The 120,124-nt window shown below is 29.6% G+C and overlaps 4 protein-coding genes across 11 annotated transcripts; 1 reads left to right on the top strand and 3 right to left on the bottom strand.

Annotated features, from left to right (window-relative positions):
* Positions 1-9,645: 9,645 nt before the first annotated feature.
* Cul2 (cullin 2) lies at positions 9,646-42,585 on the bottom strand. 7 transcript variants are annotated; one of them, XM_087160925.1, is made up of 21 exons: positions 42,465-42,585; positions 39,761-39,897; positions 38,835-38,937; positions 37,502-37,596; positions 37,107-37,206; positions 34,324-34,406; positions 33,581-33,680; positions 29,881-29,991; positions 29,468-29,630; positions 28,445-28,569; positions 27,735-27,842; positions 26,500-26,562; positions 22,586-22,714; positions 21,390-21,476; positions 18,759-18,905; positions 16,502-16,579; positions 15,500-15,566; positions 13,340-13,536; positions 12,427-12,540; positions 12,213-12,332; positions 9,646-9,979 (listed from the first exon to the last, which is right to left on the bottom strand). In XM_087160925.1, the coding sequence occupies exons 2-21, from the start codon at positions 39,877-39,879 to the stop codon at positions 9,848-9,850; spliced, it is 2,241 nt and encodes a 746-aa protein (XP_087017051.1). In that variant the 5' UTR covers positions 39,880-39,897; positions 42,465-42,585; the 3' UTR covers positions 9,646-9,847. The 7 variants fall into 7 exon arrangements, with proteins under 7 accessions (XP_087017051.1, XP_071038252.1, XP_087017050.1 ...); XM_071182151.1 differs by having other exon boundaries at positions 12,439-12,540; XM_087160924.1 differs by having other exon boundaries at positions 42,357-42,514.
* Positions 42,586-42,590: 5 nt separating this feature from the next.
* On the top strand, positions 42,591-83,980 carry LOC107448326 (E3 ubiquitin-protein ligase UHRF1). Of its 2 annotated transcripts, XM_016063476.3 has the most exons (17): positions 42,591-42,758; positions 47,309-47,463; positions 48,761-48,892; positions 49,013-49,075; positions 52,839-53,026; positions 53,987-54,205; positions 55,676-55,794; positions 58,246-58,438; positions 61,631-61,862; positions 62,544-62,648; positions 65,559-65,665; positions 69,907-70,066; positions 71,452-71,589; positions 74,607-74,691; positions 79,127-79,269; positions 81,440-81,538; positions 81,718-83,980. In XM_016063476.3, the coding sequence occupies exons 2-17, from the start codon at positions 47,311-47,313 to the stop codon at positions 81,862-81,864; spliced, it is 2,283 nt and encodes a 760-aa protein (XP_015918962.1). In that variant the 5' UTR covers positions 42,591-42,758; positions 47,309-47,310; the 3' UTR covers positions 81,865-83,980. The 2 variants fall into 2 exon arrangements, with proteins under 2 accessions (XP_015918962.1, XP_087017048.1); XM_087160922.1 differs by lacking the exon at positions 48,761-48,892 and having other exon boundaries at positions 42,612-42,758.
* Positions 83,981-86,151: 2,171 nt separating this feature from the next.
* On the bottom strand, positions 86,152-93,181 carry LOC107448284 (uncharacterized). The gene is made up of 4 exons (XM_016063426.4): positions 92,954-93,181; positions 90,868-91,032; positions 87,455-87,628; positions 86,152-86,332 (listed from the first exon to the last, which is right to left on the bottom strand). The coding sequence occupies exons 2-4, from the start codon at positions 91,010-91,012 to the stop codon at positions 86,196-86,198; spliced, it is 456 nt and encodes a 151-aa protein (XP_015918912.1). The 5' UTR covers positions 91,013-91,032; positions 92,954-93,181; the 3' UTR covers positions 86,152-86,195.
* Positions 93,182-100,882: 7,701 nt separating this feature from the next.
* LOC107448285 (uncharacterized) lies at positions 100,883-110,145 on the bottom strand. Its single transcript, XM_016063428.4, has 4 exons — positions 109,972-110,145; positions 104,980-105,143; positions 102,097-102,270; positions 100,883-101,053 (listed from the first exon to the last, which is right to left on the bottom strand). Exons 2-4 carry the CDS (start codon positions 105,119-105,121, stop codon positions 100,914-100,916), a joined length of 456 nt encoding a protein of 151 aa, XP_015918914.1. The 5' UTR covers positions 105,122-105,143; positions 109,972-110,145; the 3' UTR covers positions 100,883-100,913.
* Positions 110,146-120,124: the final 9,979 nt, after the last annotated feature.

Genomic DNA, 120,124 nt, shown 5'->3' with positions numbered 1-120,124 from the left:
TCAAGACCCCATTAAATATTTACCTAAGAATTGAAATAGATAATGATTTTTTTTTTTCGTATTTTAGTTCGAAAAACTAATATTTTTCTAATATAATTCTAACTGTATTTATTATTTAATTTTCAAATTTTCTAGCAGGATGAAGTTGAAAATTTTAAGTTTAAGGTCTCTTTAAATAATCATCTAAAATTGATGGAATATATCTTATTTTCGAATTCTACGATTTGGAGAGCTTTATTTTTTTCGGAAGTGAAAGAAGAAAAATCGAGTCAAATAATTTGGACGATAATGCTTAGATGAAAGATTTAAAATTAAAATTATTTCATAACAAAATAGGAAACTGAACAAGCACCATGAGATTTTTAACTTAACTCCCCATGTAAAAGTTGATTTGATTTCCAAACTATTTTTTACTTTTATTTCAAACGTTTTTTATAAATTTTAAGCTGTTTCTAAAATATTCAATGATATCTAATAAACCGGTCGACCAATTTGTATAAATTTTCCTCAGTAATAACCACATATTATTCTTATGTGAACTGATGCTCAATTAAAAATTTTATTTTATATTTTATAACCGTCGTTTAACAGCCGACGCAATCGTTTTTGGATCTACGACTGCTAATGATCAACTCCATAGCCTTGTAATTTTGAACTCAATTCAGAAAACAAGGGAACTCCTGGATCAAGTTTTGGGAGAAATTTGCCTCCGTGGAAGACTTTTTGGTGGAACTAACCCACATTTGCTTTACACGGAGAGGGAAACCACGAAAGCCTCCCAAGGTTATCTTGTCACAAGGGGACACTAACCCATGATCCGTCTACCACTGAAGATATTTTACGTCAGCACTGTGGTCGGTGCAAGCCGGATGCGGAATTCGTATCGACAAGCCATCGCTGGGATTCGAACCCTGTTCACCTCATTGGAAGGCGAACGCTCTATCCCTTGAGTCATCACGGCTCATTCAATAAAATTGTACAAATTTTTAATACTAAAAAAATTAAAGTTCGTAATTGGAACTCTCTTTCCAAATAAAAAAAAAATGCAAAAGTATTTTCATTCGCAACTTATGAAATGAAAAGCTCATTTATTTTTATACATCACTTAATATATGAGAAATTCGGAACAGAGTAATGTATGAAACGGAAAATAAGATCGAAACACCTTTATATCTATTTTTTCTACGGAAATTTTTTTTCATCACTTGATATACACTCTATAACAAAAAAATCGACGCACCAAGAAGGAGTTATCCGATTGAAACGAAAATTGGTGGATAGGAAGACAATGTACAGAATAGTAAATGATTAAAATTTCAAAACAATTGCATAATTTATTGCAGAGTTACAGTAACAAGTTCAATAAGGTGTTGACCCGCCTCTAGCCTGGATACAAGCTGCCACACGGCGTGGCATATACCGATAAAGCTCCCGCATGGTCTCTTGCGGTATTTCCTGCCAAATTCGATCCAATTGTCGAACGAGGTCATCAACATTCCGTGCCAGATGCAATCGCCTTCCCATCATATCCCAGACATGCTCGATGGGAGAGAAATCTGGTGATCTGGCCGGCCAAGGAAGAGTTTGAGAAGCTTGCAGACAGTTCATAGCAACACGTGTCGTATGTGGTCTGGCATTGTCCTGCTGAAAAACCAGCCCAAGGCGCAGCAAAAGGAACGGTAGCAAAACAGGTCTTAGGATGCCGTCGACGTACCGCTGCGCAGTAAGTGTACCTCTAATGACGACCAAAGGGGTCCGGCTGTCAAAGGAAATGGCACCCCAGACCATAATGCCTTGTTGAGGGCCGGTGTGGCGTACAATAGTGAAGGCAGGATCCCCCCTCTGCCCTGTGCGTCTCCAAACACGTCTTCGATGATCGTCAGGATACAGTTGGAAGCGGGATTCGTTGCTAAAGACTATACGTCCCCAGTCGGCATCATTCCAGCCTGATCTGTTCAAAACATTCATGCATACGAAATTTCAAAGCAATCGGATGATTGCTTCTTGGTGCGTTGATTTTTTTGTTATAGAGTGTATTTTTCACAAATTTGAGTAATGCTTTGGACTAATGGCTGGACGCCGTTAGATAAGAAATCGTGCCGACAATAACTATCAATGATAAGTACTACTTTCAATTTTCATTTTTTTTTTAATATAATTTCTTGAGACAATTTTAAAAATGGTTAGCTTCGTAAGTTAAAGGAAAAGATTTTATTCCTCTGTGACACCTTGCCTTTATTGATTTTCTTACAGGTTTTAGCTTCTCTGTTCTATTTACAATCAAGCACAACAAAATAGCGAATCCTCCTCAGGCGGACATTTATATACATGGTTTTGTATAAAGTGTATTTTTTTAAAAGTCCACTTTCAGGGAAAAAAATTAAGCTTATTTATTTTAATCTCCACAAAACTTTCCTTATCGACGCTAACACTTTCATCGCTTGGTTTCGAATGTTGAAATTTTTAAATTTTTTTTTTTTTTTTGAGAAATATTACGGAAGCATATTTTTGGCAATTTTGAAAAAACCATCCCCTTGTGTTAGCAAAAACGAGCAAATTGCAAATCCCTCCAAGCTTACGTAAGAAAGCCCCATTACCCCTCCGTCCTTGGTATTCGCCAGTAATCTAATTTTAGGCATAAATTCAAATAAATGATGTAAATATACACGAAACAAGATTTACGCTTTGGTTCATCGTATAAAAATTTGAACAGAATATTCTTTAAAAATATTTTATGTATTCTTTCTGTGTTCCAAAATCTCGACCTCTGTAACTTTTGGAAGACATTTTCTCCGATCCTTTCATTTCTCGAATTCAATAGCAAATTTGAAAACAGTTTTTTTTTTTGTCAATTTTCTTTTTAAATTTTAAAAGCAAATTAGAATTAAAGAGATTTCAGCATCTTAAGTAAGCATTGATCCTACCTCTCGTCTTACCTTGTCAACAGAAAACAGCGAATCTCAAATTCTCTCCTTGTAGGTGCTAGCGTAATATTAGTGTGACGCTTATCGTCACTCAAACCTAAAATCACTAGAAAGGGTTAAAATTAGATTTCTAGAACATCTCAAAGTCTTCGATTAAATAAAACTACCGGTGGGGAAATCTCCATCGGCAAATAGTAACTTAAATACGAATAGAGTAATTCAAATAAACAATCAGGTTAAAATCTTACAATGTCACCCCCATCATGGGACTAACTCGAAAACACCAATAACTTTTGGACTAATTACAAAAACTTGACCTTTCCACAAGTTTATAACTTTTTTATGACGCAGAAAATAATAATACAAAAGCAGAGAAATCAAAGTGATCTACTATAGGCAGATACCGAAAATAAACCATGTATAAACTTAAGCAAGAACGTAAAGCCCGGTGGTTGAGCCGTAGCCCTTCGCGCGGTCGTGCCACAGGTCCCTGGTTCGATCCTCGGGCCGGAAAAGGTTGACTCAGCCTTTCATCCCTTCAGTGGGTCAATAAATGAGTACCAAGCATGATTGGGAACTAAACATTGGGGGTTCCGCGTTCGGCTGGCCACCTAACCGGAACATCTGCTTCTGCACCCCAGAGCCCAAGGTCAAGAAAACTGAAATGGGCACAGTAGGCCTTTGCCCTCTTTGGGCTGTCGCGCCACTGAGTTTATAAACTTAGTAAGTCTCCCTCTCCTCCTATTTTAAACAATTTAAAAACTAATGTTATAATGCTAAGTTGATTTAATCGTAAATGCTAATGCTAAAATAGTTTAATTGTAAATAAAATATTATTTACTTCAATTTAAGACGAGTAAATTTCCTTTATTTAATTTAACTATCATAACTATATGATACGGCCCAAAAGCGCCACATTAGAGCGGATTTTAGCTAAAATGTTACTAACATGATCTTTCATGGAGATCTTCAAATATGTTATATCTTCATTTAGTTTCTATAGTTATTATCTAATATTTTACAGATTTGCATTAATTTAAATTCTATACAGAGAATAATACAAATGTTATTCTGAAAAAAGAATGAGAATGCCATTGAAAAACTTTATTCAAAATTTATTTACTCAAAAAAAAAAAAAAAAAATGAAAGTTTTACGAAACAAAATTTTTACATAGAAATTTAGAATTAACTTGTTGAAAAATAGTAGGTTTGTATGACATTTCGAATTACATTTCATAGCATTCGCAACGAATAGATTTATTTCATACTCTGCCGGTTTCTCATTTGCCATTCTATAGAATGTCTAGGAAATGTGTGAAATATGAATTGTTTCACACATTGTATTTCATACATAGTTTTAGGTTTTATTAACAATGCCTAGGCATTCTATAGATTTCGAACTTTGCCGGAACTATACACATTTAAGTCTTTTGCGAAACTAAACTATGTGGTGCAGAAAAAAAATAAAACTTTAACATACATTGACCGATCAATACGTAAAATTAATGTCTGCCTCATTAATAGTTACATATTAATATGTTCCCTAATTACTTTTCCATAAATGTGCGCTATTTCATATTTTTTCATTCAATAGTTTTCTAAAAAACGGCGGTGAATGTGACAACGGCTTTGAACCTTTGTCCCCCCTCCCCCCCAAAAAAGAAGTTTTTAATTGAAATTTTTTTTGATAGATTTGGTGCGACTTCTAATAAAAGTTATTAAGATAAGACGTTCGAGTAAAACTTCTTATTTATGAAGCTTGAGACAAAATAAGGGAGCATTCCATCGCATGAGAATGTTTTAAAAGTAACTGCAAAACTTTAATAACGCATGTGCAAATCGCATTGACGTGTGATTGAAGCACCCAGAGAATGCTCCATAAGATTCACCAGATCTTCAAGACAATGAGGTTCCGCAGTGGACTGATCGTTAAGACACGGTTCCCAACAGATCACCGAAGTCAAGCATCACTGGCTACGGTCAGTGTGCGGGTGGGTGACCACTTGGATCAGCCAGCATAGGGACCGAGGGTGTGCGGTATTGGTCCTCGTTAAACTGTTCTACCGTAAAGTGCTCGACTTCGTGTGCAGGTCGTCGGGCTACCGAAGCGGAGGTGCCATCCCCTCTGCAGAGGATCAAAATTGTGATGGCATGTCTTTGGATCATCCTCAGGGATGTTTCCCAGACCGTCGCCAATAGCCCATTGTGCAGCTCTAGTGTGACGTAAATTAACAACAACAACATCATGACGATGAGCACCAAAATAACAGCATCTTCAGTCCGAGCTCAAAACCAGCTTCATCTTCAAGATATAAATATCAGCTCAGGATGAGCTTAGATTGATCCTGAACTTGCGCTCTATTGTGAGTTTCATCTTTTGCATTTTCATATTTAACTTTTAAGTCTAAGAGTTGGCTTTAGCTTGAGCGCAGTCTTAAGCCTCATTAGTCATTCAATCTTTTTGTTCTTAGCTCTCGTTTAAAAGTTGGAGCTTGCGCATCATCCTCAGTTTGGGCATAATTTTTATCTTGAGTATGAAATGGATCTTTAGCTTGTTTCATCTTGAACTTTGACTTGAAGTTTCATCTTGATGCGATTCATTTTGAACTTCCACTTTAACTTCAGATTCATGTTCAGTATGAGCATTATCCTGCGAATAGGAAGCACGCTCAACGTATAGAAAATAAATGCGTTTATTTCGGATGTTACGTCTTCGATTAATATATAGCCTCATCGAGACGAGCGGAGATCTCCTGTTTCAACTTCAGCTCCTATTTCGGTTTAAAATTCATTTTGAGCCTCAACTTCAGATAGAAATTCATTTTGAGATTCAACTTTAGATCTATTTTCGCCTTAAGCTTCATCTTTAGTAAGTTTAGTTTTTCATCCTCAACTTGAGTTCTACGTTAAATTAGAACTTTTTCTTCTACTTCAGATTTATCTTGAGTTTCAACTAGAGATTTATCTTGAGTTCCAGATTGAGATTTATCACGAGTTTCAACACGAGCTCCATCTTCAAATTCAACTCCTATCTCTAACTTCATCTTGAGTTCCATTTCCCATTTCAACTAAAGCTTTACCTGCCCCCTTGAATATGCAGAGCCGAAGCAATCAGAAGGGAGTGAAACTTATTCTTTGTAATCGTTGATATGTCAATCAAAATTTGTCAACTATTTTTATGCAAGAATTATCAAAATTCATACCTTTTTCTTACATACAACTTTGATAACTTGTAAAATTTCTCCTCCTCCTCAATAATTTCCAGATAGTTATCTCATTTCAAGGGAGAAGGAAAAACTTCCAATATTTTTGTTGGACCTCAATTGCATTTTTTATAACTTTCCACCAATTATTTCCATATATCTTTGACTAACGAGTTTAATTAAAAGTTATGATTTGCAAAGGACTGGTTCATACCTGGGTAAAAGTTAACAATGGAGAATAGTTTAGAATTAAGATAGCAAAAGTTTTCTAATTTCACACTTTACTCACAATCAAAAAAATTACTCACACGCTACACTTTACTTCTTTAAAAAATAAATAAATTATAATATGAAGATATTTTACACGAAAATATACATAACTCTTAATAAGTCCTGGTGGCCAACTATGGAAAAGAGAAACAAACTCCTTGGTTAGATATCCCTGAAACGAGGGATACAATCATAGGGAAAGGAAAATAAAAACCTCTTCAATAATAAAAAAATGCATACGAATTGGAAGAGTTAAAATAATAAAGATCCAAATCCATATTTGAAATTAATTTTTTGCATATTTTATAGCAAAATTATTTTAAAATTTTTATCACCAATCATGATATTTCGCTGCAGTATTTTAATACCCTAAGACTTCATTATTAACTTTGTTTGAAAATAATAGTTAGTCCAGAAAAAATAGCACCCAAATTTTTTTTTCCTTAAAAAAAGGATTGCTATATTAAGATAGTTGCTATATCTCATTTCAAGGGAGAAGGAAAACTTCCTATATTTTTATTGGATAGTTTATTTATTCATTTTTTAATAACCATCGTTGAACAGCTGACCCAATTTTGGGTTTACGACTACCTATGTCCAACTCAGCAGCCTCGTAATTTTGAATCCAATCCAGAAGACAAGGAAACTCCTGGACCAAGTATTGGGAGAAATTAACCTTAGTGAAACTAACCCTCATTTGCGTTACATGGGGACTCTAACCCCTGAGGATATTTTATGTCAGATTATGGTCAGAGAGAGCCGGGTGCGGAATTCATCGCTGGGATTCGAACCCGGTTCACCACATTGGAAGGCAAACGTTCAATCCCATCAGCCACCACGTCTCAGGTTTGTTATACTATTATAGATGATATATGACTTCCCTACCCTCCCTCTTTGTTTTTATTTCATATTTTATAAACAGCCTACCCAATTCTATTAATGTTCAATTCCGTAACCTTGTCCTTTTGAACTCCTCCAGGATCAAACATTGGCTAGTCAACATTTGCGTTACATGAAGAGGAAAACCTCCTCATGGTTAGCCTGATAGCAAGGGGATTCTAACCCTTGATGTGTCTACAACTGAAGATATTTTATCTCTGCCCTACAGTCAATGCGAGCCGGGAGTAGAATCAGGGTGCGTAGCCAAATCTTTCAACAAAAAATAAGCACTTTTTAAGCACTCAAAAGTTTTTAAGCACTATATACATTAACAAAATAATTTTCAAAGACTTTAGATGTTCATAAGAAAATAACTACTTTCTGACAAAAAATTATTTTCTCGATTATATTAGCCGCTATAAAATGATCCGAGAGATTTTTTGGTTCGATATCAGTGGGTGGAAAGAGTTGCACATGAGAAGGCAATAATCTCAGCAAACTTAGCTCAGTAGGCGCACATTCGGACTTTCAAGTATTTCACCAAACTTGTTAAATGATCGGCGTTTTCATACGCTATGGACCGACGATAAGCCGAAATAGATGATGGTTGAATGATTTGTAAAAATGTCGAATAAAACAATGTGAAAAGCACGCTTTTGCACAATACATGGCGAAAATCGACATGGTAACGAAAAAAAATTTCAATTTTGAAAAAGAGAAAATTAAGCACTTTTTAAAAACGCTAAGCACCATGTGAATTCATATCAATCAGCCACTGCTGGGATTCAAGCCCAGGTCACTGCACTGGGAACGAACAATCTATCTCCTGAGAAATCAGGACTCCCCCTTTTGTTTAAGGGAAATGAGGACGATTTGAGGGAAAGAATTGAATTTCTTCTAAACAGGCAAATGAGGCATTTTTACAGATTTATTTCTTCACTCTGATTTGACGGATACCAATTGTCACACAAATAGTTCAGAAGTTATAAGCGTTTTACGTTGTTCAAAAAGTACCATTTTGGTATGTTTATGCATCTGACATTTTTAACTAAAAGAGTGAAGCATTGTTTCATATGTACTTATTCAAACTAAATTAAATGAGACTATACACAAGTCAACAGAACAAAATCTTACAATGAGCGATTGTGTATACTGGGTGTTAAAATTTGTGCGTGAAAAGTGACTTAAATGACGAGAGTGTTGCTGTAAAACACTATATTTTTAATTGAAACATTTGAAGTTATTATTACTTTCAATATACACCTTTCCTCTATCCTTACTATGTTCCATGTGAATTTCCCATCGCTCGAAAGTGTGCTTTTAGATTTTTTCTGCGACCACCTTCATGACGCACGCCACTTTGTCTTCCTTTTTATACAGATTTAACCTATGGTAACCGATAAAACTCGCATTGAGCTAGGTTTAGCGAACAAGGTGGATGGTCTTACTTCGGGATGTTGTACTTGTTAAGGTCTGGTTTCTTAGGACAAGCGCCTTATCTGGGCGTCAGCGCGACGTCAACGTCACGCTGACGCCAACAAAATACTGGTTTGTTAGCTCAAGGCCTGGTTTCTTAGAACTAGCGCCTTATCTGGGCGTCAGCGGAAAGTTGACGTAGAGCTGACGCCATAAAAATACTTTTTTGTTAGCTCAGCGTGAGCAGTCGGTCCAACGCAGACACTATCTCTCATTGCGCATGCGTTAATAACGTAAACAAATATTTATTTTGACTTTGTACTGATTTTGTTATTGTCGACCAGTGTTTTAGAGAACAAATAATGACTTTGTCCAAGAAAAAACACATTATAGCTGAGCTAAATGAAGAGTGCTATGTTTAATGAAGAAGCTATGTTTAATGTCAAAATCAAAATCTTGGCTGATTTCAATGTGCAGTTGGATGTTGTCCGCCATTGCTTCTGTGGTTAACGTCACGCTGTAATCCAACTGCAGTTGAGTTGGACGGTAATTGTAGTTCAAGATGAGCGTACGATGACGGATACTATCAAACTCACAAATGGACCAATCAGAGGTTAGCGCTGATTTCCAGCTGACGGCGTCCTGTCCTAAGAAACCAGGCCTTTAGAAATGTCTTGGCATACAATACAGGATGAGCAGGATACGTTGTCCTGATGGAGAAGTCGTGATCATGTACATTAATAGCAAATAAATTTTTATATGAACAATCCCTTATAATTTCTGAACTATTAGTCCCATCATCTCAGGATCAGTTTAATTCAATTTAGAGACAAAAAATACATTGGAAAAAATGCCTTGCTTGCTTGCCTAGAAGACAAGATCGAGTGAAAAAAAAAAAGATATCGAGTGAACACTTGTGTATGAAAATATAACATAAAAATTGTTTCATCTAATATTGTGATAATTCATTTATTTATCTTTTATATTTGTGCAACATAAAAGAAAAAAACAAAATTCATTTTTACAGTCCATTTACAAAATGGGTAGTATACTCTTGGGAGGTTTTAAAAAAAATGTACAAATCTTAGGATGGCAGTTCCATATGTCAACAACATTGCTTGAGAGAGAGATGATTTGATAAAATATAAATATCTATCATGCAACGTAGCTATATTCATCAGTAGAGTTAGGAGTCCGTTCTATATATTGCTTGTCTATTAAGGCTTCTATGCACTTCTTGATCATAGATATATTCGGTACAAAACGATTTTTTGACTGGCTGATCACCTGGGGAAAAAAAAATACAAGGATTATTTGCCTTATTTTATAAAAACTGTTCCAATAATTGTGGTTTTGTGTACCACATATGAAATATTTGTTTCATAACATAAATATATTTTTCTATATTTAACCTTAGCAAATTAAAATACATGCGTTGAGCAGTTTGCAATCAATGTCATTAATTTAATTAGGTTACTCTAACATGGTACATTTTTGTTAAATAGATAATTTTTAACTAAGAAAAATTGTTGTGATTTAATCACTACTTCTTCAGTGTACTTTTTGTAATCATTTGCGAATTATTAGCTTAGTATGTAAACTAAACTTCTTTTTTTTTAATGTTACTTCCTCAATATGGGGATAACACTATTTTTTTTTCAAAAAGCAGTGCATTACACTACACACTATAAAAAGAAAAATAGTGACTATAGTAGTTCTATTGCTCGTAATGTGACAGCTTCGATCATTGAGAAAGTAAGTTAGATTCTCTTTAAACAGTGAATTAAATGCATGGGTACATCCAATTCAATTCAACATTGCCCAGCCTTGATATGTGATAAGTTGCCTGCAGACATCTGTCATAAACTTTAAACAAATTAAAAAAATTCTGATAAAATTTGGATTAATTTTTGACATTATTAGAGGTAAAAAAAGGGTCTTTTATAAACCAACTTATAAAATAGAGGCCATATAGGAAAAAAGAGACGTACTGGCAGCCAGGCTTTATGACAAAAAACATATCTCTGTTTTCATTCAACAAAGATTACTAATCATTTGTAGTTTTTGGGAAGTCTTTGAAACTGTATTCGGATCAAATGATCAATTTAGGTAATAGCCTAAGTATTGATTGCAGACATACATACATAATGTAAACATTGAATGCAGACACTAAATAAAAGTAAAGGGTGCCCGCAACAGTTTCTCATTGAAGAAATTTCAGTTACTGGTACACAGAACTGCAGTATTTTTAAGAATCAGAACAAATGTAATCAGTGAAAACTGGCTGAATCTTATCAGTATTCTGCATTACAATAAATTCACACAGTATTATATAAGATAAATGCATTAAATTTAAATTTGTTAACCGTTAATGCTTAACTATAATATATTTGGTCATCTGTTAATTATACTTTCAATTTTTCAAGCAAATTATATCCAAGTCTCTTAAATCATAACTTCTTAAACTATTTGCATGATGTATTTCACAAAAAAGACAACAAATTTTTATATTAGGTAAAATAATTAAGGATTTCGTAAAGAACAATATTTATGCAAAATTTTAAACTTTAAAAATTACAAAATATGACTTAAGCAATTTACACATTGTTAAATTTCTAAATTGGACACTTGATATAATGGTTTATAATTTTAAACTAATTTTTCAGTTGAAAAATTTATAAAGCTATATAAAAAAAGACCAATAATATCAGTGAATATTCTCATAAGGAAAGGATGATATTTTACAGAAAAGGTTTTTGTTAATAATTTTTAATAAAACAGTATATTTTTTCTCTAATTACAATGCTTATCTGGAATTGAAAATAAAAGCATATTAAGAGAAAGGATTTGAGGTATAGCAAACAAGTCGTACAATGATCAGCTTTTTTTAAAATTTTATTTTGTTGTTTAAGACTAAACTAATCTCAGTGGTGCGACAGCCCATAGAGGGCCAAGGCCTACTGTGCCCATCTCAGTTTTCTTGACCTTGGGCTTTGGTGTGCAGAAGACAAAACTAAATTAACTGTTTAAGACAAAACTAAATTAACTGTAAGAGTAACTGTTTAACAGCATGAAACACATTTGTGTGTACTTAAACATAACTGTCTTCTTAATAATGAAATCAAATATTTTCAATAGTGCAATACTTTGTATTAAATGATCACTAAATTTTTTATGTAAAATAATCTTTGAAAATTTTTAATGCATCAATGAGGCGAAAAAAAGTTTAAGTAGATACTTATTGGTATAAATTGAAGGAAATTTGAGCACCAGAAAATTTGTACCAATGATTTCACAAGGGAAAAAATGATAATAAAGATTTTTAAGTATTTCAAAACTGAATTAAGTACTTTCTTTTGATTTTTAGTTTACTTAAATCACTGATCTTTCCTTGACTTGTTATCATTTAAATAAGAAACCAAACACACATGAAGGGACAACTTGTCAATGTTATTTTATGCTGGTATGCTATCTTATGATCAGCTGGTACTCTAAAAGTGACAATAAAAAAAAATCATACTTCTTGTATTAAGGCATTGTGGCGCAAGACTTTGCGAGCCTTCATGATGCGGACGATTGCAGCTTGCAGATAAAGTTTCCTATCTTCATCCACCGACACATGAGTCTGTTCAACTTCTTGCTGTGAGGAGGAAAGAAAATAAATGTTAAACAAGAGTGAGGTGTGCAAACATGCTAGCTTGGCTGTATACACCAAAAGCAATCATTCCACTTACATCAACACATACCTGAGTGGTCTCTTTCTGAATAACTGCCACTAATTTAAATTTAGTCCTTTTATTTGAATAATCTTTATTTAAGCTAAAACTACTTTGAGAGTCAATTTTTTCCTAAAAAAAAAAAAAGAATTTTGTTATTAGTATGGTTTTTAAATACAATTTTTATTTAAAAAAGAAATTGCAAGGTTCATAATCATTCTTGATTTAGATTACAACTTTCAAAAATATTGCCCGAATAAAAAGAAAATTACTTTACACAGGGTGCATAGCCAATTTTTTCAACAAAAAATAAGCACCTTTAAAGGACTCAAAAAATATATACATTAACAAAATAATTTTTAAAGACTTTACATGATCATGATAAAATAACTAGTTTCTGACTAAGAAAACTTTTCTTGATTATATTAGCCAACATAAAAACATCGAAAGATTTTCCGGCTTGATTTCAGAGGGCGGAGAATAAAGCCTGAAATTGAGAATATCTTGCAAAATGCAGCAGAGTTGCACATGAGAGTACTAGAATCTCACCAAACCTAGATCAGTAGACGCACATGTAAAATGATAGGTGCTTTCATACGCTATGGACCGATGAGACGCCGAAATGAATTGTGGTTGAATGAACTGTGAAAACGTTGAATAGAACAATGTAAAAAGCACATTTTTGCATGATACGTGCTGAAAATCGATACGGAAAAGAAAAAAAAATCGTTTTCGAAAAGGAAAAATTAAGCACTTTGAAAAACGGAAATCGAAAATAAGCAATTTTTAAAAATGCTACGCACCATGTTATATACATTAAAAAAATAACATAAACACGCTAATAGTATTTCTTTAAATGAATAACCATTGACAAAAGAAACATGTAAAACAATAAGATATTGAGAGATAAATGATTAAAATGCATACTCACAGTATTTGAGATCAAAAGTTTTGATTCTATAAGACTTTGTATCTGTTTACTCAACTGCTCATCACTCAGTTTTGTATTTTCTTGTATGTCTACATAGGAGAGGGAATCAGTTTTCTCATAAAGCAGCAATATAGCCATTTGATAAGTACTCATGGTGACTATGTATGCTTTCTTTAGGTAACCCAATTTCAATTCAGCTACAAGAAAAAGTAACATACTATGTAAGAATCTGAGTCAAAATGAAAAAATATTTTGCATTAGGTAGATTCATTAACACCTTTTGTATTCAGAACATGCTAAAAGAAATACAACCAAACATATAAGTCATCTAAATTTTTTTAAAAGCAAAAACGAAATTCTAGACCATATTTCTGTCTTCCACAGCAATATTTCAACAAAAATAAAACATTTTTAATTAAATAAGTATCGAAACTAGAAAATATGTCAAAAATTACACTTAAGGGGACCTAATTTCAATTCAGGTTCAAGAAAAAACAATATATCATATCAGACCCTGATTCAAAATGTAAAAATGTTCATTCATTAACAATTTTAATCAGAGTTCCCAATTAATTCAAGAAATGAAATTTCCTGATTTTTCTAAAAAAGTGTCAGCAGAATTCTAGATCACATTTCTATTATACACAGCAATATTTCAACAAAAATATAACATTTTTAATTAAATAATTATTGAAACTAGAAAATATGTCAAAAATTACTTTAGGTGACCTAATTTCAATTCAGGTTCAAGAAAAAACAATAACATGTGAGACCCTAATTCAAAATAGAAAAATGTTCATTCATTAACAATTTTAATCAGAGTTCCCAATTAATTCAAGAAATGAAATTTTCTGATTTTTCTAAAAAAGTGTCAGCAGAATTCTAGATCACATTTCTATTATACACAGCAATATTTCAACAAAAATATAACATTTTTAATTAAATAATTATTGAAACTAGAAAATATGTCAAAAATTACTTTAGGTGACCTAATTTCAATTCAGGTTCAAGAAAAAACAATAACATGTGAGACCCTAATTCAAAATAGAAAAATGTTCATTCATTAACAATTTTAATTAGAGTTCCCAATTATTTCTAGAAATGAAATTTCCTGATTTTTCTAAAAAAAATTCAGCAGAATTGTAGATTACATTTCTATTATACACAGCAATATTTCAACAAAAATATAACATTTTTAATTAAATAAGTATCGAAAGTAGAAAATATGTCAAAAATTACACTTAAGGTGACCTAATTTCAATTCAGGTTCAAGAAAAAACAATATATCATGTGAGACCCTGATTCAAAATGTAAAAATGTCCATTCATTAACAATTATAATTTGAGTTCCCAATTAATTCCAGAAATGAAATTTCCTGATTTTTCTAGAAGAGTGCCAGTAGAATTCTAGATCACATTTCTGTTATACACAGCAATATTTTAACAAAAATATAATATTTTTAACTCAATAATTCATTCATCAACATTCAAATTTATATTTTGTAAGAAGCAAAATTCAACTAGACAAAGGTTTAACAAGCAAATTTTATAAAACACAAGTATATAAATTATACATTAAAGCAATATTTTGCACAAGAACTTGAAAAATTATAATACAAACCAAAATTAATTTATACAGAAAACTTAGTTTTTGAAAACAATCAAAACCAGCTTAATAAATATCATTGTTGAACTGCAATTTGAAATGAAACTTTCTTAGTAAAAAGTATTTTCGACAAATTAATATTTAAATTATAACAAAACTGAGTAAATGTAGCTGTATTGCAGCACAATTTTTTATATATATTAGACTTATTTACTTTGAACCTTAAATGCTACCTATTGTTACTGAGAATTTAAATATTGGATATGTTCCAGGTTAATTAGATTTTCAAGATCTCAGCTATTTTTTAAATGTCCTACCCCCAAATTTCCAATCCTTCATTGACTATCTCCTTATAATCGAATTCCTGACAATTCGAGATTTGGATTTTCTGATCCTTTGTAAATGTTGTTTGACTTGTAATAACTAATTTTCACTATAAATAAAATCAGATTTGAGATTTACTAGGCAAAAGATTTAAGCCTGCATGGTTACAGAATGCCATTTATAGGTCAACATATCAATTATATACAAGTTTACCATCACAGAGATACTTACCATTACAGAGATGGTGTAGCCACGTGAGTTTTCTACCATTAAATCTAGTATTGTAGAAGTTCTCAAACTAAGAAATAAAGTCACATAAATATACAGAATAATAATAAAGAATAATTGATAGCATTAGAAGTTAAGCAAGTTATAAATGCAAATAAAAAAATTAGTAAAATTCATCAGAATAAAATATTATTATTAAGTAAAATGAATTGAAATAAGCTAGACAAAAAACAGATAGTTTTATTAGTTTTGCAGATCACTAGTGATTTCATTTTTAGTGACAAATACAAACACGTCACAGCAGTTTTGTAAAAGGGGGGGGGGGAAAGAAAAAAAGATGAACTTAGCACAGTAATTTAAAAAAAGTTTTTATAAACTGCAATAAAAATTACTATTTAAAAAAATTATTTGATCATAAAAAATATTTTTAAGTTGGTTTAAGTCTTATTTAATCACATTTAATAATTTCATTATAGTTAATATATCAGTTGCTTCAAAGCTTCATTACTTATTGAACCCACAAATGCTATAATTTCTTACTAAATGCCTGATTGGAGATTTAATATTCTGCTTAAAAATTGTAATTTAGTTTCATTAATTTTTTCTTTTTATTATAAGAAACTCATATTACACAAATTTTGAATTTGTCAAAAGAAAAAAAAACTATTCTGAAAGGACTTCTAATGAGAATCCTTTTAAAAAATTCTGTGATTATTTTGTTAATTGGATTAAAATTATTTAAATAAACTTTACAAAGGGATAAATTCAAATATTTCTAACAACTAATTTCTATGAAACAAAATTTGCTATCCTCCTCTAAAAGTAGTAATTAAGTATATAACCCATAATTTACCCTATTAAAATTTTATGGTAAGAATGTAATTAATCAAGTTGAAATTAAGCACGGAAAGCAGAAATAAGCGGAAGAGTAGTATGCCTGCAAACATTTGTTATCCCTTTTCCGAGATGAACACAAATTAAATATCAAAAATATAGCGAATTTACCTTTTGTACACTCTTTTCAAGCTCTAAGGGAATGGCAAAAGGTGAAATAGCTGTTTGACCAAGTGGCCAGGCACCTGCCTAAAGAACAATTATAATTATTACACAATATGAACAGTAAAAAATGTTTTATTAGCAAGAACTTTACTAAACTCAGTGGCGCGACAGCCCATAGAGGGCCAAGGCCTACTGTGCCCATCTCAGTTTTCTTGACCTTGGGCTCTGGGGTGCAGGAACAGATGTTCCGGTCAGGTGGTCAGCCGAACGCGGAACCCCCAGTGTTTAGTTCCCAAGCATGCTTGGTACTCATTTATCGACCCACCGAAGGGATGAAAGGCTGAGTCAACCTTGCCCGGCCCGAGGATCGAACCAGGGACCTGTGGCACGACAGCGCGAGGCGCTACCGCTCAGCCACCGGGCGTCAGCAAGAACTTTAAGGCAACTGAAAAACTATTCATGTATTAAGTATATACGCCAATAGTTTTATACAGTGGAATCCTGATTTTATGTTTTTCATCGGAATACTGTAAAAAAACGAGCAAAGCAGGATAACATAAAATCATGATGAAAAATGTAAGTATGTTTCTCAAAAATTGAAACTTATGAGATGAACTACTAAACAAAATGTGTTATCTTTACATGTTTTTCTAAATAATTTCAATCACGTCGCTCTCAATACTTACTATTGTTTGCTTTATGGTTTACATTTGCAAATGTTTCAGATTTTTAATGCTTTGAAACTCTATATCAGTTGTAGGTATATCCTTCAAAATGTTTTCCTCATCTTCATCGTTTTCACCACTATCATCAGAAGCAGGCATTAGATCAGATATTAAAGGAATGAAAGAGTAATAGGGTGCATGTTGCAGTTGATATAAGCATCATCGACTTCGGAAGATCTTCAGATGTGCAATTTTATTCCTAAGGGCCCATGTTCCTGTAGCAACTGAGAAGCAATTAACCCCGAGAAGCTTCACGAAACCCATCTGTAATGCATTTGAGTCGACACTGTCCAATGAAGAAAAAGAAATGATTACCTAACAAATTGTTTGGTGTAACGTTTTTCAAATTATTGGATAGTTAAAAGATTGAAGTTTTGTGAGAAAAAATTTCACTGGCAAATATTACAATTTAAGCTACCATACTTCCTTTCCACTCTTGTAGACAAAAAGACAAGATAGAACAGGAAGTATGTGAGAAAAGCGACAAAATAAATCTCTTTTTTTAGAAAGAAGAAAAAAAGATTTTGATCTGTTTGAAAAACATATAAAGCGGGATTTTCTCAAAAAGGGTAACGTAAAGTCTGGAATAATTCAACATTATCGGTATGGTTAATTTTCACGGACTAGCAGAAAATGATGTAGGAAGTCAGATAACGTACGATGCGGACAACGTAAAACCGGGTATTCAATGCTTTAAGCATATGAGCAAAAACTCCAGAATGTTTAGAGGAAATGGTTTTAAACAATTACCAAAGGTTTTATTAAACTCCTTTCTAGACTATAAAGTGAGAAAGATAATAATATCAGAAAATTATCACCATTGATAAGATTTTTTTTTCTTCTTTTAGTTGGTTAGCAACAAACTCGTTTGAGGAAATATTTTGGCAGAACAATGTAAAGTGCTCCTTTGTTGGCTATTCAATTGTCCAACATAACAGAAATAAAATACAAATGCTGCCACCAGGATTACTGCATTTCCATTTTTATTGATTCTATATTCACAAATAACCAAATTTAGTTAAAATGTAGTACATCTGTGAGATAGAACTGCGAAATCCTAAATAATATTTAAGGGCAGCAAAAACTATTTAATTGACTTTAGCTGTAAATTTTCTTCGTGAATTATTTCATTTGTTAATATTTTTAACTTTAAATTTAATTACCATTTGTTAAATAGAATTAGTTTTAATTGTTTCGGGCTTCTGGTATCTTTTGAAGTATTTAAAAAAAAAGTATTTTGGAGTCTGTGAAAGCAATAGCTTTATAAGCCAAGTTTTCATTTATTACATTTTAGCAAGATTAGGAGAAAATAGCATTAACAATTCTCTTTGCTGCAAATAAATGAATTATAATTTGATTTGAATGCCCTGAAACTCCTAATAATTTCATCGAATATATTTTTTCTTTTCAGGGCGTTTATTTCAATGAGCACAAATGCAAAATTTTAAAAGAGGATTTATACATTATGAGTAAAAATCTAAAATTTATGAGTCATGACTTTTGTTTGATGAATATGGGATGAGGTGAAAGACACTTACTTGTAAAACGGAGATACTGAAATTAATTCCAAGATCGACATTTTCATCCCTCAAATACTGATTAAAGCGTCCTTGAAGATCACCACTCACACTCACATCTGTGAACATTCTATGGAGTTTGCTGGTGAACTCATAACCACAAGCTTGCTGTTAAAAAGAATAAAAAGATATTTAGATTAACCAAAAACTTTTTGTCGAAAAAATTTAAACTTTGCAAACGATAATTTTTGTCAGGATAATGAACAATATCACTATACAATTTTCCCAAAACATAACAAATAAATAAAACTATTAAAAAAATTTATAAATACAATAAAAGCTTGACTATCCGTAAAAGATAAGAACTATCGATTTCTGTAGAAACGATAATTCTGGAGGACTTTAAATCTCGATTTTTGACATTATCAGACATGTGATAGTTGGAAGAGATAATTATCAGAAATTTTTTCTCAATGTGCAGTTTTCTTTATTTTAGTACTTAATTTTTCTCTCATAATTACTTGATTTTTCAGTCATTTTTATGCACAAAAGCAACATTTACAAAATTGAAACAGAGAAATTTTTTCTTTATCAAATAATAAGATCGAAACACGAATTTATGATGGTATTGAGTGTGGTGGAAAGTAATTACTGAAACATGCGATTCGAGATTTTTATGTTGTAATGTCATGTTAAAAATTAATTTTATCTAATTGTAGTCAAATGAAAAAAGGGCGTTAATATATCACATTGATTAAACAATTTTTCAGTTCCAAATCGGAATTTTCAACAAAATTGCTTTAAATTCCAGACATTTTTTTAAATATCATGTTTTACATTTTTAACGCCAAAAATTTCAGTTTTTGATACTACTATATATACTGAAAAAATGCTATATTAAAATAAAAACATTTATAAAAAATAATGGTTTATTTAACTCTCCTTTTATAGATGCATGATAAAAAAAAGGAAACAAAATTAAAACAGTTAAAGGTAAGGAATAATTAAGGTTATGTTTTTTTATTTTCATGTGTAACAAAAGAGTTGTGTCATGTACTGATCAAGAGATGATGAGTTAGTGTGCATTTAACTTTTGTGTATGGTTGTTTGTTTACTGAAAGCTTTGACCAATCTTTCATATGAAAGCGTGGAGTTTTTGATTCCCACTAGAGATATTGAAAATGAAAGAAACATTTGAGATATATTACAATTATTAATCGAAAATTTTGATTCTCACTAGAGATATTGAAAATGAAAGAAACATTTGAGATATATTACAATTATTAATCGAAAATTTTGATTCTCACTAGAGATATTGAAAATGAAAGAAACATTTGAGATATATTACAATTATTAATCGAAAATTTTGATTCTCACTAGAGATATTGAAAATGAAAGAAACATTTGAGATATATTACAATTATTAATCGAAAATTTTGATTCTCACTAGAGATATTGAAAATGAAAGAAACATTTGAGATATATTACAATTATTAATCGAAAATTTTGATTCTCACTAGAGATATTGAAAATGAAAGAAACATTTGAGATATATTACAATTATTAATCGAAAATTTTGATTCTCACTAGAGATATTGAAAATGAAAGAAACATTTGAGATATATTACAATTATTAATCGAAAATTTTGATTCTCACTAGAGATATTGAAAATGAAAGAAACATTTGAGATATATTACAATTATTAATCGAAAATTTTTTCAGCTTAAGTTCATTAGACAACTATTCCATTAGACAAAAATCCACGGCATAACATTAGACAATTTTTTTTCATTCCAGACATTAACTTTCTTTTTACTTTAAAACTGTCTGAGGTTTTGCCAGTCGTCATCTTCATTGTAAGTTCTGTAGTTGTTATAAGTTTTAAATCGGTTTTAACTTAGCGTTTTAGTCTAGGGGACATTCCCTTATCACCTTGCAAAATAGAAAGGACAGCATTTAGTAAAAGTTTCGAAGAAATTATTTAAATCATTATTCTCTTTGATGTTAGCATACAATAAATGTAAAACACCTTAAATCCTTTTTGAATGAAAAAAGAATGACACGATCCCCCTAAATTCTTATCGTAAGTCCTAGGTGGTAATAATTTGCAGTCATTCATAACCTCCATAACTTTCTTTTCGATACAATAAATTTATCAATCATACTTTTCTTGTTTGAAAATTGTATTCAATTTAAACAAGTGGTTATCTTATGGCATGTTACTTTTTGAAAATGGCAGCAATGAACGGCATGCCATTTTTAATACATTTTTCACCTATTAAGAACCTAGAAAAAACATTGAGTTAGCAATAGTTTTTTGAATAGTTACCAAATTCTTATTAAAGCATAGCTTTGTTAAAATTGGTCAAGTATTTTTCAGATATAAGTTAATTATCATAGTATTTTTTAGCGCTTCCAATACAGTGACCTCAGATTATAGCGACAGTTTTTGCATAGACTACGAGGATCGTTTTATCAAGCGTCGACTGTAGTATCTGCGAGACCTTCTTACATTAGTGTACTAATATGTTTTACATATCAATTTAATAAAATTTCTCCATTACTGAACAAAAACCTTCTGAAAAAAATCATTTATACAAAAATTAAATAGGAAAAAATTGCTAAATTAAATGCTATATTGCACCACTCACTTTTAATTTGTTTATCATAGTCTCTTCAGCATCCATAGACATAGATTGAGCATAAATTAATCTCTTCGCCAGCATCCTGGCATAAAACTAAAAAAAGAAAAATTTTGAGAAATGATGAAGAAAAAAAAAACACATACCTGCCAACTTTTACGCATTTGGCATAAAATTTTATTTCTATATTTAAAGTGGTAGTAAAATGTATGCTTTCTACATACATCCTTGCATTTACAAACTTAATTTATAATCTTTTTGACCACCACTATTTTTAAAAAAATTAATTATATAAAATAATATGCAATACTATTATGATAGTCCGCATGAGCAGTTTCAAAATACAACGTATGCTTCTGCCTAAAATTGTAATTTAAATTCTATTTTAGTACCATTGGGGAAAATCCTCCTCGAAAGGATTGAAAGTTGGCAGGTATGAAAACATGATGAATAAAAAATTCCTTGCAAACACTTTACAATCGAAAGAAAAACATATACAATAGCATGCATTGCCGATGAAATCAAACAGCGCAAAAAATATTGCACAAAACAATAAAAATCAAATATACAAAATTTTCTTTAATTACTGAATCTCTAAAATTGGTTTTAAAAAAATCAATTATTTAAATATAGTGATAAAAATAATATTTCAATACCAAAAGAAGGTCAAATTTACTAAAAAATATTAATTTCTTCAATTTTGAATTTGATTAAAAATATAATTTAAAAATTACAAATGGTAAAATTTTATTAAAACCTATATACATATGTCACATTGGTACACCTTTATCAGTAATATAAATGGCAAAACAGAGATTTAGAATTGAAAGGCGGACACGCCACAATAAAGAGATAAATGTACAGTTAAAAAGTAACAATATTAATTTGGCAGCAAAAGTTAAAAAAGTTAGTGATTTGTAAATGTTTGGAAATAATTGAAGAAGTTATATTATTCATTATTTTAAAATTTGCATTGATGTCAGTTGCCTTTTAATGCAATTTAAAGTAATTTGATTAAGTTGTGCAAAACTATAACAAACTCCGAAATAAATAAACCTATTCTACAACATCTTTACAAGTAAGCTTCGAAAAAGTAAATAGCAACAACTATATTTGTTAACAAAATCAAAACAGACAGAGAAGTTTTATTATTAAACAATTTTGATTCCCCTGGTAATGAATTTCAACATTTAAGAAAGCAATACCTTTTGAAAGACATCCTTGTCATCAATGTATTTAAAGACAGTGATGGATTGCCCTAATTTTGATTCAACTTCTGTTTCTGTACAGGTCTTAGCATTCTTCTTTAACAAGGAATCACAGTACTTTGCTAACTGAAATAGTAATCATTACAATTAGTGGTTAGACAATTGAAATTACTTTGAAATAAAATTTTATCATAATTATTTTTTTGCATAACATAGAAAAAATATAATTCTTTATTTATTTGTTTGTTAATAAAATAATAATAAACCTCAGATAAGGGAGATAATCTCTAACAGTCTTCAGCGAATAAACTATTAAATGGCTAAGGTATAGGGGGGGGGACACTTTTAACTAGACAGACGGGAGTATGTAAGTAAAAAAGCTTTTTAAATTCTTTATATGGCTGTAGAAAAAAAAAAAAACTTTCACAAACTTTATTAAATTTTAAATGTGGATGAGAAGCTATTTTTTTCACCATTGATTTTTGCAGAGATTTACTGATAACTTTAAAATATAAATAAATAATAGAAAAATTTATTGCTTTGTTTATGCAAATGTGGGTAACAGTAAAGGTTGGGGTGAAATCAAGAAGACAGGCTAACACAGAGGACCTATTATTTCTTCCGAGTTATGTGTTCATATATTTGATCATTTTTCATCAAGTTTATTTGCAGTTATAAACAAAAAATTTATAAATTTGGCTATTTATGAAGACAGAAGTTTAAATTTTACCAATTCTTTATAGTAAGTAAAATTTAGAAAATCCTGCCCACCTTCCAGGAAAAAAATTTCGCAAAAATTAAATTAATTTGAGTTAATAATCTTAATTTCTTTTATAAATTAAACTCAATCCTAAAAATATTTTAACATATCATTATTTGAATTAGAAAAAAAAATGGCCCTTTAAAGGGTAAAATTTCTTCAAGGTGGTCACATCTCATTTTGTATGGGACAATAGTAAAATTACCATTTCGTCATGAATTTTGACTATAAACTGATTGCATTCGTATTCTATGATTGTATCTCGCATTGCAATAACTATTTATATTTTAAAGTTTTAATTTAGTCACTTTGATTTAGTTAAAAACTATTTACAGCATCAGAATTTCTTAATTAACATGTCCTCCTAAACATACAATTTGTTGCCATGAGAAAGGCTACTTTACCGAGGTTTCCTTATAATTTTATTTTGCATTGCTTAAAAAAAAGAAAAAAAAGAGCATTTTTTTAATTTGTCTGCTAGTGTTAAGTATATGTGACGGATGATATTGCTTGCGAAATTTTTTTAATATTATTTTAATACTTCTTGTTCTAATAACTCGAAATCGAAGACACCATAAATTACATTAATAATTTTTCGCTTGCTTTAGTAATTAACTAATGAATAAAAATCAAGTGGTTAAAATTATGACACAAATCATTGACTCTCTCATTGTAACAACATACATGCCAACATTGGAGAAATAAAATAGAGATTTCCCTAGCGACATTTTTTAAGCTACCAGTAAAGTTTTGATACATCATGCATAATAATGTAAGTCAAAAAGAGAAACTCAAAATTGGAAATAATTTAAGCACTTACATTTAGCAAAGTAAAAAATATGCATAAAAATCTTAATCTGAAGATTTTTTAAACCATTATTCATAATTACTTAAACTATAAACACTCAACATATTGTAGTACCGGCAATATCACCATCTGTTGAGAAATAAGAGAAGTATTTTTGTAATGAGGGGATATTTTATCGCCAATTTTTTATTTTTTAAAAATTTCTTCGACAAATATGGAGAAATTTGAGAATACAGTAAAACCTGTCTATAACGATACTGTAGGGACCTAAATAAAATATTGTTATAGGCAGGTTATCGTTATAGACAGGTTTGAAATTTAAAAGTATACGTTTAAAACTAATGATAAATGAAACTTCTTTTATAGGCTCCAAATGAAAATTTTACTTAGAATTATGAAACAGCACACAAGAAAAATTTACTTACAATTTTATGAATCAAAACAGAAATTATTTAGAAAAATAATCGGTTAGTTTTGTTTGTTTATTTTTGGAAGCAATTGCCATTTCCATGCACATAGATTTCAGTCCATCTAATGAATTCAAATGAACATCAGTTACATTTGGTAACGTTGCAACAAAATCTTGCAAATTGTTAATTAGCAATATGGCATTCTCGGGTGAAATTTGAGTCCTGTTTTGAGAACAGTCAGCTGCTTCTTCCTCATCACTTTGATCACCCGGGATAACTTCTGCTAAAATCGCTATTGAATAGGAATTCCCCTCTTGTCGTGTCGCAGCGATGTCTCGTCAGTGTGTCACACGTTTTTCTGACGAAGCTCTCTCCCTCCTACAATACCCCTTCACCAATTTCTACTGCTCTAATTTCCCCTAAAAGTGGCTTTTTTTCTCAGAAACAATGAAAGAATATTACATCATACAAAGGAGATGAAAAAAATTTTTTTTTGTTATCTCACATTTAGGCTCGATGGGGAGTCGTTTTCCAACGGTAGAAAAATCGGAATAGAACTATCAACTATCAAAAGAGGAAAAATTATCGTTGTAGACATGTTTAACTGAAAAGTGGTTATCGCTATAAACAGGTTAAAAATACATTGAGTAAATAGGAATTTCACCGGGACCTCAAGGAAATATCGCTATAGACAGGTTTATCGTTATAGACAGTATCGTTATACACAGGTTTCACTGTATATGGGTAAACAGGAGTTAGTTGTCAAGTAAAGGAGTCTTCGTTAAAAAAACAGGAGACTTGGCTTATATCAACAAGTACCAACATATGAACATTATACTAACATGTAATAAAAAATTGTAAATATTTAATAATTAACTTCATTGTTTTCTTGATTCGCGAACCCTTAACCCAGTGATTCTCAACCACTGTGCCGTCAAATTCTTAAAATGTGCCGCCAAATATTAGAAATGATACAATAAAAATTATAAGGCTTTTTTTTATTACAAGTAAAGTCTAAATTAAAAAGAAAAGTGTGTGTATATATACTGTTATATATAGACTTTTTATATAATTTTTCCTCGCTTTAACCGCGTGAACATCTTTGTCGGCGATTGACTTGTTTCTGACAGTTTTAAAATAAGAAGGAAGTATTTAAATTGCCTTTGACAATTAAAAAAAAAAAGTTAAAATAAGTAGGAAATTTAATGACTATTAAAATTATTAATTAACAAAGGAAAGCAAGATAAATATTAATTTTCAAACGGAAATAAAAGCTAATCATTAAAGTAAACTATGCAATTAATAGTTATAAAAGAAATTAACAAAGGATGTAACAAAAAAATAAGCTAGCAATTAATAATTAGCAAAAAAAACTAGTTAACAAGAAATCACAAAAAAATAACAGTTAATAGCTATAGGAAACAAGCTGACAATTAATAACCAGAAAAAAAAAATAACTGTTACTAACTAATAAGAAATTAATCGAAAGAAATAATTAATCCCTTAATAAACGTACTTTGGTAGTACATATTATTTTATTTCACATTCAAAATTATTATGACAAACTATTTAAATGAAGTAAATAACTTTTAAATGAATTTTTTTCATTGTGTGCCGTCAAATTTTGAAATCGATAAAAGTGTGCCGCCACAAAAAAAAAAAAAGGTTGAAAATCACTGCCTTAACCAAACATTTGATGAAAAAGTGTGGTTTTCAGTTTCTTGCACCTTTCTCCTTTTCAGATCTAGAATGAACTCTGAGATTTCTAAAACAATTTTCAGAATTCATAGATTATTTTCTTAACTAACAGAGTTTTGTGTTGACAATTGACCCTTTAAAGGATATGATAGATTTATAAATTTGCCCTTTAAGTTAGTTACGAAGCAAAACTAGACATTTATGAAGTAATAAAAAGACATAACACAATGCTTACCAGTTCAGGAGATCGGCAAGAAAACTTTGAACTCCCTTTATAATTAATGACTGCTGAACATGCCTATAAGAAACATATAAGATAACATCTTACTTTCCTGATTTATAAAAGCAGTATTACAAAACAAATTCAAAACAATTTGTTTTGTTGAACTTATTAAAAAGAATAGATTCTTACGACAGAAAAATATACGATGTACAATTTTAAAATAAGTATTTATTACAAAACATGCTATGGGTTAAAAATATTCCAGATGTAATTTATCTATTTTAAACTTACAATTGCTAATACTTTAAATGGAAAATTGAGTTGAGAATTTTTAAGATTGGGAAGAAAAAAAAAAGTCCAGAAATTTTTTTAAATAAAATCAGAGATGATTAAAGAGTAATTTAGTTGCACCTAACTAGTATCTTTTTCATAAAGTCCAGTCATTTCAATTATTTTTTCTTTTCTTTCTATTTTTAAATCTCTCATTTATAGGGTTTTACTTAGTTTCTGACCAAATTCTGTAGACTGTTTTTTTTTTTTTTTAAAGAACTTAGGAAATTTCTGCAGTATTGGTATTTAATTTGCTAGATTTTTTAAATAAGTTACTTTTTAATTTTACTGCAACAGAAAATCACATTTAGCTGAACTTGACTGTAAAAAGAATGCTTGAACAGAAATTGCCAATGACATTATCTGCAAAACATAAAATTTAGTTCTGTTTGAGGAAGGAAAAAAATGGTATGTGTAACATTCAATGTCCCAATACTGATTTACTTTCAAGACATATTTCTGTTTTAGAGGTTACTACAAGCACTTTAAATTAAGTCAACAGCCTTAGCAATTTTTTTTATGAATACTCAAAAATTAATACTACAGTGCGATATAAAAAAGTTCTTACAGTATTGTTGGAAATAAGGCCTAATTTAAGTAAGCTTTCATACAATCACAATCATTCAAAAAAGAAAAAAATATATGTATATATATATTTATAACCACAATTCATTACAATAACATAATCTAATAGAATAAACTATTAATTTTAATTAGAATCCCGTCAAATGCTATCTAGAGAAAAATGTGAACAACTTTAATAGAATTTAAAGTGTATCTTAATGTATCTTTAATAAAGCTCTAATTATCTGTTAATCAAAAAAGAAAGAAAAAAAAACATTTTTTATGAGACATTAGTCAGTTATAAAGGAGACTGTGGGCAACTTCTTTAGAATTTAAGGTGTAATTCAACATACCTTGTCTAAGGCTCCAATAAATTGTTGATCAGCAGAAAAAACATTTTTTATGAGATTGCTGTATTTTTCATGAACTTCAAGGAGAGATTCCACAAATAATTGAGGCACCTATAAAGAAAGACGTTAACAACGGAAACACAAAAAATTACAATGCGGAAAAACATTTAAAAAATAAAAAGACAGGTTAAATATTTTATATATTAAAAATGTGTATTTGTCAACTTTATGTCCTAAATTTATATGTTATCCAGGATACTCTCCCAGAAGACTGGGTGGGTTAAGTAAATTTTTTTTCTTTATCAAGTGGTAAAATTAAAGTTCATATAGTTTATTTTTAGCATTTAAGTTTCATATATATTTCGTAAACATAAAAACTCAATTTTTTTTCACCTTTTACAGCATTACTTAAAATAACTTATATATAAAAACATCAAAGGAACATGAATTACTACACATATATAAATTATTACAAACTAGAATTTTAAAAGCCACATGTAAAAACATTTTAATTTTGTAAAATTTATAAATATATAATTCTTTAAAAAATTGCTATTTGTCAACAAAAAAAAAATAAAATAGCTATAAATCCACAAAAAAAAAAAAAAAAATAGTTGTGAACATTTATTGAAAAAGTTCAAAATTATGGATTTTAATTTTTTAAAGAAAAAATATGATTAATTAATTTTATGAATTATAATAAAGATTCATACATTATCTCCTTTTAAATTATATACAACATCTAATCCTCTTTTAGTGATGTGCTGTTGAAGTTCTTGAATAAGAGCATCAGATGCACTAGGGATGGATTTCAAAAGGAGGTACAGGTGTTGCAGGTCTGTAAAAACAAATAACAGAATAAGCATTTATTTTTATTTGAAACACCTTTACTTAATACAACAATGATAATAAAATTTGCACAATAATTGGCTAATAAAAGAAAAAAAAATTATTTATCACTCTATATGTGAGTGCATAGAAGAAAAAAAAAAGATTTACCATAATGATTTTAAAGCAACCAATCTGTCCTTAATTACCACCCAACAGTGGACTGATCGTAAATAATAAAATGTGAAAAGGAGCTCTGACTTTTTTCTGAGGTTCTGTAGAAGATGCTTGTCAATTCTGTTTTATAAAGCTCTTAATTGTAATAGAATTTTATTATTTTACAATTAATATTAATTAAAAATTTAATAGATGTTTTTAATAAAACTTTTTATTTAAGATCTGGCAGTTTCACATTACTTAAAAAAAAAAAAAAAAAAAATTAGATATTTTTTTTCTATAATTGATAAGCAGATAAGAAAAATATAAGACAAATGTGGGACATTTTTGCAAGGAAATGAGGATGGTTGCTCTAACTGCTCATGGCATAAACTTCTATTTTTAACATTATTAGACACATACATAAATTTTTACCTGTCATTAAACTTTAAAATAAGCAAGTAAAAAAATATTATAGAAAAAGATTCAGATAGCAGTAATAGATAATTTTTTGATGCTGTTACATTTATTATTTATTTATAATAAATGCACCATAAGAATAACAGTGCAATAAGTTTGCTGTTAAATGCCTATAACAAAATTCTGTTTTCTTTTTCAATATTAAAGACAAATTTATTTGAAAAAGGAGAAAAATTGCGTCATAAAATTTATATCAGTTGTTTTGAAAATATATAGACACTCACATATATTGAATTATATTTTAGTAAAGGCAGAAGATAAACTGAAAATACCTCTTCTACTCTCCTGCTCTACCATCCTTTTGCATTCTCCATGTAGAAACTGAAGATGATCAGCTACCATTCTACGTTCACATTCTTGTGTTACTCTAGGATAGGAGCTGGGGTGTAGGTACTTACGACTTCGTAAGTTTTCTTCGTCTAATCGTTGGAGAACCTATCAATAAGACCAAAAAAAAAGTAAATCATAACTATTAGTCAAATATTGGTTAAAATAACTTGAGACACTAACAATAATCATTTTTAAACAGTTTTAACAGCTGCATAAATTTTACAAATTACATTTTTGAATATTTTGTCACTGTAAAAATGAGGTGAAGAAAAGCATCAAAAGAGAAAGGAGTTCAAAATATATTAAATCAAAATGGCACTTAATTTAACTGAATATGAGAAGTTGAAAATATTACCTTTTCCATGTATTGTGAGCAATCATTCTCTTGCAGTAGGCGGTTAGCTTCTAAAGTATAATGTTCTCCAGTTTTTATTAAGAAAGGCTTCTCAAAGATTTCTTGGTAATACTAAAGAGTGACAATTAAAGAAATTATGAGATTGACATACAAGATGCAATTTTTTAGAACTTACTTAATATATATTTCATTGCTTTTCTAAGATATTGTTCGGAGTAAAATTCAATTTGAATAACAAGGTGTAATATAATAAACAGGTGTGCTTATGTCGTAATACTCAAGGTTTAATGGTTTGTAAAATTTTAATCCAATTACAAAACTTTTTTTTTTAGCAAATAATTTGTGCACTAGCATCTTTACCTTTTTCTATTTATAGAAAGTTTTATACTGTTTTTTGGCTTTTATTAGCGTTTTACATTCAAGTTATACAATATATATACACATAAATAAAGGGTGTTCAGCAGAGGTCTGACTGATTTCAAAATTAAAAATCTAAGAAATGTGAGGAATAAAACAAACGGTATGTTTGTTCAGGGTATCTGCTACATTTTAGATTTTCAAATTCACGACTTTTCATGATTTTCCATGACTATTTCCAAGAGTTTTTCATGACTTAACAAAGTTACTATTTTCTCGGACAAAAATGCAACAATAAATTAAAAAAAGCATTATAATAACATTAATTGAAATTATAGGTATAACCAAAACTGCTATACTCTGCATTTTCATATTTAGATTTTAAATTTAAAAAACAGAGTAAAGAAAGTGTTGAAACAATAAAATAGCTGAAAAAATACAAAAGCAAATAATTTTTTTCCCTGTAGAATTATATTCTAAAGAAACTTTTCTTGCTCATCTGAAAGGAAAGAAATACTCCTGATTTTTCTGTTCTCATTTCGGAATAAAAAAAATTCGCCAATGACTGGTTTGCTTCAACTAGAATTTTAAATTAATAAATTTTTTAAAAAAATAAATAATAAAAATTCTTAAATCACAGAAGAGTTTAAAAGATAATTCCCTCTAGAAATGATGTTTTTTCCCCCCTCATTTTTTGAAAGAACACCATGATTTTTAAAGAACATGATAAAATAACTTTATATTCTAATAAAATATGCCTGAGTGGTGATTTTGTTAGGAATTCAGATATTTGGAACAGGATAAAATTAGATTAATTGGAGAAAAAAAAAAAAAAAAAAAAAAAAACAATTTTGGAGCAGCAAAACAAAATTTGAAGCATATTTAATAAAAAAAATTAAAACAAGAATTTAATAACAAGAGTTTTTTGTTCATTAATAACATATCTTATTTTTTATACTTTTTTGAAGGTCCTTGCATAAACAAATTAAGTTTCTTTTTGGTATCTTCCAATACTGTTAAATATTCTGCTATCCTCGACTTAGCCTCAGATAAGAGGAATAGAATTATTAGGACACACAATTTTTTTTTTTTTTTGCAGAAGATAAGGATGTCATCGCATTTGTGGTATCTAGTGCAACATCTATTAAATTTGAATTTTGCCAAATTTCTGCATTTTCTACATACAAAGATTTTAAGTGCTTTCCTGTCAAACTAAGAAAAGCAGAACTCTTTAAAAAACGCCCTAACAATGTTTAAACTAGAGACACCATTTCATCATACAGCAAGTGAATCAATGGTGTCTCAGTTTGGAAAAGACCTAAAAATTTATCTAATATAGCCGAAATATTTCTTAAAAATGAGCTTTTGGCAAAAGCAATTTAAATAAATTCAATATTGAGTGGCTCATACTATTTTTTAAATTAATAATTACTTTATTTAATTCTGTAAAAGGTAATATAAAACTCTAATTAATTTAACTATTAAAGGTAATTGAGTATATTTTTCTTAAAATTTAAATAAATGTTATTTATAGTAGTATATTCAACAAAACATTAACAAGATTAATATTGATCATACCGAATTTATAAAAATATGTAAAAAATTAAGCAAACTTTAATAAATTTATATTACTAATGTTAATTAGTGAATGGCCCCTAAATTTTTTTAATTAAAATTGATTACCTAGTACAGTATTCTATTAATGAAATAATTAAAAAAATTAAATAATTTTAAAATGCAAATACAATGAGTATTGAAGCTAAAAATTTTTTGTCAGAAGCAAATTATTATACTGTCCCTACACTCATAATATTTAACAAATCTATAATAATTAAAAAATTTTATATCAATTGTTTTAAATCAAATCCTTATGAGATGAATTAAAGTATTTTTGAATGACAAATCTGAAAAACATAAGATTTATTTGCTGCTTTAAAAATTCTGAAAGCCCCTTTCTTCATACTTATTTAAAATCTTGCCTCTAAATATTATTAAGTTTTTTCTAAAACAAAATAAGAGCACTGAAAATTTTGAAAGTAATATAATAACACAATAATAAAATGCAATAAGTAAAAAAAAATATTAGTAAAAGAAAAGTAATAAAGTATAAAAAAATGTTTACAAACAATTTGCAATTAGTGGATGGTCCCTCAGATAAAAATTTACATTTAAGAAACTCAATTAATTCTATCTTTATTAATTAAATGAATAAAAGGGAGATGGAAATTTTGAGGTTTTGAAGCTTTATGATTCTTGACTGCTCTGAGGATCAACATGAAAACATGTACTTAGTGAATGGTCCCCAAGTTAATTCCAAGATCATGGGCACTATTCTATAAATAGAATAGAGCAAGAAGGCCCTTAGCTTGCCATTGACGAAGACTATAGCACTTCAATAACGATGAAATTAACAAGAGAAGTAAAATTTTCTTTTGCTATTAAAATTTGGCAATATTTAGCTGGTCCCCGAAAATTTGTGGGAAGTCTCGGTTCCAATTCAGAGAGTGAAAAATGAAATCTGAAATTGAGTGAAGCAGAGTTGCACATGAGAGTGCAAGAATCCTTCCCACTGAATCCAGAGCAACCCCCCCACATGGCAGTAGCTGGGTTGCCGCAAAATTGTGACTTGGCGATACCTAGCTGGAAATATCCCTTTCAGCACAGAGCGGCGCAATTTAAGCCTACTACTTCAATTTGGAGCATGTAGGCGCAGGTTTTCACAATTGGCACAGATCGGCGCAATTGGCGCAGCACTTGCAACACTGGGAGACCTAAATCCATGACTTTCCATGATTTTTTTCAAAAAAGTAGCAAAAATCATGACATTTCATGACAAATTTTGTTCAATACTGAAATTCATGACTTTCTATGATTTTTCATGACTTTCCAGGTGCGCGGATACCCTGTTTGTTGAAAAAACTGAAAAATTTTTGTACAGAAATTTTGGAATTTCGTAACATAAGTCGCCAACAGATAGTGCTGTAAACCAATGATGACCAGAGTTAATTAATTATAGTGTTAAAATGCTAAAAGTGGCTGTCATACCAGATTAGCAGGTTCAAATATCTATTCAACAACATTTGTTTCTGGTACTGAAATATTATAGGTTGGATTAGAATCCTACAGCATATATAATCTCATCAAGAAATCTGTTTAGCAAACAGTACCACCTGTTGGCAACATTCCAAAATTTCTGCATAAAAATTTTACAACTTTCACAATAGACATTCTGTTTGTTTCATTCCTCTATCATCCTTTGTTTTGCAAATTTTTAATCGCAGTTCTCCACTTGGCATCCTGCACATATTCATACTACTTTCCAATGCTTTAACACTTTACTTACGAATAGGTTGTCATTCTTCCTATAATCTTCAACCTGGACAAATGACTGTATTACCCCATGAAAGACGGACTGATTCGGTGGAGAGTCTCCCTGTCGGTCCCTAGAAAAATATCATTATTTTTTTTAACACCTTAATCTTACATAATGAATGAATTACATAAATGAAGTACTCTTGCAACAACCAGCAGCAAGCCAAAGGGATCATATCATAGAAGTTGAGTCTCCATACTTCTGTAACCAGCGATTTGATGGTTGCAATATTGGGAAGATTGAGCATTTCATAATTGAAAGTTGTAAAAAAATTTTTTCAATCAAGATAAAACACATATTAATTTTACTATTGCTGTAATTTAAAACTTTCAAGAATTTAATTTATTAAATTTAGAAACAAAAATAACTTTACCAATTGAAATCCCTTAAATTGGTGTTTCTTAAGCGGATTTATTCAAAGGACTAACAAAATATTTTAGTGTTTTATCACAGACTGGTAAAGTTTGTAATTTGGACTATTGGCAAAATTTTTTATACATACTAAATTGTAGCACTGGAGCAACTTTTAACCAACTAGTTTCTAATCATTCACATAATGTTTAGAATAAATGTATTTAAATCTGAATGTAATTTATATTAATTCTAATACAGCAGTAGAGAAACAATTTTTTAAATGACTTAGTCAAAATATTGATGAAGCTTGAGTGAAATAGTCGAAGATAAGATTTAAGCAAAAACTTAATTAGACTCACTGTTTTATGCCCTCTAAAAGTAAATGAACTAAGTTGTCAGATAGCTTCTCTATCATATATTTCTTCCAAAGGTCTAAACCTAACTAGAAAAAAAAAAAGAAAAGAAGAAAATAAATAATTGCATAATACATAATATTTTATAAGGATTGAGAAAGCATAGAAATTATGGTTTCAGCACAATCCTTTTAATAAAAAGTTAACATAATCTTGAAATATAACTTAAAATCAGTTTACTAGCAAGAAAAAAAAGGGCCTTTCCTATAGATATACATAGAGTTTATCCCTGTGTATAAGCAGACCCATCTCTGGTATGTTGGTACAAGTATTTCAGGTATTTTGGGAGTATAAGTCAACTGTTGAAAAAAGCCAAATATGGGCATTTCTTAAATTCAAAAAAAAAAAATTATGTTTTTTTCAAGTATAAAATATTACACATTAAACTTTAATAATTACATGATCTCCTTCAAATAAAGATGCCACATTAATAAATGCTGAGAGGTGACCATTTAATCAGAAGAAAACTCTTACAAAAACAGTAAAAACAAGAAAATGGAGTAGAATCTAACACAGATGATGTTCCGGAATTCTTAAATTATAGTATATCTTATAAGATTTCATAATGTAATAGTTTTTGAAATACTCTTAAATAAATTATATTAAACTTCTTTTTCTTTCAGAACATAATTTCATGTATTATTTCTAACAAAACCTTTATTTGTAAAAAAAAAATAGGATAAGAGAAAATGTAAACAGTGTTTTCATCATAGAAAAAAAATGGGTGAGAATTTCTCACCCTTTTTCAAAAACAGGGTGAGATTTCAGAAAGTTAAGTGAGATTTTTAAAAACTTAAAAAACACAAATAGACTTGAACAAAAATCACTTCTTTTATAATAATACATTTGTAACATCTTCTCTATTTTAAAGCATTGAATCTTTTTGCTGCTTCATCATAGAAGATTTTGCCTTTACTAGGTATTTGTCCATCTTACATTAGTGCATAAAAAATTTGAACGTCTTACATGAAAAAACCTTACCTACGGTAAAAACGTGGTTGCAGAGAAATGTGTTCTGAAAGGGCTTCCGTGGTTGGGAGCGGTTGTGTTCTGTTGTTCGAAAAGGTTCTGAACAATACTGGTAAATAGGGAAGCTAGATAATGGGGCAAATGTTGAAAGCAACTAAAGATCCAGGAACAAAAGTGAAATGAATTTTATTCTAAATGGTATAATTTGAAGCTTTTTCCAAAATGCGAGAAATTCGCGAATTTCTCGTGGTAATCATTTTTTAATGCGAGAAAAAAAAATATGCGACATTCTCGCGTTTTCGCGCTGTAGTGAAAACACTGATGCAAAGTTAATAGTATATAAGATATTCAAAATTGTTTTTTAAAAATGGCAAATTGATATTGAGTGATTCATACCTATCTCATTGTTTACAATGCATCAATAATCTCTTGATCAACAAATGTCTGACTTTATTGCCAGTGTGTAAATCCAACATCTTCGCAAAATTTTGGGGAGTTTGGGAAGTTGACTTATACACTGGGATATACAGTACTTAAAGAAAGACTGACTAAGCAATAAAAAGAAAGTTCTCAGAAATTTTAACCTCAATCTTATTATCATTTTTGTAACCACAAATAATTATTTTTTAACAGGTTGCCAAAACTAAAAACATTTTATAAACAAAAATCTATTCGAATAGATTTCTTTGACTCATAATCACTTTTTTCTTCTTCTTCAGTTTAATAATTAGTAAAATATTAATCAGTACAAAATCAACCTAACAAATTCAAACAGCAGGTTCCAACAAACAATTCCATTAAAAGTAATTGAGTAAATTAAACTGAAAGTATTATTGAACAATGTTAAGACTACTTCTTACACTTTCACTAAAAAAGAAAATTTAAAATAAAAAGTACATTTACATTTAAAAATATGTAATAAGGATCAACTTATTAAGACAATAATAAAATTAATAGTAATTACAGTGAAAATGCAGAAAACTGTATTTTATTCCATGATTTATTTTTATCCTTGATATTTACTAGCAAACTGTACATAAATTTTTTTTAAAACTAAATGTTCAATAAAAATATTTTATTTAAAAAATGAATAAAACTATTACTAATTAGGAAAAACTTTGTAGGCTAAAATAAAGGATTACAGTAAATAAAAATAACTGTGCAAGAAAGGAAAATACACCCCTCCCGATATTAATATATTTAGGATTTAAAATTGTATTAAGAAAAAAGTGCAATTTCCCAAGATTTTCCAGAGTACTAAACATTCTGACATTAAGAATCTGAGAGTCTGTAACAATAATTAAAACCAAATATAAAATATAAGAACTTTTTAAAGGTATACTAATGAATTAAAAACTTTATATATCTTTGCAGTCTCAACAAAAGTTAAGCTCACATTTCAATAAGATTTTAGTCAATAGTTAGAGGTTTCAATAAGTTTTTTTATGCAAGAAATACCCTCATTTTGAATGGAATAAAAAAAATATTGTATAGCATACACACAGCATTAAATACTATAATATTCAAAAAACAATTATATATAATAATTAATTACATGCCAATATTAAAAATATTAGAGATCATATATATAATAGTATTTTTACAAAACATTATTGTGTTTACAACTATAGAAGCGATAAGAAGAAATACTTTATTTAAAGAGTTAAAACAGCAGTGTTCTAATTATTTTACCTACTACCTAAATAACTATGTATAGTAGAAAGCAATTGAAACTAATACAAAAATGAATTATAAATTACTTCGCCAATTTCAAGCATTTGATCACCAATATCTGATCTTCCATATTGTAAGTCAGCTTCATTAAATCTCTGTTTCTTAATGTGTTGAGTGTTTAAATACCTAAAAAAATAACTTGAATTTAAGAATTACATACATATACAGAAATTGAATTAAAGAAATTGAAAATTGAGAGAAGCTTTAAAAGAAAAAAGCATATGAATTGAAGTATATAGGACCCAATATATAATGAAAGTAATATGAATTGAAAATAAATAAATAATAATAAAAAACAATGAAGGATAAAAAAGAACAATAAAACTTTATATCATTTTATTTTGAAAATAAATATTCAACATAGATTTGTAAATATTTATTATTCTTCATAAAGCAATCATTACATATTATTCAAACTTACATGTAGAGTTTATTTAAATATCCAATCCCTTTACTATACTCCACCCAGCTCTGATAATAGGCAGCTAATAAACCTTCTTGAGAGGATACAACTGACTGAAAATGAACAAATAATGCAAAGATTGATTAAAACAGAAATAGTAGAACAGTAATGGGAAGGACAAAAAGAATAATGCTTAAAAGACCATTATTTTCTGACAAAATAACTTCTAATATTAATTCATATGTTAAAATCTCTTTTTCCTTAACTCAGAGCCGAACCATTTTTAGATAAAATGATTAATAAATGACTTAAGACATTATTATAATAAAAATGTTTTCCTTCAAGCAATGATGATGAGAACCATTCATAACTCAATTTATCACACAATTAAGAAGTTTCTAGCGACATTCTCCCTAAATAATCCCTAATACTAAAAACGAAGAATAAGTGGATTCCTGGATTTGCTGCTATACTTCCAATATTAATAAAATGCAATAAAGAGAGAGAGTTTTAATCTTCATCCTCCCCGATTCCTGTGAGCCTTAACTCTCGACCATATACATAATGATGTGCATATATATTGTAAGCAATCATAATGATGGATGAAATAATGCAGGATAAATTCAGATGAGTTAAGGCTGATTTCTCATTTCTACCTTTTATTCAATCAGAGAAACATATTTCATGAGAAATGACCACTTTTTATAGTAGGGGTTTTTAGGGAAAAGTGTTGCAAGATTCCCCATCAAGTCTTAATCACATAGTAAAGAGGAAAAAATGAACACTTTTTAATAGCTCTAATCATTTAGGTCAAATTATCCTTACTTCTTTAAAAGAGGTTTTATGATACATAATTATTTCTAAGAAATGGTTAACATTGGTCAAAAGGAATAAATCTGTAAAGCTATTATGTATAATAAAAAAGTTTTCTGTTCAGACTAATAAATTATAAAGAGATTTCAAATAAAGAATTAATCTAAAAAGACTCATTATATTTATATATATGCTACTGTGAATGATCGAAATTGGTGGTTGTTGACTTCCACCAGTGAATGTTGACAATCACATAGTCGCTTTGGTAAATGTCTGAAATATATAATATAGTTAAGGCCAATGCCCGGTACTCAAAACATTGATGTTTCTCCTAATCTATCCTCAGCAGATATTAAAATATCGAATAAATATAATAATATCAACGAATAAATTAATATAATCGGATATAACAAATATTTCGACCGTTCACCGGTGAAAGCGTTCTCTTGATTTCAATCATTCACAGTAACATATTGCAAAGTATTAAAATCTATCTTTAATTTCTACTAAACAACATATAAATATTAATAAAAATTACCTTGTGAAGATGTTTAACATGCTCTTCAAGATACTTTTTAGTTTCTTGGTATAGCATATCACCCAAAGGCTCAGGAAAAGCAACACAAAGTGTGTAAACATCAGTGAAATAGTATTAAAGTTATAACTATGTTTATGCAAAAACAAAAATTTTCAACACTTTACAAACATAAATAAAATCCTCAATAATTTTTTTATCTAATAAGACATAGTTAAATAAGCAGCATATCCAAATATGTTTGCCCAGAATATTTGTCACTTAAAATATAAAATCACCAAGATTCACTCCTGAAATCATCTTTAAACTTTTCATCTACCTTAAAAATAGCCAGAAAAAAAGTTAAGAACTACTTTAAAAGCAAGAAGTACAAATTACAATTATGTAGAAATTTATTTCTCCTGCCTTGAGGATTAAGTTAATTTTTTAAGCAAGGACATATTTCAGTTGTTTTCTTTTTCGAAATATTTCAATAAAAATATTGGCTTTTTAATAACTTTAGTAAGACCTTCTTTTAAGTTTAAGCTCAAGGTACAGAAAATTCTATCTTATGTTTTACTACAAGTCTTTAAAAAAATTTACATAAAAATTGAACTACTTTTACCAGTCAAAAAAATTATCATTCTTTTAAAGGGCAGATAATTTTTGACAGTTAAATTTTTAAAAACAGGGAACCTTAAGTTAGTTAAATATCAAATTATATAAAATTTCTACTCAATGGAGCATAAGTTATTAACAGCATGTTTGATTTTTATCGCATTTCAGACAGTAAATTGTTTTGCAAGATAGATAGACATGTGTTACAAAAAACATAAGCTGTTCTGTGTTCATATTAAAACTTATGCTTTAGAGCATTAATCAAAATTTAACGCAGGTAAAAAAAAAAACTGCCTTTTTACTTCATAATGCAATTTCTATAAAAAGGATATGTAAATCTGTCATTCCAAGTGTGGCGGCTGATATCTCCCAGTGTAATGACACCTTCCACTGTTTCCTTTAGAATATTCCATACAGAAGTAAAATCAACAACCCTCGGTCTTAATGACATTTTCAAAAATTAACTGAGCTGCAAAGACAAACAGTTTTATTATATTAACATGGAAATGTTCTATAATATAGTCATAATACTACTGGCGTTAGGGTAATTGATATCTAATATAGATACTGGGGTAATAGGCTTTTAGTGTGACCTCGAGACAACTGAGTATTTTTCAGTGTAATTGACTATGGTGTATAGCACATTTTAAGAAATCTAGTATGTATGTGATTACTTCAAGAATAATAATGGTGTAATGTTCCAGCGATAGAAAATATTTACATACATTTTATTGATAGGTGTAATGTTGAAAGGCTAAATAACACCTGATGTCCGGCACACTCCATTTTGCTGTTTCAGTGAACTGACCAGTAGTTGAGAATTCGTCATTTTCAGAGTTCTCCTTAGGAACAGAAAAGAGCATGGCACTTTCTCTCAAAAAATGTCACTTTGAATTTTGAAAGGGAAATCACTTAACACCATAAAAATTTAACAAATTGTGTGATATTACGGAATAACTAAATTTGGTCTCCAAAAAATTTTTAAATTATCCTCTAATAATATTTTATGTGTATATTTCAGAAAATAATTCTCTCTCATTATCAAAATAAGAGAATATTTGTAGTTCATAAAAATGATTAAAGGCATGCTAAGAAACAATCTTTGTGCATACATTAAAAAAAAAAAAACCTAAAAAGAAGATTGATAAACAACTTGAAAGCTTTATTTTTATAATTCAAACTGAAAATTATGAGAAAATAAACATTTAAATAGGCATTTAAAAAAAAAGAAAGAAAAAAAAGATAATTTATTTAAAAAATTCATTAATATACCGAGCTCTGAAAAAAGTAATACTTATAAAAATTTAACCAGTTGAAAATAATCTCAACAAAGAAAATATTTGTTACTGTAATCAGAACAATATAACCTATAAACACAGATAATTTAACCAGTGTGTAATTATTAAAACAGTTAAATAATTCTTTTTAAAATGGAATTTGAATAAAAAGACAGTGTTTTTAAGGGGTGGTGGAATATTTTTACAAAAAGGGCACATTAATAGGGATCAAGGGGCAGGCCACCCTTCTAAAAACACTTGGAGATAACATGGTCATTTGTGTTGAAATCTTGCTTGAGAATTGTCTGAATAAGTTCAGACGGACAACTGATATTCTAGATGAGGTCCAGTTCTCTATATTTGTACTGGAAATACCTTGTCTTGTTTGAGAGGTAGTATTACTACGTAAAGTGAGATCATCTCAATTTAGTCTGATAGTTTTCAGAAAGAAATGATGGAATAACCTTTAGATTTTGTTTCTGTTACTATTTTGAGGCATTTCTTGAAGAAACAATAAGACAATGTAAAGATTAGTGTTTCTGGAGTGCGTGTTTGACCAGTGATATACAATGAATACTGGTGAAATCTGTTTCAACTAAGATGTTCTGCTGTTCTTTGAACTTCTGTTCAACCTACCCAGTGAAATTCTATTGCTACTGTTGTTAGTGCCCTTTTACAAGCTTTAGTCTGTTCTGCTGTTATACATAGAATCTGCACCTATTAAATATAATACTAATACATTTTATATGTATTCGTTGGATTCATAAGGTGTTCGTAGTTACATGCATTCCAATGAATGTTGAACAATCAGAACAAGATGAATGCTTGGCACAACATAAATAATTAATACAACAGAACTGATCTATAATTTAATGAAATTCAGTGTATAATCAGGTATTGTTTTATAATTTAATCATTGTTATGTAATGAAAACTGAAACCTATCAGGTAAACAGGAACACGATTAAAGAAAACACACACAATTAAGTAGTTTTATTATGTTTGAAACCTCAACAAATCGAATTAAATGAAAAGCACATGCGATATATAATCTATGCAAATTATCAATAAAACAAATACCTAAAACATTGGGTAAGAGATTATTCAGCTGAATAATAGAAAACAAAAGTGTTAATTGGGTACAATATTTTAAACAGAACTATCCTTTTGGGAAAAATCTATTTGTTTAGAGAAACAATTATGTTGTTCTATTATTTGAAAGATACCTGCTATATCTTGAGGATATTAACCATTCAGTAATTGTTACAAACATTAATTTAGAAAATATCCAGTTACAAAAATAATAATTTTGCATACTGAATGCAACAAATACATCAACAAACATTTGTGATCAAATTGTGAAAAATCTGAAACCAGGGGTCTGTCTAGGTTTTTCTGACAGGTACCTATTTTGTGAAAATTTAGACGTAATTTGTGAAAAATTAAAAATTATATTAAAAAATCAACACAAAAATATGGATTTATCGTTTCTTAAGGGATACAAAAATGAAATTTTAAGAAAAAGTATTTTGTGAAACTACCGTTTTTCCAAAATTGAATTTGTGAAACTACCGTTTTTCCTAAAGTTGAATTTGTGAAGGTACCGCTAAACGGTAGTAAATTCGGCCTGGACAGACCCCTGGAAACATTACCAGAAATGTAACTGCAATTGTTTAGGTATTTAAAAGATGAAACAAATTTTGTTGTATGATAAAATAATATTCAAAACAACTCATAATTTATAAGCTAAATTTACATACGGAGAAGACCGACATTCTCCAGCAAAATAAGTAAACAGACAAATGTTACCAATTGCAAATTTGGGTATGGCAACGAGATTTTATTAAAATATTTTGGGTTAGCAAAAGCAGTAAAAAATAATCAGTAATATCATCGCGAAGGTAAATATTAGTAAAGAAGTGAATTGATTGCGACTAGTCTTAAAACATTCCCGGGAAAAATTTATTTTTGTTTTAAAAATTATTGAATTTTAATTTTAATTGATATTTTAGAAGGTTTTTTTTCAAAATAAGCAGAACTAAATAATTTTTACGGTAATTTTATTTTATATTTGTAAATCTGAAATATTTAAGCTTTGAAATTTAGCTAGATTATATTATTCTGTGTACCTAAATATTGTGCATGTACGAAATTTCCTTTCATTTAAATCTTTTCAAACATTTTACTGTAATATATGCAATTTAGTTTTTTGTTTAAGTTTTAATGAATAAAAGATGTAAGTAGTTTCAGTATAAATGTCAGTGACATTTGACATTATATCACATAATAACAATAAATCTTTATTTGTGTTTGCCACTTATTTTTGTGAGAATACCACACAAAACGTTGATTATGAATTAAAAAATGGTTGTTATATTCTCCGAATGTTTTTATTTTAAAAATTAATTAAATATTATGAATATTAACGAATAAAAAATATTTGTAGTATCAGACTCTACAAAAACAAGGAAACTATTTTTGTTTGCTACTTATTTTTGTAGGAGTATCGTGTAGAACATAATTATGCAACAAAAATTAGTAATTTCAACTGAAAGTTGGCATGCTAATGGGGATGAGAATTATTATATTTACCATGGTTTTTTCCCTATAGTATTAAATGTTTTGTAAAAAGAAACATTTTTCACAGCCTCAAAAAAACTTCTTTTTGTTTCTGCTATGTCTGTGAACATAAAAGTAATATTGAAACAAAAATTTGGAACATTTAAAACAGTCTTGTATTGTAACATTGCAGTACAACATTTGATCATCTTAAGAACTGATGTTCTAAAAACATTTTCAAGTTTCAAAATTTTCTTGATATTCCTCATAAAAAAATAGGTGGTCTTGATTTGTTCTTTTTAGCCTTTTTTTCTGTTATAGTGCAATGTTATGACTCTTTTATAATACCCAATATAACAAGAACTGCAAGTAAAAATGCTATGGTTATTAAATTTATAAAAAAATTTTGTAACTAGTTCAAAATTATTAGCCTTCCGCTGAGTGATATTGCTTATATTAAGTGAGTAATATTGCTCCTAATAGGGATAAATAATTATGAATTTTTTTTTTTAAACTTTCTGGTATCAATATTGAAAAGTGAAAAACAACCCTGGCAACGGTTTAACCTTTGCCCCAGTTGGGTTTAAAATTGACTTGATATGGGTCCTAAAATATCATGCACTGAGGGACCAATATTAGAATGTCTAGAATAGTCTATATCTAGGGCCTACATTGGCCAATATAAAATCTACATTGGCTAAATAATGGATATAAAATATTGGATGAATTTGACAATTCTATATGGAACCAATATTGGTTATAAAGTATATATTATCCTGGTTATAATATTGGTATAAAATATCAGATGAATCGGAAAATTTTACATGGGGCCAATATCAAAAAAATATTTGCAAAATTTGGGAAATTTTTTTTCAGCCTCTAGGTATCATTAGGTCCTGTCCTATTGTTGAATTTACTTGCACCAAGCTAAATGTAAAGTATTTAATTTAGTAATTTTTTGTTGTAAAGAGAGAGAAATCTGATCAGTCAATCCAAAAACAAGTTTATATTAAGAAATTAAATCAAAATTTAATAAGTTGTTAAAGGAAAATGCATTTGTCAGAATATTTTTCTACTTATTTCATTTCCTTTGTGTCTCTTGAACTTATATTAATCTGTATAAAAATCTCATTTACCACAATAAGATCGAGGTTAGTCATTGTAATCAGTCCAGTGTTCTCACTACAGCACGAGAATCTCGCATATTTTTGTTCTTTTCTCGCATTAAAAAATGATTAACGCGAGAAGTTCGCTTTCAAAATGGCGAATCTCACGAATTTTGGAAAAAATTTCGTCTTCCGCCATTTTAAATAAAATCCGTTTCACTTTTCTTCCTTGATCTTTCATTATTTTCAACATTGGTCCTTGTTATCTAGCTTCCCTATTTGTCAGTATTGTTCAGAACAGCAGAACACCCCCCCCCCGAACCCCTTTCAGAACACATTTCTCTGCAACCACATGTTCACCATAGGTAAGGTTTCTTCCAGGGTTGGGTTTTTGATGTCAAAAAGTGGTTTTGACATGACAAGGGTATAATACTGGTTTAAACCGTCAAAAACTTTGCCAAGAAAATATATAAACTTCAAAACTACCAACAGTTGCCATGCATTATATTGAAATTTAATTATGCTAAAGGTAATCAGCAGGTTTTAAAATATTTTTTAATTAAAATTAAGGTAAAATAAGATTTAAAATCTCAGAAATTTATATTCAAATGCATGTGCAGAAAAATTTTGCACAAAAATTGTTTAAATATTTATACTTAAAAAAAAAATTTTTTTTTTGATACTTAAGAAAATTAAAAGTTTATTACTATGCATTTTTGACATATAAGGGACATATAACTAATATTTATAAGGAACTTACAAGTTATGTTGTATAAATGCAAACTTGATACAAGTGTATAAAAAAATTTTTTTAATGTTATACCGAATATCTTTATTATCCAATATGTTAATTTGAATTTAAAAGTAGTTATATTTATGAATAAGGATAAATATAATTCATATTGCTTATTATATTTATTTATAATTATTACATGTATCATTTTAAAACAATTTTTATCTCTTAATTTTTTTTCTCCACTTGTATTAAGAATACAAATAATGCATATCTTGAAAGCAAGAAGTAATTATTCAACAGCTGAATATTCAGATATTCAACAAAACTATATCGTATTCAGCAAAATGAAATTCACAAGTATTTGGATAAACTAAATTTTCAGCACAGTAAATGAATAGGCTGAATGTACTGTAAATCGACACTAACTACTCTGTGTATTTAACAGAAAGCACTTAAATTTGTACTGTCTTATGTTAAAAAGATTATTAAGAAGATTTAAAAGAATATTAAAAAGATTTTTCTGTAAGAGAAGATGTCTAATGTACAAAACTGCTAATGTTTATCTTTAAAAATGTCTAATTTTTAGTATAATCTATACTATACACTAAATTTGGTTATAAATAAATTTCTTAATAATATCACTGCAGATTTTCAATAACACATGAAAATGAATACATAATATTACAAAAGATGTGAGTTTTCAAAAGTACAAGATTTTGGTTACTATTCAAAATATAAGTGTTTCTTCAAAATTTTAAATTTATTTTTTCTAGAACATATTTAGAAACACTATCCTTTATAAAAAATATATAAATTTTATGTATTATTTAAATTTCACATATGAATATAGGTTTTTGACATTTCCGACATTTTTGACGTGACGGTTTAAACTGTCACATGTCAAAAACCTGCCAACCCTGGTTTCTTCATGTAAGGCGTTTAAATTTTGTGTGCATGATTGTAAGATGGACATGTTAATGCAACATCTTCTACTCCGTAACGGACAAATGAAAATGAAACAAATGTCGTTAGAAACAGTCAAAACGAAACAAATATGGATAATATTTTTCAGCTAAATAAAAAATCAGTTGAAAAAAAGAAAGAGTCCTTTATAATAAGTTATTTAAAGTCAGCTCTATTTTTAAGAATTACCAAACTCTCTTATCGACAATTTACAGCAATTTGTAAAAGTTAAAGGCTGTGAAAACTATGCTGGAAGACATAGTATGAACATGGAAATAACTTCACTATTCTATAGCAGAAATAATTGAAAAGCCTATGCTGGCAGATGTAGAGGATAGGTCAGCATCTGTTGCAAGGTCATTTAGCACCCAAAACGGATTTAAGACAAAATATCGCAACAGATTGACTTATAAGCATTTGAGCAACCTAATGAGAATAGCTAATGAAAAAGTAGAAAAAGAACATTTTCCATATGATGATGCAGCAAAAATTAGAAGATGTTAAAAATGTATTGTAATTAAAGAAATAATTTTTTTCCGAGTCTATTCATGTTTTTTTAATTTTTAGAAATCTCACTTAACTTTTTGAAATCTCACCCTGTTTTAGAGAAAGGGTGAGAAATTCTCTCCTGTTTTTTTCTGTAATGAAAACACTGCAGTCTTAAAAAATTTTAAAGGTCTAAACTTGCTAGTGGCTATATGCAATTTTATTTGTGTCATCCTTTTTTTATAATAGTCACTTTTTTTTATTTTTGTCAAAACAGGGGAAAGTTAGTGAATTTTATCAATCTTTAAAAATCGAGGAATCCAAAAAAAGTTAGGATAAATTAATAAATTTATGTGTGAGGTGTCTAAAAGATCAATATGTTTTTCCACAAAAATTGGTAAAATGAGTCTTAAAAAGTCAAGAAATTTGTTTTCTGAGTTATATTTGTGGCCATATAATTAATTGTAAAAAATAAACTTTTTAATTGCCTTCAAAACTATGTTTATTTTTGTCTTTTTGCAGGGAAAATAAAAATAAATTATGCTTGGTTATAGGAAAACTTTGTTAGCTTAAGTTATTATAAGGTGAAAAAATAAATGCTTGAAAACGTGTTCTCTATTATCAATTATCCCTTTGCATATCATTTTTGAGGGATTATTCTTTTCATAAGCGCCAATTATTCATTTCAAAGAAGTGTTATAAAAATATTTTAAATTGTTTTGTCTTACATTTATGAAAGTTAAAACTTTTTTAGACATGTGGATTAAAGTCTGTTCCATGGATGGAAAAGTGTCCCATCGTGTGCACGGTCTTTCCAAACTAACCAAAATCGAGGAGCTGCGTCCACTGCTTGTTGACAAATTTGATGCTCCCATTGAGCGACAAAGACTTTATTATAGGGGAAAACAAGTGAGTATTTAATTAATTTGTGGAATGCACAATCTTTTTCCTGTAGTCTGCCACAAAAACTAAAAAGAATGCATCTTTGGAATCCAACATGAGTAAAGTTAAGCTATAATCTTAAAACTGTAAGAGGCATCTAGATTCTAATTTAAGTTAATAAGTATAATATGTAGCAATGTGAACAAATTCGCAAGAAGTTACATTTCCCTGTTAGCAGACTTAGATAAAATGAAAAACTTTTTGCAAGCACAAAATCTCAATTAAACAACTTTCTGCACCTATTGATTAACTCTTGTAACTAGTTTCAACCCTTTTATCTTCACCTCATTTTGACGAAATTTGTTATAAAATCACGAATATATATATACATATTTTTTAAAGGTTTAATTTTTATGCAACTTTATATTGATTCGTACCACAGGGATGAGTATGGTAAAGAAACAAAAGCTGAAAAAGAAATCCAAAAATGTTATCTGCAAAAACACTTTTTGAATAATTGAAACAATGCCTAAAATTTGAGCTATAAAAAAGTATGTTATCCACAGAATGTTATCAATATTGTAATTATAATGTCAATGCGAGATTTTATTTTTATATTTAAATAGTATGAATATGAATCTCAAAGTTTTATTTTAAAATCTTGTAAATACGATTCTCTATGTTTCATTTTAACACTGTGTAAAAATGAATTTCGGTGTAAAATTTTTAAGTCACTTGAGCGCAAATCATAGTAGTGGCTTTTTAATTGCCTGAACCAAATTGATATGAAGTGGTTAAGATGTAAACACAATGCGAGATCTTAAGTGGGAATTATGATGTTTGGTGTTAAATCTTGTGAATGTAATTTTAAATCGCATTTGCATTGGCAGGTAAAGACGTAAAAATAAAAATTTCAAATATTTTTTCCTTTGAAGAAGCAGTGTTTTATTTTTTAGTACGTAATAGAAAAAATATTTCCGTGAGCGGCGCTCGGGTATATTATACGAGTTTGCTAGTACTGAAATCATAGCCATGAATAAAACTTATTGAACAAAATGGCTACAATCAAGTTCAGGCTTGCACTAAGACAATAAGTGAATAAAAGAGCAGAATGACCTGTTTAAATAAAGTATTTTTCACTTAATTTTCATTAATATTTAAAACTGTTCAAAAACCATAGGTCTCCTTGCTTTATTTATTATGCACATATAGATGTGTGTTTTAGGTCATTTGATGATATAATTAAATGTCTTTTGTGGTGATTTGCTTAAGTTTTTCTGACATTACTAGTAATTTATTGACATAATTTTTAAACAATCCGCAGCTTGAAGATGGTCATTCTCTATTCGATTATGATGTTGGAATTAATGATACCATTCAAATATTTGTCAGACAACTATTGGTTGATTCTCAAGAGAAAAGTGCAATTATTGAGGATACAAATAAAGAAAATCATGTAAATATCTATTTTCGTAAAATATTCGTGAATTCACGATTGGTTTTCATTTTGTTTATTATTTTCACTGAATCTATTTATATTTTTTTTATTAATATAAACTAAAATTTTTTTATTCAGGATGCTGAAAAAGCACAATATCAGAATTCTCTTGAAGAACAAGTTTTGAGTAAATACTATGAAGTAAGTATTAATTTATATTTCTCAGCATTTATTTTTATTCAATGTTTTTTCTTCTTACTAGATCATTTTTACCTTTTAAAATGTATGTACCCGTGAATAGCTAATAAATAAAAAAAACATAATAAATTGATAATTTTTTTTGATAGTCATGTATAATCTTTTGATTATGTATATTTGTACTTTGCCTTTTGTAAAATGCTTGTTTCTTACCTTTCTAAATACATTATAGTTAGAAAACATAATTATGATATAAATCAAATTTATTAGTAGTTTAATAAGACTAGTGGTAGTTAATGTGTTAATTAACAAAAAAAAGACCTGTCTAGTATGGTTCTAAAATTACTATAGTAGTACAATAGCCAGTTCTGTATTACAAATAAATTGCCTTTTTATTGTCATTGTGAATGAAGGAATTTTAAAATTAGAATGTCGAAGTTGATTTTTTTTTGTACACTTTTTTTTCTTTGTTTTTTATACTTCTTCTCTATTCTAAATCAAACTATAAGCATGCATTGATGTAATTTTTTTAACTGAGCATCAAAAGTTTGAATGAAGCTTTTTATGTTCATTAACTAAAACCTAATATTTGAATGAAATAAAACATAATTCATGCAATAAAACTTTGAAGTATTATGCTTGGGTTACCAGAACGGGGGGGAAAACAGGACAAGTGATGCAGCATTAGAAATTATTTAAAAAAAATTACTGGTCTGCAGCAGGGTTCGTGATTTTTTTGATTTTTTTAAAAAAAATCAAAAGAATCAGATTTTTTTGATTTAAATCGGATTTTTTTGATTTAAATCAGATTTTTTTGATTTTTATTCAAATACACTGTAAGAACTTTAATTTATGATTAAAAAAAATTATAAATGTTTAATCAAATTAACTTAATATTAAAACTATGTTGTAACAATATTTCAGAAGCTCTAACTAAAATAATTTTTCATTATAATACATGGCTTTGAATGCATAGCAACTGTTTTGAAAGAAATGCATGATTAAAATTTAAAGACTAGATTAAATAGAGAATTTAAAGAATACTTCAGGGGTCTGTCTGGGTTTTTCTGAGAGGTACCTATTTTGTGAAAATTAAAAATTATATTAAAAAATCAACACAAATATAGTAAAAATATGGATTTATCGTTTCTTACGAGACACAAAAATAAAATTTTAAGAAAAAGTATTTTGTGTGATTATTCTATCATTTTTCCTAAAGTTGAATTTGTAAAGGTACCGTTAAACGGCAGTAAATTTGGCTTGGACAGACCCCTGCACTTTAACTATTAAAAGAAAGTTTCAGTTAGCAAACCATAACTTTAATTTAAAATTGTGATTTCGTTTTTTTTCATCTTGGTTTTTAAAATGACAAAATAAATATAGCAGACTGTGTTTATAAATGTAGTCATTCATCAAATAATAAATAAATATTTAATTTGTATGTTTTTATATTAAAATATTCATCTTAATTCTATATCAAAATAGATAAGTTAAGCTAAAAAAAAAAAAAAAAGTTAGAAAACCTATCTACTCATTGGAATTTTTTTTCACAAAATTTCTTTACAGAAAATCTGATAATGTCAAAGATACTGTAAACAAATTATGAGAAAAAAAATACCAGTTAATAACCCTACTGCATCAAATAGACTTTGAAAGAGTTTGAAAGGGAAGAATGACACTATATTTGGAAAAATACATCTAAATTCATCAGCCCTCTTTTTTTCTTTTTCTGTTTTTGGCATATTAGGGTAATTTCTTTTTAACATAACCTCAAGCTTCAGAAATACACATTTTCCACCAATAAAATATGATGTAGATTTTAATTCACGCTTTTTCATTCTAAAGGTAGAATTTTAATTAACATTATTTGTATTATTTTTTGAAAAATATTCATGTTTATTAATTACTTTCTACAGTTATGCAAGTCTATACTAAGACAGCATTAAATGTTTACTTTAATCTGTACTTTCAATCTCAAGAATCAAAACATTTTTAAAAATGTAATTTCAAATGTGTTGGAATTTAACACACACCAAAAAAGTAATTTCATTGACTAAAATTAATTAATGCAGCAATTTATTTAAATTAAATTTTAATACTAAGAAAAGAAAATAATAAAAGTATCAAAAATTTAAAACACTGTTTTTTGATTTAAATCAATGATTTTTTTAAAAAAATCATTTGATTTAAATCATGATTTAAATCGTGATTTAAATCAAGCTGATTTAAATCAACAAACCCTGGTCTGCAGGATAAGTAAGCATTATTATGTACCAGTCCACAAACAATATCACTGGTTTACTCAAAATTCATCATTAAATATATTTGTACATCACTTAAAATTATTTTCATGCTTCATAATAAGATAACATTTCGCATCACAGTTTATTTTTATTAAAATTTAAAATGCTAAATTGATATTTTATATGTATATATACATGGTACATAGCATTTTTGAAAAGTACTTAAAGGTGCTTACTTTCGATTTTCGTTTTTTAAAAGCCCTTAAATGTGCTTTTTTTTTTTATTAAGCTTTTTTAGAAAGTGCTTCATTTTACCTTTTCGAAACTGAGATTTTTTTCCTTTACCATGTCGATTTTTGAATGTATTCAGCGTTTTCACAGTTCATTCAACCTCACTCCATTTCGGCCTACCATTGGTCCATTGCATATGAAAGCGCCTATCATTTTACATGTTTGATGAAATACTTGCGACCGCATGTGTGTCTACTGAGCTGAGTTCGGTGAGATTCTAGCACTCTTGTGTGCAACTCTGCTGCATTTTGCAAGATATTCTCCATTTCAGGCTTCATTTTCCACCCTCTGAAATCGAACCGAAAAATCTCTCGATTTTTTTTTATGGTGGCTAATATAATCGAGAAAGAGTTCTTTGTCTGAAACTAGTTGCTTTATCATGATCATGTAAAGTCTTTTAAAATTATTTTGTATTTTCTTAATGCATAAAGTGCTTAAAAGGTGCTTATTTTTTGTTGAAAGAGTTGGCTATGTACCCTGATGTATGTATGTATATATATATATATATATATATATATATATATATATATATATATATATATATATATATATATATATATATATATATATATAAATTTTTTTGCAAAAAAATTTATTAATTTGAATAGGCAATTTAAATTATTTGTGTTCAAAATTATTTGTGTATAATATATGGTACATGGATTAGATTTTATCCATAAAGTTTTGAGGTTTTATTACTTAATGTCACAATTACCCCAGGCACCATTCCAACCGAATGAACTCTTCATTGTTCAAAGATGAATTAACAGCAGACACGTTGCTGGTCCTGCCACCAAGTTATTATTAATAGGGGCCCAAAAGGGTATTTAGTCGTATCAGACCAGTGGATTACCAATGGTTTTGATTGCTACAATGACAATTTTTGATTGCAAAAAAACTTGAAATATACTGTGTTCAAAAGAAAAATAACTTTGAATTTTGTAAATTAAATGTTTAGTTTGAAATCTTCTTTTTATATTTTAAAATAATTCCAGTCAGGTTTTTTTGTTGCTTGTTCAAAAATCATTGTTCTCTGGTTGTTAAATTTTTGACCTACCTAATAACTAGGAGAGTTTTTACGTGGAGCCCATGATGGTTCCCACTTAGTTATTAATGTTAAGGAAATATTTTAATTTTATAATCTGTCTCTTCTACTTAACTGTTTTCTTTTCATCAACCTTCTTTAATCTTCAATTAAATTTATAATAATCTTTATTTATCTAATTTTTCAGGTTGGCGACTTAGTTGATGCAAAGGATATCAAACAGCATGGTTCTTGGTTTGAAGCAAAAATAGTTCAAATCAAGCCTCAAAAGCAAGTGTCACAATGTGTGCCGGAATGCCAATCTACCCTTTGTCAACATAAAATCAATGAAAACAAGTTTGATGATGGTTTGGCGTACACTGTTGTGTTTGATGAGTAAGTAACATATCACTGGTTCAACACTAAAACAAGTAATGAGCTAAAACTTTAAATTTGTAGATAGATTAAGATTGTGATTAAAAGCTTTCAAATTAAATCTTTCAGGGTGGCTTATTAGAAAATTAATTTTATAAGGTTTGTCAATAAAACTGTGGTTTCTGCTGTCAGTTTTGCTATCTTAAATCTTTTATAGTTATAATTGAGGTTGGGAGGAAAAAAATTTTGTTTTTAAACCAGTTTATTTTTTTTAAAGATTAAATTAGTTTTTTAGATTAAACCAGTTTTTTCTGTTAATTTGAAATATAAATTAAATGCTACTTTACACTTAAAATTAAAACTAATGGGGCTTTTATGGAGAAATCAGGCCAAATCGAACTCAAGGGGTTTGCAAATGTGTGTTTTCATTTCAAGATTCAGCTGTTGTAATAAATAATATCAGATTAAGAATATCGAATTTTAAAAACTATGTGGAAATCAATAGCAATAACTGCCAAAAAAAATAGAACAAATATTTCTGCCGAAAAGAAAACCAAACTTTTTACTTCATTATTCTCAAATGAAAATAGAAAAATTACTAGCCTTTTTTTCCACTCCGATGCGCAAGAATGGGATATAATTTTGAATATAATTCTGAAGAAAAGATAGAAACTTTTGAAAATTTGTGCAGAAGAGAAAACCAAAATTTTTTACTTTCTAAAGGAAATATCTGTCGCCACGATTCTGCCACGGGGCTCATGGGGCGCATCATAACATATTTCTCTCTTCCACTGTACGATTTTTGGTGTATTTGACACATTATGGCACTTAAATTGAGTCACTGGTTGAGCATAAATTACGTATTTATCTGTCAGTCCATTAATGACAATGCTTTTTAATGAACTGTGCTAATAATTTATCTGAATATTATTTTCAGAAATAATCTTAATCTAATTGATTATTTTTATGCTTATTTTAAAGCTATGAAGACAGTGAAGGTCCTCAAGATTTAAAGTTAGGCTTCCTTCGTCCTAGAGCTCGTCATCTTATTGATTATGATAATATTAAAGTAGGTGATCTAGTCATGATCAATTACAATATTGATTCCCCTACTGAAAGAGGATATTGGTTTGACTGCAAAGTTACTGCATTGAAACAGACTAAACATAAGAAAGAAATAATTGGCACACTCTTAATTGGGTAAGTGAAATACAATATATATTATTTTGAAATGCTACACGATTGACTGCTTTACATAGCTATATCCATTTCAAGAATATTTGCTCTTAAAATTTATTTTTTAAAAGCCACAAGATTTTAACTTAAACAGTTTCAACAATTTTTCATTTATTTCATACATTTACTAGTGTTAATAAACTATTTAAATTTATTCATCAATCATTAATAATAAATAATTAAAATAAATTCTGAACTAAATTAAGTAATTAACCCTTTAACTATCGGTTAATTTTCAAGAAAGCTGTCATAAAAGTGCCTATTTTTTTATCCCTCAAAATTATATAAAAATATGCGTATGAGCAATATATATGTTCATTTTTTAGGGCTGATTGTGCTCCAGAAAAAATCCGGATTTCCAGAATTTTCACTAACAGTGATCCGGAAGTTTCCGGAGATCGAAGGTCCAGGCATTTAAAAAAATCATTGATCACAGAAGTTTCCGTAAATCAAATTTTCGAAGGTGGAACTTAAAAACACAGTTTATTTTATTTGTTTGTAAGGGAGAGCCAGAGAGATACTTTATAAGCTTATATTCATGATTAATTTTCATTTTTTATTGGTAAATAGTTGGTGTAATCATAAACTCAAGAAAGAAAGACATATTTGTATATTTTAATTACTTCTCCAGGTCATCATAGGTATGTGTAAAATTTAAAAAAATTTTAAGTGAACTAAGAAATATTGAGAAAAAGGAAGAAAAAAAACCTCGTTTAAATTTTTTTCAATTTAAACTTTTTTTTAACTCAAGAAATTTTCCGGAATTTTGACTTGGGCTCACAATAACCCCTGATTTTTAATTTTTGATTTGTTTTTAGCTTGAAATTTTAAAAAATTAAATTTTTAGGAAAAGCCAACTATGATTTAATGTTGCTTTTCCAGCAAGCAAGGAAAATTTAAAAAATATGTGTTTTAAACATTAAAGAAAATTTTATTAAACTTACGTATAATATAAATAAAGATTAGTAATTTTTTTGTGTGCAAAGCATGAGATACAGAGGCCAACGTCACAATCTGGACAGTAGTACCCATCCTTCCTACATCTCTTATTGTTTTCATCTCTTCTGGAGCAACAAACTTTGCATTCTCATGATGCTTATCTACAATTACCTTAAAAATATCCTGGTACTGCCATATGGTGTGTGAAATGAGAAGTAAAATGTTTTCCTGGCAATTAGTTTTATTCTTATTGGCACGTTACTACTGAACACTCCAGCCCGTCAATATCACAGGAGAGAGAAATAGAGAGCGAAACCTCACCCCCGTTATTTTCACGGTAGCAAGAAGAAAAGGGATAAATGCTATTATCGATAATAGAATGATTATAATTTGACAACATTATTCTATCACTTAATTTAAAATATGAGATTTTTAATACTAGAGTTAAAAAAATTAGATTTTGTTTAAAATGATGTATTACATTCTTTAATTTAGTGCCCAAGAAACAGAGTTGGAAAACTGCAAAATACTATTTACGGACGAGGTTTATGCGGTTGAAAACAATACGCTTTTATCTGAACAGTCTGGCAAACAGAATGAAGAGCCTGTTGTTAGTAAGTATTGTCTACCAATGTTTGTATGTAATAATGTTGCATTATCTCAGTTATTGACTCAATTATTGGCCTTAACATTGGTTTGTATGCATAGCCAACTCAGTCTTTGGTCATTACAATTCCTTTCATGAGGTATTGTCAACCATAGCTATCTTCCTGTTAGCCGTGGTGAGTCAGGAGAAAGAGCGCTTGCCTCCCACTAAGGTGAGATTGGTTCGAATCTCCGTGATGGCTGTTCAATATAAACTCAGTACCCCACAAATGTTGACAAAAAAAATCCTCAGAGGTAGACAGTTCATAGGAGGAGAGTCCTCTAGCGGGCAGGCTACCCATGGAAGGTTTTCGTGGTTTTCCTCTCTGTGTAACACAAATGTGGGTTAATTTCATCAAAAAGTTCTTCACTAAAGCAAATTTCACCCAATACTTGATCCTGGAGTTCCCTTGTGTTCTGGATTAGGTTAAAAATTTTAAAACTACTGAGTTGAACATAGGTAGTCCCAAACTTAAAATTGGGTCGGCTGTTCAACGATGGTTAGAAAATAAATTTAATAAAAACTATCTTTGGAAAATTATGTCTTCTTGGGGCACCTTTAAACAGTAAGTTTAAAAGTCCGATAAATTTGAAAGTACAGTTATTATTTAGATTGAGAAATTAAATTTGCAAGAGAATAAGAAATCATATATTATGTCTAATTTTGATGCATCAAACTATTAGAAAAATTTAGATATAAGTAATTTAATGAGTGTACGTATTGGTTTAATTTCCTAATTATTATAATGTGACATGGTTTAGTAATGTTCATTATTAAAATTGAATCATTTGATTTTTCTAACTTAAATGATAACATTTTTGTTTACAGCAAACAAAAATTCAATATATTATAGGCAAATGTATGTTAATGAGGTGACAATTTTTTAATTTTAAAAAGTGTCTAAACCATTCGCTTGCACTGTTTAGAGAGAATGATACAATGTACCTAGGAACTTCTCTATTTAAATATTAAAACAGCTGTTTAAGACATTAATTTGCAAACTTATCTAATGTGTTATTTTCTTTTGAAAATTCTTTTAATGCCAAAGTACGCCAGATTTTTTAAACTTGAATTTATTTTAGCATGTTATTGTTAAAACAATTAAACCTGAATTCTGAATGATTTGATCATGATCTTTTATAATGACACGTCTAGCCGCAACTGTTTTGTTACTCAAAAAATGTTTGTGGCTCATAGAATGGAGTATAATACTTTAATTTTAGCGGACTGCTTATTTCTGATTCATTGTAGAATTTTTTTTTTCTTTTTGATTCTTAATGTAACTGCATTGATTTGTGGTGGCTCATAGGCAGAGTTGACTTTTTGCCGGCAGAAATTGGTTTTTGCCATGCCAGTGGCAGAAACTGGTTATAACCGGTAAAAACTGGCAGAAACTAAAAAAAATTTCTATATTAGTTCTAGTAATTGCTTAATGATATTTTGTTTAAGTAAACTGAAAAATGTAACTATAACAAACTTTTTAATTCATTTCTTGTAAATATATATTATTTTGTTCACATTAAATATAAAAAGTGCAGTATATCAAATATTTATATAAAATAAAGAATAAAGTAATGTAATACTAAAGATAAATACTAGATTTTAGTTTATTATATTAAATTCTGAAATTCAGTAATTATTATCATTTAACTCTTAACATAACTGAATAGAGCTATTTTCAAATAGTTTTTTTTCTTTTCAAGACATAATTTGCATGGCAACAATCCAATTATAATAATAGTAACAGTTTTAATCTTTGCTGTATGTAAGAGAAACTGCATCAAAACTTTTCTTTTGTTATAGATTACTGCAGAGTGCAAACAATGTAATATTTGATTTTGAATGGTGATAATTTTGTAAATAAATTGTACTTTGTTTAACATTTAATTGTTTTTTTCTATGAATTATCCATTGTATGTCAATCTCAGAACTTACTTTTATGTCATTTTCTGAATTTCTGCCACAAATGTGGCAGAAAAGGATTTCTGCCATGACAGTTTTAACCGGTTTCTACCAGTGGTTTTAACCACCTCGGCAGAAACTTGCCAACCTTGCTCAGAGGATAGAGCCCTTCTCTCCTAATGAGGTGAACTGGGTTCGAATCCTAGCGATGGCTGATTGATATAAATTCTGCACTCGGCTTGCACTGGTTCATGGGTTTAGAGTCCCCTTGTCGCCAGTCTAAGCGGGGTAGGATTTTGTGGTTTTTCTCACCATGTAATGCAAATGCAGGTTAGTTCCATCAAAAAGTCAGGAATGAATGCAAGTTTCTCCCAATACTTGATCCAGGAGTTCCCTTGTCTTCTGGATTGGGTTGAAAATTGGTGGTCTTAAACTCAAAATTGTGTCGGCTGTTCAAATACAGTGACAAAATATAACTGCATTTGGTTTTTGATGATTATGTTTTCTTTTTCCATAGGATCAAAACCAGAGGAACCCAAGTGCTCTCGCTGCAAAGACAATCCAGCAAGAAAATGTAGGGAATGTAGCTGTCGTTTGTGTGGTGGGAAGGATTCTCCTGAGAAGCAGCTTGTTTGTGATGAATGTGGCTTCTGCTTTCATTTGTGGTGCATGGACCCACCTCTAACAGAAATTCCAGAAGAGGAGGATTGGTATTTATTATTTATGCTATTGTTAAATTGCATTTAGGGAAAACCCAGAGAGCTTGGAAAACTCAGGAGATTTGAAATTAATGTAAAAATCTCCAGAAATATGTCAAAAAATTTAAATTTTAGGACTTTTTTGTTTTTAAAATTTTTTTTCCTACTGAAAAAATTGAGATTTTTATTTTGAAATTGCTCACAAAGTTTATTAAATTTCTGATGCAAATTATTGTCTTGCCTTCAGGGACTCTGAGAACTCTGAAGCTGAGTTTTCCATGACGGAGTTCAGCATTACGACTAACTTCTACTCGCTCTACTAGGAAGTATTGTATCTATTCCGATAGTATCAGCGTTTTGAGCCAATTAGAAAAGTTTCATTGTGATACTCATCCAATTTTATGCTTCATTATTCATTTGTTAACCACTCTTCAGAATAATGGCTTTAAGATTTTATTTTGCTGGGTACCGAGTCATGTTGGTATTCCAGGGAATGACCTAGCCAACTCAGCTGCACAATCTGCCACATCTGCTTTAACATTGTCCATACTTTTCTCTGATGTAAAACTGCATATTCGGAAATTTGTGACATCATTGTGGCAACAGCAGTGGGACCTCAAAGTTTTTAATAAATTGCACAGTATTAAAACCGATTTGGGACATTTGCCAGTACTGCCCTTGCGTAGTGCTGATGTAAAGCTTACAGGTCTTCGAATTGGCCATACCTGGTTAACGCACCTTCACTTACTCTTTGGAGAGCCTCCTCCTCTATGCAGTACATGTAACGTTTCTCTCTCGATTCATCACATTTTAATAATATGTCCATGTTTTAACCAACTTCGTTTAACGTTTTTTGGGAGTTCTATTTTATGCATGCAGGATTTGTTAGATGATATTCATCATCCTAACCTTTTTGCGTATTTACGTGCTGTTGGTATTTTTAACTGTATATAAATGTTTTAATGCAACTGCAATTTTATTCACTTTAGAGAACAACTTATTTCGTGTATTTTATATCGTATTCATAACTTTTATCTGATTTCATTCCTACCCTTTAATGTGATTTTATTCATACCTTTTATCTGATTCTATATACAAACTTATTCCATTTACAAACTTATACAATTTTATCAGTTATAATGGTATGACAAATAAAGTGGTGCATGTACTTTGTCTATTGAACTGTTTTACCGTATTGTTTGGCGCAGCATGTCCTCTTTTGGACTTTGTGCCACTAAACCCTACATTCAATTAAAAAAAAAATTCCATGACGGAGTTCTTGATTTCCCCATGCTCCAGAGTTCCAGCAATTTCATTTTATCAATGCAAATGCAGACATTAAAAAGGCCTGCTGCATTGTAACGGCATTGCCTATTTGCAAACTTGCTGTAGAAAGACTATTGTCAAAATAAAAATACATTTATAATAATTTAAGATCAAATATGAAGGAAGGCTTATTAGATTCAATTCTTTTCTTGTCAAACTCAACTGTAAATTAAATTTGTATTTTCTGTGTCAACTGTTGATTATTTTATTTTTTAATGCTCTTTTTTATAATAAATTTTTTTATTTAAAATCTGAAAACTTATAAGTGTGCATATATGTACAGTAGAATCAGCAGTGCCTTAGCGGAATGGGAACTTCAGCTTACTATCTGGAGCAGAGCTGAAGCATCTAAAAAAAATTTCTCTCCATTTATGTAGATACAGCAATATTGGGTTGGAAAAAAAATACTTATTGACTGTATGAGAATTTATTTTATTTACTATTATGTTTAAATTTTACTTTAATGTAGATTTTGATTTTTTTTTTTTTTTTAACTAAATGCAAAGCTTTTTAAATTTTTTCAAGGTTTATAGGTCTTTAATGATAAACAATATTTTCTCTGTAAAGTATTAGGAATAATTTAGATTTGAAAAAGGCAAGCATTTCATAATTTTGTTTAACCCAACCAGATAGTATATTGGCATAATAATAATTTTGTATGTGATTTTTAATATTTAATGCTTTTAAAATTTTTTTGTCCATCAATTTTTTAATCCTTCGAATATGTTCCCATGTTCTTTTAACTTATAAATTGTGTTACTATGCTTATTATTTTTTATAATGCTTGCTCTCTATGGGCTCCCAATTTTTTTGAATCGCAGTCAAATGATAAAAATTAATAGGTTTTAAATATAATTATTGCCCCATTTTAAATCTTTTAATATTTTTGTTATAGTAACCATGCCTCCAAGTTATTGAAAATTTACAATGTTGGAAAAGTTTTCTATACTAATTTTTTGAAAATATTTCAGCTGCAAAAATTTTTAAATGTTAGCAAGAATTAAATTCTGCATATGTCTCAATTCACAGTGTTAAATAAATATTGGATTAAATATTTTTTCATGTATTATGAAATAAGTAATATCATTTATGAATCTAATCAGCTTGACCTACAATCTATCACCAGTGTTTTTTTAATGCAGCTATTACTGGAATAAAACATATTTGAAAATCAAATCAAAAAATTATGTTTTATCAGTCAAAAATTGGATACCCATATTTAATTATCTTTTGATAATTAAATATGGCATATTCAAATCTTAAAGGCATATTCAAATCTTCTTTAAAAAGTGGGAGAAAAGTGAAATTTTTTAAAAAAAACTTCAACTTATCTAAAAAAAATTGCATATTTAATTTAGATTTTTTAAAAAAAAATTATCAGCCTTTTAAAAGAAATTCAAGAAAGTCATATGGATAAAAGCTGGTGTCCATTGAATGCTAAAATCATTAAATTGGTATTACAGAATATAGGTAGGAGAGTTGAAAAACATATATTATATAGGAAATTCAAAACTTAAATAATTCAATTCCAAACCAAAATCTTAATTAATGTAATACTAATTTCATTCAATACTAATCATTTATATTAATGCTAATAATTTTCAATACTAATTTCATTTATAGTTTACTAACGACCCTCTAGAATTCCCTTTATATCTTGAATACCCATAATTTTTCATCACCATTCCCCCTCCCCAAATCTTAACTGCTAACTGAGGGGGGGGGTGAGATAACGTTCACAGTGGGAATCTAGACTTTAGACAATCAAGGGAGGGACTCATCAGACCATTTTTTACAGAAATTAAGTTTGAATCCATCAACTGATGTGTTTTTTTTTTATCTGATTACAATAACTTTTCTCTTCTAATTTACATTTAGGTATTGTCCAGATTGTAAAAATGATGAAACCGAAGTTGTTCGTGCTGGAGAAAAACTGAAGGCGAGTAAGAAGAAATCAAAGATGCCATCAGCTAATTCTTCCACTTCTCGAGATTGGGGTAAAGGTATGGCATGTGTGGGACGTACGAAAGAGTGCACAATTGTTCCTCCAAATCATTTTGGGCCTATACCAGGTGTTGAAGTTGGAAGCATGTGGAAATTCCGTGTTCAGGTCACCTCTTTTTTCCTTCTTTATAATAATTTGGTTATTTATTTTTTAGCTTCAATTGATTTTGTGTGGCATTTTTTTATCATTTATTTATGAAAATGAAAACCCTTTTAAAATTCCAACTTTGAAACAAAAAATTATAATAAATTTTTTCCTTGTGTAAGTTAATCTGAACTGCAAGTATAATTTACAGAAAACAAAATTTATTATCTGAACAATCTTTCAAATATTCTTTTTTTGATGTTAAATTAATTTAATCTTAAAAATAGATTTTCTTATTCTATTTAACTTCCTTTTTAATATATTTTAAAATTTTAATAATCACATTATTTAACTTGTTGCATGTAAATTACCCTTATAATAATTAATGATTAATCAATTAATAAAATAAATTTTTACATTTATAAGCTATACAAATGTAATAAATGAGAATTTAAGTTTTTAAAAATATTTTGGCGTTATGATTCCTATTATTTGAATCTTAAACACTTCATATCACTCTTTATAAATTGTAATATTGTTATAAAAATTTCTTAGTATAAGACATAAGTTTTTATTTATTTCTGAAAAATGACTTTTTAAAAAAATAAGTGGACACAGTTAGATAGTTTTTATTTATTTAAAAGAAATCAACTATGCATTATCTTTTTCTTATAATAGAGGAAATAAAATGTTTTTTTGCAGGTTTCTGAAAGTGGCGTGCATCGTCCTCCTGTTGCTGGTATCCATGGTCGGGACAAAGAAGGTGCCTACTCCATTGTTCTCTCTGGGGGTTATGAAGATGACCTTGTGAGTGAAAACTTAATTTGGTACATTTCTGAAGCTAAACAAAAATTATCTATTTTCTATTCCAATGGCAGATATAAGTGTTTTGTACTGTTTGTCTAAGATAGGTACTCTGCCAGACATTCGTCTGGAGCTGTGGCGGTGACTATGGTAACGAGGTATGATTATTTTAAGCAGGGGTGCGGGTCCCTCTTTAGGACTGGTTTCGGCCAGAGAAAAGGAGACCTCTTACTTCAGTCTATTGCGTTAGCCCTAGAGTGAAGAGAAATGAGAATTCGCGCCTGAAACATTGTTTAGAGAGTTTGATTCCTTTTTTTTTAAATCTTTTCTCTTTTTCAAAAGCTTCTGTTTTAGAAAAAAATTTCAATAAATTTATTTACATAGTAAATTTTTTTTTTTTTTTTTCCTCCTTTAACTTTTTTGAATTTTGAGAAATGCCTTTTAAATTTAAAAAAAGGTGAAATTTTAAAATCACAAGCATGTAAAATTGTGCACAATGTATTTGAGTTTTTTGCTAAGGAAAAAGCCCTTAAATTGCCTCTCCATTAACTATCTCAAGGAGCATATCTGACTACTGGAGTGTCAGGCTTCACACTTAGAAAAATAAAAAGAGAAGTTTCTTGTTTAGGCAAAGAAGGAGTGTTGCGCACTCCTGGAAAATTACTGTTGTACAATGTTTTATTAATAAATAACTCATCTATACATTTATCATACATCGTAAATTGGTTATTAAGAAAGAAAAAAATTACTAATAAAAAACTGTTAGAATTATTTTTTTAATAAATAGTAAGAAAAACTATACAGGTTACATTTAAATACGAGTTCGAAAACGTAATTTAAGCAAAAGTGTAATTTCAGGTTTGATGGGTGCTGATAAAAATCATCGTTGATGGTTTTAGATTTCATTAGATAGTTGTGGTAACTTGCTTTCAGTTTCAAAAATAAAAAATAAAAACAGAGATATTTAATATTTCTCCGACACAGATAACGTGAACTATTTCTATTTTCTGCAAAAATTTTATCTCCTTTCAAAATCAGAGTTGATAAGTTTAAGCGCTTCACTTTTTCCAGAAAATTCAAATAACAAAAGAAATTAACTGCTTTAAAAAATTTGCAAGTTTAGAAATTAAACCATCTAACAGTCAATGAACATTCATAATAAATAACGTAAAATTAAAAAGCAACATTAAAAAAACCTGCACTACCCTTAATGTTAGAATTTGTTCACTTTTTTTCCTTTGTATTTAAAAAAATAGCAACCGAATGAGTAAAGATAATCATTTTAAGTAAGAAAGAAATATCCATGCGAATCTTAAAAAAGTTCTTGAATCAGATTAAACAAGTCTCCTACTGGTGGCTGAGTCAGCCAATCTGGTATACTTCCCATACAAGCTATCATCGAAGCTACCCTCCCTTAAATGCCCTCTTATTGTTTCCATAGCACCAGACTGCCTATCTTAGACAAACAGTTATATATTTTAATTTAAAGAATAAGGTATAACTTTAAAGTTCAATAATAAAATTTAGCTCACTAGTTATGTAAATCAGGAAAATTCGTCAAAATCAGTCTTGAAAAGTGAATGAATTATTTTCTGAATGTTTGCAGCCACTTTAATGTACTTGCTTATCAATATCTTTTAATGTTCTTGTGCTTTGTTACATTTTTTTTAGAATCTCCTTTCATGATTATTTATTGCTTCTATGATATTGTTGCACAAAATAAACCTAAAGACATATTGCATAACTTTTGAATTTAAAAGACGTAAATTTTTAATATGATTTTACTCAATTTAGAATTAGAAGTCATTCAATTTTTTTGTTATAGCAACTAAGTAAAGCAGAATTAGTGCTTTATGATTAATGCTGATTAATTTTTTAGTCCTATATTAAAGATTAAAACGCAAAGTAAGCAATAAACGTAACATTAAAGGGGGAAAGAATTTTAGGTAAAAGGATAAACAATTATTCAAAATTTCTCAACTAAAATTAATTAACTATTAAAAAAAATCAACATTGAAAAGATATGATCTTGTCATATTCATTATATATATTATCTACTGCAGAGTTCTCCCTAGGAATAAAAAATGGCAGGGCGCTTCCTCCCAGAAAAAGGCACTTAAGAGTTTTGAAAAGCACTTAATACCACAAAAATTTATCGAAATGTGTAATATTATGTAACAACTAAATTTAATTCTCCACAATTTTTAAATTACCCTTTTACTTTATTTTATGCGGATTTAAAAAGTAATTCTCACTCATTATCAAGAAAAGAGAAACATTTATAGTTTCTAAAAACTAATTGAAGGCATGCTAAAAAAACAATCACTGTGCAGATTTTTTTTCTTCCAAAAAATGTTTTTTTAAAAATTTTTTATTGATAAACAACTTGAAAGCTTTTTTCTGTAATTCCAACTGAAAATTATAAGAAAAAGATTATTTAAAGATGTCTTCTTTTTTTCTTTTAAAAAAAAAAAAAAAAAAGAAGTATTTGAAAAATTATTTTGAAATTGAAAATCGCTTAAAAAATTTAACCAGTTGAGAATAATTCTGAGAAAATGAATGCTTGTAATAGTTATCAGAACTAAACTTATAAGCACAGATAATTTTACCAGTGTGTAAATATTATTTAAATAATGAATAAATTTTTTTAAAAAAATTGAATGTGAATAAAAAAGGCAGTGTTTTTAAGCAATGGCGGCTTATTTTTACAAAGAGGGCGTGCAAGGCGGGCCGCCCTTCTGAAAACGTTTAGGGAGAGAACTGTATATTGGTAACTTCTGACCTTGTATATTGTTTTAAATATAAAATGACATATTTTTGTATGTCATTTATAATATATATATATGACTAAAAATGTTCTACTAGAATCTTAACTTTCAGGAAGATTAAAATATTAATGTGTGCGTTTTTCAGGATGAAGGAGAGGAATTCAAATATACAGGAAGTGGAGGCAGAGACTTATCTGGTAATAAACGCTGTGCTGAACAATCCTGTGACCAAACTCTTACTCGCATGAATAAGTAAGTGACTTATTATAGATTTTTAATTACGTTCATTACTTTTTGCTAACTATGCTTTACTTACTCTAAACTTTTTATTGTATGTGTAGAGATTGTTGCAGATGTGTACAGGGTAACAAAAAAGTATAGGGATCACTTTTGTGGTTATCTACCACTAAAGTTTTAAAACCTTTTTACATATATAGCTTACTGATCTAAAGCTCTGCTATTAAACTTTCAATTGCAATACTATTTCATGAAATCACAAAAATGCCTTTGAAGAAATTTGACAAAAAGCTAATTGGTCAAGTACAAGCATTTTTAGAACTTCGCTGGAGCCACAGGATTATACAAACTCATTTTAAAAAGAAAGGTATTGCGATTTCACTCAGCCATATCAGTCGCATCAAGAATTCAAAACTCGGATCGATGCAAAATAATGCAAAACCAAACAGAAGTGGGCGGCCAAGCAAATTGAAGAAATCAGATTTGCAGAAGCTTGATAAGGTGACATCAAAACCGGATCCACCAATACGGGCAAGCATGGCTAAAGCTCTTAACGTGAGTCAGCAAGTTGTAAGCTATCAACTAAAACAAAAGTTGAAGAAAAAATGCCATAAAAAACCTAAATGTCATAATTTAAGTGAGAGATCGGTGCAGATTAGGAGGCAACGTTCATGGCCCCTCTACAAGCTTTTCCGTAAGGACAGATGGCGAAAGTTCATTACAACTGATGAAGCTCGGATCTATCTATCTAATACCAATGCTAAATCTAAAGTTCAATATCTTAGTCGCGGGCAGAACAGATGAGACTTCACACCATCAACCACGGTGCCTCATCCCAAAGGCGTAATGGTTTGGATGGGCATATCCGCCCATGGTGTGACCAAACCTCGGTTTGTGAAACCTGGGGCTAAAATAAATTCTGAGTATTATATACGGAAGATATTAAAACCCTTTCTTAAGGATGATTACTGCAGATTGCACCCTAATGGTGATGCTGTGTTCCATCAGGACTCTGCCCCATCGCATGCATGTAAGGTCACCCAGAAATTCCCAACAGATCAGCAAGTGCAATTCCTAAGACTAGAACAATGGATTCCAAACAGTCCTGATGCTGCACCATGCGACTATTTCCTATGGGGACATCTGAAAAACAAACTGAATAAGCGAAGAATTTCTACATTGAGAGGCCTTCAAAGAGCTATTTGAGAAGAGGTGAAGAAAATCCTCCAGGAAATCATTTTGCGGGCTTTAAAATCATGGCAGAAGCGTTGTAGACAAATCTATTATGCCGGTGGTTGACATATTGAGAAGCATCGCTGAATTTATGTAATAAATTTTGGAAATATAAACATTCAAAAATAATCCCTATATTTTTTTGTTACCCTGTATACTCACTGATTATACTATTGTACTTGTCAAGTAAATTGATAATTGGTAGAATTCCAGTTTTTCAGTTCCTATTTATAACTTGGTTTTGTGAATCAGGTGACAGAAATTTAATTCACTTTCTAATTAGCTAAAGCTGCTAAATTTCTAATGGAACTCTGTGTCTAGTTATAATACAAGTTGATTCTTGCTTACTTATAGCCTCGTTAATATCAGATAAAATTTGTCAACTGGAGATCTGTTTAGGAGTGAAATACACTTTTTTTAAAAAAAAATTTTCATTGCACAAGCAGAATTTATCTCCAAAAAAAAAAAAAAAAAAAATATTACCTATCCAAGTTTAAACTACTTTCAGCCTAGTTGAAGTATTTAAAACTGAACAAGAGCTTTTTACTAACAGTACAAATTGCAAAGAAAAAATTACTGCTAATTTATAAATTATTGAATGCTTTTTTTAGCCATTATTCTTAAGTAAATCAACAAACACACTTGCATACTTAAAAATTATAAAATTTTTATTGCATTGTTATTTTAACACACAAATGTTGAATCACTTATTAGAGTGATTAACTTTTAATTATTTGTTAATTTTGCCCATTATCATCTTAGTTTTTGAAAATCACTATTCTTTTTCTAGCTTTCCTATTTCGAATTGTAACTTTGAGTAATCACTTTTTGACGCAACAATGTGCAATGATTCTATCCAAAATCCATGTGGTCATTACTTTTATGTACAAAAGTCAAGCATACTTTTGAACTGGACATACTCTTAACCTTTGCTTACAACCGTGTACTTTAAAAACTGTATCTACATTATACACAATTTGCATATTTGAGTAATTACTTTTTGCAGTTATTTTATCTGAGATCCACTTAATTTTGCCATTTTTAAATTTTTTTTTAGTTATTTCTACAAATTTAGACATTTATTAAAATACTGATGTTATGAGGCCCTAAATTTTAAATACGGAGGAAAATACAAATATATATTTCAGGAATTTTAATCTTTTTGTAACCAATTTCCAGAGGACTCAAATATACGAGGGTTGCTATTTCTGGCCTTGGCAACAGTAAGTGTTGCTAGGCGACCGCAGACGATTTTAATCGAATGTTTGATATTTTTAAACATAAATTCATCAGACGATTTAATCATTATAGCTTCATTTGTGTTGTTGACAGTAAATTGAAAAGTTCTTCTCTTTCAAAAAATGGAATTGAATCGTGAACATTTTCGTGCCATTATTTTTCATAACTTTCGACATGGATTGTCAAGACAAGAGTGCTTCGATGAACTTAATTCTTTTTTCCGCGATAAAGCGCCATCCTACAGCACTGTAAAAAATTGGTATAACGAATTTAATCGTGGTCGATGTTCGATCCAGGACGAGTCCCGTGCAGGTCGTCCAAAATCCGTTGTTGTGCCAGAAAAGATCGATGCTGTGCCTGAACTGATAAAGCAAGATCGTCATGTGACATACTGTGAGATAGAGGCGTCTTTGGACATTAATATGACTAGCATCAATAAAATATTGCATGAACATTTGAGCGTAAAAAAAATTTGTTCGCGTTGGATCCCGCATAATCTGACAAACGCTCAAAAAAAGGCTCGTGTCGATTGGTGCACGGAAATGTTGGAAAAATACGTTCAAGGTACATCAGAGGCTGTGTATAACATCTACACAGGTGACGAATCATGGATCTATGCATATGAGCCAGAAACAAAACAGCAATCAACTGTATGGGTCTTCCAAGACGAGGCAAAACCAACAAAAGTTGTTCGAGGAAGAAGCACATCGAAACAAATGATTGCCTGTTTCTTCGGCATTAACGGTTATGTGGCAACAGTGGCATTAGAGCAACGCAGGACGCTCAATTTTGAATCGTACACGACCATTTGTTTGCCAGAAGTCATCGGAGAAATTCGAAAAAAGCAGAAGAACAGGCGAATCATTCTTCATCATGACAATGCGAGCTCTCACACATCGACTCAAACAAAAGCATTTCTGACGGAGCGAAAGATCGAACTGATGGGTCATCCGCCGTACAGCCCTGATTTGGCACCCAAAGACTTCTTCTTATTCCCACACATCAAAAATAAATTACGTGAACAACGATTTTCGACCCCCGAAGAAGCGGTTGATGCATTCAAAACGCATGTTTTGGAGTTACCTCAATCGGACTGGAAAAAGTGCTTTGAAAATTGGTTCAAACGCATGCAAAAGTGTATCGATCATCATGGAGAATATTTTGAAAAACAATAAAACCAATTTCGATCCTACTTATTTGTTTTTTCATTATTAGGCCAGAAATATAAATAGCAACCCTCGTATATATGTATTTTTCTTTAGGTTGATAAACTGTTTTTGTTTAAAAATGTGAAATTTTTCATTGAAACAAAAGAGCCTTTATTTTATTGGTGTCTTAAAAACTTATTTTTATTTGCTTCCTTATTTAATTAATTTATTATTATATGTATTTATTTTTTAAAATTATGATTTTAGAAAATGTCAAACAGAAATATGAATAGTAACTAATATATATAGAGAGAAAATCAATTCAAATCTACTTTGTCAATTACAAGCCTACTATTGTAGTCAATTTAAATCAAATGAATTGGTAGAGTAATCTAGTTTTTGTATTTTATTTTGCTTTATTAATTATTATAGCATCGAAAGTTATCTACATGGGTAATAGTTCATGCATTGTATAACAGTTAGTGTTAAATTTCTATTTTCTAAAATCCCATGGAATTTTTAATTTTTTATTATTTTTCCATTTCCTAAGAGTGTTAATCTTTGGTTCATTTTGTGATTTGCATGTCCTGTGAAAGAAAATATTGTATTTAGTGTATCTTTATGCCTTTTTCTCAGGGCTTTAGCTTTGAATTGTAATGCCAAACTGAACAAAGATGGAGCAGAAGCTGAAGATTGGAAGGGTGGAAAACCTGTCCGTGTAGTGCGCAATTGTAAAGGAAGTAAACATTCTAAATATGCTCCCACAGAAGGCAATCGATATGATGGAATTTATAAAGTAAATCTACCTTACCAATTCAATACTTGCTTTTAAATGTTTTGATCTTAACAATTTAAATGTTTCCCCTGAAAATTAAATTATTGTTGCATTATACTAAACATGATTTAAATTCTAGATTTAGATTTTTTGTGAGAAATATGATAGATAGGGCTGATTGTGCTCCGTAAAAAATCCGGATTTCCAGAATTTTCGCTAAGAGTGATCCGGAAGTTTCCGGAGATCAAAGGTCCAGGCGTTTAAAAAAATCATTGATCACAGAAGTTTCCGGAAATCAAATTTCAAAGGTGGAACTTAAAAACACAGTTTATTTTATTTGTTTGTAAGGGAGAGCCAGAGAGATACTTTATAAGCTTATGTTCATGATTAATATAAATTTTTTATCAGTAAATAGTTGTTATAATCATAAACTCCAAAAAAAAAAAGAAAAAAAAAAGACATTTGTAAATTTTAATTACTTCTCCCGGTCATCATATTTATGTGTAAAATTTTAAATATATTTTAAGTAAATTAAGAAATATTGAGAAAAAGAAAAAAAAAATTGTTTAAGTTTTTTTCTAATTTTTCAATTCAAACTTTTTTTTTTTACTTAAGAAATTTTCCGGAATTTTGACTTGGGCTCACAATCACCCCTGATTAGAGTTAAATGATCTATTGCAGTGATCTGAAGTAGTACACTGCAATAGTGTAGTCACTACTTTTTTTTCGTAGTTTGTAGTGTAATTTTTGTGCTACTTTTTATAAAAATTAAAAAAAAAGTAATGTAGTGAGTTGAGTAATGACATACAAAAAAAAAAACTTAGTTTCCAATTAGTAGTTAACAATTCCTCGCAGCTACGTTTAACATTAATTTAGAAAAGAAAACAGTCTTAAAGGAACGAATTTGATGGGTACAAATCTTCGCGGGTCTGTCAATGGATACAATGAAAGTGACCCTATGGCTGCAGTTGAGCATTAACAAAAATTACATATTTAAAATCGCATATAACTCATATTTAAACTAGCCATTACAAAAAAATAGATAATTAATCACTTTGTTCACATTTTAACATGCAAATGCAAACTTGTGAGACATTGATGTCATTTCAAAGGAAGAAAACGCATTTTCAATGTACTTAATTTCTTAGAGGAAATAAAAAAGCGTTGAACAATTAAAGAATTGCAAATATTTGATAATTTCACACTTCTTAAATTAGATATTCCCTGTCTAAAAAAGAATAAGCTAAAGGTTAAATGAGCAAATTCGAAAAAAAAATGTTTTGGGATATTAAGATAAGAAGATTTTTAAAATTTTGAATTGTTTCTTTTTGAGCTTTTCAGATTAACATTCTAAGATATTGCAAGTAGTGGCTCATTCCTAAGAATATATTTTCCCCAAATTTTAGATTGTAAAATATTGGCAAGAAAAAGGAAAATCTGGATATCTTGTCTGGAGGTACTTACTCAGAAGGGATGATCCCATCCCTGCTCCTTGGACAAAGGCTGGAAAGAAGAGATCCCTGGAATTAGGCTTAGAAATGCAGGTAGTTATTTTAACCCTGATACTTACTCTGTAGTTGATGATTAGATTTATAAACAATGTTTTAAAAATGAACCTATTTTTTTATGTTCAGAAAAAACTATCTTTAGATAAATGTTCTTAATTTATAGATAAGTTAAAAAAAAAAAAAATTGTGTTTGAAAATATTAAAGGGATTAGAGGAATTAGGCTTAAAATCGCTTTCAAATACTCTAATCTCGTTAACTTAAATTACTTTAACATTGACAGTGTTTTAAGACTGGCCTAATTTGCTTAATTCATTGTTTTTAAAATAATGTAGCTTAAAAGAAATATTATTTCATTTTTTTATTATTAAATTAAAGATAATTGAAAAAAATAGTGTTTGCATTTTTTGAAAATGTTGTCTACTTCCCGAAAAGCCAGTTGTCTGTTAAACGAATATTTAGTTGTCTAGGGTTAATCTATTCATGTATGCAATTTTAAATTGTAATTTTTTCTTTGTTCATGGAAAGTTTTATTTTCTTGCTACTGACATACATGTAAAAATTGAAACCTTCCAAATTTTATAATTTTAAAAGCCTGTCTTATTACAATTATGTTTTTCCCACTTCTGAACTAAATTTCTGTATGGTTTCAATTATTAATTTTTTAGCAAAATTAAAATTACTCTCTCTTTTGAAGAAAAAACATATAGTACATGTTAGAAACTTAATTTCTTTAAATCATCCTTTTAGAAACTTTGAACAATACAAAGCTTAATAGATCAGGGATGAGATTCTTCCGCAGATTCGCGGATTTCCACTTTTTTTCAAATTTTTCCATATTTCCCCGCTAATTTTCGCTGAATTTTTTTTTTATTTATTTATTTTTTTTTTGCACAAGTTAAAATATTTTATGATGAATTTAATTTTCCATGGAACGAAATTATTGAAGTCTTTATTCCTCCCTCTGAAGTTTCTCTAAAAATCATTTCCTTGGGATAAAACTGGTTAACCTTTATACAGGGATGAGAATTTTTTTGTCTTTAGAATTTATACCTTTTTTTTTCAAAAATTCCAATTCTCTAAAAGTTTCGTTTTTTTTTTTTTTTTTTTTTTTTTTACAAATATCTCCCTTTTTGTTAAAAAATTCAGTCGTTGAAGTAAAATAATTATATTACTTTACGATTTTCAAATATAAACAGAAAATTCAAACTACGTCCTAGCTTCTAACCCTTCCGCATTTTTACTTATATTAGCTATTTTCTACGATTTCACACACAGAAAATAATATTTTCTGTGTTTTTTATCCGTCGGCTGGATAGCTCGTATTTTCGTAATTCAGACGTCGCTGCTTCTTGTATTCTGGCGTGAAAAAAAATGGAGGTTGATTTGCGGTGAAAATATTTATTTGCTCATTCAGTTAATCTTGTAAATTTTTATTTATTATGTCTAAACAAAAGCAATACAAATAAGCCTTTTAGAAATCCCAAGTCCAGACTCTGCAAATAACTCGATTTTTATTCACTCAATTTTAATATCAATCATCGATTTTCGTATTTACCTGATTTAAAAGTTGCGCATTGCGATTGTTATTTACGCTATTTAAATATCGTACATTATGATTCTTATTTACGAGATTTAAAAATCCAATATTGTGTTTTGTATTTATGCATTTTTAAAATCGCGATTTTTTTATCAAACATCGATTTTCGTATTTACCTGATTTAAAAGTTGAACGTTGCGATTCTTATTCAGGCAATTTAAATATTGTACATTGCGATTCTTATTTACGAGCCTTTAAAACCCTATGTAGCAATTCGTATTCACGCGAGCTTAAAATCCAATGTCGTGATTCGTTTTTGCTGTTGTAATATCGCTCGATTTGAAAATTTAGCATCGTGATCTAAAAATTACGCATCATGATTTGTATTTTCGCATTTTTTAAATTCGATGTAGAGTTTCAAATTCACGTAATTTAAAAGCCTCGTATCGGGATTTATAATCACATGGTTTACAAGTTTAAAAATCGCAATTTTTTTGTCAAATTTTTGTTTATATACATATATATATTTTTCTTCTTGGATTTCCTCTCTTTTACTTTCTGACTACTCTCATCCCTGATAGATAGATAATAAATAATTCTTTAATAATCAATTAATAAAAAAATGCTCCCGCTTTATTACTCATTACCATGTGCTTCTTATAATATTAAGGCAGAGAATTTTTTGATGGAATTTCTCAATTCGTGGTTGTTAATCTAATTCATATTTCTTATTTTCTGGTTGACAAATTTGTATAATTCACTTATTAGCTTTTAAAATTAAATGTGTTAGCAGCCAGAGTTTTGAAATGCTTAAGCATTCCACCAGATAATCATATGTACTTTTTTTAATTGATTTGAAACATACTATTTTATTTGTTTTTTAATTTTAATGACCAAAGTGTTTCTTCCAATGGATTTTTATAAGGTTTTTCTTTTCCTGGCGAACATTTTATTACTGAAGATTCCTTCAATATTACTAAAATCTTATGGCCATATATTTATTTAATAGATTTGTGTGACTTTAAATTAAGATTATGCAAAAAGCGGCTTGGAAGTTTTTATTTTTTTTTCTTTTCCTCCCCCCTTTTTTTGTTCAGTGAGAAAAATAAAGCCAACTTCGAGAGTGGTACTCTTTTGCATCATGAACATGGGACTTAGGCTCCTATTATTTGCAAAACAAAAGCCAAAAGTAAAAACTGAGTTTGTAAAAAAAAAATGATAGTCATTATAAATAAATTTAAAAAAAAGTAGGGATCAACTTCTGGATAAAAGAGGCATTTGATCTAGACTAAATGATGTTATTCATTATAAGTGTTAAAAGAAGTCCATTCAGTGATTTCTTATTACCGTGTTGAAAATTTGTAAACTGGAGAATAAAGAATTTATCAAAATTTTAAGCACGAAAAATCATAAGAATCAAGAATGATGAGAAAATTTAAAACTAATCAGTATTTAATCAAATGTCGACAAGTTTATTCTGTATATCTTTTATTGATCTATTTTTGCATTATTTAGTATCCAGAAGGCTACCTTGAGAAAAATGAAAAGGAAGATGAAGATGGGACAGCCACCAAAACACAAGGGAAAAGAAAACATAGTGGTATTTTATTATTTCTATAATTTCAGTTATACAGTCGAACCCCGCTATAGTGAACCGTCTGCGGACTCAGTAATGTGTCCACTATAACCGATGGTTCACTATATCCAAATTTTTTGCATAAGGCAGTTGAATGATTGAAAATTGGCTTTGCAATTTTGCATAAGTTATTAAAAAATTATTAACTAATTAACAGATAATAAAGCAAAAATTGATGGGAAAAGTAATTACGTCGCTAAATATTAGTTTTATTTTCACTTTTTATGAAAAAAAATTTGTGATTTTTGATTGAACACAATTTGATTTTAAATTAAGTTCATCAATTTTCTTATCTACAATGTGCAAAGAATGCAAGATTTTTACATTTTGAACAAGATTTCGAACCATCTTAACAAAGCATCTTCTATGTTTTCTCTTTCAGCTCCACGCAGTTTTTTCAATGAAACCATGTTTTAGTCATATGCCGCAAGAATTGCACTTCGATTTTTCCAAATTTTTGAAACTGTAGATTTTGACAAGGAAAATTCCTTACACAGTGTCGATTGATTGGTTCCATCATCAATACGCTTTACAATTTTAACTTTGTCCTCTATCTAAAATGCTTTTCTCTTTAAGAGAATTTGCCATTTTCACTGCTTTTGAAATAAAAATCTTGTCTTAAATAGATAATGTAAGAATATGAAGAGAGCAGCTGTAGAATGAGTTAAATTGTTCCCCTTCTTGATTGTCAAGTGGTGATTTGTAAAGAATATGGTTTGAACAAATAAGAAAATTCCAAAAATTCAGCAGGTGGCCAAGTTAACTAGTTGTAGAGCAAGCTGGGGGAAAAGAGATAAAGCAAGGCTTGTCAGGGAGGGGGGAGTATAAGATAAATTATCTGTTTGACATTTATTACAGTATAGTTAAAAGTGATAAGTATAAAGGAGAGTAATATAACACATTTTATAGGAAAGCATTCATTTTCAGTCCCAACACCTACAAGTTTAAAGATGGAGGACTGAAAAAGATATTTAAAGAAATGAAATTTGAGTCCACTATAACCGAGTTTCCAAGTTCTAAGCTGTTCACTATAAGTGTTACAAATAACATTATTTAAATAGGAATGCGGATGGGACCGCTAAAAAAGTTCACTACATCCGAGTGTTCACTATATCCCAGGTTCACTATAGCGGGGTTCGACTGTATATGTAGATTGTTATTTAAAATTTGAGATTAACTTTTACTGGTGTTAAAATATTTATTTTACAAGAAGTTTCAGTATGAGAATGCAGTTTCACAATCTAGTTGAAAACAAATGGAACTAAAAATTTTAACTTTTGTTGTTGAAACAGTAACTTTCATTAATGTTTAGGGATGTTCTTTAATCATTGAACCATATCCTAGACTAAATTGATGTGTACGTTTTTTCCCGATTTTTCTCAGAACTTGCAGCAAGTTAAGAGGCCATCACTACCCTGGTTTTTTTTTTTTTTTTTTTTTTTGAAAAATCATAATGCTTTTGTATCTTTCCTATTTAATGTGCTTGCTTTGAGTAATCGCTTTTTGACTAAACAGTGTAAACTATTCCTCATTGAAGTGTAGATATTTTCTAATTTTTCACAAAACTTCAAGTGACTTTAAAGGCCGTCACCGCCCTGGTTTTTTAAATTCGCAAATTACGAAACATTGTAGAATGATTCTACATTAAAGTGTACATATTTTCTGATTTTTCCCAAAACTTGAAGTAAGTTAAGATGCTTCTTTCTTACCCCTTGAACTCAAATGTCTGAGAAGAGAAGGAGAGGGAAACATATAAATATGCTTTTAATCAAATATATTTGATTTTCGCAAATTAAACGATATTGGATATTTACTTTGCAGTATCTTCAAAGCATTTAAATAAAGTGAGTAGCCAAGAAAGTAAGTGCCAAGAAACAAAGTTAAAACTCGATAAGGCACGCATACTTCTTGTGCTACTTTATTGAGGCAAAACTTAGGCCCCAAACTCAGATATACAGCGGACACTAGACACTTTCGAAAGAAAGATCGCCAGAGCCATCTTTATCGAATTCAAGAAAGGGGGTGCTGACAAACCACATATAACTTCGAGCTCTACCGACTCTATAAGCAGCCCCAAATTTCACAAATAATCCGCAGTAATAGGCTGGGGTGGTGGGGTCATCTATGGAGAAGCTCTGAAAATTGCGCCATGAGAATCGTCACCTTTAAGAACGCCCCCTACTAAATGGCTCAACGACATCGAAAAATTTTTGAAAACCCTAAAGAATAGAAATTTAAAGGAAGGATGGATAGGAGGTACTGGCGTTTGTCAGCTGTTGAGACAGCCAAGGCCTGCAAGGGGCTGTGGTAAAAATATTACTGGTATTTTAGTTTAGAATCTTAATCAGGGTTGGCTTTTTGCCGAGAGAAACTGGTTTTTGCCAAGCCAGTGGCAGAAACTGGTTATAACTGGCAAAAACTGGCAGAAATTAAAAAGACGTCTATATTAGTTCTAGTAGTTGCTTAATGATATTTTGTTTAAGTAAACTGAAAAATGTAACTCCTAAACTAAATGTAACTGTAACAAACTTTTTAATTCATTGTTTGTAAATATATATTATTTTGTTTATATTAAATATATAGAGTGCAGTATATCAAATATTTATATAAAACAAATCGGCCCCATTTCCTGAAACTTATTTTTCCAGTCAAGTTTTGAAAACTACCCCAGCTGCTACATGGCGGTCCAGTTTTAAAAAATATGCAATAGATGAAAGTTTCACAAATCTTGCTTGTTCCCTTGGTGGCAATGCCTGCTAGTTCTGCTGGACTTTAGAGAATCTTCTCAAATTTCTCTTTCGGACATAGCAAATTGAGAAATTGTTTAGGTTTAGAAACTGCATCAAAACTTGTCTTTTGTTATAGATTACTGCAGAATGCAGACAATGTAATATTTGATTTTGAATGGTGATAATTTTGTAAATAAATTATACTTTGTTTAACATTTAATTGTTTTTTCTATGAATTATCCATTGTATGTCAATCTCAGTACTTACTTTTATGTCATTTTCTGAATTTCTGCCAGTTTCTGCCACAAATGTGGCAGAAAAAGGTTTTTACCATGCCAGTTTTAACCGGTTTCTACCAGTGGTTTTAACCACTTCGGCAGAAACTTGCCAACCTTGATTTTAATTGTTCCTTTTTCTGAAAAAAATTATACCAATACAAATTATTTAAGTATTATAATAATTAGGACCTTTATTCATATGCATGTTTATTCTTGGAATTTCCAAGAACATGTGATGAAAGAACTCATTCTAAGAAGATAAGGGTAAACATTCCTTTTTCACCTCTTTCAAAAAACCAATTTCTTTTATATCTCAGGACAATAGATTGGAGTGGAAGGTGAGGGTGAGGAGGAAAGGTCACCTTAGATAAGTGCAAATACCATTAAGGCAGATTTGATTAAAAACTGTTCATGTTATACATTAAGTAGGTGTTCATGTTCTCTATAGGAGACAAATTTCTATCTACATTTATGGAGGAAAACAAAAATTTAGACAAATAATCACTTTAGTCTGGTTGTCAGTTTTCTTAGGTAGTCACTTTGACAGAGTCCACTTATTTTATAAGATATTTATTGTTTTGTTATGAAAGCCTTTTTTCACCTCTATGTTATTGAAAAATATATTGCAGTTATTTAAAATGAATTAAATATCTTAGATAACAATTCAAAATTATGAATTTTAAAACACAATAAAATAGATTGTTTCCCCCCTTTTTACTGTGTTATAAGGTAATGTTATGTGACAGAGCTTCTTTGTTCAGCTCATAATATTCAGTATTATTTAATTATAATTAAAACTTATTTAAAATCTCTTTTGGTTTTACCTTTTCTTGACAATTTAGGCTCTAACGACATGATAATTATAAAATTTATAAATACTAAATATCATTGTGTTAAGTTTAAGTAGAAAACAAATATTTCTCACTTAATCAGGGTACGTAGCATTTTTAAAAGGTGCTTATTTTTGATTTATGTTTTTTAAAAGCCCTTAGAGGTCCTTATTTTATTTGAGATTTGTAAAAAGTGCTTAAATTTAAAAAGAGATTTTTTCTGTGTCGTATTGATTGGCTAAAATTACAAAAAAAAAAAAAAAAAAAAAAAATTCATGATTTTCACAATTTTCTCTGCAATATTTATCAGAAACTAGTTATTTTATCGTGATTATGTAAGTTTTTTAAAAATGTTTAAAAATTTTATTGGTTTTATGTTTATAAATTAAGAACTTTAAGCAATAGAATTTTTTTTATTACTGCACAGATCCTAATTATGAAAAACTTTTTTTTTTGTTTTTGAAAAGTGATTAAAAATATTTTTTGAGTGCTTAAAAAGTGCCTGTTTTTTGTTGAAAAATCTGACTATGCACCCTGTTAATGCTAATTTTGATTTTTATAGATTTGGGTTCTGATTCTACTAAAAAGAAGAGAAAAACCATTGCCTATAGTCTTTCATCAGATGTGGAAAATTTAATCAAAAAAGACAGCGTGAATAAAAAGATTTGGGATGAGTGTTTGGAAGTTGTCTCTGAAGGAGCTCAGGTTTTGTGTTTTAATTTTGACGCCAGTAGCAGAAAACCTCCAACACGTCAGTGGGTGCTGCAGATTATAGACAGCATCTGCAGAATATTTTTCATTTAAGTTTTATTTTTAAAAAAAACTTAAGTGGAGAAATTGCTGATACTCTTTTGAACAACTCTAAAGTTATTTTAAAGATTAAAAAGTTGAATTCCAAGAACATCACAAAGAAAAAAATAAAATTAAAAAAATATCCATTGCTTAACTACACAGGCTGAACTGTATAGAAATTTATACTTTTCAGTATTGTTATTTAGAGTTCAACTTAAATTTCAACAACATAGTTTTTATGTATGATTTTTAGGGACCTTAATTTTGCAAATTTTGCTACATGTATATTAGAATAAACTGGTCTTTACAATAATGATCTCTGTCTGGCTGCATTAGGGTTTCAGACAAATTTTAATTTAGGAAAATAGTGCTGCTGATTCTCTGCTACTGGGATATTAACTTATTTATTTTTGTCCTTGATTTATTTAAATAACTAATGTAATGTATTGATTTTATTTACATCTTAAAGCATTTTTTCTCACTGTAATAGTTTTCTAACAACAATAGAAAAAAACTTTTCAGGATATTCTTTCTTAGAGGTTAAGAGTACTTTAAGAAAGTTTCGTAAAGCACAAGGCTTTGTCCTTTTTTCCCTTTTTATTCTTTTTGGCTGTTCTTAAAATTGTAAATAGAAGCTCAGTACCAATACTGTAGCTTGTATTTATTTTTCCTTTTTAAAAATGAGATATTTTTCTTTACCAAGTCGCTTTTCACCATGTATTATGCAAAAGCATGCTTTTCACATTGTTCTATTCAGCGTTTTCACAATTCATTAAACAATCTATTTACTTTGGCGTACCGTCGGTTCATAGCGTATGAAAGCGCTATTAATTTGACAGGTTTGATGAAATTCCAGCAAGTTCGCGTGTGCGTCTACTGAGCTGGGTTCGGTGAGATCATTGCACTCTCATGTGCTACTACTCTATTGCATTTTGCAGGATATTTTCAATTTTAGGCTTCATTTTCCACCTTCTGAGATGGAACCAAAAAATCTCTAGATCATTTTATAATGTCTAATATAATCAAGAAAAGAGTTCTTTGTCAGAAACTAGTTGTTTTATAGTGATCATGTGTGCGTCTACTGAGCTGGGTTCGGTGAGATCATTGCACTCTCATGTGCTACTACTCTATTGCATTTTGCAAGATATTTTCAATTTTAGGCTTCATTTTCCACCTTCTGAGATGGAACCAAAAAATCTCTAGATCATTTTATAATGTCTAATATAATCAAGAAAAGAGTTCTTTGTCAGAAACTAGTTGTTTTATAGTGATCATGTGAAGTCTTTAAAAATTATTTTGCATTTTGTTAATGTATATAGTGCTTAAAAATATTTTTTGAGTGCTTGAAAAGTACTTATAAGGTGCTTATTTTTTGTTGAAAGATTTGGCTACGCACCCGGATAGAGCCCTGAGACAATGCAGGAATATTTTGAAGATGATTAGGCAAGAAATAACTTTAAAAAACACTTCATTTTCTTCATTTTATATTCCAATTTTTTATTAAAATTTTACATAAGTTACCTAATGTCTGTATTCAGCAATGTTTATAAAATGTGTGTTTATTTCTATCATCTGTATTCAATCTGAGGCCTGTCCAGGCCGAATTTACTACCGTTTAGCGGTACCTTCACAAATTCAACTTTAGGAAAAACGGTAGTTTCACAAAATAATGTTTCTTAAAATTTTATTTTTGTATCCCTTAAGAAATGATAAATCCATATTTTTGTGTTGATTTTTTAATATAGTTTTTAATTTTTCACAAATTATGTCTAAATTTTCACAAAATAGGTACCTTTCAGAAAAACCTAGACAGATCCCTGTCAATAAAGTTTATGAAACTGAAAAAAAGTGCTTAAAAGTGAATATGTGAATTCCCCCCCCCCCCCTCAAAAGTGATTATTTTCATTGTGTGTTTGTAAAAAGGGCTTAGTTTTCAAAAAGAATTTTTTTTTAATTATTTTAATTATTGAAATGTGCAATAAGGTTTTATGCGAGGAATACTTTCTTGGTGTCATTTTGAAAAACTGTGTAACTTGTAGAATTTTTGCGTGGATTGTAATTGTTCTATTTATTTATATTTTAGGAATTTTTGAAGAAAGTAGAAAGTTGTTTTTCCTGCATTTGCTGTCAGGAAGTTGTATATAATCCAATAACAACTGTTTGCTCTCACAATATATGTAAAGTAAGTTGATTAAAAAGTATTCTCTAGTGGTGAACAGTAAAATTATACAATAATACATTGACCTTTTTCCCTGAATATGACATCAAGTTTTTAGATAGACATATAGTTATTAACTGTACAATGTTTTTCATAAACATGTATGTAGGCTATAGTGGCTGATTATAATATTTTTTTTTCAGTCATGCATGGGACGTTCCTTCAAAGCTGAAGTGTATAGCTGTCCAATGTGTCGCCATGATTTAGAGAAAAATATTCTTAAGGATAAAAATGAAACTCTACAAAAAATCCTCTCCAGTTTATTTCCTGGTTATGAAGCTGGGCGTTGAGAATCAAGCTTTGAGATCCATTTTAAAATAAGAATGTGTTCGTATGAACCAATGCCATATTTTATATTCTTAAAATAATATTATTTCATTTTGTTGTGATGACAATTGCTTACCTTTTTTTATTCTTAATTGCATATTCATCTTAGCATCATCAAATTGTGTTGTTGTCCGGGTTAATGTATTCATGATTTTTCAAAGTAAAATTTTAAGAAATCTAATTTTTAAAAATTCTTTTTTCCACTTCTGCCTATCAAAAGCTCAGATGAAATGTATTACTTGATTGATGTGATACTTGATTTCTAACGAAATGTGATACTTGAGCTCTGTGATACTTGATTTCTAACTAAAATGATTGAAATTAATATTTAATAGACAGAAACTGGATGCTCCGAATTAATAAAACATTTTGATATAAATCAGATTTTTGAATTTTTTTTTTTCGTTTATCACTCAAAACTCCAAAACGTTCTAATAATTCTTAATATCATTTAAATACAATACCATAATTAAAATACTTAATATTTTTAACTGAAATCTTTAAAATTATTATTGTTTTATGATTGCAAACTAGTTGCTGAAAAAGCAAAATCAGTAATTTTTATGCCAGATAAACACCCTTATGAACTGTAATGATTGACAATTGGATATCCAATGAAATGTAATTAATTTAAATCAGATAACATTTTTAAAAAAAATAAACTGCAGTACCTCGATAAACCAATTTTCTCGTGTGACCATTCATTCCGAACAACCGATCCGGAAAAATGACTCGTTTGGGTCATCATAAAATTCCATAAAGGCATAGAAAGTAATAATGAAGTAATGAACTTGAAACTTTATATGATTACAACAAGTATAAAACATTTTAAAGGAAAAGATTAAGTACTTAATAAAAAAATATTTAGGAAGCAATAAAAAGATAATTAGGAACATTTATGTATTTAAAATATGTAGAAATGTTTGTTTGAACAAAAAATTTTCTGTTCACTGCAAAAAATAAATATTCGCATTAACAGATTCCTCTTTTTTCTTCTTTTTTTTCTCGGTAAATTAAGATGAAAACAGAAAATGTCTCATTGTTTCAAAGGCTTCATGGCACTCTGCAGATGTTTCTGGTAGTTGTGATTCCATTTCGCCGTCTTTATCTGCGTCATTTTACTTTTCAGTTTTTGAAATCATTTTTTTAACCGACATCAGAAGCTTTAACATTTTCATATGCTGATACATAAACATCAAATGTGATAATTCAATATTTCCCACTAGCTGTAATAAATCCTCATTTTCTTCTCAAAACAAAAGGGCTTCAATTTTCTTTTTCTTCTTCTTTTTTTTTTATGCCAGTAAAATTCCCGAATAATATATGCAGAAGTCTTCTAGTTACGAAAAAGTTCTAAACCGGTTTTGTTTACATTATAAAAATAGCATTTGTGATGAGACTATTGAATTGAGATTATTCATATGGGAAAACAAAATATATGATAACGATGAATCAAGATTCAACTATATTTTAAATTGCTCATGACAGAGTAAATACTATGCATTAATTATTTAAAAAAATTTAAAAGTGCATGTATTTTAACAAACATTAAACTTAATGAGTAAAACCACTTTTATCCACGTTAGATATTTTCTTTTGTTTAATTTATTCTATTTTGAACATTAAATACTTCACATAAATGACCTATCATTATTTCTTTGTACTAAGTCTACATTATCCATAAAATCAGACTTCTAAAAAAATAAAAATTACAACCCTAATAGATTTATAGATAAAAATATTTTCAACTTAAATCAATGATTTAAAAAAAAAAATAGTCAAATGATTTAAATCAATCTAACCCTAGTTGTTGAGGAAAATTTTAGATTTTTAAAGTCTAAGTTATGTGTTTATCTTAACATTTAATTGTGTTGTCAGAAATTATTGTAGATTTTTTTTTTTTGTGTATTAAGTTCTGTTGGCATCTTAACAACATATTGTGTTATGACTGATTGCAGATTTTTATACCTTAAGTTGTGTTTACAACTTAGCAGCATTTTATTGTAGTTGAACAAATGCATATTTTATATTAAATAATCAAATATTTTTTGGAAATAAATTCAGAAATTGTGCAATTAACCTCTGTGTATACTTTAAATATTTGTTTGTTCTGTGTTGAAACTTTGGAGCAATATTGTTGCCATACTTTTTTCCAAACGATGAAATTTTTACATGAAAATATTCATTAGAATTGTATCCACAAAAGTACTTTTAAGTTTCTAGAATCTCCACTGAATAACCGCACAATAAGCGGAAACATAATAATACCTTTATTTTATATCCGTCACTGAACAGCCGACCCAATTTTGGGTTTACAACTACTAATGTTAAACTCTGTAGTCTTGTAATTTTGAACCAATCCAGATGACAAGGAAACTCCTGGATCAGTACGCCCAGAGATATGATTTGTTATGGTAACATGCAGGACTTTGAGACTCGACAGATTTAATGTGCATCAGTCACCATTTACTACACGGGGAGTCTTCGACCGAACTAATGCCTTTATTGAATTAGAAATGTTTTTGACCAAAAATGGTCTCTTAAACAAATTGAAAGTGTGACTTATCATTTTAAGCCAGTCATCTGAGAGAAACATATTGGAGTAAAAAAAGCACAGAATATCTTGAAATCTGAAATCCAGCCTCGTTGCAAAGTACTATGCTGTCACATATTTTTTTTTTTTTTACTATATAATGTGGTTCAAAGTTAATAAAAATCTCAGAAATAAAATCAGGGTAGTTTTCAAACTGTGATTTTTATAAATCTGGAAAAATCCGGAAATTTAAACATCCGAAAAATCAGGGTAAATAAATAATGTTAAATTTAGGTACTTTAAAGTGAGATGTAAAAAACTGTTACAAAAACGATATATATATATTTTTCGGGGGGGGGGGATTGGTTTTGTAATATATTTTTTTTAAAAATATTTTCATGAATAATAGCAATTATAAGTGATTTGTAATATATTTTATGCAAAGGAATAAAACTTAACTGAAATTGAAATTAATTATAAAACTTTTACCACCTATTACGAAAATCGATAAAATAAGTCTGAGGAATGGATTTTCTTTTCCTTGGTATTTGTATCCAGCCTCAAAAAACAATTGACCCTAATATAATCGTAAGTTTTATTCTTGATATCGAGATCTACCCCCAAAATTTCAGTAATTAGAAATTGTAGTTGCACACATTTTATTCAGCAGCCAAGAATATGAGGAATTTTGATTGTAGTGTAGTAGCTAATTCCACGTGTGTGCATGGAAATGCTGCTTTCTGAATGCATTATTCATTTTTATTTTTGAAAAACTGTCCTATTATTGAATCACAAAATACATAGAGCAACAAAAAGATTCACGTTTGTTTTGTCTCGGATTTTTTTACACCCGAATTCAGCTCAGTTTTCAAAAATTCTGAATTATGAATTTTATTATCAATGTACACAACCAGATAAAGTAAAAGCCATCCAATCGATTAAGCTATCAGAAGATAGCTACCCCAAAGGGTGGCAGGCCAGGTAGCATTAAAAAATAAGGATGACCTCCTTTCAGATGGCAGGATGACTAAAATAATTAAAGGTGACTAATTGAAAACAACTTTTATTTGATAAACTCTGGTAGAAAAACAAACCTTTGTGACATTACTGGGCTATAGTACCAGGAAAAAGAAGCTATATAAATTTTACCCAGCTCAAAACAGATGGGCATCAGCTCATTTGCTACGTAAAGGTAAGGCAACTGATGCTTTATGCTGACCACATTGTCATCATCATGCTGTTGGTCTTGAAATTGTGGAGCTATAACATCAATGACCCCCTCGGCCAGCAACTTGCTGGCCGAGGGTAAAAATTCTGCTTCGTTGGTAAAAATTCTGCTTCTGGCTCTCACTGACGTAAAATATCCTCAGTGGTAGACAGAACTGGTAGGTTTTTGGGATTTTACTCTCCGTGTGACACAAAAGCATGTTAGTTCCATCAAAAAGTTCTTTAAGAAGGCTAGTTTGTCCCAATACTTGATCCAAGAGTTCCCTTGTCTTCTAAATGGGTTCAAAATTACTAGGCTACGGAGTTGAACATTAATAGTCGTAAACTCAGAATTGGGTTGGATGTTCAACATTGGTTATAAAGCATAGAAATATTCCTCTACTATTCACTGAATCACTTTTACTATGTATGATCCATATTAAACTCTATATTTAGTTCTTGTTAAATAAAATAATTTTTTTTTCTACTGCGTAATATTGACACAAAAAAATTATTCCAAAAAGGGAAGTTTGTTTATTTATAAAACTTTACACTTCAGTTCAAATTCACATATCTCTGTTCGTAAATTGTCTCAAATTTATTGCAATCGAAAAATAAAATCAAAGACCAAAAAGATCCTAGAAACGCTGGAATCGCAGCGACATACCATCCTTTATTTTCCCAGTGAAAATCTGAAAATAGAAATATTATGCATATTAAAAAATAAGTGGGTAATGATTCATTATTATTCATAATTAATCATAGTGTAATGATAAATGTGGTTATTTAAATTAATATTCGGTTTGGTAAAAAGAATTCTTAGCATCTGCTGTTCTCTTTAATAGAATTAAGGAGAAATTTTTAAACTATATGTTCTTTAACTTACAAACTTGAACTTATGTTATCTTTTATTCTCTTAAAAAATTATTTTAAGCATTGCTATTTATTTATAGTTATTTTTACAAAAGAGTGAGATTATAATGTATTTAAAATTTCTGACAAAGAATATTTAGTCATATTTAAAGCTAAAAGATTTGAAAAAATTCAATACCTTTCGAACAAATTAGAATTTCGAGGAAAAAAAAATCTTGTACTTCATATATAAAGCCGATCATTTCAGCTCATCTATTTTGAAGTCTGTAATTGCGTTTCAGCGGGCTGCAAAGCGGTCCGCATATTATTTTTCTCTATTAGTTCAAAAGTTAATAATTCTTCTAATTGTAAAATAAAAAAAGAGACTTTTTTCATTCCGTCCTATTCCCTGTACTTTTCTCTACATGCCTTCATAATTTCAAGTTTCCAAGTATAGATTTTGTGCATCAAATTAAAATTTAATGTAAAGAAAAGAAAGAAAAAAATCTGGGAAAAAGTACTTAAAATTGTAATACCTTTCGAACTAATTAGAATTTTGAAAATAAACTCTGTTAAGTTCATAAATAAATATGGCTTTTTCAGCACGTCTGTTTTTCTCTCTCTGTAACTGCATTTCTATGGGCTGCAGAGCGTTGTGCATGATATATTTTGTTACAAGTATCACAGTTTATAAATCTTGTACTACTTATTGATTGTTAAATTTTTTTTATTTATTTCATTGTTCACCTTCATAATTTCAAACTAAGTTAAGTAGTTTTTGCTCAGTGGTAGTATCATTTACGTTTTATATACAGAGGTTTTTTTTTTTTTGGGAACACTTTGAATTGTAAGGTATAGAAAATTGTAGCATGGAGTTCTCTCACCAATTTCGGTTTCAATTTGTAGAAAAGACAAACACTACCACCTGTAATACAAAAATAAAAGTTAAAAAAATACTGTACCTTGTTTTTGTGATATAGCAAAATAAATTAATACTCCTCCAACGACAAGTAATGCAAAGGCTCCAACAATTCCTAAAATTTTTATGATTTTAACAGTTAAACGACCAGCTTTTTGCTGCAATTGATTCTTCATATACAGAACATGTAAACGCAGCAAAAGGACGCAGATTATTTCTAGAAAAATAAACATATATCAGTTTTTATTAAGCAAAAGAACTGAAATTATTTATTATAATACAGGGCTGATTGTGCTCCGGACAAAATCCGAATTTTTCGCTAACAGTGATTGAAGATCCAGAAGTGTAAAAAAATCATTGATCATAGTTTCCGGAAATCAAACTTTCAGAGGTGGAACTTAAAAACCCAGTTTATTTTATTTGTTTGTAGGGGAGAGCCAGAGAGATACTTTATAAGCTTATATTCATGATTAATATTCATTTTTTATCAGTAAATAGTTGTTGTAATCATAAACTGAAAAAAGAAAGACATATTTGTAAATTTTAATTACTTCTCCAGGTCATCATATGTTATGTGTAAAATTTTAAATATATTTTAAGTAAACTTAAGAAATATTGAGAAAAACGAAGAATAAAATCTTGTTTAAATTTTTTTCTAATTTTTCAATGTAAACTGTTTTTTTTTTTTTTCAAGAAATTTTCCGGAATTTTGACTTGGGCTCACAATCTCCCCTGATAATATATCAATGACGACTTTTTTGAAAACTTACTTATTAGAGGCCTATAAAAATCATCACAACATCTATCTATAATTGTAAGTTTCTAGTGGTAGAGACATTCAAAGTAGAAACATTTTTGATACAAATTTTGTTTTCAAGTCTAGAATTTTGAATATTTCAGACAATTCATATCAATTTTTGGTTAATCATAACTAATAAAGAATATTTTGGTCGATAAGAATAACCAATCTCGATATTTTGTGAGTGATATGTAGTTACCAACCAAGAATAATACTAGCTTTCATCCACGAATTCAATAAATATTTCGATATTGTTCTTGCATTATTGCTTAGGATTAATATAATCAGATTTAATCTAAGTTACAATTTCTATTGAGTTTTTTCACTTTTAAAAGGAATTCATAATTATTTTTTTAAATTTATTTATAAAATAGTTTAATTATATTTAAGCACGTTTTGTTAATAGTATCTTAATTTTAACGAAATGAACGAATAGGTAGATTTAAAAAATAATCAAATGTGCTTGAAAAATGGATAATTAAACATGTGAATATAATATGCAACTATAAAAAGTAATAAATGAGAATTTTATTTGTTCACAATATGTATTGATAACCTTATATTATATAACATATTCAAATTGGAAACAGTTTTTATCTCTTTTCAGATAAGGTGACTAAAAAACTGGTAGTCCTAGAAAAAAAAATTTCTGAAAGAACATTTGAAAACTTTTTTTAAACTATTTCTGTTAAATGACTCTTGTGAGGGATACTAAAAGAAAACAGACATTTTTTAAATTCTAAATAGATAAAACTTCTTTGAAAAAAACGCGCTAAAAAGCAGCAGAAATTTCAAAAAAAGTAGCAATAAGGGAAACGAAGGAAATAAAAGCCGACGTCTTCAGGGGGTACCGGCCCCAGTAGCCATAAAACAAAACCATTTCAAATTGAGGGAGAAGTAAATTCCTAAATTAACTCCCTCAGTACCCCGATGGTTTTGTATAATCAGGGATGAGATTCTTCCGCGGATTTCCGCTTTTTTTTTTCAGATTTTTCCCGCTAATTTCAGCTGAAATTTTTTTTTTGCACAAGTTAAAATATTTTATGAGGAATTTAATTTTCCACTGAGTGAAATTATTGAAGTCCTTATTCCTCCCTCTGAAGTTTCTCTAAAAATCATTTCCTTGGGATAAAACTGGTTGGCCTTAATACAGGGATGAGATTTTTTTTGTCTCTCGAATTTCAGCCTTTTTATCAAAAACTCCGATTCTCTAAAAGTTTCTTTTTCTTTCTTTTTTTTTTTTTTAAATATCCCGCTTTTTTTTAAAAAAAAATTCAGTCGTTGAAGTAAAATAATTTTATTTATTTACGATTTTCAAAGATATTTTTACTTATATTAGCTATTTTCTCCGATTTCACGCACAGAAAATAAGATTTTCCGTATTTTTTATCCGTCGGCGGGATAGCTAGTATTTTCGTAATTCAGACGTCGCTGCATTTAAAATGAATACCTAAACTAGAAATTTAATCATACCTAGAAATTTAATTACACCTAAAACTAGAAATTTAATCTAAATAATTTAGAATTAAAAAAAATTTGTTTTCTTTTAGTATTGTAATTTTCAAATTTGGTTTTTGCTGCATTTTGCGCTTTTTCTTATTTGAAAAATTATTTAGATTAAATTTCTAGTTTTAGGTGTTTTCTAAATATTTTAAAACGTCAAAGGGGTTTTGTTGGTTGTCTAGGTTTTATATGCCTAATTAAGTATTTCCTTTTAGGTTTATTTTAATTCAATGCAAAGTAGTTTTTTATTTTCTGATTATTTTGTTTGAGTTTCTTTTCTAAATTGGTTATTTGTATTTCATGTTTTTTCCCGAATTTCTGTACAAAACCATCGGGGTACTGAGGGAGTTAATTTAGGCATTTGCTTCTCCCTCAATTAGAAATGGTTTTGTTTTATGGCTACCAAGGCCGGTACCCCCTGAACATGTCGGCTTCGGTGGTCATATTTTTATTTCCTTCGTTTATCTTGTGAGGGATCTTTGCTTAAGAAATATCAATTTGGAATCATAAAGCAGTTAGTTTTCTAATATTCGTATAGTAATTTTTTACTAATAGTTCTTTAGTTTCTTTATGACGCTGGTAAGGCTAAAGACTTATATTTTTAAAAATTTTGATACAAGTTCTCAATTTATTTCTGACATCTAATCTCCCGTTCTCCTTGTTTTTCGATTATATTTATTAACTTCTTTTTTATTACTTTTGATATCAAGTCAAGCGCTAGCTCATTATAAAATGAAGACCTCAAGAATGAAATTTTTCTACAACGGGTGGATAGTCAATCATCATTTAAAGTGGAGGGGGGGAATCGCGAAAACTTTCTAACCAATCAGAATTACGAAAAGAACTCTCGTTAATTTTCATAACTCTTCAAATTTACACTCAGTAACTGCGTTTTTGCAGTCCATCACGTTGTTTACATGACAATTTTTACTAAAAGTTAACAGTTAATTATTATAAAATATAAAAAATTTTCGTTCCATCTCTTTACTCCCTTTACATAATTCTACATATGTTCGCTACTATGGCGCTTACAAATTTTTAATATAGAGAGAAAGGCTGTTCGTATAATGTAGTTTTTCTATTTGAATCTAGTCTGAAATAAGTTTTTAAATAAATGAAGTGAAACAGATCATAATACGTATTTAATAAATTACCTAAATATAGAGATGTATATGTAGCTGCGAAATTCTGTTTCCAAGCAGAATAAAAAATTCCGAAGAGAGAGAAGAAAAAGGATGCAACCAATGGTATGAATCTCATCCACTGCAGACTTCTGTCTGAATCGTCTGTCGTCATCATCTTTACAGTGATTCAAATATCTAAATGCATAAAAAATTTACGTTACTGACTAAACAATGACTGGCATTTTAAGGCGAAGTATGAGAATTATTAAGAATTTTACTTGCTAGAAAGGCGAAAGATCTTTCCGGGAATTATGATAGCATGGTAGTAGATAAAAAAAACTGACCACCTTAAATAATTTTTGATTTAATGATCGGATCTTCACATTCTATAACTCCAATGAGTTATAGAATGTGAAGATGGTTCGAAGAGGTAATCTGAAATATGCTAATTAGTGATGACTGTATTTTATGTTACGAAATCAGACGCTAAAACGTACTTTCTCTGAATAAACATACCTTTTTTTTTCTTCGACGGATTGAGATTTCTGACCCCCCATATATAGCTGCAATAGTTTGGTCAGAAGTGCACTTCAAAGTTTGAACTCTTTAATGTTAATTTCATTTTATGCGTGTTTCGCTATATGTCGAGAACTTTTGAAGCGAATTGAAAAAATTTTACGCACAATAATAAAATGTGTTTATCCAAAGCTAATTCCATGCAAAAAAAAATAAATATTTATTAATTTATTTAAGAATGGTCGAAAAAATTTTGAATATTTAGGTTTGACAATTTTTTGCATCATTTTAAAGAATGTAATTTCATGTAGCAAAATAGGTCAAATAGTTCCTGAGAATTCGAATTTCAAGTATCTGATTTTTTTAAAATTCCATTGCTCAGGAACTATTCGACTGATTTTGCATTTTGATGTATAAAATTACATTCCTTAAAATGATGTAAAGAATTGTAAGCCTTGCAATTACAAGTTTTTTCGACTCTTATTTTATAAAACTACGAGGACCATCTCAGATTGTGGCTACACCCTATATTTTGGGGGTCAGAAATCCGAATTTGTCAACAAAAAAAAGATTTTTTTATTCAAAGAAAGTACGTTTTTATGTCTGGTTTCGTAACTTAAAATATCGTCTGCACTTGTTAATTACCATATTTGAGATCACCCCTATGAACCACTAAGATTGAGTCCTGGAAAGTCCTGGAAAAAATTATACTACTAAAGAAAAGTTCTAAAAATGTCGTTTGCTCTTCCGACCAATCTCGTGCTACTTCATAATTTTTCGCTTGTGTTACCCTCTAAAAAAATGCTTCAGAGGATTTTTTAAAAGCAAAGAAAAAATAATCTGATCAGTGATAATCTGATCAAAAGTTATTCAGTTATTCAAAAGTTATGGTCCGTTTTTCTTTTCTTTTTTTTCCCTCACTGTATATTGTCACTGTATTCTGTCTCTCTAAGGTTTGCTCTTTCGTTTTGATTCATAGTTGCGTTTGAATTTATGTTGATCAAGAAAAAACTAATACATATTTCTTCTACATTAATGCAAAAGTTATATTCATTAGTTTTCAAATTAGATTCAGAAAACACGTTGAACCTCAACTTTTGGAGAGCAGTTGTGTAGTACCACCGATTGGTTACCTGCAAGTGACGTTATCGTAGGTAAATAATGGCATTTTTCGATTCAGACGCTAATCAGGTTCGACACACGCGCGTGACGTCTCTCGCAGGTATTCAATTAAATCGTATTTAAATCACATGGTTAGACATAATCACTCCACTTCTCGAGTTGCAAGTACCCATTAATCGTGAGCCATTATGAGTGATCGCTTCGATCCTTAATTTTATTATTATTATAATTTCCATGTTTATTGTATTTTTTATTTTTTTTAAGATAACCCTAATATGTTAAGATAACCTTAATTGTTTAAATCAAAAACAGAATGAGCGTTTTAATCGTCGTGAAATAGAGAATTCATAAAACTAACAGTAATATTACGTTTATCAATCTAATTATAGTTATAACCATGAAACTAAAAGGTTATATTAATCAATATCAGAAAGAACATATTTGCCACACTACCTTTAGGATATAGAAGAATACTTACTGCACGATAACTCCAAAAGTGTTGAAATTCTTTCTTTCTTGGGTATTTGGAATAAAAATTTCCTACATGTTTTCACACATAAACTTCACGAATGATGGAAATTACTTCGTGTTTAACGAAGTACTGTATATCATTTACTGCTCTCCATATTCCATGATAATGACAGATTTAAACTAACACTGATTGAAAATATCGCGGACAATTCATATTTGTGATAAAGATTGTCTGCATAATTTTATCTCATTGTTTAATGGAAACTTAATCTTATCATAATTTCTTTCGTGTATTCAATTTTTAGAGGTGCTGGGAAACCATATAGATAAAACTATAGAGATAAAATTAAAATGGAATTATTTTTGAATTTCGTTCCATCCATTACTTTTCAGAACGCCGTTTTTTAGATTATGAAAAGAGCGCAGAAAGAAAAAAAAAATGGACCACACTGAATTACTTTTGATTAGTGATTGGATCTTCACATTCGGGGTCATTCTTAATGGCGGCTCGAGGGGGTGACCTCAAATATGCTAATTAATTAAAGTAGACGATATTTCGAGCTGCGAAATCAGACATAAAAACGTGTTTTCTCTGAATGAAATACCCATTTTTTATGGATTTGCGATTTTCAACTTCAAAATATGAGAGTTGGCGCGCTATTTGGAATTATGGAACTATTCGACAGATTTCGCTCAAATTTTATAATTTGCCACATAAAATTACATTCTTTAAAATATAATGTGAAATATTGTATACCTTACAATTCAAAAAATTTTCGCCTTTTATTAAATTTAAAAAAAAAAAATGTTTACTAAAGGTTCTTTTATGCCTGGATTTATCTTAGGATAAACGAATTTTGTACTTGTTTTTAAATTTGCTTTTAATTAGTTAAAAGTTCTCGCGGTATGGCGAAATACGCAACAATTTCAATTAACATTAAGGCATCCAAACATTGCTGCGTTTTCCTGACCAAATCATTGGGACCATATTTCCCAAATTCGCACTCTTGGCATTTCTGACAAAATTAAATTCCTAGTGCACTTTAGCATCCAAATAGAGTCTCGGTGCTGCCATCTAGTGTGGCAGAAACTAGATGTCCAAATTAACATGACCAACGGTATCTCACCCATTGTGGTGGTCCTGAAAGAGTGGATACTTCCTCCGGAGAACCCACTAGGTCTGCGCATCGGCAAGACTGATTGTGCAGCTCATTGGAAATAAAATAAAAACTATTTCCCTAACTGCAGCTATCCCACATAATTTGGGGGTCAAAAATCCGAATCCGTTGAAATAAAATATGTTTATTCAAAAAAAGTGCGATTTTGTGTCTGATTTCGTTGCTTAAAATAACGTCTACACTAATTAATTAGCATATTTGAAGTCATCCCTTCAAATCATTAAGTCCTACAACGTGAAGATTCGATCATTGCGTTAAAAGTTATTCAGGGTAGTCCTTTTCTCTTTTTTTTTTTAACGCACTATGCATATAATTTTGTTTCAATCATTCTGAGTCCCGCAGTGGACTGATCGTTAAGACACGGTTCCCAGCAGATCACCGAAGTCAAGCATCACTGACTGCGGTCCGTAAGATTTCCGGGGTTTTCCTCTTCATGAAAAGCGAAAGCCAAATTGATTACTGAAATACTTTTGAAAAATTTTAAATGAAGTGGATAGATCGTAAAGACACGGTTCCCAGTAGAATACCGAAGAGAGCACAGGCAGTCAGGATACGAAAGTAGGGGAGCCATCCCCTCTGCAGAGGATCAAAATTGTGATGGCATGTCTTCGGATCATCCTCCGGGATGTTTCTCGGACTGACGCCAATAGCCCATTGTGCAGCTCTAGTGCGATATAAATAAAGTACCTACCTATCTCAATAGCTGAGAGTTTTTTGGTAGTTTTAACCTGTGTAATTTTTAAGACGCAAGTCGGGGTTCTTGATTTTTCCGACCACCGCCTTCCAATTCTCTCCCTGCATTAAAACATTTGTATGCTATATAATTTTCAGGGGTGTTTTCATTAATTTCCATAATCGAACTTGCAACTTTCTCTGTCCCAAACCTCCTCATGCAATTTTATTTATTAATTGTTGCGCTACATGTTTATTTTACTTATTTATTGTTACACATCACCTCTGCAGAGGATCAAAATTGCGATGGAATGTCTTCGGATCAGCGAAAAAACTCTCAGCTATTGAGATAGGTAGGTACTTTATTTATATCGCACTAGAGCTGCACAATGGGCTATTGGCGTCAGTCCGAGAAACATCCCTGAGGATGATCCGAAGACGTGCCATCACAATTTTGATCCCCAGAGAGGATAGCACCCCTGCTTCGGTAGTCCGACGACCTGCAAGCGAAGTCGAGCACTTTACGGTAGAACAATTTAAAGAGGAACAATACTGCACACCCTCGGTACCCAGCAGACTGATCCAAGTGGTCACCCACCCGCATACCGACCGCAGCTAGTGATGCTTGACTTCGGTGATCTGCTATTGTTTAATGATAAAAGTTATAAAAAAAATTAGAATTTCATGTTTCGTGGTTAATGTAAGATTCACGTGGAAGACTTTTTTTAATAATTTCAAAGTTGAAATGTATACATTAAATCTATTTACCTCCCCAAATATTTTTGTTGTTGTTATTGTTGTTGTTAATTTACGTCGCACTAGAGCTGCACAATGGGCTATTGGCGACGGTCTGGGAAACATCCCGGAGGATGATCCGAAGACATGCCATCACAATTTTGATCCTCTGCGGAGGGGATGGCACCCCCGCTTCGGTAGCCCGACGACCTGCGCGCGAAGTCGAGCACTTTACGGTAGCACAGTTTAACGAGGACCAATACCGCACACCCTCGGTCCCTACGCAGACTGATCCAAGTGGTCACCCACCCGCACACTGACAACAGCCAGTGATGCTTGACTTCGGTGATCTGCTGGGAACCGTGTCTTAACGATCAGTCCACTGCGGGACCCAAATATTTTTAAATAAAGTTCTTCAAAGTCATTATGTTTAGCTATATTTTGCCACATATTTATGTTATTTTTATTATTGATCTAACTTTTTATAGTCGTAGATTATTTCTAATATATATATTTTTAGTTTTAAAAAGCAAAATAAAAAGTTTGCAAAAAGTGATTATTAAATGAAATGCACCTATCAATTCCCGTCACCGATTCACTAGGTTGGAGGAAAAAGTGATAACTAAGTTATTAACATATACCTGCCACTAGTTACTAACAGAAAATTTAAACCTTCAGGTCTAAGCACAAAGATGTATCCAACATTGCGGCGGGATTCGAAACCACTACCTCCACGCTTCGCGGATCGTTCAGGAAGGACCCCTGCTCCTTTAGTTTGTTTTGTGTGCATAGGTGAATGAAAATAGGTACCCGGGAACGTAGTTGCTGTGTTTCAAAATGTTTAATATTCAATTATGATTTTCAAGTTATATCGAATTTTGATCTTCATAAGAAGCGAACGTACTTCCTTAATTAAATAATGTTCTCTGTTTAGGATTATTTAATGTATTAGTTTGTAATTACATATATCTGCTAATTACTGAACTGAGCCAGAATTTTGTCCGAAGAATCTCAGCTTTTGATAGGGATGTTAAGACAGTGCATGGCTGAAATAGATAGCGAACTCTTTAAAAAATCTGCATCAAAACAACAACAAAGGTATATTTTGTTTTTATTGCGTAAGTCATGAATAATGATTGTTTTTATTGATAATATTTTAAGTTTTGCTTAAATATTTGATCTTGTGATAATGACAAATTAATGTTCAGACGCATGCATTAGAATATAATTTTCATTTTTTCCCTTTCGTTTTGCTACTTATGAAAAGATATTTATGGTTAACAAAACTCCTGAAATATATTCTTACAAAATCTTGTGAAACTGCACTAAATTCTTCAATAACCTAGTTTAAATGATGAAAAGATAACTATTACTATTTAATAATTACTTGATTTTCTCTTAATTTCTGTGCACCAATTAATTGTATCTCAATGAATGAAATACTTCAGTTTCTGGCTATTGCTTTTGCTAGTTTCAAAACCAATTTTTAAGTCTTTTTTTTTTAAATAAGTGAGTTTTTATAAAGTAAATTAATTAAATTTGTGAAAGATGTTGAACCAGTTGTAGTATCTTTTAGTTCGTACGTGCTACCCTAAGTTGGTAACAGCCAGTTTATCAGTAAACCATTTTTGTCAACACCTGTTGTTAAAAATTGATTTGTTAGGCAGTTGTGGACAATGAGAAACGTTACCAAATTACTGAACCCTAAAATAAAGCCTTTGATCATAATTATTAATATCTTGATAAAATCTAAAACCGGTTGGTGTCTCAAAAGGTTGGTGTTTTTAATTCCCATAATTCACTGTATATTTCATTTAATTAACATACATAATTTCTTGATTTTGACATACACTTTCTTCAATATACTTTTTATGCTTCACCTATTTTTGTTTTTAGTTTCATTAATATAATGTTATGTCTGACTTAGTTTAATTTAGTTTTGTGTCAGATTTCGAACATAAGTTATTAATATTTTTTACATTAAAGAATTTACACTTTGTTGTTGCATTCAATTTTATTACTTTAACGCATTAAAACGCTATAGCAATCGTATAATTATTTAACGTGCTTTACAGCAACACTTATAAGTCAGACGTCGCTACAGTGAATCCAGTTATAAGACCACTGTAATCAATGGTTCAGTATATTCAATATATAGGTTCACTATATTATTTAGCATATTGCAGTCGTATTGTTGCAAATAGTGATTACAATGGTTCATAATTTGTTTCATAAACAGTCAACTAACTAAACAAGTCTAGACCGATGATTCCTTACTGCGAATTTCCATCTAAGATGAAAATTCTAATCGAAACCTTAAGTAACATTCAAAATATTTTCCATATACTAAAGTTGTTGTCTTCTTCACTGTCAAAAATTTTGGTCATTAGCCGTCGCGATTTTTGGTGTAGAGGTAAACAAAAAAAATTTTCTTAAATTTTTTACTTACCTTCTCACTCTAATATATTTATTTTAAAGCCTTTAAAAATTTATTTAACTGGACACAAAAAAAAATGGTGGTAACTATGCGCCAAAATTTTTCACAGTGTTGTAATGAATTTTTAAGCGTTTATCTTTTCAATTTGCTTTTTTTTTAAAAAGATGTTTATATTTTTGATTTCTGTCGTTTTTGAAGAAACTTGCTATCGAGAGTAGGAAATTCTCTACGACCTGCTCACTCACCTAGTTTTTGGAACCACTCTCATTTTTCAATGCAACGAAATAACTTATTTTAAATACTCCTTAATCTATAATACTTCATTTTTGGCTCAATTCTATTATACGTTACATGGTGGTTGGCTATGTTTTGGAAGGAGATAAAGTTCTCCAAACTACAGTTGTAGATTTGGCTTGACATTTATTTTTTAAAAAGTACTTTAAATTTTGCTTTTCTAGTGCCACTGCTCGGTATAGCCTACTCAGATGTTCTTCTTCTTTTTTTTAAGGTTAAGTGCAGCTACCCGTATTTTATTTGCCCGTTTAACCAACAGTTTGGCGTCAAGCGTCATATTTGTCGACAAGTCATTTTTCAAAAGTAGAGGATTCTACCCTTTATTTATTCATTAATTATTTTTTAATTTTATTTATTGGCTGAATTTAAAATGCTTTCTACGTTATATTTTAGCATCTTATATCCTTTCATGTTATCTATTGATTTAAGTTTTAACTGAGTAATATAAATTTGAAAATTCTGTGTACAAATATACGATTAGGGCCCTTCAGATTATCCGGTAAGACGCATGTTTTAGAATTTCCCGCTTAACCCCTTAACGATCGGTTAATTTTCAAGTAAACGGTCATAAAAGTGCCTTTTTTTTGGCTTTTGTATTTGTATTACGTAATTGATTAGTGCTGATATCTAGTATAAAATAAACTATCTACAATTACCTTTAAAATATCCTGGTACAGCCATCTGGTGTTTAGAATGAGGAATAAAATGTTTTCCCGGCAAAAGAAATGAATTAGTTTTATTCTTATTGGTGCGTTACTACTGAACATTCCAGCCCAGAAATTTCACGGGAGCGAGAAATAGAGGGCGAAACCTCGCCCCGTCATTTTCACGGGAGCGAGAAGGAATGGGTTAATCACCGTAATCAACAAAATGTCTTCCTTCAAAATGCAACTTCAACTCTAAGAATCCTTTTATCATCAGTTTTTCCTTTCTTGGTAAAATGATTCTTGGAGTTGAAATTGTGTAATTTCATTCCTAAAACTGACTATCTCTCCTTCGCCTGCCTAAGCGTTGCTAACCAGCATTAAACTACATAAAATCTGCTCATCTTATTTCTGCAGAAGAAATGACTTAGTGGCTACTGCATATTCGAAAATATTCCAAGAATGCTTGATTTGTGCAAAAAGAAACGAGTATGCTGCATGCAGCGAGTACGCGAAAGAAAGTTCTATCGTGAACTAAATGAGATTTTTGGATTTTAGCGAATCTTCTTGAGATTTCCTGAAGTTACAAGAACGTGCTCTCTGTGCTGCCAGATCCAGTAGATTACGAAAGAGCTGCATCCTGTTACGGTCAATTTTTAACGAAATTAATACTAAATTTTAAGTGATGTTTATCTTCTAGACAAATTTCGTTAGTGGTTGCTTATGAGCTCCGTGGTAGCTCAAGGGATAGAGCGTTATCTCCCATTGAGATGAACCGGGTTCGAATCTCAACAATGGCTGCTCGATACGAATTCCACACCAGGTTCGCACCGACCACAGTGCTGACGCAAAATATCCTTAGGGGTAGACGGATCATGGGCTTGAGTCTCCATGCCGTATGGCTAACCGTGGGAGGTTTTCATCTCCATGTACCGCAAATGCAGGTTAGTTCCATCAAAAAAGTCCTCCACGAAGACAAAATTTCTTCCAATACTTGATCCTGGAGTTTCCTTGTCTTCTGTATTGGGTTCAAAATTACAATTCTACGGAGTTGAACATAAACTCAAAATTGGGTCGGCTGTTCAACGACGGTTATAAAATGAAATGATTGCTGTGACGTTGAATATGATTATAAATTACCATAGTTAACATCTTTACTGTAATAATTGAAGCTTTTAATAAAATTTTAAAAAAATGAATATTTTGTTTAAATTGAGCTATTTTTTTAAAAAAAAAAACTTGCCTCAATTTTGTTGCATATTTTTAAATGTGCTCACGCGTAATTTTTGTAATGACCTGCATATAATGCAAGTAGATGCATAATCCACTCTTAGGAATTTTAAGGATTTCGAACCACAACTTAATATTATTCGAACTTGAAGCATAGTATTGTACTTCATAAAGAAGACTGATTACGTGATGTCTAAACTGTAGTTCAATTTGTACGGAAATATGGTTTAATTTTAACATCTTTTCAAGGCATGAACAAATGTGCACGTTATTTATCTATATAACACATTCTTTATCTTTTTTACACATCTGCTTACAAGACATAAAAAAAACGAAAAAAAAACAACAACAGTTTTTTCCCCCATCATTATTGATTTTTAGGATTTATGCCTTTTCTGTAATTTTTTCATTGTTTTGCATTCTAAATATCAGTTTTTACTCTTGTTTAATGATGTGAGAAACACCGTAATTCCGAAACTAATACACCTGACGTACAGCGCGGACCTTGCCCCATCAGACTCATACTGGTTTTCTGAATTGAAGTCAGTCTAATTGGTATGCCCCTTCTGAGGAAATAAATAAGTGCATCAGGTTGTGGTGAAAGTCCTTAAATTCCCTGCGACTTATTTCAATCAGTGCTCGCGAATTTAAACGCTGTTTACAAACGGTTATAATCAAGTTCAACTTGGTTCTTATTACTATTATTCATTCAGTAGTTAATCTATGCCACAAAAACTTCTGAGAAATCACCAAAAAAAATTTTTTAATGAAAATATATTACATATTTGGTAAGTACACCGGTTGCACGTAAGTAGATTCAAATTTCTTGCAATCAAAAAAAAGTATAAACGACCAGAAAGCTCCGAGAAAAGCTGGAATGGCAGATGCGTAATACCCATCGTATTCCCACCGAAAATCTGAAAATAAAGTAGTGAAAATTGTTAAATAATATAACTTCTTATTGCATGAAACATTAATGTGTAGGTATGTCGATTGTTAAAATACTAATGAAATTTCGTTTTTGCATTTACAACAAAGAACTGAAATATCAAGCGAGTAAGCAGTCATATGAAAATTTCTGAGGGAAAATTCTTTTCAAGCTATTATCAAAAATAAACGTCTATTTTCAGGCTTTACTGATGATAAAATTGATGATTTACTGATGATTGATTGATTGATGATTTACTGATGATTGATTGATTGATGATTTACTAATGATTAATTGATTGGTGATTTACTAATGATTGATTAATTGATGATTTGCTAATGATTCGCTGATGATTGATTGATTGATGATTTACTGATGATTGATAAATTAAGTGTCTCCTAGAATCTGAATATTTCGATTATCCGAGCTAAAACGATAAGTCATGGCAACTAAATTCTTGCATTTTTCGTAACTTTTAACATGCCGCAAATGTTTAAATATTTTTGGCACAAAGTCTTAGCTATTTGAAAAGAGGATGTATTGTTTGAGCGCAAGGTATGCTTTGCTTTTTGTTCGATTTAATTTACTTTAATTTTCAGATCATTAAAATGGAATATTAATGAAGGAAAAGTAAGCATTTTCGATGCCTCGGAACCATTTTTGCCTTTAATCAAGGTTTTTAAAGAAGAAAAAGCTGTTCGTGACATTTATTCTGTGTTCCGAGAGGATGCCATAGTTGAAAAAACTGCATGTGGTATGCCAAGTTTAAAAATTAAAATTTTGACCAAAGTTTAAAAATTTCGTTCCACTCGCCCGGTTGAGTCCGATAAAGAGTAATTAAATCAACTTTTGCAATAAAATGTGTGTCAAATCAAATGACAAGGGACCAGGTAGAAAAAAGGAAATGTTCTCAAACTTTACACTTTTAAAAACTTAAAAAAAAAAAACACCACCAGAAATTAAGCTGCTAATATATAATTTAATTAAAAGTCAAGTACAAATTTTTTTTGAACACTATCAATCTTAACATACCTTGTTTCTTCATGAGGGCAAGAACAATATCACCAATTGCATTGAATGAGAATATGATGCCACCAATTAGAGCTAACAGTTTCATGATTCTTAACGTTCTGAGGGAAGCTTTTTCTTCGAGTTGATTCCGTACATAGTAGACGTTCATCCGCAATAGGCAAATACAGACGATTTCTGTAAAATTTAATTACGTATGAATCATTTAACAGATAAAAATACGGGGAAAATGTTGAACATTGGACCTGTGTTGATATTTCCGCGCCCTGGTGGAGGAATTTTGCACTCAGTATGTGTAGTTGATACTTGTAACAGTAACTATTTGCTGTGTTGGTGATCATTTAATGTGTGTGTGTGTGTGCGCGTGCGTGCGTGTGTGTGTGTGTATATACAGGCTTGTGTACTCATTACAAAGAATGACTTAAAAGCCCTTGTTAAGTCAAAGTGTATAGGTAGCACATTAAGAAAAGGAGAACACAAAGACATATCCAAGGTATGCAGGTTTTATGTGTAAAAAGTAGTTTTTACTTATTTTGAGCGTATTGACGCATTCGGCCTAGGCAAGTAAGGCACAGTTTCCTATATATTTTTTACTTTCCTGAGAGAGAAACAAACATGGATAGAACTAATGGCTCTGGAGTTATGAAAGTTTTAATGCATAAAAAGTATGTAGTTTTGTATTACACCTCTAAAATTACACATACTGAAAAGCTATGTATTTAATCATATGCTTTGTTTTACTCTAAATCAAATGAGATCAAACACAAGTCAGTAAAATTAATACTTCAAAAGTTTAAGACTGCAAGGCTTTCTTGGACACAATGTACAGTTGACTTAAAAGTTTTTTTTTTAATGTCTAAAACTGCTATCTAAACAAGTGAGGTCTTGTTTGCCATGAACATTTTTACGCTTCATTAAATAAAAGCGTAAAAAATAAATGATAAATAATGCTTCAATTGTCAGTATAGCAATGTCAAATGCGATACGTCCCGCAGTGGACTGATCGTTAAGACACGGTTCCCAGCAGATCACCGAAGTCAAGCATCACTGGTTGCGGTCAGTGCGCGGGTGGGTGACCACTTGGATTAGTCTGCGTAAGGGACCGAGGGTGTGCGGTATTGGTCCTCGTTAAACTGTTCTACCGTAAAGTGCTCGACTTCACGTGCAGGTCGTCGGGCTACCGAAGCGGGGGTGCCATCCCCTCTGCAGAGGATCAAAATTGTGATGGCATGTCTTCGGATCATCCTCAGGGATGTTTCCCAGACCGTCGCCAACAGCCCATTGTGCAGCTCTAGTGCGACGTAAATGAGCTACAACAACAACAACAAATGCGATAAATGGTATAAGTGCAAACTGTATTTTTTATACAAATAACTTTTATAACTGATAGTTCTTAAGTAACTTTTTATTGAATAGTTTTATCGATTTAAGTTTGGTCTTTGGGATCTTGAACTTTTTATCTTGAATTTTTCACAGCACGATCGCATTTAGACCTTGATCATGTTCTATTAAACTGTCAATTTAATTCAACAGAAGGACTTGAAGTAACATAATGATGAGTGGCATTTATACATTATTCAAAAAGTGATGGTTCCACGATTTCAATGTCGTATAAAGATGTTTCATAGTAATGCGTAGTTATTTAGTGGAAATTCCGGAAACTTGTGAAGTATATCTGAAAGCAACACTAAAGAAGAGTCTCTGTGACGTAAAAAAATGTCAGTTAACCTTTCATAAGGCTGTGGGAAGTATATTTCCCACCAAATTCATTACAGTAGAGCACCGATTATCCGAACTGCTCGGGACCGAACGTGGTTCGGATAGTTGAAAGTTGTTTAAAATCTAGTTTAAATGATTATTATTTATGCACTAACTTCCCTTTTCTCACTTTTTCCAGGCTTAGAACTGGCAGTACTATTTAAAATAGATCTGGCGTGTTTAAAATTTTTTTCTGCAATTTTTTAATCGTTTTTATTTATTTATTTTCTTTTCGTAACTTTGTTTTTTTCATTTTGAATTTTTTTTATCATATTTCAGCTTTTTATAATTTTTTTTTTGTCAATTACTGATTTAAACCTTTTTTGCTTATCATCCATTGCAAAAGAAATCCAGCAAAGACTTTTGTTTAGAAGAAGATGCTCTTTTTTAAGCAGACCTTATTCTTTTTAAATAAATCAACTGAACTGGATCAACATCATTTTGACGTTCTAGACTATTAAAATGAAGCCCGCATTCTTGGAAAATAATTTTCAGTTGAAGAGGGCTAAAGGGGTATGTAGGTTTAACTGCATAACAAAACATGTATGTATGGCTACTATAAGAAAACTGCTAAAAAAGGTCGCAAATTAGATAAGGTCTTCAGATGTAGTGGATATTATTTATTCTTCTAAATTTAGAAAAATTGTCCATAAGTTTAAAAGTATTCTAAACTTTAAAAAAAAAACGAATTCGGACATAGTTCAGATAATTGGACGTTCGGATAATAAGGATTTGGATAATCGGCGCTCTACTGTACTTTTTAAATATCAATGAGAAGCTTTTTCCTCATCTTTGCTTTGTGCGACCATCTACAGATAACTTTCGAAGACTTGCCAATTGTTTACAAAAAAGTGGATGATAGTAAAGGTTTGCGTGAGGTCAGGAAGAGAGGCTGACAATTGAGAGATATTTTCTCTTGTTAGTTATGTTTTCGTCCATCTGATCATTTCTTATCAAGTTTATATGTTGTTATGAAGACAGAATATGTAAATCCGGTTAACAATACTGGGAAAAAATGGCTCAGTAAAGAATTAACACCGAAATTAGAATGTTTTCAAACTGTCAAACGTGTTTCTCGCCAAATTTTTGAGTTGCATAGAACAAAGTTTCACAATAATATTAACTTACCTAAATACAGAGCAGACATTACGGCGTTGTAATTACTTTGCCATATAAAAAAGAAGATTCCGCCAACAGCAAGAAAAAAACTTAATACCAGAGGTATGGCTTTAATCCAATGAATACTCCGACCAGAGTCACTTCTAATCATGTTTGTAGATTGAAATTGATGTCTAAATAAAAAAAAGTTAAGCTTGAATGCTGGTTTTTCATGCAAACATATTTTTTAAATGAATATTTTTCCTGAAATTAAAATAAAAATTTGAAAATATGAATGAACTAAGCTTTTATTTCTGAATGTCGGGACTTTTTTTTCTTCGGAAAATTTACTGTACTACTGGTGAAACCATGAGACTCCGTATAAATAAAAGATGCGTGATTCATATATGAAAACCAAAGCGTACCGTTTCTCAGAAAAAAAGATTTCAGTGATTTCTCGTATATCTTGCTTAATAATGCATTGGGAGCCTAGAAATTTCAGGAATCTGAAGGTAAGGGTTTTGTCAACAAAAATTACGTCAGAGTCGCCAAGTTGGCGATAGCTCCATTGTCAGTTATAGCTCCTTTCCTTTTGCCTGTAATGGGTTATTGTGGGCTGTTAAAAAACGTTAAGTCGATAGTTTTCGGAAAACTGGTGTTTCGTAAACAAAAAATATTTACAGATTCGCTGTTTCCAGCCAAAAATATTCAGGAAACACATATCTTCATCTAGAGAACAATTTTTGTGTTGTACCGTGAAATGATTTAGTACAGCAAGCCTGAAATAAAATAATATACAGTGCTCAAAAAGAAAAACCTGAATAACTTTTGATCTGATGATCGTATATTTATGTTCTAGGACTCAGTCTTAATAGTTTGAGATGGAGTTTTCAAGTATGCTAATTAATAGCTACAGACGATATTTTAAGTTACGAAATCAGACACAAAAACGTTCTTTCTTTGAATAAACATACCTTTTTCTTAACAGATTCGGATTCCCTAACATATAGTCGTTATCTGAGAAATATGATCCGCATAGTTTGGTCAGAAGAGCGATCCGAAATTTTTACTTTTTGCGTATTTCGCCATATCTAGCGACCTCATGAAGCGAATTCAAAACATTTTGCACAAAACTATAAAATTCGCTTGTCCAAAGAAAATTCAAAGCAAAAAATAAATTTCAGTAAATATTTAACTTTTTATTTCGTTATTTATAATAATAATAAAAAATAATAAAAAAAATTTGTGTTGTAAGGTATACAATTTTTTACATTATTTTAAAGCATCTAATTTTCAAATGCAAACATTTGAGCAATTGAATTTTATTGAATATAATTTTATTGAATATATATTGAATATAAACATTGAGCAATTGAATATAATTATAAAATTGAATTTTAGGAAAATCTTAGATTTAAAATTCGATTTCTCAGGATCTATTTATCCGAAATCGCGAAAATTTTGCATTTTGTCATGCAAAATTACATACTTTAAAATGATGTAAAAAATTGTATATCTTGCAATTCAAAATTGTTTCGACTATTATTAAAAGAAATAATAAAAAAATAATAAATATTATACTAAAATTTATTTTTTGCATGAAATTATCTTCGGACAAACAAATTTTACAATTGTGTACAATTTTTTTAAAATTCGCTTTAAAAGTTCTCGAGATACGGCGAAATACGCAAAAAGTAAAATTAGCATTAACGGGTTCTAATCTTGGATCGCTCTCCAGACCTAAGTATGGGGACCATATTTCCCACACTGCGACTACTCCCTATATTATGGGGTCAAAAATACTAATCCATTAAAAAAAAAAAGGTATGTTTAATCAGAGAAAGTACGTTTTTGTGTCTGATTTCGTAACTTAAAATATTGTCTGCACTTATTAATCAGCACATTTGCGGTCTCCCCCTTGAACCATTAAGATTGAGTCCTAGAATGTGAAAATTCGATCGTTAGATCAAAAGTTATTCTTTGTGGTCCATTTTTTCCCCCGCACTGTATAAAACCTCATTCTAAAATTGACCTACATAAGGATTAATAGCAGCATTTGAAGATTACTCAGACTCAATCGAATTTTTGTAGTGTATTAACAATAAGAATTTAATACGTATAAACAAAAAAAGAGATAATTAAGAAAGATCTAATCCTGAATATTTCTTGTTTTTATGATCAGAAACAAGAAATGATTCAACTTAATAGTTTAAAGAATTTATTTCAAATAAGCTTAGTACTAATTACTGTTAACTATTAATTTTCTCTAAAGAAACATATTTTCCCTACAAATTTGAATTTTGAACATCAAAATCAAGAAAAGATGATCCCAATAATCTATAGACGAGCAATCAAAAGTTTAGACCCTTTTATGTTCTTTAATTTGCCATACATCGGAAACTTTTTAAACGAATTAAAAAAGGTTCTGATCATGAAAAAAAGTCATTTATTTAAATAAAATTTTGTGCATAAATATTGGTATTTTCGGCATGGCAATTTTTACATTATTAAACACTATGTAATTTGAAATGATTAATACAAAATTTGAACGAAAGAAGTCAAATAGTTTCGGATGGATGCACTTTTTAAAAATTCGTATTTTCAATTTTTTACATCGTTATAAAATTTTACAAAAATTTATATTTTCAAATTTTTATTTCCTAAATTTTATATTTTGCGATTTTAAAATGAGATGATAAAAATAGGTATGCAATTAAATTTTTTCGATTGTTATTAAATAAAATACCAAAATAATAATTATTATTAAACACAGTTTTTTGCATAATTAACTGTCAAAAAATAAGTGAAAACAGTTAAGAATTTTTTTTCTTCCAAAGTCATGCCATTGTAATTGTGACGAGAGAAAAATTACGCAATTCAAAAGAAGGTTTAATCAGTTGAATAATCTTCTGACAAAAAGTAAATTATCTCATATCAGTAAAATTTTTTAAAAGGAACAAAACAACATATTATATTGAAGCTATGTATATGAATTAATACTATAAGGATACATGCATATTAAAAATAAAATTATCCTGATTTAAAAAAATTATGCAATTCAAAAGAAGATTTAATTATTTGAATCTTCAAACAAAAAATAATTTGGCAGTAAATTATTATCAGGCCCAGCACTTTTCCACACATCGATAAAAATTGTTTAAAAAAACATATTATATTGAAGTTAAACGTATAAATTAATACTATAAAGATACGTATATATAAAAATAAAATTATGTCTGATTAATCAAAATTATCCTCAATCAAAACAATCCACGATCTATTTATAATTAACAGGCTTAGCACATCAATAAAATTTTTTTTATCCGAAAATCATGTCAAATTATATCGGAACTATGCATATAAATATATAATGTGTGTATAAAGATTATTTTCAATGAATAAAACTCGACCAGAAATTAGAAAACTATGTTTATCAAAAAACAAATTATGTAATTTGCAATTTAATTAGTCTATAATAAATCTACTGACAAAAAATAGTTCAACAATAAATTATTAACTAAGTGAGTAAAAAGTGTTTTCGATAAATTATACTATATATATAGGGTAAACTAACCAGTGAAGGAACACTTAAGCTTCGCTTGTCTTTTAAAAAATCATATTAATTTCAAAATTCGTAATTTTAGTTAAATGACAGTGTCAACATATTTGTTACTAATTTCAAATTATGTAAAAAAATTGTAGAGAACTTACATAATATTGTTTTAAAGTTTTGGAGGTTCAAATAACAAGTAGTAAGAAGACCAAGTGAAGGAACAGCTCTTACCAGTGAATGAACACCCAGTAAAGGAACACTTAATTTTGGTTATTTTTTTAATGCTCTTTATGAATTTATAAGCCATACAAATATTTAAAAACAAGCCTATTCTTGAAATTATAACATATAAATACTTGGAAAATGTTAATTTTTTTTTGTAATCATGAATTTAAAATTAAAGTGTCAACATATTAACACATTCACTGGGAAATCTATGCCCAGTAAAGGAACATGCCTGTTCCCTCACTGGTTAGAAGTTGTTTTTCGTATTTTTAACATACTTTTGATGCGGAACATCACTAAAGGTAAAAGAAAATTAAAGTTTATCTTTTATTTTCATTAACTTAGAAAAGAAAACCAGTAAAGGAACACTTGTTCCTTCACTGGTTTTTCATCGTTTGGTGATCCAGTGAATAAACACCCGCTTATCCTAGTACTTTATTATGCTATGATGCTTAAAAAAAAATAAAACGTAACTTCAATAACTATATTTTGAATTCTCCTTTTCACAGTGTGAAAAATAAAACTATTACATGCAATTAATTCCACTTCAAACATATAAATACAAACACTCACCTTATAATTTTTTCAAAGAAACAAGGTGTTGCAGAGATAATAACAAATTCAAAAATTTTTCCTGAGAAGTCTATTTAACCAGGTAATCCAAAACATTGCTAGATGGCTTCCTATTGTTTGTCAGTAAGCTACTGTTACCAATCAATCTAAAGAAAAACTTTCAAATTCTTATTTTTAATCGATATATATGAAATGTTCCTTCACTGGGTAGAGTTCCTTCACTGGTTCGTTTACCCTATATATATATAAATAACTACCTGAGAGAAAAATTTTGAATCAAAAGATTAATGTTCTTTAATATTTTTCTATAATTAAATAATTTTTTTTCTATAGTGAGAAAACAGTTTTACAATAAAATTAATAGCACATTAATAATTTTTCTTCTTCAAAAAATCATGTTATATTGTACCGGAATTATACATAAAATTAGTATATATACATAAAAGATCATAGATTTAAATAAATAAAATTCATCTGAAATTTAAAAAACAATTTATTATCAAAAGATAGTTCAATTAATTGAATAATAGATTGAAAGGCGTAACTGTCAAAAATAGATTAACAAGATGAGCACTGTTTTATTCATCAATAAAAATTGTTTCAGAAAATAATGTCCTTGAAAAATGATACATTATTGATAATGAGATTGAAGAAATCAAAACTTAACTAACCTTTATTTGCGGTTTATTTGATGTAGATCTCAACAGATATCCTTTAAGGAGAATATGAATTACTCTAAATTTTTTACTCTAAATTTAATATGTGCGTTTATTTCATGTAAATAGGAAAATGCAAAAGATTAAATAATTGATAGATGCCAATAAACTGTAAATAGAAAGCATTGTTATTGAGACTCTTATCCATTTTGCCTTATCTCACAATGCTGGAGATAAAATATTAATGTAGATAAAAAAATATTGAAGATTGTTTAAAAAAAGGTTTTTCTTTCAAACGATATTTTAAAGGTAACTTTAAAATAACATGAAAAATGTCTAAAGAAAAGAAGAAAAAAATGAAGTTTGACTTTTACCGGGAAATATAACCGAATAATATGCTGTTTTAATAGCTATTTTAAAATTGAAACAGCTGTTCATGATTGTTTGGTTAAGCTTTGCTAATCTTTAGACAACGCCCTCTATGCTTCATTTTGAAAATGGCGCAAAATGTTAGCATTTGGAAAAGTCAGAGTTTTGAGACAATAAAAAGCGTTTCTTGTCCATTACGCATTGGCAAAATGGCTTTTAGTTTGAATTTCATGGCGCCCTCACTTTTCAGTTACAATAATCAAGAGCATATATGGCAGTACTTTTACTTTCGTTACTTGTACCGCCGGTACAAGTAAAAAGTACGTACTTTTACTTGTACTTCGTTACTTTTTAAATTCAGTACTTTTACTTGTACTTTCGTTACTTTTTTTGGGAAAAAGTACAAGTATTTGTAACGGAAATGTCGAATAAAATCGCTAATTTTTTTTTAAAACTCGGTAAGTTTTCTAAAAAAAAAATTTAAAAAAAATGTATTAAAAAAATGCTTATGTTTTTTTAATTTATAAAATTAATGTGCAATATATATGCATTCACAGATAACTTCGTGTTTAAATGCTTTGACCTTTTAAAATTGTCATTTCGCCGTTCAAAAAAGCCGTCCTTTCTCTTTCAGGAAAGGGAAAGGACGCATTCTAAAAATTTTCAATTTTCTAAAGCTGAAAACATCGTGCCAATCACCAGCGACAGAAGAATTTATGGCATACATGAGCTCAAATGTCGAAACGGAAAGCATATCAATTTTGAATCGATATCCAATCGTAAAAAAATTATTTGTGAAATATAATACCGCACACTTTCGAAATGCAATTATTTTGCAAAATGAATAAAAATATTAATTAGCAAGTTATTTTCATTCATTTTCGAGTTTTATGCATTTATTTAATACATTTTAAATAAAAAATGTTGGATTTTGTTATTACGTTTTTCAATTTTCGTTTTGAACTCACTAATAATACATTTTTGTCTTAATACATTTTTTACTAAATACATTTTTATCTAGTACATTTTTTACTAAAATTATGTTTACGCCCGACCTTGTCAAACAACGCCCAGTCAAATCTCTAAGAACTTCAGAACTATTTGTGCTATTGAAAACTATTATAATTACTATTTTAATTCTTGAAAACTAGAAGGTATTAATTTAACTGCTGATACTAAAATTCGTTTACAAATTTTAATTATTCCGTTAGGCAGAAATGTTCGGAAAATTATTTTCTCGCATGACTTCAGCATTAGCCATTGTTACAAATAAAACTGTAGACTGTTCTTTTTCAACTTATACTGCACATTCAATTATTTTTTACTAGCTCAAAGATCACAAAGCTATCTGAAACCTCGTGTTTGCTTTGTTCATGTTTGTGCTTTTAAAACGCGTTTCTATAGAGTAAAACAATTTTAAATCAGTGGTAATTTAAATAAATAAAAATAATAAGCTAAAAATTAAAATCAATAGATAAAATTTCTTTTTCCTGCAAATCCATAAAAAGTTTGACATTAAAATTATATTTGATTTTGAAATTATATTATACGATTATATTATAAAATTATATTACAATATTCTTCCGAATTTAAAAATAAATTAATGTCCATAACTTTCAAAATTAAAAATAATTAAATAAATAACAATTTTGCAAAAGCATTAAAGAACATAAGAATATTATTCAATAAAATTTTAGGTTACTTTGAATTTTGGATTTCCTAGAAATGTACTTTTAAATCGTTACTTTTTTTGTTTAGTACTTGTACTTCTACTTGTACTTTTTACTCGTTACTTTTTAAAATAAGAACTTTTTACTCGTTACTTTTTTTAAAAATACTTGTACTTTTACTCGTTACTTTTTAAAAGTAACGTTGCCATATATGATCAAGAGTAATAGTAAACAGAGCTCATGCGTTGCTATGGCGACCGCTGCTGTTTGATAATATTTTTAGAATTCTTTTCTTTACTCTTTTAATTTTGTTATGCATTAAGCTGGTGAGTTTATTTTTGAGATATGGGACCAGAGAGATCCCATAAATACTTCTTGAGTTGTGAATAAAAGAGAATTTCATCATTTGAAAGATACTTTTGTTTTTATTGTTTCAATTAAGAATCAGAAATTCTAACCTACAGTTTAAACTGGATCGTTTTCAATACTAATTTAGGTAAATATCACAAATAAAGAGGGTCCAAACTAGTTGACATGGCCCCAAAAGACCTAATTTTGGGTTTACGACTACTAATGTTCAACTCCGTAGCTTGTAATTTTGCTCCAAAAGACAAGAAAACTCGTGGATTAAGTATTGTGAGAAATCGCCTTCGTGATGGAATTTTTTATGGAACTTACAAGCATTTGCGTTACATGGAGAGGAAAGCCACTGAAATCTCCCACCGTTAGCCTAACGACAAAGGGACTCTAACCCATGATCCGTCTACCACTGAGGATATTTTTACGTCAGCACTGTGGTCGGTGCGACCCGGGTGCGGAATTCGTATCAACCAGTCCTCGTTGAGATTCGAACCCGGTCATCTCATTGGAAGGCGAATGCTCTATCCCCTAAGCCATCACGGCTCTCACAGTACATTTGCCGTAAATACATACCATCGTACATAGACATTCTCGTAAATAAGATTTCAGATTGACTTACAAAGGAATTTTCAGAGGCCTTAACCCCTTCTCCTATCTGGACATTTAAAGAAATCTTTTCAATCAGGAAAAATAACAACAAGTTGCAATGGCAGATCTCGCTGGAAAATTAATGGTCAAGAATGAGTACCATTCATTTGCTGGTTGTTCATTGGACCACCAGGACATCGGACCCAATGATTCACCAGTTTCCCAATGAGCCTGGTATTGAACCATCAAAAATCCTAAACAGCCAGTGACCATTTTGAGAGGACTTAGTTTTTATGGAAGTCGTAAGGTTTTTCCTAGTTTGCAATAAATGTCCAACTGAAGATGTTTCCCCGGGACGCATTTTGGACTGCTTGTACTTTACCCAAGACAGCTTAAATAGAGATCCTCTAATTATTAGAGGATCATTAGACTCTAATGATTCTAGCCTTTTCGCAAGCATATAATCTCATGGAATTAGCCTAACTTTTACTAAACATGGAGGATATGAAACAATAACACAAAGTACTTAAAAAGATCTTCAGAATTTTTTTTTAATTATAATTTAAATAGTGAAAAAATGTCCGGAACTTTTGATATTGTATTTTCCATTTGGGTATTGAAAAACGGTAACTTTGGGTTAGACGGGTGCATGGAAATACAACTATTTATTTTTATTTAATTTAATTTAATTTTTATTTAATTAAATTTTTATTTAATTTAATTTTTATTTAATTTAATTTTTATTTAATTTAATTTTTACTTAATTTAATTTTTATTTAATTTAATTTTTATCTAATTTAATTTTTATATGTTTAAGAAATTAAGAAAAAAAAAAAATTTTTTTTCAAGAAAAAAGATTTTTTTAAATTCAGAATTGTGTTAAAATAACTTCTAAAACTGATGGTCATGACCTAACGTTTCGATCAAAGTACTTATAGAACACCATTAAATTTTTTTAAACTGTTATATTCCTAAATTCAACAATGCATCGATGTGTTGTCATTGTTTCCTACATTCATTTCATTTTTTTGTATGCAAATGAATCCGTTTTAACATTATAAAGGCAAAAATATAATAAATATGTCTTTCTTAACAACGACATTTTAATTGTTCTAGTAGACTTTTTCAACAATGGAAATTGTGTGATTAAAATTAAATTTCCACAGCGTCTCTTTGTCGAACGCAATCTCATTCATGGAAAGACGCATATTGAAGTTATCATTTTCAACATGAGCCAGCTCTATTTCTTCGAGGTTACATCCATAGCTATATTATTATTTCTCCATTTATGGGCTGCATTTCAAAATCAGTGGGATTTATACTCATTTTTGCCATCATTAATTGGATTCTTTGTCTATGCTGTAGTGAAGGCAGCCATTGCTTACATCAGACAGCAAGAAATAATTGCAAATGGCGATGAAACATCAAGTGAGATAACTGAAGCTTCCACTGTCGAAGGGCTTGAACACGAAAGAGGTTATTTAGCCGACATTAGTGAAGGATCCAATTTAACATCATATGGCAGTGATGGAAGGGCAAAAGAGAATTTCCCATTTGCATTGCAAGATCGAAGAGGACTTGATCAATTAACAGTTGAGACTTCTTGTAGTACCGGTTCTAAAACATCAGACAGTGGAACAGATTCTAGCCAAAAAGATTTATCCGACTGCTGCCAAACATTTGGCGAAGAATCTAGCAATAGCGACAAAAGCAGAACTCAGAAAGAAGACCTTCTTCCCATCAGTGCCGTAACTTCACCCCTCGGGGCTCTGGGGCAAAAATTTTTGGAGGGGGCCCTTTCAAAAACTTTCAGTACTCCATCTCTAACGTCATTTTAGCTATTTATGTATTATGTTTGCGAATATATTTATGAAAACAAGTTATTTGTTCGTATATAAATTGGATTACAAAACATTGTAAGTTTTCTACATGCTTCAAAATTTCAGCAAAATCGATTAATCCTGAGAAATTAAATTTTAAAAAAGTCGTTCTTATAAAGCTCAATTTCTCAGGAACTAATGCACTATTCAACCAATTACGCTCAAATTTGTATTTTCCATGTGGAATTAGATACTTTAAAATGATACGAAAAAAAAATTATATGGCTTACGATTCAAAAGTTTTCAGACTATTATTATCCCGAAGTGGAGTGATCGTTAAGACACGGTTCCCAGCAGATCACCGAAGTCAACCATCCCTGGCTGCGGTCAGTGTGCCGGTGGTGACCACTTGGATCAGCCTGCGTAGGGACCGAGGGTGTGCGGTATTGGTCCTCGTTAAACTGGCCTACCATAAAGTGCTGGACTTCGCGTGCATGTCTCCGGGCTACCGAAGCGGGGATGCCATCCCCTCTGCAGAGGATCAAACCTCAAGGGATGTTTCCCAGAACGTCGCCAATAGCTTATTGTGCAGCACTAGTGCGACGTAAATGATCAACAACATCAGACTATTATTAAATAAAAAATAATAAATATTTACTAAAAGTTATTTTTTGCATGGAATTATCTTTAGATAAAAGAATTTTATAATCGTGTGCAAAAAGTTTTCGATTCCCTTAAAAAGCTCTCGATCTGTAGTGAAATACAAAAAAAATAATAAAATTAACATTTGGGGGTTCAAACTTTGGATAGCTCACCCGACCCAACTATTGGGACCATATTTTCCAGATTACTGCTACCTCCTATATTACGGGGTTTTGAAAATCGAATTTGTTGAACAAAAGTTATGTTTATTCAGAGAAACTATGTTTTAGTGTCTGATTGCGTAACTTAAAATAAAATATCGTGCACTAATTAATTTGCATATTTGAAGTCATACCCTCGAATTATTAAGATGGAGTCCTAGAACGTGAAGATCCGATCATTAAACCAAAAGTTATTCAGGGTGGTACATTTTTGGTTCACTGTACGTAAAGGGTACCAATTTATGACATCTCACCGAGGAAATATGACTAGGGGAAAAAAAGCAAGGTGTTAAACATTAGGCAAGGTGTTAAAAAAAAGCAAACAAGTGTCAAAAGTAGAGAGAAGTGAATTCGAATTCAAAGGAAGGCACTGGCCCACCCTAGGCTGTCTAGCCAGATATGATGATGATGAAAAAAAAAGCTATTCATGTTTACTTTTGTCCCCCATGTCCACAGTAGCCTCCTTTTCCTCTAAATATAATGCTAATCATAAAATGCCAATTTTATAAACCTGTTGAATCCGGTTACTATATCGCAAGGAAGGTCTTTTCAAGACAAAACCATTATAAAAATGAAAATTATTTTTCAGTTTCAAATCTAAAAGTTTTTTGATCGCATTATGGAAACTGAAGGAAATTATAGACTTTTTTTTTTCTATCGGCACATATGCCACATTTAAAGAAATTCCTAATAGAAAAAAATATACCGAATTTTTTCTCTATATACATCGATTAACAAAAACAAAGTTGTCTTACTCCAATATGGACAGGTCCCTAGAAAATCGTTCTTGAATATTTGGACTATGTATTAATGACGCCATGTAATCATATGTGACAAAATTATGACGAGGAGTAATAGTTTTTTTTTTATGAAAGAAAAATGAGAAAAAGTCAAAGCATATTTGCAAATTAAAAAAAAAATTTTTTTAATGGTTTGTCAATGCAGTGAATTTTAATTGCTGCGGATTTCTAAGCTGATGTTCATAGCATTTTTATAAAATTAAATGCGTTTTTATTAAGTTAAATATATTTTTTTTATATATAAAATAAAGATTGCATTTCATTTTTTAATGAAAACAAAGTTGTTAAAAACCCTAAGAATTCGAAGTTCCAATTAAAAAAATTTAAAGGTCTTAATAATTTAAAAAATATAAAAAATATAAAATAAGAACAAAATCAATGCACACAATAAACAGCAAAGTTATCAATTAAAGTACTATACAAATTAAATTTTATATACGAACGTAAAAAAAAGCAATTGCTATGTTACCATTCTTATAAAAGAATTCTAACAGAATATAAATATAAAATTTAAATGTATTAAATGAGTTAATGCAAACATTTACTTACCACCTTATAAATAAATTTACATTTGGTTTTCCTGTTTTCCAAAGAAAATTTTTATTAAGAATGGGAATTATTGATATCACGATTTATGTTTGAAAAAAAGGAAGTTGCAAGTAATTTCAATAACTCTTAATTAAAGTTAAATTTTAATTTCAAAAATTGAATAAAATAAAAGATAACAGGAGATTTTTATTTGAATTAAAAATGGTTAATTTAAATGACGCAATTAACTGCGCTAAAAACTGGAATTTAACTGGAACCTTTTACGTTTGTCTCAGAAAGAATCTCTTGACAAAATGACCTAAATAAATGTCAGCAAGAGTCATCCCCTTGGTTCCCTTAAAAGCATTCGTTTTCCTAGAACATCTAGATTATTGCTAGTTTAAGACAACTTTAGGGACATATAGATGGTACTGTAAATATATGACATTTTATAAAAGCACAAAAGAGCCCAGAGTCATAAATAAGATTAAGGCAATTTAAAGAAGCAAAAGGTCATTTTCCCATGGTGAAAAAGGAGATGGCTATTTTTTGAGGAGTCAAATAACTGTGGGTCAACTCTGCGGGTGGTATGAAGGTTTTAACACCTTCATTCCACCCACAGTCAAAAGATGCTTTAAAATATATCTATTGGTCTCAGTGTAGAATGCATTTTTCAGGATGCAAAACAGTGGTACTTATTTAGGTTTTCTAAACACTTGTTATGTTTTTTTATGATGTGCAGCTCTTCTCTTTTCGCAATTTAGTTTTAAATTTTTTTAATAAATTAGAAGTCGTAACATGTAGAAGAAATTGAAACAAAACCGAAGTACTTTTCTTGTGGGGAGGAATTTCTATTTCAATTTGGAAAATAGCTAGTAAAATATCAAACTTTCCGGGTGTTACGTAATGTTTTCGAATATGCTTTTTAAATTTTTAATAAAAATATTTTCACTGCGGGTGTCAAGTTAATATTCACGTAAAAAAAATATATATATATATCGAACTTTAACCAATTTTTATGGAGAATACAAAAGGTTAATTCAGTATATAAACGAAATTAGTAATTAATAAAAATAACAAACAACTCTTTTTTTTCTATCTCCTAGAATGTTGAGAAACCTGAGACAGTTCTCCATGAATTAATAAAAGATTTCTTATTATCTACCGCATTTATTATTATTATTAATTCAACTATTTCGCTTTTTGTGTCAAAATCGGTTTGCTTCCACTCCTTTGAAAAACGTAGTGTTTAGTTTATTTTACATAATTATTTTATTCATAATAATCAATCAAAAATATTCTATACATTTAATGTGTTTAATGTAAAACAATTTAAAGTTCTGAATTAATAATAAACTTAATTTATAATTAAACCGTTACATGCTGCTTCACTTTAATTTCATGTTTGTGAAAATTAACAACAGAAAGTGAGTTTTGTATATAAGTGATAGTGTGATTATTTTAGAACGCACAATCATGGTTATATATAAAAATAAAATAATTAACTAATTAATATAATAATTAACTAATTAATATTAATATAGTTTATATAGCCTGTGCTATGTATGATGTTATAGCTTTTGAGTAGTAAATATATCGATATATCAAATTTCTTCTTCCTCGGCAATGCATAACGTATTTATTTAAAATCATGTACTTTTCAATAATAAAAAAAGAATACAATTCCTAAAAATATTTATTGATTTTTATTTAGAATAGTTTACTTTGATATTCATTTCAGTTTAAAATAATTTACTTAAAAAAATGCTTTCGACTTAGATTATTTGATATTATTTATGTATATTTGAAAATACCATACGTTAAAATTAAACTATAATAAAGAAGCTGAATCCTTAAATTTAAAATATTTATCTATATGAAAAAATTGAGTAAAAATATAAGAGACTAAAAGAAAATGAAAGACGAACGAACGAATTTTAGGATGTTCAAAAGTGGGTGAGAAATGTAAAGAAACTTTTTCTCCTTATCTAAAGGAAAGTGAGACCTCCCATAGTGCATCCCACTGTAACTTTACTCTTTCTTTTGAAGAAGTCCCCCATTCTTAAACAAGAAAAGATAAGAGAAAGACAAGAATGCAGAGAATCCATGATCCCTGAATAAATTTTTATTTTCTTTATTTTTTCACTACCACAAGCAAAGAGAAAAGAATTTGTTCCTCCTCTTCATATCACATTACAAGATTGTAGTCGTTCTAAAAAGGCAATTAATCAGGGAACCCCTTCAGGCAGAGATAGATCTTTGGTGATGACCAGAGGACAGAGAAATGTAAAATCCAGTGGTAAAAACCGACAGTGGTAAAAACCGTCAAAAACCTATTGTTTTCTTTAATTTATGGCATATAGCGGACAATATATTATTTTCACATAATTGCCTTTATAAATGAATGTTGTAAATGATTGCTATTGATTTTGAAACTATATACATGTATTTTTATAGAAGGATATACATTTATACAGAAATATTGTAATATACTTATTGAAAATAGTGATACTTACTCTTATCATTATAGCTTGATTTGCAAAGGATTCAAAATTTTGCACTTCTTGTTAGAAATAAACAAACAAACAAAAAAGCTTGGAACTATTAATAAGTTCAAGAACTAGAAAGAAGAATTTAAAATTTGGCATTTCTTAAATATTAGAAATAAGCTAAACAAAACTTGTAACTACTTACAAACTCTAAGTCAAGAATGACTTGACATTCTTCAGTAATGTAATATGCCAAACAAAATTATGCTTGGAAATGTTGAAAATTTTGTTTAGTATCCTAATATTTTGCTTCAAATAGTATGTTTTGATATAATCATGATGGGAAAATGCTAGAATCTGTTCTTAAATATCTTTTAAAATTTTTTTTTCTAATTTTATTGCCCAAAAATGAATTAATTTTAAATTATAAGCAGTTAAACTCAAATAAAAATACAGTTTTACCAAAACTATGGGTTTTCGACATGACGGTAAAAACCATGGTACAAACCGGTAAAAACCGTCATGTGTCAAAAACTTGCCAACCCTGTTCTGTAGACATCTAATTGAATCTTATCTATACTTTAATTGCGTCATTAAGTTAAAATAAAAACATAATACGAAATTAATAAACATACTTTATATTAAATATTCCATTCAGCACGTCGAATACCAACTATGTAA

Source organism: Parasteatoda tepidariorum, chromosome 4 (genome assembly GCF_982258835.1).
Source record: "Parasteatoda tepidariorum strain Cologne lab strain chromosome 4, Ptep-v5.0, whole genome shotgun sequence".
In the NCBI taxonomy this organism is placed as follows: Eukaryota; Metazoa; Arthropoda; class Arachnida; order Araneae; family Theridiidae; genus Parasteatoda; species Parasteatoda tepidariorum.
This window is presented reverse-complemented; position numbering and strand designations above follow the sequence as displayed.

Coding starts and splice junctions, on each gene's coding strand:
- Cul2 (XM_087160925.1), bottom strand. CDS start 39,879: ATGTCATTAAGACCGAGGGTTGTTGATTTTACTTCTGTATGGAATATT. Junction 38,938..39,760: donor ACTTGGAATGACAGATTTAC/ATATCCTTTTTA, acceptor ATACTATTTCAC/TGATGTTTACACACTTTGTG. Junction 12,333..12,426: donor CCACTCAGGTATGTGTTGAT/GTAAGTGGAATG, acceptor TCCTCCTCACAG/CAAGAAGTTGAACAGACTCA.
- LOC107448326 (XM_016063476.3), top strand. CDS start 47,311: ATGTGGATTAAAGTCTGTTCCATGGATGGAAAAGTGTCCCATCGTGTG. Junction 47,464..48,760: donor TTTATTATAGGGGAAAACAA/GTGAGTATTTAA, acceptor AACAATCCGCAG/CTTGAAGATGGTCATTCTCT. Junction 81,539..81,717: donor GCTCTCACAATATATGTAAA/GTAAGTTGATTA, acceptor TTTTTTTTTCAG/TCATGCATGGGACGTTCCTT.
- LOC107448285 (XM_016063428.4), bottom strand. CDS start 105,121: ATGATTAGAAGTGACTCTGGTCGGAGTATTCATTGGATTAAAGCCATA. Junction 102,271..104,979: donor AATGTCTGCTCTGTATTTAG/GTAAGTTAATAT, acceptor TAAATTTTACAG/AAATCGTCTGTATTTGCCTA. Junction 101,054..102,096: donor TGCCCTCATGAAGAAACAAG/GTATGTTAAGAT, acceptor CTTTATTTTCAG/ATTTTCGGTGGGAATACGAT.
- LOC107448284 (XM_016063426.4), bottom strand. CDS start 91,012: ATGATGACGACAGACGATTCAGACAGAAGTCTGCAGTGGATGAGATTC. Junction 87,629..90,867: donor ATATACATCTCTATATTTAG/GTAATTTATTAA, acceptor TTATTTTTCTAG/AAATAATCTGCGTCCTTTTG. Junction 86,333..87,454: donor TGCTATATCACAAAAACAAG/GTACAGTATTTT, acceptor TTCTATTTTCAG/ATTTTCACTGGGAAAATAAA.